The sequence below is a fragment of the Drosophila obscura genome, unplaced genomic scaffold, assembly GCF_018151105.1.
Source record: "Drosophila obscura isolate BZ-5 IFL unplaced genomic scaffold, ASM1815110v1 contig_137, whole genome shotgun sequence".
In the NCBI taxonomy this organism is placed as follows: Eukaryota; Metazoa; Arthropoda; class Insecta; order Diptera; family Drosophilidae; genus Drosophila; species Drosophila obscura.
Genome location: NW_024542721.1, coordinates 1515592 through 1659770, shown reverse-complemented (window position 1 = coordinate 1659770; position 144179 = coordinate 1515592). Strand labels below are relative to the sequence as shown.

At 42.7% G+C, this 144179-nt stretch overlaps 2 protein-coding genes and 1 long non-coding RNA gene across 9 annotated transcripts; 2 read left to right on the top strand and 1 right to left on the bottom strand.

The window, feature by feature from the left end:
* Positions 1-6101: 6101 nt before the first annotated feature.
* LOC121405294 lies at positions 6102-6877 on the top strand. Its single transcript, XR_005968476.1, has 2 exons — positions 6102-6372; positions 6439-6877. It is a non-coding gene; the product is annotated as an uncharacterized LOC121405294 (long non-coding RNA).
* Positions 6878-27555: 20678 nt separating this feature from the next.
* LOC111073237 (sialin) lies at positions 27556-109947 on the bottom strand. 7 transcript variants are annotated; one of them, XM_041595733.1, is made up of 8 exons: positions 109845-109925; positions 71320-71360; positions 71199-71257; positions 66582-66608; positions 37597-37751; positions 37529-37535; positions 36468-36631; positions 27556-27849 (listed from the first exon to the last, which is right to left on the bottom strand). In XM_041595733.1, the coding sequence occupies exons 3-8, from the start codon at positions 71251-71253 to the stop codon at positions 27649-27651; spliced, it is 609 nt and encodes a 202-aa protein (XP_041451667.1). In that variant the 5' UTR covers positions 71254-71257; positions 71320-71360; positions 109845-109925; the 3' UTR covers positions 27556-27648. The 7 variants fall into 7 exon arrangements, with proteins under 7 accessions (XP_041451667.1, XP_041451670.1, XP_041451661.1 ...); XM_041595736.1 differs by having other exon boundaries at positions 36468-36628; XM_041595727.1 differs by having other exon boundaries at positions 36468-37535; positions 109845-109931.
* A 3046-nt stretch (positions 109948-112993) lies between these two features.
* On the top strand, positions 112994-134620 carry LOC111079654 (probable small intestine urate exporter). The gene is given in 5 exon segments (XM_022374910.2): positions 112994-113268; positions 113270-113298; positions 113301-113462; positions 113820-113873; positions 134382-134620. Coding segments are annotated over 5 exon segments (759 nt in total).
* Positions 134621-144179: the final 9559 nt, after the last annotated feature.

The window sequence follows — 144179 nt, the reverse complement described above, 5'->3', positions numbered from 1 at the left end:
AGTTACATTCCTTTCCCACGGTACCGGTGCACACCGATCACCTTACCTGGGACATTGGACCCTTGTTGGGAGGCGATTGCTTAGGTAACCCTCGATTACCGGGCAAAACCCCCACATGCGCGAGCCAGTCAGCAGTCTCCGACTCTCCTTACCGGGGATATTGGACACTGACTGCAGGGCTAATGATTTGGTAACCGTCTGTTACCGATCAGCCCGTCTGCACGCGCAGACTATAATTCGGCCAGAGAGATTTATGTAAGAACCCTTCCCACGGTCTGGAGTAGAAATAAGATATCTATAAGACATTCATGGAAGGCCGGCCGATCTATAAAAAGGCAGTCCACCAGCCATCGTCGGAGGCAGTCAATCAGCCATCGCGGGCGTCAGTCAAATCACCATCCGCGTCGTAGTACAAGTAAACATAACATAACCGGGTAGAATAATCATACGGAAGAATACGGAAGAATAAAGAAAACCATTTAAATTAAAAGAACCAAAAAGTGTTGTGATTTCTATTTCAGTTTCTGGCAAAGTTCCTGGTTTCCCGATAAAGTCCTCGTGAATTAGAAATATCTTGTAATTCAGGACCCTGGACAGGCTGATGCATACCTCAGCCTGAAATAGGACATTACAAGTGGTGTTGATCGCTTCACCTGGGAGTAGCGTTGGCTGCGTCATCTGCTTGTGACGAACCATGGGAACCAATGTTCGTTACACCCCCCCCTTTCTTCCGGGTGGGTGATGGAGAGATTTGTGGCGTCGCTTGGCGGGTGCTAAGGTTCGCCTTTTTCCGGGTTATCCTGTCCTTTGGCTTGTGCCGAGCAGTAGAAAATATAACGTAACCGACGCCACGCTAAAGTGACGAGACTCACAGCGACGAATCCGGAGACTCGGCACTCCCCTTTCTTCCGGTAGGAGGTGGTGTTGTAGGGCGCGTTGAATTTAGTGGTGGGTGTCTCGAATAATAACTTTCACTCAAATCACTCGAACTGATTTATTAACTGGAGAACTCAGCTATATATAGCGTTTTCCCTTTCTTGATAGGGCCGTTGCGGCCGTACGTAGCCGCTTTTCTTCGAACAGGGCTCAGGTTTCGTCTTAGCGGGTTGAGCGACACTTTTCCAGGTTATTGGTGATGTTTCGCTGCGGGGGGTGATCGCCGTTCGATGTCACGTGTGCTGAGTCCTCGGGTTTTTCTGTCTGTCGGCCGCGCGTGTGCTGAGGTTGATATTTATTTTTCTTTGTCTTGTCTCTTGCTGGGGATTTTGGTGGCGCATGTGCTGAGTTTTCATTTCTTTGGGTGTTGAACTCGTCATTTGAGAGCGTTCGTTACTTCCGTTGTAGTGGCGGTTGGTTACGTCTTCTGAGCCCGCGGGTTTTTGGTCATTGGCTGCGCGTGTGCTGCGTTCTCGTCTTTAGGTTCGTTGGCTTTGGCTGGTCAGCTGCCAATATATGGAAACCAAAGTCGGGGCTAGGGGGATTGCGGGGGGCTAGTGGTAGTATTTGCCTCGTCGGTGGCATCCCTGTCCTCGTGGAATTCCTTCAGGTCGTTGATGTTAGCAACCTTCGCTTTTCGGCTGCCCGGATGCTGTAGTTTTACAATGTTCGGTGATGCAAAACCTTTGACTCGGTAGGGTCCATCGTATTTCGGTGCCAGCTTAGCGGCGAATCCGTCGGCCGCGTTGGAGAGGTGGTGTTGTCGTAGAAGTACTAGGGATCCAATAGTGGGGCGCCATTGCCGGCGGCGGAGGTTGTAATGCCTTCCTTGTTCTTGGCTTGCCCTCTGGATGTTATTTCTGACAATGGTGAATACTTCGCTGAGTTTGGTTGCCTTGCCGAGAGCGGTCTCGGGGGGGCTTCCGGTGCCTGCCGTGACTTCGTCATAGAGGGCTCCAGGCAAACGGGGCTCTCTTCCATGCAGTAGGAAAGCTGGGATAAATCCCGTTGTCTCCGAGACGCTGGAATTTATTGCGAGGGATATTTCCGGTAGTAGCTCATCCCAGGTATTTTGACGATCCCCTACGAATTGGGCAATCATGGTCTTGACCGTCCAATTTGCCCGTTCCGTTGGATTTTCCTGGGGGCAGTATGGTGCGGTATGTTGCAGTTCTACTCCTGCTGTCTGTAGAAATGACCGAAACGATCGACTTGTGAATTGCGTGCCGTTGTCGCACACAAAGCGTTTGGGTATGCCGAAATGGCTCAGGATTCGTTCTCGGAAAGCCAGTTCCAGGGTAGCGGTGGTGGCCTTTTTGAGTGGTACCAATTCGACCCATTTCGTGAAAGTGTCAAAGAAGACGAGCAGCATCGTGTTTCCTTTCTTTGATCGAGGTAGTGGTCCAACGAAGTCAGCGCATAGTGTAGCGAATGGCTCTTCGGCTTTGCGAGTGAGCATCTGGCCCACCGGCTTGCGTTGTTGAGCTTTGAACTTCTGGCAGCTTACGCAGCCACGGACATATTTCCTCACGTCTCGGTAGAAACCTGGCCGTTGGGATATTCGGGTGATGGTTTTCCTGACCCCTAGGTGGCCGGCTGTGGGTTGGTCGTGGCATTCGTGAAGTATTCTGGCTCGTTGATCTTTTGCTACGCAGAGTTTCCATGCTATATGGTCGTCGTCGTCGGTGCCATGGCCCAGATGTCGATATAGTTCCCCTTGGCGTAGGTGTAGTCGGGGTATTTTTGAGGCTCGTCCTGGACTTGTTTTATACTGCGCTGGAGCCAGGGGCAGACTGTCTTCTCCTCTTCGATCCGTGTGAGTGTTCCTAATGGCTGCCTGGATAGTGCATCTGCAACTACTTTCTGTTTGCCCGCACGATAATGCACGTCATATTGGTATTGCTGAAGTTCGAGGGCCCATCTCGCCACTCTACCGTATGGGCTGTCAAGCGTATTTAGCCATTTTACCGCGAGATGATCGGTGATTACATCGAAGCGGTAACCTTCCAGGTATCAGCGTAGTTTTCGAATGGCCCAAATGACCGCCAGGCACTCCTTGTCGGTAGCGGAGTAGTTTTCTTCCGCCTGGTTCAGTCTTCGGCTGACATATGCTATGACTCGTTCTTTGCCTTCGATTTCTTGGGTGAGAACTGCGCCAACTCCTAGATTGCTCGCATCTGTTTGCAGCGAGAACTTGACGTTGAAATCGGGGCACGCAAGGACGGGGGCGGTCGTGAGAAGTGCCTTCAGTAGGTCAAAAGCAGCCTGTTGTGCTTCGGACCATACCCATGGTTGGTCCTTCTTGAGTAGGCGAGACATCGGTTGGACGACCGTCGCGAAGTTTGGTACAAATCTTCGGTACCAGGACGCCATCCCGATGCATTGACGAAGCTCTTTTAGGTTGGTGGGCGGCCGGAGTTCTTTGACGGCGGCAATTTTGTCGGGGTCGGTGTGGATTCCCTCATTGCTGATCATATGGCCGAGATACTTGATTTGGGTTTGAAAGAACGCGCATTTTTCCGCATTTATCCTTAGGTTCGCTTTCCGGAGTTGGGACAAAACCACTTTCAAGTTGCGTAGATGTTCGTTCAAATCTCGCCCCACGATGACAATGTCATCTAGGTATGCGAATGCATATGGCTCCATGTCTGTACCAATCACGGTGTCGAGAGCCCGCTGAAATGTTGCCGGTGCCGAGTGCAGTCCAAAGGGCATAACCTTCCATTGGTAGAGGCCCCGGCCCGGTACGGTGAAAGCTGTTGCTTCTCTACTTCCGTCGGCCATGGGGATCTGCCAGTATCCGTTTTTCAGGTCGAGGGTGGTGATGAACCGCGCGTTTTGTAACCGTTCCAGAATATAGTTGATCCTCGGCAGCGGGTATGCCTCGGGGATGGAATGCGTGTTGAGTTGCCGGTAGTCGACGCACATGCGCCATTTCCCATTCTTTTTACGGACGAGTACAATTGGGGCGCTGTGGGGGCTCCGGGAGGGCTCGATGAGGCCTTCCGAAATCAATTGGTCCACTTGTTCATCAATTATTCGCATCATTGCTGGGTTCTTAGGATAGTACCGCTGTTTTATGGGCCGGTTATCCCTCATGACAATAGTGTGCTTGGCGATGTCCGACGTCCCGTGGAGGCCATCAAATTTTGGTAGCTCCTCGTCTAGAAATGCTTGGATCTGCGGGGCTAAGTCTGGCGGCCACGGCTCCGGGACTGGTTCAGGCTCATGTTCTGTTGGGTCGGCGGCTTCGGAGTCAAGTGGTTGGCGGGGGTCTTCGGGTAAGAGGGTTGTATCGAAGGCGCTGGGCGGTTCGATCCTCCGTTGGTAGTCGTTTATGTGGGCAACGATGGGTGTGGTGTCGACCATGGGAATGATGTTTTGGTACGCCGGGTGTAGTACTCGTGTTATACTACAGCCAGACTGGTACGTGAACAGGTGAGTCGCGATGACGCCTCTGGTATCACAACAACGACTTGTATGGGCGACGAAGATCTCGGACATGGCTCTAGGCATGGCTCGGTGCATGACGCTAAAAATCATGTCAGTACGCGGAAGGTACTCCATTGTGTGGGCGAGGATCGGTGTGGCGTCGGCCGTGGGTACGACAGGGCTGCGGTCGGTGTATCGTGGGGTCATCGTACTGGTTTCCGGGCCCGCGTTGAGGGGCTCTGTGGATATCAGTTCAATTATGGGCCCCGACCAGGGTGGGGTCAGCGTGGCTGTTTCCCGTGTGGCTGGGCTGTTGATCTGTTGCTGCCGTTGTCGGTGTCGATGTTGTTGTCTTGGTTCAGGGCTGATTGTCGTCTCTGAGGGTGTTTCTATGTTCACTTTCTCCGGGGAGGAGAGGGTACTTACATGCTCTGTTGCTGGACTTGGACCTGGCCTTCCTGTGTCGAGCGCCGGGTTCCAGTGCGTTAGTGCTTGTCTCGTGGGTGAGATTCTCGTATTTTCTTTGGGGTATGTGTCCCCTGTGGTTGGCCTAGGACGCGGTTGCTCCGTAGTGACCGTGGGACTCGTTTTCCCGTTTGCTTGATTGTTGTTTCGTGTTGTTGGTTTCGGCTTCATGTTCGTGGGCCGGCGCTTTGCCTCTGCTGGGGCTGGGTTGGGTGTCGTGTTCTTCGTGGCGATCTGGGTCGTTTTGTTCATTGGGGTAGGTCGTGGTCGTGTGTTCGCTGAGGTTTGTATGGGTGTCATGTTGGCGTGGCTGGGTGCCGAAATTGTTGGGATAGGTTGCGGACGTATGACGGCCGCCGTTGGCTTCAGTTTCTGGTGTCGGGGTTCGTTGCCTTGTACTCTGTTGGTCGGAACGGTGTGGATATGTGGTGTGTGGCACAGATCTCGTAATTGCAGAAGTGTGGTACCGCACTGGATCGTTGTTTCAATGGCGCATAGGAAGTCCATGCCGACGATAACTTGATCCAACATGTTTGGTAGGACCAGGAGGGGTATTTGAACTTCTCTTTGATCCATTCTGATGTGCGCCAATAGAATCTGGGTGATCACTCTGACCGAGCCGTCGGCCAGGCGTATGCGGACGCATGCATCTTGTAGGTTGGTGTTTTTGTCTAGTTGTCGGGCGAGGTTTGCACTGATAAAGCTTCGGGATGCCCCAGTGTCGACGGTGGCTTCCGTTGGCTGTCCTCCTATGGTTACCATTGCCACTATCCGGTTCTCGTTCATGTGTAGCGGGGTTTTTATTCGTGGGTCTGGGCAGACGTCGTTCCCGGCTGACGTGTTCTGGCGACAGCAATCGATGGTCCGGGTGCCGCGCTTGCCACATTCCCAACAGAACAAGATCGAGGGATTTTGGCATTCATATGCCGCATGCCCTGCTTCACCACACCGGCGACAGGCTGCGCGTGGGTTGGCGATGGGGGTCGTGATCATGCGATGTGCTACCTCGGGCTTTGCCGTACTCACTGGGTTGGATGGCTGTCTTCTTGGTGAGTCTGCCGAGTCCCAATGAGGCTTCCGGAATGGTGTCCGATTGGAATCGTCGCTCCTCTGATCTGTAGAAGGCCGTGCGTATCTGGGCGTGTGTCGTGGTGGTGCGAGAGTGCGCGGGATGGTCCGCTCTTGAATACTCTCAAACTCTGTGGCCAGCAGTGTTAGCTGTGACAAGTCCTGCAGTTCGTGGCGGCGCACGTACCTCAGGGAAAGAAGTATATGTGCACTTTTTAATTTGCTTATATTTTCTATAAACGTAACGGTATATTTTTTGTAGGTATGCAAGTTTGTACTCTTATCTATTATAAAGATCTCCCACTCCAATGTTCCTCTTTGCGCTTCATTCTTTGTACCGTTTTAAATAATATGTGTAACAACTCGTGGTTTTCAAAGGCAATAAGTATATGTGCAAGCTTAGATTATTGTGCTATCGCGTGCGGGTAAGCTAAGAAGTGTGATCCAAAAAAGTTATTTAATCAGCAGAATGTAAGTAAATTTTTTTTTATACGTTTGGAGACATAAATGTTTGTTATAATTTTGATTTTACGGCAGAATGCCACGTGGAACACATTTGTCGGAGGGAGATCGCGGTCTGATCAAAGGGCTGGCCGAATCTGGCAAGAATACTTCTTATATTGCCGCTAGACTAAATCGGCATAGAAACACAATAGCAAACTTTCTCAAAAATCCGGAAATGTATGGAAAAATAAAGCGAAGCGGCAGACCCACTGAAATCGATACGCGGTGCAAGAGGCAAATTCGTCGTCTAGCCGTTCAAAACAACAAGTCTTGCATGGAGATCAAAGGTCAACTGAAGCTTGACATATCCAAAAGACGTATAAATCAAATTTTAAACGAAACCGAAATGGTTACATATGCTTCCCGCGACGCTGTACCGAGGTTATTGAAGCGCCACATAACCGCTCGACTAGAATTTGCTGAGAAGTACAAATTTTGGTCAGAGGAGTTCACTAAAGTTATATTTTCGGATAATTTAACTTGGACGGTCCTGACTCCTGCCAAAAGTATTGGCGCGACAAAAGGCAACCACGGCAGCACTGCCATAAACGAAACCACGGTGGAGGATCATTAATGGTTTGGGGTGGATTTGGGTATGCTGGGAAGTCCCCACTTTGTTTTATACCCACCAGAACAAATGCAGAAATGTATGTAGAGTTGTTGGAAACAATACTCATTGAATTTGCTGGAAACCTTTACGGGGATGAGTGGATCTTCCAGCAGGACAACGCGCCCATCCACTCGGCACGGAAAACAAAAAACTTTTTGCAAGCTAGGAAGATTCCCTTATTGCAATGGCCAGCGATCAGTCCGGACCTTAACCCAATAGAGGATCTTTGGAGAATATTATCCAACAAAATTTATAAGAATGGACGCCAGTTTGATACGGTAAATGACCTCAAAAAAGCATTGCTACAGGAATGGGATCAAATTAACCCTACAATTCTAAAAACTTGGCAACCTCAATGCCCACCCGGATAAATCAAATTTTCACTAAAAAGGGAAAGCATATAAACTATTAATAAGCAAAAATAAAAATTTAAAAAAAATAATTTCATTAGTATTTTTAATTTTCATTTAGAATGCACATATACTTATTTCATATGAATGGAAAGTTATTCATTTAATATTTAGTTATTCTTAAAGTTTATGAAAATAATATTGTTATTTTTTTGTTAATATGTACCTTTACTATATATATAAAAAAAAGTTTAAATCATTCTCTTTGTTTTTAATAGTTTTTTTGTAAGTAATATCAATGCACATATCTTCTTTCCCTGAGGTACATCTGGTAGGCTGGGAGGGCGTTGTCGTAGATCCTGGTTAGCTCCTTGGTTGTGTCGTACCCAGCGTGGTGCATAAGTAGACGTATCTCGATGAGGAAATCTTTGAACAGTTCCCCAGCCACTTGCTTGCGGGCTCGGATCCGGTCTTCCAATTGTTCAAAATACCGTGGTGGCAAGAAGAACGTTAAGAATTTGGCGGAAATTTTCCCATGAGGAACTTTGTAGGCGGCTGGTGCGGAACCAACGACTGGCACGGTCTGTGAGAAGTTCGGCCTTGGCCCGCGGCAGATGGTTTGTGTCCACCCCATACGAGAGCGCGCGTTCTTCGAGCAGTTCGATGAATGATAGAGGGTCATCTTGGCCGTCAAACTGGATTCCCCACTTTCGGATGCGTTCCGCCATTGGTGCAGCGTGGTTGTAGTGGTGCCCTTCCATGGGTCGGTCGATCGCTGGCAAGACCCTCGGTACGGGTGCTGGGTGGGTCTCGGTAGCTAGGGGCCTTGGAAACGGGGCTGCAGGAGTGCGGTATTCGGTGGCTGCGGGGACTCGTAATCCGGTCTTAGGATCCATTTGGCGAGTGTCGGATGGTCCAGGAGTAGTGGGCAGTGGTGACTTGGAGCGAGAGCGTGAGGCTGGTTTGGCATAGTGCCTCTCGAACTCTCCTAGGCGAACCCAGGCTTCTTGCGCGAGTGGCCCGGCGACTAGTGCGGCAAATTTCTTTCGGCGTTCATCGACCGTTCCTTCGCTGCCGAATCCGAATTCTTCGGCGAGGACTTCTAGTTCGTCCCGACGGAGTTTGTGGATCCAGCCGGTGCTGACCCCTGGATTGGAAAAGTGTCCCGCAGGGTATGCCTCCTCTGGTTGTTCATCGTCGTGATGTTCCATGTTGATTTCTGTTGATATTTGGCAATGAGTCACAGTTAAACGGCACTTTTAGGATCGGCACTGCGTATACTTTCGCGTTTGTTTTCGCGCCCGGATTATGTAAGTGCGCGGACTTGTTATCGATTCAATTTTCTTTTTGATGGCAGTGGGTCTTTAATCCACGAAGTCCCTGATTTCGGTTTTCTTGAAGTTTCCACGAAAAATCCTTTAAAGTCCCTGCTCGGGCGCCACTTGTAATGTCCTATTTCAGGCTGAGGTATGCATCCTGTCCAGGGTCCTGAATTACAAGATATTTCTAATTCACGAGGACTTTATCGGGAAACCAGGAACTTTGCCAGAAACTGAAATAGAAATCACAACACTTTTTGGTTCTTTTAATTTAAATGGTTTTCTTTATTCTTCCGTATTCTTCCGTATGAATATTCTACTTCTGTACTACGACGCGGATGGTGATTTGACTGACGCCCGCGATGGCTGATTGACTGCCTCCGACGATGGCTGGTGGACTGCCTTTTTATAGATCGGCCGGCCTTCCATGAATGTCTTATAGATATCTTATTTCTACTCCAGACCGTGGGAAGGGTTCTTACATAAATCTCTCTGGCCGAATTATAGTCTGCGCGTGCAGACGGGCTGATCGGTAACAGAAGGTTACCAAATCATTAGCCCTGCAGTCAGTGTCCAATATCCCCGGTAAGGAGAGTCGGAGACTGCTGCGGTAATCGAGGGTTACCTAAGCAATCGCCTCCCAACAAGGGTCCAATGTCCCAGGTAAGGTGATCGGTGTGCACCGGTACCGTGGGAAAGGAATGTAACTTTAGGGAGATTTGAGATTCTTACTTGGCTTTTATTTATATGATTATACATTTAAAGATATTTAAAGAGGCTTAGAGGTTTTACTTAGTTGTGACGAACCATGGGGAACCATGGTTCGTTACAGCATCAATAGCCGAGTCGATAAAGCCATGTCTGACTGTCCGTCCGTCCGTCTAGTTGAGCGCCTGGATCTCAGAGACTATAAGAGCTAGAGAAACCAAATTTGCTTTCCAGATTCATGTGAAATCACACTGCTACAAGTGTATTTCAAAAACTAAAAACGCAGTATCGTAGAGAATGACCATATCTACCAGACTGCCGAATCTGAATCAGATCGGATCATAATTATAGCCAAAATGAAGAAAATAATTTTCAGTTTCTTCCTCCGCCTCCCCCCGCGAACAACACCTAGCGGAGGAGATGTAGAATATGAATGGTACATCTATAATCTACATGTTAGATGTAAAATATACCTTGTAGATGTAGATGTAGATAACAGATGTAGTAAAAGATGTAGCGGAGGAGATGTAGAATATGAATGGTACATCTATAATCTACATGTTGTATGTAAAATATACATTGTAGATGTAGATAACAGATGTAGCAAAAAAATGTAAGCATTTTTTTTTTAATTTTAAAAAATCATAAGCTCAAAAATGTATATACTGACTGCGTACGGTTATAAGTAGAGTCACGTCCCCAGAAGCGACTCACACGTTCCTTCTCGTTTTTAATGTATATTTACCCAAAAATTTGTATTTTCTTTTCGTGGTAGCAGCCCCCAAACATTAAACTAAAAATTTGAATTTAAAAAAGTGTCCAAGTGTACCCTTGGAAAAAAAAAAATGTTGGTCAAATTTTGGCCCAGCCTAATGTCACTAACCATACAGTATACTCACTTGACGGTTTTATTTCGTTTTCTGAACCGAGTACTATAAACTTTGGATTTGGTAATTGTATCGCTGGCAGTCCAGGAAAACCCACAATTGACTTATGAAAAGTTTTTAGTTTATTATGATTTGGGGGATCAGCTAGCAGAGCGAACCGATTCTCCGCCAGTTTATTTTGCCCAATGGGCATGATCAGTCGCGTGGGCCTCACAGATCACAAAAAAGTGAACAATGAAAGAAAAGACATAAGGAAAAAGATAAGAAGTTTAAGAGAAAACTGAAACACGGGCTTGCTTGAAAAGAGGTCTGCACTGGTTGAGTGATAGACGATGACTGCGCTTAAAGTATATTTTATAAAAATCCATGGAGAAATGGTTGAGCTAAATTTGGTTGGAAGTCCGAAAATCACATTTTACGATTTGGAACGTTGCTGGCCAACCAAGCAATACTTTTTTTGACATTTTTGAATTTAGCATGCACCAAAATTGAATATTAGATACCAAGTAATCAAGAATTGCATTTCTTTAAACGATGCCTTATTAATGCACCTACATATGGGCAGTTCCGCCAAAAGGTCCACCAGGCCAAAAATCATAAAAAGTCAATAAAAACCGATTTCTATATAATTTTTTCCGGATATTTTTTTTTTAATTTATTGAACGGTAACTAATTTACTTTATTCACATATAATTTCATTAGCTTTCATCCTAAAACCTATGAAAATAAGCAAAAGTTCACGTTTTTGGTATTTTCTGGTATTTTTATAGACATGTTTTCTTTTACTATTATCTCCTAGGAAGAAGATGATTCTTGACAAAAGTTTCTCCTTAAAGTCTTTCTAATATATTAAACTACCTAAAACCATTATCAGAACGTTGGTCGAACCTTGGCTAACAGTATATTTGTAGGCTTTTATAATCGCGGAATTTGGTAACGTAACGCCAGTAACGTTCGCCAGATGCCTCCGCGGATTTTTAACAAAAAAACAGGAAAAGTTTTTACATTTAATAAGTTTGAAAATTAACTCTCAATACTTCATTTATTAGCACTAAAAATTTTATACAGATAGCCCTATCCAATTCGCAGAGTTTTGCCATTTTTTACCCCAACCTCGAAAACCACTTCTGTTTTATGTAACGCACTTTTAGGTCCTACTTTGGCTTATATCTTGAAAACCGTACGCTCGATTATTGCCATTTTTCTGGAGAACATAGGTCTAACCAAATTATATTCAACGAGGATAATCTTTTTTCCAAATTTCAGCTTTTTGACTATTTTTTGCAACATTTTGTCGTACGAATGTAACGTAACGCCAGATAGGAACTGCCCATATATACAAAAAATATAATGACCCAGGATAAAATTTTTTTTTCGAGTTTTTGAGTTCTTCCTGAGTTTTTAAAGTCTAAATTTTGAAAAAAAGACGCACAAAAATCATAAATTTTGCATTTAAAAGCATAATATTTCCCAGAAGGTAGGCTGAAATCACAAAAAGTTTATGTCCAATTTATAGCTGCATTTATAATCTTTTAAGAATGGCAAAGTTTATTACAACCAACTGTAAGATACTTAAGTTATGTGAAAACATAACCTCTACCTCTAAGAAAAGCTTAACAAAAAAGTATCAGCTTTTTAAGTTCTTTAAACAAACGTTCTGCCATAGAAAGAAACTGTTATTCTTTAAAAAATTAAAAGCCGTGTCTATCAGAAAAATTCGGTTTGATTCGAAGCATAAATAAAAAATTCATTTTTTCGAGTAGTGTAATCATAAAAACTCCACACGTATCGTCTGATTGTGAATACGGGTCCAATGCGCATTTGAACAGACTCCACTTCAAGGTATCAACAGCAACACTCTCGCTAAAGGAATTTTTCTTAAGTTTAACCAAAAACGAGAAGGAACGTGTGAGTCGCTTCTGGGGACGCGACTCTACTTATACCCGTACTCAGTCAGTATATACATTTTTGAGCTTATGATTTTTAAGAATTTTAGAAAAAAAAAAAAAATTTTACATTTTACATTTTTTTGCTACATATGATATCTACATCTACATATACAATGTATATTCTACATCTAACATGTAGATTTTACATGTTCCAATTAGATTCTACATCTCCTCCGCTAGGGGTTGCTCGCGCACTGAACGCGGCAGAATGTGCGAGCGAGAAGGAAAATGAGATGCGTTGTCGTTTGTGGAGGATGGGGAGGGGAAGCAACTGAAAACTAATTTCTTCATTCTGGCTATAATTATGATCCGATCTGATTCAGATTCGGCAATCTGGTAGATATGGGCATTTTCTACGATACTGCGTTTTTAGTTTTATCGTATCTTTAAAACTGTGCCTGCCACAGATTTTCGTCCTTTGTGTGGGCCGAAGGGGGCGGGGCGAAATTTTGAAATACACTTGTAGCAGTGTGATATCACATGAGTCTGGAAACCAAATTTGGTTTCTCTAGCTCTTATAGTCTCTGAGATCCAGGCGCTCATCAAGACGGACGGACGGACAGACGGACAGACGGACGGACAGACGGACATGGCTATATAGACTCGGCTATTGATGCTGATCAAGAATATATATACTTTATGGGGTCGGAAACGTTTCCTTCTCTGCGTTGCACACATCCACTTTTACCACAAATCTAATATACCCCTTAACTCTTTTTTGAGTACGGGTATAACAATTCAGACATTTTTTGAGCAGCAACATGCTGCCAGACAGCTACTAGAGTTGCCAAGTACATTTTTATTTGAAGCGCACGAAACGGGATGTTTTTTTAAATGAAACTATAAACTATAAAATTACATTTTTGTAAATATAAATTAATTTATATCATACAAGAAAAATTATAAAGCAACTGCTTTTATATGATTAAATTAATAAAACTGTGAAATGCCCCCTATTCGAACTTAATCTTAAACTTAATCACCTAGCCTTAGTTCGAATTTGGTTTGTGAAAATGTTAAAAAAATGAAATCGCTCGGAGTTCTGTGGCACCGCTTATATTTTTACGGGGAATTTATCTCCGCGGATTCCCATTCCGCGCGCTATTTCTGTGGCACCCCTGGTAATAGCCTTTTCACAATGTCAACGAGAGGGAACGTGAGTCGCTTCTGGGGACGCAACTCTACTTATACCCGTACTCAGTCAGTTGCTACATCTGTTATTTACATCTACATCTACAATGTACATTTTACATATATATTTTACATTATAGATGTACCATTCATATTCTACATCTCCTCCGCTAGGGGTTGCTCGCGCACTGAACGCGGCAGAGTGTGCGAGCGAGAAGGAAAATGAATTGTGTTGCCGTTTGTTGTAGTGGGAAGGGGAAGCAGCTGAAAATGAATTTCTTCATTCTGGCTATAATTATGATCCGATCTGATTCAGATTCGGCAATCTGGTAGATATGGTCATTCCCTACGATACTGCGTATCTTTAAAATTGTGCCTGCCACAGATTTTTGTCCTTTGTGGGGGCGGGGCGAAATTTTGAAATACACTTGTAGCAGTGTGATATCACATGAGACCAAATTTGGTTGCTCTAGCTTTTATAGTCTCTGAGATCCAGGCGCTCATCAAGAAGGACGGACGGACGAACAGACGGACGGACAGACGGACATGGCTATATCGACTCGGCTATTGATGCTGATCAAGAATATATATACTTTATGGGGTCGGAAACGTTTCCTTCTCTGCGTTGCACACATCCACTTTTACCACAAATCTAATATACCCCTTCACTCTTTTTGAGTACTGTGAGGGTCCTATTTCAGGCTGAGGTAAGCATCAGTCTGTCCAGGGTCCGCTACAAGACAATTTGTAGTTTGTAGGTGACTTCAGGTGTCGGGCTGGCTCGTAAAAGAATGTAGTAGGCAGCGAGAAATGATGAGGCGACGGGTTTTGTTGGATTGTTCTTGGTTTTTATTTAGTATTCTGGTTTTTTTTTTCATTCACTTTCTGATGGACTGCCTAGTGCAGTGTCTTGTGTTCGGGCTGATGGACTGCCTAGTACAATGTCTTGGGTGTGTGACTGAGCGACTGCCTTGTGCAGTGTCTTGGGTGTGTGACTGAGGGACTGCGTAGTACAGTGTCTTGGGTGTGTGACTGAGGGACTGCCTTGTGCAGTGTCTTGTGTTTGTGCTGATGGACTGCCTACTCTTTCAGCCGATCTTGGCCCTTTTATGCAGCTGGCGATCGCACCTGAGACCCGGAAATAATTAATTCTTGCTGACTTAAGGTTATTGGGTAATAATAATTGTAGGGTGTGGTAACTAGGTCGAAGCTTGGTGCTTCGTTGACAATTTTTAGTGGGGCAGTGTGTTTTTGCTGAGGCTGCATCCCGGAAGGTGCAGTTGGGAATTGGGTTTTTGCTACCTCCGCATCGCGAAGGTGATATCTGTGATTCGAGGCCGAGTGGTTGCGAAATATCGCCAAGAAGTGGGTGACTGAGAATTTCGTGCTGTGTTTTTTCGCTGATCGAGAGTTCTTAATTTTAGTAATTGCGTGCGTTGCTTAAGACTATTTTATTTTCCGGAGTGCTGACACACCGCTATTTGGGGAGGACCGTGGCTAGAGCCATGGTTCGTTAGCTCTGTGTATATCAGTTAGATTATTGTCTCTGGCCAGCGTGGATACGCTGACCTTCCGCCGTTTGTGACGAGCCATGGCTAGAGCCATGGTTCGTTACACCCCCCCTTTCTACCGGGTGGGTGAAGGAGAGATTAGTGGCGTCGCTTGGCGGGTGCTGAGGTTTGCCTTTTTTTCGGGTTCTCCTGTCCTTTGGCTTGTGTCGAGTCTTTGGATTCGTCGGTGTCAATCTAGTCACTTTAGCGTGGCGTCGGTAACGTTATATTTTCTACTGCTGCTCTGATCGTGATATTTTTGCTGTACTGGGTGCTGTGTAGTTGGTCTCTGCTTGGTGGGTCGCTTATCCCATATGACGATGGTTTTCTCGGCCGTTTTCTCTGATAGTTCTTTGTCCAGGCATTCTTGGATCGGCGGTGCTATGTCGGGTGGCCAAGGATCCGTCGGTAGTTCTGGGTCGTCTTCGGTGGGTTCGGTGGCTCCGTAATCAAAGGTTTGATTCGGGTCTTTCGGTAGGATGGGTCTGTCAAATGTAAATGCTTGGATCTGCGGGGCCAAGTCCGGCGGCCACGGCTCCGGGACTGGTTCGGGCTCATGTTCGGTTGGATCGGCGGCTTCGGAGTCAAATGGCTGGCTGGGGTCTTCGGGTAAGAGGGTTGTGTCGAAGGAGCTGTGCGTTTGGATCCTCCGTTGGTAGTCGCTTATGTGGGCGACGATCGGGTGGCGTTGGCCATGGGTACGATGTTTTGGTACGACGGGTGTAGTACTCGTGTTATACTACAGCCAGACTGGTACGTGAACAGGTGAGTCGCGATGACACCTCTGGTATCGCAGCAACGACTTGTGTGGGCGACGAAGATCTCGGACACGGCTCTAGGCATGGCTCTAGGCATGGCTCGCTGCATGGCGCTAAGAATCGTGTCAGTACGCGGAAGGTACTCCATTGTGTTGGCGAGGATAGGTGTGGCGTCGGCCGTGGGTCGGACAGGACGGCTGTCTGGGCATCGTGCTGGTTTCCGGGCCCTCGTTGAGGGGCTCTGTGGAGATCAGTTCGATTATGGGCCCCGTCCAGCGTGGGGTTAGCGTGGCTGTTTCCCGTGTGGCTGGGCTGTCGGATGGTGGTGGCCGTTATCCTTTTTCGCTGCTGGCGGTCGGTTTTGAGGGTGTCCGTGCGTTCCCTGCTTCCGATGCGGTTTCTCTGCGTGCTTGCTCTGTTGCTTGTCTTGGACCTGGGCTTCCTGTGTCGAGCGCCGGGTTTAAGTGTGTTTGTATCGTGTGTGAGATCCTCGTGGTTTGTTTGGGGTGTGTGTCCCCTGTGGTTGGCCTAGGACGCGGTTGCTCCGTAGTGACCGTGGGACTCGTTTTCCCGATTGCTTGGTTGTGGTTGGCTTGTGTTGGCCTTGGATTCGTGTTCTCCGTTGTGGGCCGGCGTTTCGTATTCCTTGCGATTGGTTTGGGTGTCAAGTGTTGCGTTGCGTTATTGGGTGCCGTGTGCGTTGTGATAGGTCGTGGACGTAGGTTCGTTGCGATTTGTTGGGGTTTCTGGTATCGGGGTTCGGCGTCTTGTACGTGGATGGTAGTAAGCACGGGTTCAGTGGGCATGGTGTGACGGTCTCGTAGCTGTAGCAGCGTGGAGCCGCATTGGATCGTCGTTTCGGTGGCACCTAGGAAGTCCATGCCGACAATAATTTGTCCCAACATGTTTGGCAGGACCAGGAGCGGGATTTGAACCTCTCGTTGATCCAGCTTGATGTGCGCCAGTAGAACTTGTGAGATCTCTCTGACCGAGCCATCGGCCAGGCGTATGCGGACGCATGCATCTTGCAGGTTGGTGTTGTTGTCTAGTTGTCGGGCGAGGTTTGCGCTGATGAAGCTTCTGGATGCCCCGGTGTCGATTGTGGCTTCCGTTGCGTGTCCTCCTATGGTCACCATCGCCACTATCCGGCCGTTGCTTACGTGTAGAGAGTTATTTAGTCGCGGGTTGGAGGAGTCGTCGTTCCCGGCTGATCCCGTGTCAGTTGGGGACGCATGTCGTTTCCAGACGTGTTTCGGCGGCAGCAATTTACGGTCCGTGTGCCGCGTTTGCCACATTCCCAGCAGAATTGGATGGAGGGATTATGGCAGTCGTATGCCGCATGCCCCGCTTCACCACACCGGCGACAGGCTGCGCGTGGGTTGGTGATGGGGGTCGTGATCATGTGATGGGCTACATCGGGATTCGCCGTACTGTTTGGATGAGCTGGTGGTCTCCCTGGTGTGTCTGTCGATTCCCAATGGGGACTCAGAAATGGCGTCTGGTGCGAGTCGCAATTCCTCGGCTCTGAAGCCGGCCTTGCGTATCTTGGAGTGTTACGCGGGGGTGCGAAAGTGGTCGGGATGGTCCGCTCTTGGATGCTCTCGAACTCGGTGGCCAACATTGTGAGCTGTGCTAAGCTTTGTAGTTCGTGTCGCCGCACGTACATCTGGTATGCTGGCAGGGCGTTATCGTAGATCCTGTTCAGTTCCTTGGCTGCGTCGTACCTGGCGTGGTGCATGAGTAGACGTATCTCGATGAGGTAATCCTTGAACAATTCTCCTACCGCTTGCTTGCGGGCTCGGATCTGGTCTTCCAATTGTTCAAAATACCGTGGCGGCAAGAAGAAAGTCAAGAATTCTTGGCGGAAATATGCCCATGAGCTGCCTTGTAGTTGGCTGGTGCGGTACCAGCGACTGGCCCGATCGGTGAGAAGCTCTGTCATGGCCCGAGGTAGCTGATTTGTGTCCACCCCATATGAGAGAGCACGTTCCTCGAGTAGTTCCAGAAACGCGAGTGTATCGTCCTGTCCGTCGAACCTGATCCCCCATTTCCGAATCTGTTCCGCGATGTGGGCGGTGGAAGAGTCCATGGCTGGCACGATCCTCTGGGTGGGCGAGCGGCTGGTCTCCGTAACTGGAGGTCTGGGGTGATCGGCTGGCGTTACGATGGTGGGCAGGGTGTGCTGTATTCGGCCGCTGTGGGGACTTGTAACGCGGCTTTTGGGTCGGTTTTCCGCTGGTCAGACGGCCCAGGAGTGGTGGGCACTTGGGCACTGACTTACGTGTTGTTGGTGGTATTTCTGCTTGCGACCGGATTTTGCGTTTTGTGCTTGACGGTTATTGATCCTTGCTAGCCTAGTCTCTTTCAGTGGCCGTGGGTCTTTACTCCACAAAGCTCCGTATTAAGGTGTTAGTCTCTTTAAAGTCACCAAAAAGTCCCTGCTATGGGGCCCCTTGTGAGGGTCCTATTTCAGGCTGAGGTAAGCATCAGTCTGTCCAGGGTCCGCTACAAGACAATTTGTAGTTTGTAGGTGACTTCAGGTGTCGGGCTGGCTCGTAAAAGAATGTAGTAGGCAGCGAGAAATGATGAGGCGACGGTTTTGTTGGATTGGAGAAACCGTAGTTGGTTGTTTTTGTTGGTGTTCTTTGCTTTGTTCTTTTATTATTTAATTCTTGTTTGTTTACAATGACTTAACTCGCGGATCTAGTTACTTGGTCTTGGAGCCGGTGGACTGGGTTGTGCAGTGTCTTGTGTTTGGGCTGAGGGACTGCCTAGTGCAGTGTCTTGGGTGTGTGACTGAGGGACTGCGTAGTACAGTGTCTTGGGTGTGTGACTGAGGGACTGCCTTGTGCAGTGTCTTGGGTGTGTGACTGAGGGACTGCGTAGTACAGTGTCTTGGGTGTGTGACTGAGGGACTGCCTTGTGCAGTGTCTTGTGTTTGGGCTGATGGACTGCCTGTATCTTGTATTCGGGCTGATGGACTGCCTAGTGCAGTGTCTTGTGTTAGGGCTGATGGACTGCCTACTCTTTCGGCCGATCTTGGCCCTTTTATGCAGCTGGCGATCGCACCTGAGACCCGGAAATAATTAATTCTTGCTGACTTAAGGTTATTGGAGAACAATAATTGTGGAGCGCGGTAAGTGGGTCGAAGCTTTGTGCTTCGTTGACAATTGTTAGTGGGTCAGGGTGGTTTTGCTGAGGCTGCATCCCGGAAGGTGCGGGCTGCAGTTGGGAAAGGTGATATCTGAATTTGGGTCGGTAGGTCGATAATTTTATGCTAGCTTGACTTATTGTGAAATAACGCCAATGATATCTCTTATTGCGAAATTGTGTCGGCTTGGCTTATTGCGACATTGTAGGCTGCTGATTTCACAATTGTCTCAAGAGGTGGGGTGTTGTTGATCGAGAGTTCTTAATTAATTGTGTGCTTAAGACTATTTTATTTCCGGGGTGCTGACACACCGCTATTTGTGGAGAACCGTGGCTAGAGCCATGGTTCGTTAGCTCGGTGTATATCAGTTTGGTTATTGTCTCCCGCCAGCGTGGATGCGCTGACCCTTCGCCGTTTGTGACGAGACATGGCTAGAACCATGGTTCGTTACACCCCCCCCCCCCTTTCTTCCGGGTGGGTGATGGAGAGATTAGTGGCGTCGCTTGGCGGGTGCTGAGGTTCGCCTTTTTCCTGTCCTTTGGCTTGTGCCGAGTCTCCGGATTCGTCGCTTTTAATCTCGTCACTTTAGCGTGGCGTCGGTAGCGTTATATTTTCTACTGCTGCTGTGATCGTGGCCTTTCTGCTGTTCTGGGTGCTTTGTAGTTGGTGTCTGCTTGGTGGGTCGATTATCCCATATGACGATGGTTTTCTCGGCGGTTTTCTTCGGTCGTTCTTTGTCCAGGCATTCTTGAATCGGCGGTGCTATGTCGGGTGGCCAAGGATCCGTCGGCGTTGGCCGTGGGTAGATATGTTTCATATCTCTGATGCAGTACTTGGGTGGTATTGGCGGTCGTTTGGCTCATGAACAGGTGAGTCTCGGTGATTCCTCTTGTTTTGGACCAACAGCTGGTACGGGCGACGAAGATCTCGGACCTGGCTCTAGGCATGGCTCGGTGCATGGCGCTAGCAGTCAAGTCGGTACGCGGAAGGTACTCCATTGTGTTGGCGAGGATCGGTGTGGCGTCGGCCGTGGGTACGACAGGGCGGCGGTCGGTGCATCGTGGGGGTATCGTCCTGGTTTCCGGGCCCGCGTGGAGGGGCTCTGTGGATATCAGTTCAATTATGGGCCCCGACCAGCGTGGGGTTAGCGTGGCAGTTTCCCGTGTTGCTGGACTGTCGGATGGTGGTTGCCGTTGTCCTTTTTCGATGCTGATGGTCGGTTTTGAGGGTGTCCGTGCGTTCAATTCTTCCGTTGTGGATTCTGTGCGTGCTTGCTCTGTTGCTTGTCTTGGACCTGGGCTTCCTGTGTCGAGCGCCGGGTTCAAGTGTGTTTGTCTCGTGTGTGAGATCCTCGTGGTTTGTTTGGGGTGTGTGTCCCCTGTGGTTGGCCTAGGACGCGGTTGCTCCGTAGTGACCGTGGGACTCGTTTTCCCGATTGCTTGATTGTGGTTGGCTTGTGTTGGCCTCGGATTCGTGTTCTCCGTTGGGGGCCGGCGTTTCGTATTCGTTGCGATTGGTTTGGGTGTCAAGTGCTGCGTTGCGTTATTGGGTGCCGTGTGCGTTGTGGTAGGTCGTGGACGTAGGTTCGTTGCGATTTGTTGGGGTTTCTGGTATCGGGGTTCGGCGTCTTGTACGTGGATGGTAGTAAGCACGGGTTCAGTGGGCATGGTGTGACGGTCTCGTAGCTGTAGCAGCGTGGAGCCGCATTGGATCGTCGTTTCGGTGGCACCTAGGAAGTCCATGCCGACAATAATTTGTCCCAACATGTTTGGCAGGACCAGGAGCGGGATTTTAACCTCTCGTTGATCCAGCTTGATGTGCGCCAGTATAACTTGTGAGGTCTCTCTGACCGAGCCATCGGCCAGGCGTATGCGGACGCATGCATCTTGCAGGTTGGTGTTGTTGTTCAGTTGTCGGGCGAGGTTTGCGCTGATGAAGCTTCTGGATGCCCCGGTGTCGATTGTGGCTTCCGTTGCGTGTCCTCCTATGGTCACCATCGCCACTATCCGGCCGTTGCTTACGTGTAGAGAGTTATTTAGTCGCGGGTTGGAGGAGTCGTCGTTCCCGGCTGATCCCGTGTCAGTTGGGGACGCATGTCGTTTCCCGACGTGTTTTGGCGGCAGCAATTTACGGTCCGTGTGCCGCGTTTGCCACATTCCCAGCAGAATTGGATGGAGGGATTATGGCAGTCGTATGCCGCATGCCCCGCTTCACCACACCGGCGACAGGCTGCGCGTGGGTTGGTGATGGGGGTCGTGATCATGTGATGGGCTACATCGGGATTCGCCGTACTGTTTGGATGAGCTGGTGGTCTCCCTGGTGTGTCTGTCGATTCCCAATGGGGACTCAGAAATGGCGTCTGGTGCGAGTCGCAATTCCTCGGCTCTGAAGCCGGCCTTGCGTATCTTGGAGTGTTACGCGGGGGTGCGAAAGTGGTCGGGATGGTCCGCTCTTGGATGCTCTCGAACTCGGTGGCCAACATTGTGAGCTGTGCTAAGCTTTGTAGTTCGTGTCGCCGCACGTTCATCTGGTATGCTGGCAGGGCGTTATCGTAGATCCTGTTTAGTTCCTTGGCTGCATCGTACCTGGCGTGGTGCATGAGTAGACGTATCTCGATGAGGTAATCCTTGAACAATTCTCCTCTCGCTTGCTTGCGGGCTCGGATCTGGTCTTCCAATTGTTCAAAATACCGTGGCGGCAAGAAGAAAGTCAAGAATTCTTGGCGGAAATATGCCCATGAGCTGCCTTGTAGTTGGCTGGTGCGGTACCAGCGACTGGCCCGATCGGTGAGAAGCTCTGTCATGGCCCGAGGTAGCTGATTTGTGTCCACCCCATATGAGAGAGCACGTTCCTCGAGTAGTTCCAGAAACGCGAGTGTATCGTCCTGTCCGTCGAACCTGATCCCCCATTTCCGAATCTGTTCCGCGATGTGGGCGGTGGAAGAGTCCATGGCTGGCACGATCCTCTGGGTGGGCGAGCGGCTGGTCTCCGTAACTGGAGGTCTGGGGTGATCGGCTGGCGTTACGATGGTGGGCAGGGTGTGCTGTATTCGGCCGCTGTGGGGACTTGTAACGCGGCTTTTGGGTCGGTTTTCCGCTGGTCAGACGGCCCAGGAGTGGTGGGCACTTGGGCACTGACTTACGTGTTGTTGGTGGTATTTCTGCTTGCGACCGGATTTTGCGTTTTGTGCTTGACGGTTATTGATCCTTGCTAGCCTAGTCTCTTTCAGTGGCCGTGGGTCTTTACTCCACAAAGCTCCGTATTAAGGTGTTAGTCTCTTTAAAGTCACCAAAAAGTCCCTGCTATGGGGCCCCTTGTGAGGGTCCTATTTCAGGCTGAGGTAAGCATCAGTCTGTCCAGGGTCCGCTACAAGACAATTTGTAGTTTGTAGGTGACTTCAGGTGTCGGGCTGGCTCGTAAAAGAATGTAGTAGGCAGCGAGAAATGATGAGGCGACGGTTTTGTTGGATTGGAGAAACCGTAGTTGGTTGTTTTTGTTGGTGTTCTTTGCTTTGTTCTTTTATTATTTAATTCTTGTTTGTTTACAATGACTTAACTCGCGGATCTAGTTACTTGGTCTTGGAGCCGGTGGACTGGGTTGTGCAGTGTCTTGTGTTTGGGCTGAGGGACTGCCTAGTGCAGTGTCTTGGGTGTGTGACTGAGGGACTGCGTAGTACAGTGTCTTGGGTGTGTGACTGAGGGACTGCCTTGTGCAGTGTCTTGTGTTTGGGCTGATGGACTGCCTGTATCTTGTATTCGGGCTGATGGACTGCCTAGTGCAGTGTCTTGTGTTAGGGCTGATGGACTGCCTACTCTTTCGGCCGATCTTGGCCCTTTTATGCAGCTGGCGATCGCACCTGAGACCCGGAAATAATTAATTCTTGCTGACTTAAGGTTATTGGAGAACAATAATTGTGGAGCGCGGTAAGTGGGTCGAAGCTTTGTGCTTCGTTGACAATTGTTAGTGGGTCAGGGTGGTTTTGCTGAGGCTGCATCCCGGAAGGTGCGGGCTGCAGTTGGGAAAGGTGATATCTGAATTTGGGTCGGTAGGTCGATAATTTTATGCTAGCTTGACTTATTGTGAAATTACGCCAATGATATCTCTTATTGCGAAATTGTGTCGGCTTGGCTTATTGCGACATTGTAGGCTGCTGATTTCACAATTGTCTCAAGAGGTGGGGTGTTGTTGATCGAGAGTTCTTAATTAATTGTGTGCTTAAGACTATTTTATTTCCGGGGTGCTGACACACCGCTATTTGTGGAGAACCGTGGCTAGAGCCATGGTTCGTTAGCTCGGTGTATATCAGTTTGGTTATTGTCTCCCGCCAGCGTGGATGCGCTGACCCTTCGCCGTTTGTGACGAGACATGGCTAGAACCATGGTTCGTTACACCCCCCCCTTTCTTCCGGGTGGGTGATGGAGAGATTAGTGGCGTCGCTTGGCGGGTGCTGAGGTTCGCCTTTTTCCTGTCCTTTGGCTTGTGCCGAGTCTCCGGATTCGTCGCTTTTAATCTCGTCACTTTAGCGTGGCGTCGGTAGCGTTATATTTTCTACTGCTGCTGTGATCGTGGCCTTTCTGCTGTTCTGGGTGCTTTGTAGTTGGTGTCTGCTTGGTGGGTCGATTATCCCATATGACGATGGTTTTCTCGGCGGTTTTCTTCGGTCGTTCTTTGTCCAGGCATTCTTGAATCGACGGTGCTATGTCGGGTGGCCAAGGATCCGTCGGTAGTTCTGGGTCGTCTTCGGTGGGTTCGGTGGCTCCGGGGTCAAAGGTTTGATTCGGGTCTTTCGGTAGGATGGGTCTGTCAAATGTAAATGCTTGGATCTGCGGGGCCAAGTCCGGCGGCCACGGCTCCGGGACTGGTTCGGGCTCATGTCCGGTTGGATCGGCGGCTTTGGAGTCAAATGGCTGGCTGGGGTCTTCGGGTAAGAGGGTTGTGTCGAAGGCGCTGGGCGTTTCGATCCTCCGTTGGTAGTCGCTTATGTGGGCGACGATGGGTGTGGTGTCGACCATGGGTATGATGTTTTGGTACGCCGGGTGTAGTACTCGTGTTATACTACAGCCAGACTGGTACGTGAACAGGTGAGTCGCGATGACCCCTCTGGTATCGCAGCAACGACTTGTGTGGGCGACGACGATCTCGGACAAGGCTCTAGGCATGGCTCGCTGCATGGCGCTAAGAATCATGTCAGTACGCGGAAGGTACTCCATTGTGTTGGCGAGGATCGGTGTGGCGTCGGCCGTGGGTCGGACAGGACGGCTGTCTGGGCATCGTGGGGGCATCGTGCTGGTTTCCGGGCCCTCGTTGAGGGGCTCTGTGGAGATCAGTTAGATTATGGGCCCCGTCCAGCGTGGGGTTAGCGTGGCTGTTTCCCGTGTGGCTGGGCTGTCGGATGGTGGTGTCCGTTGTCCTTTTTCGCTGCTGGCGGTCGGTTTTGAGGGTGTCCGTGCGTTCCCTGCTTCCGATGCGGTTTCTCTGCGTGCTTGCTCTGTTGCTTGTCTTGGACCTGGGCTTCCTGTGTCGAGCGCCGGGTTCAAGTGTGTTTGTATCGTGTGTGAGATCCTCGTGGTTTGTTTGGGGTGTGTGTCCCCTGTGGTTGGCCTAGGACGCGGTTGCTCCGTAGTGACCGTGGGACTCGTTTTCCCGATTGCTTGGTTGTGGTTGGCTTGTGTTGGCCTTGGATTCGTGTTCTCCGTTGTGGGCCGGCGTTTCGTATTCCTTGCGATTGGTTTGGGTGTCAAGTGTTGCGTTGCGTTATTGGGTGCCGTGTGCGTTGTGATAGGTCGTGGACGTAGGTTCGTTGCGATTTGTTGGGGTTTCTGGTATCGGGGTTCGGCGTCTTGTACGTGGATGGTAGTAAGCACGGGTTCAGTGGGCATGGTGTGACGGTCTCGTAGCTGTAGCAGCGTGGAGCCGCATTGGATCGTCGTTTCGGTGGCACCTAGGAAGTCCATGCCGACAATAATTTGTCCCAACATGTTTGGCAGGACCAGGAGCGGGATTTTAACCTCTCGTTGATCCAGCTTGATGTGCGCCAGTATAACTTGTGAGATCTCTCTGACCGAGCCATCGGCCAGGCGTATGCGGACGCATGCATCTTGCAGGTTGGTGTTGTTGTCTAGTTGTCGGGCGAGGTTTGCGCTGATGAAGCTTCTGGATGCCCCGGTGTCGATTGTGGCTTCCGTTGCGTGTCCTCCTATGGTCACCATCGCCACTATCCGGCCGTTGCTTACGTGTAGAGAGTTATTTAGTCGCGGGTTGGAGGAGTCGTCGTTCCCGGCTGATCCCGTGTCAGTTGGGGACGCATGTCGTTTCCAGACGTGTTTTGGCGGCAGCAATTTACGGTCCGTGTGCCGCGTTTGCCACATTCCCAGCAGAATTGGATGGAGGGATTATGGCAGTCGTATGCCGCATGCCCCGCTTCACCACACCGGCGACAGGCTGCGCGTGGGTTGGTGATGGGGGTCGTGATCATGTGATGGGCTACATCGGGATTCGCCGTACTGTTTGGATGAGCTGGTGGTCTCCCTGGTGTGTCTGTCGATTCCCAATGGGGACTCAGAAATGGCGTCTGGTGCGAGTCGCAATTCCTCGGCTCTGAAGCCGGCCTTGCGTATCTTGGAGTGTTACGCGGGGGTGCGAAAGTGGTCGGGATGGTCCGCTCTTGGATGCTCTCGAACTCGGTGGCCAACATTGTGAGCTGTGCTAAGCTTTGTAGTTCGTGTCGCCGCACGTACATCTGGTATGCTGGCAGGGCGTTATCGTAGATCCTGTTTAGTTCCTTGGCTGCATCGTACCTGGCGTGGTGCATGAGTAGACGTATCTCGATGAGGTAATCCTTGAACAATTCTCCTCTCGCTTGCTTGCGGGCTCGGATCTGGTCTTCCAATTGTTCAAAATACCGTGGCGGCAAGAAGAAAGTCAAGAATTCTTGGCGAAAATATGCCCATGAGCTGCCTTGTAGTTGGCTGGTGCGGTACCAGCGACTGGCCCGATCGGTGAGAAGCTCTGTCATGGCCCGAGGTAGCTGATTTGTGTCCACCCCATATGAGAGAGCACGTTCCTCGAGTAGTTCCAGAAACGCGAGTGTATCGTCCTGTCCGTCGAACCTGATCCCCCATTTCCGAATCTGTTCCGCGATGTGGGCGGTGGAAGAGTCCATGGCTGGCACGATCCTCTGGGTGGGCGAGCGGCTGGTCTCCGTAACTGGAGGTCTGGGGTGATCGGCTGGCGTTACGATGGTGGGCAGGGTGTGCTGTATTCGGCCGCTGTGGGGACTTGTAACGCGGCTTTTGGGTCGGTTTTCCGCTGGTCAGACGGCCCAGGAGTGGTGGGCATGGGCGACTTGGGCACTGACTTACGTGTTGTTGGTGGTATTTCTGCTTGCGACCGGATTTTGCGTTTTGTGCTTGACGGTTATTGATCTTTGCTAGCCTAGTCTCTTTCAGTGGCCGTGGGTCTTTACTCCACAAAGCTCCGTATTAAGGTGTTAGTCTCTTTAAAGTCACCAAAAAGTCCCTGCTATGGGGCCCCTTGTGAGGGTCCTATTTCAGGCTGAGGTAAGCATCAGTCTGTCCAGGGTCCGCTACAAGACAATTTGTAGTTTGTAGGTGACTTCAGGTGTCGGGCTGGCTCGTAAAAGAATGTAGTAGGCAGCGAGAAATGATGAGGCGACGGTTTTGTTGGATTGGAGAAACCGTAGTTGGTTGTTTTTGTTGGTGTTCTTTGCTTTGTTCTTTTATTATTTAATTCTTGTTTGTTTACAATGACTTAACTCGCGGATCTAGTTACTTGGTCTTGGAGCCGGTGGACTGGGTTGTGCAGTGTCTTGTGTTTGGGCTGAGGGACTGCCTAGTGCAGTGTCTTGGGTGTGTGACTGAGGGACTGCGTAGTACAGTGTCTTGGGTGTGTGACTGAGGGACTGCCTTGTGCAGTGTCTTGGGTGTGTGACTGAGGGACTGCCTTGTGCAGTGTCTTGTGTTTGGGCTGATGGACTGCCTGTATCTTGTATTCGGGCTGATGGACTGCCTAGTGCAGTGTCTTGTGTTCGGGCTGATGGACTGCCTACTCTTTCGGCCGATCTTGGCCCTTTTATGCAGCTGGCGATCGCACCTGAGACCCGGAAATAACTAATTCTTGCTGACTTAAAGTTATTGGATAACAATAATTGTGGGGTGTGGTAAGTGGGTCGAAGCTTTGTCCTTCGTTGACAATTGTTAGTGGGTCAGGGTGGTTTTGCTGAGGCTGCATCCCGGAAGGTGCGGGCTGCAGTTGGGAAAGGTGATATCTGAATTTGGGTCGGTAGGTCGATAATTTTATGCTAGCTTGACTTATTGTGAAATAACGCCAATGATATCTCTTACTGCGAAATTGTGTCGGCTTGGCTTATTGCGACATTGTAGGCTGCTGATTTCACAATTGTCTCAAGAGGTGGGGTGTTGTTGATCGAGAGTTCTTAATTAATTGTGTGCTTAAGACTATTTTATTTCCGGGGTGCTGACACACCGCTATTTGTGGAGAACCGTGGCTAGAGCCATGGTTCGTTAGCTCGGTGTATATCAGTTTGGTCTCCCGCCAGCGTGGATGCGCTGACCCTTCGCCGTTTGTGACGAGCCATGGCTAGAACCATGGTTCGTTACAGTACGGGTATAAAAACGTAGGACGATTACTTTTGCTCCCCATATACATATAATAATCTTAAATCGTGAAAAATTAATACGATCAAGTAATTATTTAAGTAGGTATATTGTATTTATATAACAGGTTCTTTTTTCCAAAATAAGTAAAACAATATTACAAAGATATAAACAGGATTTTAAGTAAATTTTTTTCACATTGGCTCAGAAATTGTATTGAATTCTCGGTTTGATTTCGGAAAAATTTCAGTTTCTTCATCGGAATGGTCAATTTTGGGTAGTTTTATATTCCAGGGCTGAATTTCTGCTGTTCCAAATATTTGATACACAATGTAAGTCAATAAGGAAATTACTGCAGCAACTCCAAAAACACTTCGCCACTGATCGATGGAGTCCTAAAAAAAACAAAGACACTTAGTTGTTTTAATGCTGTATTTTAAAGTGTATTTATTTTTATAGATGTATGTAGAATGTAAGTAAATAACGAATGTTGAGTCGATGCAGGAAAATTTTGAAATACACTTGTGGAAGTATGATATCACATTAGTCTGGAAACAAAATTTGGTTGAGTTCTTATAGTCTCTGAGCACTAGGCGCTCATCGGGACGGACGGACGGACAGACAGAAATGGCTATATCGACTCGGGTATTGATGCTGATCCAGAATATATATACTTAATGGGGTCGGAAACGTTTCCGTTTGACAGCCCTTGAAAGGCCAACTTCTTACAACTTCGGGATGGGAACAAATTCTACAAATCAAAAACCATGACAATGGTTTCAAAATGATTTGACTAAACGGCTGAGCTAAAATTGTTTTACTCAAAGAGTTTAGGGGTATATTAGATTTGTGGTAAAAGATCTATTTGTGTAACGCAGAGAAGGAAACGTTTCCGACCCCATAAAGTATATATATTCTGGATCAGCATCAATAGCCGAGTCGATATAGCCATTTCTGTCTATCCGTCCGTCCGTCCCGATGAGCGCCTAGTGTTCAGAGACTATAAGAGCTAGATCAAACAAATTTTGTTTCCAGACTAATGTAATATCACACTTCCACAAGTGTATTTCAAAATTTTGAAATAATAGAAATAAAATAGTTGAATAAAAACTATATCAGACTTGTATGTTCTAGTTACCGTTTTCGAGTGCAATATTTATTCCTTACAAGAAAACGTATGGCGCATACCAAAGGAGCAATTAGGCTACTAACTAATGAAAAACGACAAATTTCACGAGAAGCGCGCCGCAATGGTGTGGCACGTAGTAAAAATGTCCGCTATAATCGCTATAACTCAAGAGAAACGTGCGGAAGAATATGAAAGGAGACGTGCACATATTGCACAGGTTCACGCTGTCCACCAAGGTCCACCTAAATTTCGACAATACCCGCCTACCAACATATTCGCTGCGTTGATATTGGTTCATTGTCTGTCGTATGCCAGCATTTCAATGCATTGAAGTTTAAAGCGGAAACCCCGGGCATATGCTGCGCTGGAAAGGTAAAATGGCCCGTTTTGACTCATCCGCTAGAGCCATTGTATTCGTTTTTCTATGGAAATACAATCAAACCATTTCCTGGCGAGTACACAAAAGTATAACGGATGCTTTCAAATGACGTCATTTGGAGCCGAATTTGTTGATCAACCCGGCAACAATGCGAGTTAGAAGGTAATGGCGTCGACATGAACAATTCCTTCAGATCTATTTCGTTGGAGATTCAACAGTAGAACTAGATGCAATTTGCAATTGTGCAATTTTTACTGCAGCTAAACGTGAAATTATACAGTAGTATGCACAGATATAGACAAATAAAAACATATAAACAACACCCACTGTACCAAGTGTACTAAAGGAACACACACTGTAACACTTTGTTGCAGTGTTTATGTAACCATAATTCCCAAGCATATTTAAAGTGCGACGGTAATACGATCGCACAAATATGCCTCGCGGATATGCCTCGTCTGCATGTCTGCACCCAAACATGAGCCGTTCAAGTGTTTATGCATACCCCTCGCGCGCCACGCTATCAACAGCGCTGGGCAGGGCATATATAAAACGACTATATAAATGCGGCCGCTCCGCTGCCGGCGTTCCCAGCAGCGCAGTTGCGCGGCCTTAGGCTAAACAGATCTTAAGAATTCTTTCAAGAAGGATTCAATAAAGTTAAACCAAGAAGAACGGATGTTCTTCTCCATCAAATATTCCAACTTCTAATTTAAATCTATTTAAAGCAAAATCTTCTGCATGAGCATAAGGATTGTTCAAAACCGCATTGGATACAACGCATTCTGACGACCACAAAATCATTATCAGAGAAAACAAAAGAGCAGCTGGAGGCTATGAAAGATGAGATGACGTACGTGCGGAATGCTTCTATCTTCGCTTGCTTTTGGTGAACATTAGAGGCTCTACATCCTTCGCTTCCTTGGACCAAAAATTTTTTTTTTCGAAATTCAAACGGGACACCCCTTTATTTTGTTACCTTGGAATTAATAGTAACTTACATGTTTTTATTTTTTTACAGGTTGCTACAGACTTTTACGAATTTTACAAGAAAATTAAAAAAAAAATTGTTTTGAATGAGTTGGATAACACTACCCGACAAAATCGAAATATTTTTTTCCTCAAGGATCCAAACCGACTTTTTCTGATAGATATGGGGCTTTAAAATTTTTTAAACAATTATGGTTTTTTTTCTATGGCAGAACTTTATTTTTAAGAATTTTTGAAGTCTGGTATTTTTTTTAAAGCTTTTTTCAGAGGTAGCTCTTGTTTTTTTCACATAACTCTAGTATCTTACGTCTGGTTGTAAAGAACTTTGCTATTTTGAAAAGATAATTTAAAGCTAGAAGTTAAGCCCAAACACTTTGTGATTTCAGCTCACCGTCTGGGAAATATAAAGTATTGAAATGCAAAAATTATGATTTTTGTGAGGTATTTTTTACGAAATTTTGACTTTAAAAACTCAGGAAAAGTTTAAAGTTTCTGCAACTTTTGACATTTAAACAAAATTTTTTCGTAGGGTATGGTTTTATTTTTAGATATGAACTTTTTAGCGGCATCTATTCTTAACAAAGAATGCCAATAGTGCTATGTTTTTAGTAAATGTTTCCCATTTTTTATATCAAAAAGCAATGTTTGTTTTACTTGGTATGTAATTCCAATTTTGCTACATGTAAAATTAAAAAATGTCAATACAAGCATTGCTTGTTGGGCCAGCAACGGTAAAATGTGATTTTCAGAGGGCTTTTGCCTGGACGTTGATATGCAATGACTGCGCCATCAAGTGGCCCAGACGACACCAAGCCGAAGCCTTTTATGCGCGGAACCAAGGCAGAAAGGTACGGAAGATCAGGTTGTGCATAAAAATCACCCCAAGCATTTTTCTACGACTAACTAAGGTTGAAAGGTTTATTAAAAGCAATCTACGAGGGTAAGATGGAAGTCTCACAACTGCATCACAGTTAAGGCCACGCAGAGCAAAAAGTAACGAGAAGGAACGTGTGAGTCGCTTCTGGAACGCGACTCTACTTATACCCGTACTCAGTCAGTATATATATTTTTGAGCATATGATTTTTTAGAATTTTAGTATTACAAACATTTTATATTTTAATTTTTTTTTTACGTCTGTTATCTACATCTACAATTTATATTGTACATCTATCATGTAGATTATACATGTACATGGTAAATATGTTCGGTTTACATACAGTTTCGGATGGTTACAATTGTGTACTTAGGTCAAAAGATTATATTTTGTTTATTGCCCCTATCGTGGGTTTATTTACGTATCCTTCCTGCTGCCTGTTGCATATTTATTTAGGTCAGCAGTGCATTTCTCCTACAACTATATTTGTGTAATAAAATCCTAATAAAACCAAAACAAATTGTCAATTGCTTAAGCTGGTCGTTCTTTCACCTCGCTCCTGCCTTTTCTGCCTTTTTGCGATAATAACTCAATATTAATTGCTAATAATTGTGTTTATCATTGAACCTATCATAGCTGGTCACTGTTTGTGCCTGTTATATCTGTTTCACTTGCTAACAATTGATTCAATATAATTAAACACTCCGACCGTTAAACAAACTTGCTCAAACGATTTGTTATTACTTTTATCCATTCCGCTTTGGATCAAAGCTCTCTGTGATCATCGCTCGTGCGCCTGCTGCATCGCCTACTTACACACGCTCTGAAGCGCACAAGTGTAAGCTCTCTTGCTCTCACTCTATGGATTTTGCCTGCATTCTTCTTCAATTACTCTTTCAGTGTCTATGCTGTCGTGAGCTTCACTGTTTGTTTTTCGTCACTTCGCTGGATCGTCTGCAGCGTCGACGGCTACACGATCTCATCTCAAAACGTATGGGTCTGGCTTGGTCATGTTTGGCGTGCCGGGAGATTGAGGCCGAAATGCGCACTTTTATGAGACAGACTCGTACTGGCTTTCTGGATGTCCGGAAGCAATTTGTCGGTCTCAACGAGAAGTTCCTGACCTTGGAATCTCAATTTCTTAGCCTCAAGCTTCTGAGTGAATCTCCTAGACGGAAAATCCCTAACACCGATAACAACAACTTCTTGCAACATATTGGAATCGGAACGCCTTCTTCTCACCTACATACATCTGAATCCTTGGCTTCGCCTAGTGGTCATGCCTTACCGGAACTCAAATTTCACCATCCAATATCAGAATGTACGCAGTCTTTTGGGTAAATTGACCAAAATATATACGGATAGCGCCTCTTTTGAATTCGACGCTATAGCTATAACTGAAACCTGGCTTAACTCTTCCGTCTCCGATCATGAAATTTTTGTCCACAAGTTCACCACCTACAGAATGGATCGACCATCATTTGCTGTTGGAGTTCTTATTGTAAAAAATGATTTTGCGTCCGACCTGTTTCCATTTAACAACACCCATTAAATTTAATTTTTAGCAGTCAAAATCCGTATTGGAGCGTCGTTTATCTTTTCAACCTGTTCATACATTCCTCCTAGATCTGATGCTTTTGTTTATTTGAACCACCTTTCTGCCATTCATTCCGTAGTTTCTGTGCTGATCATATTATAATAATGGGCGACTTCAACATACCACTTCTATCTTGGCAGCAGGATGAATTAAACATGCTGTTACCTGGTAGTCAACATGATTTTTTGATGATATAATTGATGTCTCCCTTGCCCAAATGAATTCCGTCGAAAACAGTAGAGGCAGACTGTTAGATCTCACTTTCGTCAGCTATGCTTCTCGAGCAACGGTTGTCAGAGGTAGTCCTATGTCTTTTCTTGAAGATCTGCACCGTCCAACTTTGTCTATAGTTGTCAAGCTTTCGAATATTAATTTCATTAAACCTTCAACTAATCGAATAAAGTGCTTTCGTAAAACGAATTTCACCGATTTAAGATTACATCTCTTGCAAATTGATTGGTCCTTTCTTCAGTCGTTATCAGATATAAATGGAATAGTCAACTCGTTCTATGACACGTTAAACTCTGCTCTCAACACCTATGTTCCTGAAGTTACCGTTCAGATATCCTCCAAACCGCCCTGGTTCGCCAAGTATCTGTCCTAACTAAAAAACGAGAAGGAACGTGTGAGGCGCTTCTAAAGACGCGACTCTACCTATACCCGTACTCAGTCAGTATTTACATTTTTGAACATATGATTTTTTAGAATTTTAGCATTAAAAAAAAATTTTTTACATTTTACATTTTTTTGCTACATATGATATCTACATCTACATATACAATGTATATTCTACATCTAACATATAGATTGTACATGTTCCAATTAGATTCTACATCTCCTCCGCTAGGGGTTGCTCGCTTACTGAACGCGGCAGAGTGTGCGAGCGAGAAGGAAAATGAGTTGCGTTGTCGTCGGTAGGAAGGGGCAGGGAAAGCAACAAAAAATTAATTTCTTCATTCTGGCTAAATTTATGATCCGATCTGATTCAGATTTGGCAATCTGGTAATCGACTCGGCTATTGATGCTGATCAAGAATATATATACTTTATGGGGTCGGAAACGTTTCCTTCTCTGCGTTACACACATCCACTTTTACCACAAATCTAATATACCCCTTAACTCTTTTTGAGTACGGGTATAATAAAAAATCCCGGCTACATAAAAAGTACCAGAGAACTGGTTCTTTATCTGACTTTGGTCAATACTCGTCTGTTCGCTCCAAATTTCTTACTGTCAATAGTCAATGTTATAAACTTTATCTTTCCCAATGTAGTAAATCTTTCCGTACTGATCCAAAAAAAATTATTTTCGTTCGTCAACTCAAAACGTAAGTTTAACGCGTTACCCGCTTCTCTTCTTTTTGTAGTATAACACTACTCGACAAAATCGAACTTTTTTTTTCCTCAAGGATCCAAACCGACTTTTTCTGATAGATATGGGGATTTAAAATTTTTTAAAGAATTATGGTTTTTTTTCTATGGCAGAACTTTTTTTTGAAGAATTTTTGAAGTCTGGTATTTTTTTTTTATGCTTTTTTCAGAGGTAGCGCTTGTTTTTTTCACATAGCTCTAGTATCTTACGTCTGGTTGTAAAGAACTTTGCTATTTTGAAAAGATAATAAAAACAGCTAGAAGTTAAGCCCAAACACTTTGTGATTACAGCTTACCGTCTAGGAAATATAAAGCATAGAAATGCAAAAATTATGATTTTTGTGCGGTATTTTTTACGAAATTTTGACTTTAAAAACTCAGGCAAAGTCGAAAAAAAATTATATCTTGTGTCCTCTATTTTTTTGTATATAGGTGCGTTAATTTGGCGTCGTTTAAGGTATCGCTCATTAAAATCTATGGAGAGACTGTGGAGCTAAAATTCGTTAACCGCGGGGCAGCGTCCCTTCTCGTTTTTTTTCTATGGAATAACTTTTTTAATGAATTTTTAAAAATTGGTATTTTTTGTTATTCCTCTTTCAGAATTAGCGTTTTTTTTTTCACATAACTTAAGTATCTTACATCTGGTTGTAAAAAAAATTGCCATTCTGAAAAGCTTATTGATGCAGCTAGAATTTTGACCCAAGCCCTTTGTAGTTTTAGCTTACCGTCTGGGAAATATTAAGCTTTCAAATAAAAAATTATTATATTTGTGCGGGATTTTTTTTACGAAACTTTGACTTTAAAAACTCAGGAAAAGTCGAAATAAAATATATCTTAAAACCTTAAACTTTGGTACATTTACTAAAGTACGATGTGTACTTTAAATTTGATTCGTTATATCTTCATGTATATATATTCTATCGCCATGAATTCAAAATCCTGTGAAAGGTGGTACAATTTTCTTGACAAAGTTATGTTTTTTGCTTATATATGAACTTCAGATTGTGATTACAAATTATGAAAGGGCCCAAAAAATTGGGCCACCAATGTTTTAAGCGGTACAATTTTCGGAGGGTTGGTCAACCAATTTTAGATCCGACAAGCGACGCCGAATTGAAACACCTATATACGTATAAAAAGTCCCGCATAAAAATCATCAATTTAGCATTTGAAAGCTTTATATTTCATAGACGGTAAGCTGAAGCTATAAAGTGTTCAGGTCAACATTTATCAGCTTTTTAGAATGGCAAAGTTCATTACAATGTAAAATACTAAAGATATGTAAAAAAAAAAGAAGCGGTTTTGCGGATAAATATTCTATCTTTACTTGTCCAATTTTAGGTGCGAGTCACGAAGCTTCGAAGCCAATATCGATTGGATCTGAGCCGATTGTGTTTATGACGTAGAGAGATTAAGGCATTTTAGGCATTCAGCAGCACTCAAAACATTATGGATGAAATCCATCACTGAGCGGTGATCAAGTTGTGCTGGTGAACACGCTCCATAGCTCCATCGTCAAAACCAAAATTTATTATCTAGTAATTTCGTAAAAAAATCCTTTTGTAAGGCCCTATAAAGTTAGTAAAAAGTTCGAAATCCGATACAGAGCACAGACTGCCAAGAATTGAAGAATAAACGAGGCGAACGTTGTAAGGTAGACATGGTTATAAATAAACGATACTGCGCTCTTTGTTTACTCGTATCTTTAAAATTTTGGATGCCACAGATGTTCTGCCTTTATGTGGGGGGAAGGGGTCGAAAATTTGAAAACACTTGTAACAGTGTGATATTACATGAATCTGGAAACAGATCTAGGCGCTCATAGAGACGGACAGACATATGGACGGACAGACTTAAATACATAACGAACCAGCAAAAAGCACCCACTGTGAGAAGCTCACCATCATAATCTGGCGTGGGGCTCGCCTCAATAAGAAAATAGCCAAGGTCTGCAAATACCACATGAAAAATGTTTTCCAGACAATTTCAACATCGATGCAATTCGAATCGATCCGATTCTGTTCACATCATTCCAAATAACTCTTAGCCAGGACCAACTATTTTCAGTCAAGACGTCATGATAACCCAATCCTCGGCTTACTTGATCGATACATTCGATACATTCTCCTGCGCCAAAGCTTGTTCGTTCCGAATAATTTCGGGTGTTGGTGGATCCGGAGAATACTTTCGAAAAACACTTCCCAGATTCTTACGCATACACCACTCGGTCAAAAAAATTAGGTTTTTTTCTAGAACTTACATTTGTAAAGGTATCAAAAGTGTATCATTGATTTATACAATGATTTATACATTCAGTTTACTGTCATAAGTGTATGTGACAAATGAATAATCTTGTATAAGATTAGCAATATTTTATAGGTCGTATTTAAGTGTCGCGGAGTATCCTTCACAGCTCATTAAAAACAAAGTAAGCTTTTTTAGAAATATGCTCGTTTAAAAACAGGCACAAAATAATTTTATAAAATATCGCTTATGAAAAATTTGCCTTCTAAAAGTTAGTTTCATTTACCACATACAATAATGGCAGTAAACTGACATTTTATTGCTGTTGATTATAACAGTTCGTCACTGAAGTAGACTTAGAAATCAATCTTAAGAAGACAAAGTTCTTTATAAATAACGATTTATATATATTATAATATTATAATTTACCTCTTGAGTTACAATAAATCCAGCCGTTAAAGGTGAAATAAAAGACGCTGACATATGAATAGTTTGGCAGAATGCTAATACAGCAGCAGAATGTCCATAATTCGGTGCTAAGTCAATTATATTTGCCATTGCTCCTGCATAGGATGCCGTTATAAATATCACTGCTATAAACCAAATTGATAATAAAAGATGTATATTATCTACATATCCTATACAGTATATTAATAACCCTGGAATGATCTGTGATAATGCTGTAAATAATTTTCTCACATTAGTAAGATTTAAGACTTTGTACAATATAAATTTATCAGCAATATAACAAAACAATACCGATGAGAAGTATGAGCAAATAAAAGGCATTCCCGATAGAAAACCATTTGTTTCAAAATTAAACTTTAAAACGTTGCCCATAAATGTGGGTCCATTTACAATAAAAATATAATGCAGGAATATCCTTCCAAATGTTGTAATTGCAATTGCCCAAGCTGGCAACGACTTAAATATTTGCGGCCATGGTACTTTTAATTTGGTATTTTTTACCTCTTTACTAACACTTAGCTCAATGTAATTTAGTTCTTCTTTAGTAATACGAGGATGTTCACGAGGTGTGTTATACGCGAGCAAATACCATAATAAACACCATCCAAGTCCTAAAGTGCCCGTAGTATAAAATACATATTGCCATCCAAACTGTGATAATATAAATCCACATAATGGATATGTTAAACCGATTCCAATACTAAATCCTTGAAAACTTGACATAAAACGAGACCGTTCTGTAAGTGGTATCCAGTACCCCACTATGGCATACATAGCAGGCCAAGTTAAGCCAGAGGCAAACCCCTGAATAGAACGTAACACAATAACAGCAATGTAATGTAATTCTACTGCCAACGGAATAAGTAGACTACAAAGAGCAGTTGCCAGTTGTGACCATCCAAATACGCACTTGGTTCCAAAAACATGAGTGGCAACTCCACCTGCAACCTGGGATAGTACGTAACACCAATAGAATGAACTTATTATGACGGATTTTACTATGGATGTTTGGTCAACAGTACCACTTTCCTAAAAAAAAAAGTAAATCATATTTAGAAGTTCTCTATGAAAATGTTAAGAGTCACATTACCGGGATTGAATACGAGGTATTAGTTGTGTTCTGGTTCGTATTATCTTTTGGATATATGGCAATCAAAGCAAAATTCATATCATTACGCATCATAAATGATACAAGAAAACCAGACCATGAAAGAAAATACAGCACCAAGCGAGCAGGAATTTTGTCTGAAATTTTAAAATCATTTTTTTTTTGTTAATAATTTAAATTGTTAATTCTCTAGTTCTATGGCTATAGATTTGGTTGGATACACCACTAAAACACATTACACTTAAAGACATTTTTGGAAAGGTTATTTATTTTTTTATTTATCTGGATCAGCATAATTTTACATTTTTAGGGCCGGTTTCTCGACTTCCGGTTACGGTACCGGTTAGTTGTCGTAGGGATAAAGTTAACCACCTGATAAAGTTGTAGAAGGTTTTCTCGAAGACCGGTTAACAATCGAAACAAAAAAAGAATAACAGGGTTGAGTGTTAAATGTTGTGTAGAGCGCAAAGCACAGGGTTTGCAACGTGATTTTTGAAAAATGTCGAAAGATAATATATCTCACTCCCATACGCATTCCCATAGAATATTATTACTCATATTGATTTATATTTTGCAAAAAACAAACCCACTTTTACTGCTTTATCAGGGTTCGTATAATCTTCTGGTTTTAAATGAGTTTTTTTTTCAGGGTTTATTATGTAGGTTTATTGTATCAATTATCACAGATAATAAAGTACAATTACTTAACGTAATGTAACTATTGATTAGCAACTTTTGTTAAGGATCAATGACAATTTCTATTTACAATTTACTATTTTAAGTTAAATGCGGGACCAACGGACGACAACGGAGATTATGCAACAATAATTTATATGTTCCTGGTGGCCACGTCGGACGGATGGGTGCAGTTTAGCCTTCGCCTGGTTTTGTTCCTTACCAATCTTCTAGCGAAGACGTTCGGGTGGCTCTTTAGTTTGGTCAGCACCACAGATATTTCGGAGGGTCTTGTTCTGAAACACCCTGATCTTGTCCAGGTTCGTTTTCGCTGCGATACCATAGACCTGGATGCCATACCTCCATGCAGGCGCCAGGATTACCTTATATATGCGGATCTTGTTGGCCAGGCTGAGCTTGTTGTTAGGCTTAAGAAACCAGTAGAGTTTCCTAGCCTTGCTTTCCAAGGCGTTCTGACCATCCGTGAGTGGCTGGCAAAGATCAGGCGGGTGTCCAGCGAGATTCCCAGGTACTTATGTTTCTTCCGCTGCTCCAACAGTTCGCCACAACACACTTCTCAGGGTTCACACTGATATTCCACCTACATGCCCAGTTCTCAAACCTTTCAAGGTACCGCTGGAGGTTGTCCGTGGCGTCGTAAGCGCAGTTGGCCCTTGACAGGACTGTTGTGTCGTCGGCAAATGTGGCAATCACATCACATCACATCACATACGTACCAGCCGTATTGTCAACGCTATTCTTAGGCATATCGTGCGTGAAAAGGCTGTACAGCGTTGGCCCTAGCACGCTGCCTTGCGGGACTCCGGCTTCAATTACCTTCACCGTGGAAATAGCTCCGCTCTGTGCGACTTGGAACGTTCTTTCCATTAGGAAGCTTCCAACAATCAGGAACAGCTGGGGGTTTATCAGGGGTTTTATCTTCGCAAATAATCCGTCGTGCAAAACTCTGTCGAATGCTTGCTGGATGTCCAGGTACGCTGCTACAACGAACTGCTTCTTGTGGAAGCAGATATGCTCCACCACCCTATGCAGTTGCTCCGGAGTACCATGCCTCAGCCTGAATTGGTGATTAGGGATAGCTCGATTTACGGATGGGCTGTCCAATAATCTGCAAAGAATGCAGCGCTCCAGGAGCTTCCCAAAAGTCGGGAGCAGGCTGATTGGCCAGTAATTGGCCAGGTCTTCCGGGAATTTTCCGGGCTTATGCAGCATGACAACCTGCGCGGCTTTCCATGCTTTGGGGAAGTGTCCCAACCTCAACGTTGCATTCAGTATTTGTAACAGGTACAAAAGCGCTCTGAGTGGCAGTAATTTTGCCACTCTGTTATCTATATTGTCCTTTCCTGGGCCCTTTTTATTTTTGAGCATGCGTATTTCCGTCTTTAGTTCCTGGAGTGTGATTGGGGCCACCGGGAGGTCTCCTCGCTAAGGAAGTCTTGAATGGTCTGAATCTGCACTTCAGCTCATCTGCAAAGGCTGCCACCCGGTCCGCTGCTGACCTCGACCATGAGCCATCTGCCTTTCTTACTGGGAAGTTGGTGGTGGATTGTCGTTTGTATCGGCTCGTGATAGCTTTTTCCTCAGTCTGTTGGCTGCGCTCCACCCTGCGGTCATTGGTGCGAAGGAATTCTTTCCTTAGCCTTTTTTTTAGAAGCAGTAGTCCTTCTACTTCCCTCGACGTCCCGCTATTGTGACTTCGAGTACGCGACGGTTAAGTGGATAGGTGACCTTGTGGGGCAGCAGCTGCAGCAGCCTCGCAGACCTTGGCCACAAATGAGTCAATGGCCCTTCCACTTCCTTGGTTGTCCGAATCTCCGTGTTTAGGTTCCTGAATTTCTTTTAACATGGCTGTGTTTGTTCCAGTCTTGAGTATCCTCATCTTGGCAGGGATCATCTGGAGTGTAGCCGTTAGTTTCGCGATTAATGGTAAGTGGTCAGAGCTTAGCTCGTGCTCCTCACAGACTGAGAGCAGGTTGCTGGGGATCGACTTGTAGACGAAAAAGTCCAGGCTTAAGGGTGTGGAACGACGACTACTTGGGTAAAAGGTGGGGCTACCCGTCGCTAGTACTTGGGCCGCGCAGTTAGTGAGGGCGTCCTCTGCGTTGTCCTCTGTAGCTGCCCCAGATTCTGTGAGTAATACTATTCTATGGAAATGCGTGCCATAGTGCGATATTTTTTTGTCGAAATTTTTACAAAAATCCCGTAAATAATTGCGCTCCCGCCTTGCCCTAACCTACTTACACTAGGCTTTAAGAATTCAAAATAATCTTAACATAAAACATTGACTAAGACGATGACATGACGAAACAACAGCATTGCAGTGTAACGAACCATGCCTCAAGCCAGTGTGGTTTCAGCGCATCCGCGCTGGTCGGGAACAATAATCAAACTGATATTCACAGATCTCCACAAATAGCGGTTTGTCAGCACCTCCGGAAAATAAAATAGTCTTAAGCAACGCACACTCTCGATCAAAAATTCTACCCCTGCTTGTCCACACAACAATTTAAAACACCCCACCTCTTGCGTTATTTCGCAATCAGCGAAGACAGCACAAAATTCTCGGTCTCCCCACATCTTGCGTTATTTCGCAATCAGAGGAGACAGCACAAAATTCTCGATCCCCCTAACTATTCTGATCTACATTCAGCCGTCACCTTCCGCTATGCAGATTCAGCAAATACCAATTTATAAAGAACCTATTTTAGGCTGGGGTAAACTCAGTCTGTCCAGGGTCTGCTACAATAAATTTGTAGTTGTTGTGGGGACTTTCGGCGAGGGACGCGAGCATTTGGTGGTTAAAGAGTTTAAGGCTAAGTAAAAGAATAGGCCTCCCATTACTCTTCCTAGCATTCAGACCAGTGATCCATCTCCATCCTCATCTTCCACCTCTACTTCCACCCATCCAAAAAACTAACTTCCTCTCTTGTAGTTACCTACCAGAATGCTAGAGGCTTGTGTAGTAAGCTCAGCACTCTTTTCCTTGAGAGTCTCGCATTCTCATCCCACGTTATTGTGTTCACCGAGACCTGGTTAAAGCCGGACATCCTTAGTTCCGAAGTTTTGGCAGGTCGGTACAAAATTTTTAGAAATGACCGTTTGTCTCGACGTGGAGGTGGGGTCCTTATTGCAGTGGACTCAAACTTCACGTCGGAACATTTCATGGTCCAGATTCAACAAGAACTGGAATTCCTGTGCGTAAAACTGATTCTCCCAGGCTTTTCCATTTTCATTACTTGCTCGTATATTCCACCTTCCTCGGATATCTTAATATACGAGCATCACCTGTCCGCTTTAAAAACTGTTTCTTGCTCGCTATCAGATAAAGACCATATGATAGTTCTTGGTGATTTTAATTTGCCAGGTACTGTTTGGTCTTCGGTAAACGAGTCTAATAACCTTGTGCCCATGTCACGACATGACTTTATCGACGGCTTGCTAGACCTTTCCCTGTCTCAAGTCAAACATGTGAAAAATTCCTTGGGTCGAATGCTTGATCTGTGCTTTGTCTCGGATCCGACCATAGCGTTGTTAACCCGAGCCCTTCCGCTCACTATAACTGAAGACTCCTACCATCCTAAATTCGAAGTGTTGGTCAATATTGGGCCTACTGTATTGGATCGAACGGGTAGGCTATCTGAGCGTGTCCGCTGCTTTCGTAAAGCCGAGTTTACGAAGCTTAATAACCTTATTAGGGATTTTGATTGGTCCGCTCTGTACTTGTGCACTGACGTTATGAAAGGCACAAACATTTTTTACAATGTACTTGACACATTTTTGATTCTTGTGTCCCACTTTCTTGTCCGGTTAGATCTGGAAAGCCTCCTTGGTTTACCAAAGAGTTATCCAGTCTAAAAAATTTAGATATTTAGAAAATCAAGACTTTATAAAAAATTTCGAGATGTTGGTTCTTCCTCTTCTCTTTCTCACTATGTAATAGCTCGGTCAAATTTCTCCGTTCTTAACGCTCAATGCTATAAAAACTACCTATCTCGATGCAGGATACGATTTTCACAGGACCCTACAGTTTTACAGCTTCGTAAATAGTAAGCGTAGAACGTCCGCACATCCATCCTCGCTATCATTTCTCAATATGTCAGCAAACAATGTTCAGGCAATTGCCGATCTTTTTGCCAAATTTTTCCAAACAACCTATTCTTATGAAAGCTACTCTGGTCAGCTGTATCCATACAGTTTACCAAGGTCGAATGGCATCTTCAGCCCCTTGTTAAATGAAAGCTCACTGCTTCATGATCTTCGACTAGTTAAGCCGGTGTTTTCACCAGGTCCCGACGGAGTTCCCGGCTGTGTACTTAGGTACTGTGCCGACGCTCTGTGTGGACCCTTGCTTAAACTATTCACCCTATTCATTAACTCTTCATGCTTCCCCCCCATCTGGAAGGAATCTTTTATTATTCCGCTCCATAAGAAAGGTAGCAAGTCTGATGCAAATAATTATAGAGGTATATCTAAGTTATCCGCTATTCCTAAAATGTTTGAAAAAATTTTAACTCGGCACTTGCAACATCTCTGCAAATCACTTATATCTCCGTCCCAGCACGGATTTATAAGGCGACGATCAACAACCACAAATTTATTAGAGTTTACCTCTTTTATCTTTAAAGGCTTTCAAGGTAACTTGCAGACGGATGTCATTTACACAGATTTTAGTAAAGCATTCGATTCTGTAAACCATTCCCTTTTAGCACAAAAACTTAACCTTTTAGGGTTTCCGCCTAATCTTTTGAGATGGATTTCTAGCTACCTTCGTTTTAGGTCTCAAAGAGTCCTCTTCAAAAATTCCTTCTCTTCACCAGTTAAGGTTACTTCTGGAGTACCACAGGGCAGCCATCTAGGCCCCCTGCTATTCACACTCTTTATTAATGATCTGCCTTCAGTATTAACAAACTCTCGAGTACTCATGTATCCGGATGATGTTAAACTTTGTGTCCAGTATAAGGACATTTCATTTCACTCTCGCTTGCAATCCAATCTCAATAACTTTCAGTCCTGGTGTTGTGCAAATATGTTACACCTAAATGCCTCGAAATGCAAAGTAATGACATTTCATCGCTCCAGACCCCTTTTGGCTCCTTATAGCCTCTGCGGTGGTTCTCTTGAGAGAATTACCTTGGTTGATGATCTTGGTGTTAAATTAGACTCAAAGTTAAAGTTTTCTGAACACATTTCTACCAAGCCATGCGTGTGGTTGGGTTTCTAAAGAGGTGGTCAAAGGAATTTGACGACCCCTATATAACGAAGACTCTCTACATCTCGCTTGTTCGTCCGATTTTAGAGTACGGCTCTTGTGTATGGTGCCCCCAGTACAAAGTACACCAGGACCGTATAAAATTAGTCCAGAAAAACTTGCCATCTTATCCTCGTAGATTGCTTTTAATAGACCTTCCAACCTTAGTTAGTCGTAGAAAAAGGCTTGGTGTGATTTTTATGCACAACCTGTTCAGTCGCATATTTATGCAGTAATTAATATTACATAATATACACTTATCGAATAAGTCAGGTCGACCCATGTAACGGGAGACATAATAACAAACGACAAAGCATTGTAGCTGAGTCAACAATAACCGCTTCTGCAGCAATTTCTGCCAACCATGCGATCGCTCGTCAGAGGGCAAAAACACTGGTGCAATTGCTGACTATCACAATTGCCCAATAACACAATATCATATTAAATCCAAATTAATTCAATATTAATTCCAATTCCCTTTTACCATATTCTTACTAGACTCAGCACTTTCTGTACCTTTTGTTACCTATAAATAGAAATTAAGTTTGTTGAATAAAATCAGTATCAGAAACAGTACCATCACTGCCTGTTCACTCATTCTCTACAACTGCAATCAACAGAGGCTGTCGCCGTGTCTTCAGACCCTCATTTGCTCGACGTAGCAAACCCTCTCCGCAGTCCAACTGCAAATTTGTGGACGGTTTATGTACCGTATGCATACCAAAACACACACATTAACATTTGGTGACCCCGACGCAGGAAAAACCTGCAGATCACACTGAAGAAGTCACCAGGACTTTTCAACACAAACTGGCAACAAGCCACATACTTACGGTAGAATCTCCTACCAATAAGTAGAACAAATTGGCAGATCTGTCACTTTCAGATCATAAGCCAACAAGATCAACGATTAATAATATCAAGATCACAAGTGCGTTTCACCAGCACAAAACCTCCATTCAGTACGTCGTCTGTACTTATACTTTGAACCACATCGGTTGCGAATAGGAGCGTATCCAGCTGCAAAGCGAATAAAATACTCCCAACGGGTCAAAGTATAAGTAAGAGGCAAAATGGATTCCCACAAGGAGGAACACGCTGCCGCCACAGAGGCATTAAAAGAGCAGCAAGAAATTGGAGATGAAATTTCGAAGATAATTAGGAACTTCAAAAAAGACTCTCCAGAAAGGAAACAGAATATAACGTACTTCCAAACAAAAAAGGCGGCTCTCGAGGATGCATGGAATAGATTTAACGAAATCGACACCAAGATATCAAAGGCATATAAGACCGACCACTACGTTAAATTTCGTGAGGACTTGCGTAAAACACTAAAAACGTACGTTGCGATGTTTACTGAAAGCATGGACAAGCTAAATCAGGCATCAAGTGCTCATGTGGGTAAAAATGTCGAACCACAATCGAATGATCAGAGCCAGCATCCAACGGAGGCTTACAGAAAACTGCCTTCACTAGCGTCCATAAAACGCATTCTGAGACAATTCTCAGAGGCGGGAGGACGTACATCAAGTGATTTGATAAAATCACTATGGACTCAAGCACAAGAAGTCCATTTTACTATCCACGAAGAATACGATAACCCAGAGGAAGGAGGATACAACATGGAAGCCTACCTGACCCTGGAAAAAGAGGTTCAAAGTGCATTGGCAAAACCAGCCACATCAAACAATAATGACGTGCAGCTTCCACGCATTTACATTCCCAAGTTTGATGGGGACATACTAAAATGGTCCCAGTTCTATGACCTGTTTTCATGTATGATACATGAAACAAACATGCCCACAGTTCGGAAGATGTGGTATCTGAAAACAACCGTAACTGGAGAGGCAGAAAGATTGATCCGACATATCGATCTAAAGGAAGAAAACGATTTGAGCGCCTGGGAAATTCTGATTGATACATACAACAATCCCAGAGACGTCGCTAGCACGGTATTAAACCGCTTCCTAAATTATAACACAGTTAATGACGACTCCAAGTCATTAAAAGAGTTGTACGTTACAACTATCGAATCCCTGGCATCACTAAAGGGATTGGGCATCAATATATCCACATGGGATCCAATATTGATTGCCGTCATCAAAAATAAGCTGGATGTCACTAACAGAGCCTTGTACGAGCAATCATTGGGAAGCTCAAAGGAAGCTCAATACAGGCCTTGGACACAATGCTTCAGTTCCTAGAACAAAGAGTTCGAGTTCTAGGAACAGGCAAAAAGACACAAATGTCAAGGAAAGAGCCAAAAGGCACAACATGTGCAACAGTAAACACTGGAAAATCGAAGACGCCTCTCTGCTCATTCTGCAAGAAGGCAAGCCATTGGCTCTACGGATGCGATGAGTTTCGCTCCAAATCACCATCAGAACGACTAAATTGGGTACAAAAGCAGAAATTGTCTGTCAACTGTTTTAAAACAAGCCACAAAACAAATGCATGCCCAGGTCGGACATATTTCAAATGCGACAAAAAACACAATACACTTGGACATACCATCGGGCGTAAGTACAGAACCAAGAGCACCGACGGTTGGCGCAGCAAGTAACAATAATTACAACCTGTTAGCTACAGCAAAAGTAGCAGTAGAAGCAAACAATGGACAGAGAGCCAAATTCAGAGCCTTGCTGGATTCAGGATCACAGATCAACCTGATCTCTGAGCGAATGGCATCAATGTTGTCAGTAAAACTTAATGATACAACATTACGCATCGAAGGAATTGGAGGTCAGTCAAAGACCAGCAGAGCACGAGTAAATGTGCAAATAAAATCCCTTCACGGCGGATTTACGCAAAGAATTGAAGCATTCGTACTACCTCAGATAATTGCTGATCAACCAGCGCAGGCACTCAATGAAATGAACTTGAACATACCAAACAATTGCCCACTGGCAGATCCGGATTTCTATAAGCCGGGAAAAGTCGACATGCTCATCGGAGCAGAGCACTTTTATTCGCTTCTACTCCCAGATGAAAACAGCCAAATTCAGGAGGCCCGTTGCTGCAAAATACAAAATTGGGATGGATTGTGGCAGGAAAAATCAGGTCTGCACACAACTCCGCATCCATTTGTGCAATTGGACTCAACGAGCTAATGGAAAAATTCTGGACTCTGGACAACTTAGAGACGGAAAAAAAACCACGCACGCCAATCGAAGCACATTGCGAAGCTCACTTTATAGAGAACTTACAAACAGCATCGGATGGCAGGTTGATAGTAAAACTCCCTTTTTCCGAACACTCTTCAGCCCTGGGGGGGTCTTTGGAAACTGCAACAAAACGATTACTGGCATTAGAGCGACGGATTTCACCAGACACCTGGAAAGGCTATGTGGAATTTATGAATGAATATGAAGGACTTGGACACATGAAGATGGTCCCAGCAACTCAAGTGCCGGAGGGACACTACTTCATACCACACCACTGTGTACTCAAACCTGAGAGCACCAGCACAAAGTTACGGGTCGTGTTTGATGCATCATGTAAATCAACAAGTGGAAAGTCTCTAAACGACATTCTGCATGCCGGACCCACAGTTCAGAGTGAACTTATGTCCATTCTACTACGTTTTCGTATACATAAGTATTCACGTATTCACAGCGGACATCGAGAAAATGTACCGACAAGTGTGGATAAATCCAGAGGATCAATTTCATCAGATGATAGTCTGGAGAAACAATCCATCTGAAGATATCAGGTACTATCGCTTAAAAACAGTCACATATGGGACCACATCTGCTCCATTCCTGGCAACGAAATGTCTGGATCATTTGGCAACTCGGAGCCAAAAAAGATTACCTATTGGATCTGCTGCATTGAAGAACGATTTCTATGTGGACGACTGTCTTACTGGCGCGGATACCATTCAGGAAGCTATACAAGTTCAACAAGAACTTAATAAAATTTTGCTACCGTTCGGCCTTAAACTTCGCAAATGGTGCTCCAACAACGACCAGCTCTTGCAAGGAATCCCTAAAGAGGACGTTGTCAAGACCAACTGCGAGGACGAACCACAAAAAGCCAAGCAACACGCATCACCAAAAGGGTCGTGTGCTCAGAATTGGCCCAAATCTTTGACCCACTGGGTCTCTTTGCCCCGGTGATAGTCAAGGCAAAAATATTTGCGCTGCGCTGCAGTTTTAGGTGCCGAACTCACAAATCGAGTTATGAATCTTGACACAGTATCAGGAAGCTTCTGGACTGATTCCACCGTTGTACTGTCCTGGATTAACGCATCGGCGTCCACATACCACACATTCGTGGCAAATCGAATCGCCAAAATCCAGGCATTGACTAACCAATTACAATGGCGTCATGTTTCATCAGCCAACAACGCAGCAGATGTCCTTTCAAGAGGAATCCTAGCAAGCAAGCTAAGGGATCATAGTCTATGGCTATACGGACTAATATTCTTGCACGGATCAGGAGATAAATGGACAAAACCACCCATCATTGAGCCCAGCAATCTCGAGAGAAAGGCTAAGCATGTCAGCTTGCCAATCGCATCTAGCTCTCTCGGAGAAGAGTTATACACATGCAGACATAGAAACTCGTTCAACAAACTACAACGTATTGTAGCGTACATGTTTCGCTTCTGCTACAAAACTAATAGAGCACCTACAACGACACTTTGCGCAGGAGAACTAAGGCGTGCTCGCACTATGATCCTACAAACGATTCAACAAGTTGAGTTCACAGCGGATTTAAAACAATTAAAACGCTATAAAACAGTGGATAAAAAGAGTTCGATCATTTCGTTATCTCCCTTACTAGGAGATGATGAGCTCATCCGAGTTGGCGGAAGACTCGAAGAAGCTCAAATTCCGTTCAACGCAAAACATCCAATCCTGCTACCGTACAACGACCCAATAGTCAACATGATTATGCGAGAGCTTCATGAGGAAAATCTGCATTGCGGTGCCCAAGCATTAAGGGCAATCGCAAGACAACAATATTGGATTATCAACGACAAGACGATGGCTAGAAGCATCATACATAGCTGTATTAGATGCACCAGAGCCAGACCAAAGCTGATGCACCAGATCATGGGCAATCTTCCAGCACAAAGAGTCACGCAAGCACGCCCATTCCTTAATGCAGGCGTTGACTACTGTGGACCAATTATGATCCACCATAAAATCCGAGGAAAACGGCCAGATAAGGCATACATTGCCGTATTCTGCTGCTTCTCCACAAAGGCTGTACATCTGGAGTTAGTAAGTGACTTAACCACAGATGCATTCTTGGCAGCACTCCGGCGATTCCTTAGCAGACGCGGGAAGTGTCAGACTATTCATTGCGACAACGCAACAAATTTCGTCGGCGCAAATAACAAGCTAAAGGAATTGAAAGAAGCAATATTTAGCGAAAAGGCACATGCTCTGATCACAAATCATTGCAACAAAAAACAAGTGGATTTTAAATTCATTCCTCCTCGGGCCCCATCGTTTGGCGGCCTCTGGGAAGCTGCGCTAAACTCAGCGAAAAGGCTGCTAGTTACAACCACAGAAACAGCATCCTTGACGTTTGAGGAGCTGAACACAGTCATAATCGAAATTGAAGCAATTCTCAACTCCCGACCCATAACTCCAATGTCAAATGATCCAACGGATACAAGTGCGCTTACTCCAGGGCATTTCCTGATCGGTGAACCTTTGACCGCAGCACCTGACGTCAACACCGATCGTCAAGAGAAAACTCTGGTTAAGCGCTGGGAATTGGTTTCACGCTTAAAACATGCAGTTTGGAAACAATGGTCTACGGAATACCTCCACGAACTACAAACTCGCCATAAATGGAAAACCACCGCTCCAAACGTGACCGAAGGATTATTAGTTTTGGTGAAGGAAGACAACCTTCCAGTAATGAAGTGGCCAATGGGTCGCATCATCAAAACTTATCCTGGGCAAGACAACCATGTACGAGTGGTTGATGTCAAAACATCGTCCGGTGTATACAAACGCCCCATCAGTCGTCTCGCCCCATTATTCTCAGAGGAGGTAGCAACAAAACGCTCCAAAAATGCTATTCAAGACATTGCGGAAATAGAGGAGCCACCAACACAGCGAAAAAGGTTATCATTACCTACATTAACATCCACATTGGTAGTGTTACTTCTCATGCTGCCATTAGCATTTTCACAATCAATAAATGTGACGCAATTTGCAAACAAGCCTGGAATATTCTATGAGAATGAGAGAATGACCACTTCCGAATGGACCATGATTGTATACTACGGCTTGGATCCATATTGGAAGGATATGCAAGTCATGTCAGCCGGAATGTCCGAACTAAGACACATGTGCCCTGAACTAAAAAATGTTCCAGCGTGCAACTCCATATTTCAACACTTTCAACATTTGTACAAAGAACTACAAACAGGAAATATGCTAATGAAGGCCTCTCGACAACGCAGATCACCGCTGGATATAGTAGGAAACGTGGCACACCAGCTATTCGGTGTACTTGACTCTACATATGCTGAGAAAATGGCCAAAGTAATCGAAAAGGTACAAACCAACGAAGACTTTCTGCTACATCTACTACGAAATCAAACGTCAATTGTCGACTCCACAATGAACGTGATCGGGAAGGATAAGTCAGCCATGGACAACCGCCTAAAGGTATTGGAACAACAAGTGGCAACCATCAGCCGAGAAAGAGGAACATATCATGGCGATCATCTAATTCAGTCATACCTAGGGCTCACAGCACAAAGATATGCACAACTAACTCTGCTGACAACGAGTCTTCAAAGTATGCAGTCTGACATATCTGATGTATTAATCGGCATTCACCATCGGACAATAAGCCCAACGCTAGTATCTCCTGAGCAATTAAGAGAGCAACTAGACCAAATCCGGGATCACTTGCCAGCTGATCAAATGTTGCCTGTCACAACACAAAATGTGATACAATTATACAGGCTAATGCGAGCCGAAGGAACACTGACTACCACACACGTCATTTTCAAGGTGACACTACCGTTAGTTTCAACATTTCAGCTCGAAGTTTTCAGTATCATGCCGATTCCGGTCCTGGACTCAACAAGTTGGAGCTTGTTCAATCTCAAAACGACCATAATCACTGTAAACACTTACCGAGATCAATTCATGGGATGTACTCCAGGAGAATTTCGACGCTGCTTTTAATTCTCAACGCAGAATACATCTGCTTTGATCATCAAACAGTCTTCAATGTCGACAATCGCTGTGAGTTTCAGTTGTTTAACAATAAAACATTATGTGAAGTGACCCACACGAAGGCGGATATGGTGTGGTCCAAAACTCAGCAAGCAAATAAATGGATTTTTGCAACACACTCTACAATGAGACTTCAGGCAGTTTGCAACGGGTCTCCGTCAACCATACAACTAGAAGGAACTGGCTTGCTCTCACTGTCACCTGGATGCACTGCTCGCAATACAGAAATAAGCATCAGTACCTTCAGCACAACAATCAGTGAAGTCAAATCAACCTACACTCGATTTGGGGACATACGCTTACCAACGACACCCCCTTCGCCAGCAACTGTACAATTGGAGAACCAGACATCAGACTATCTTCAAGAATTGGAAGATTTACTCCTGCAATTAGTGGCAATCAACCAACAAAGGCTGCCACACCATCTCAACACAGTGCAGCATCATCAAATCGATTTGGGCGATGGTTGAACACCAGTTCAACGGCCGGGAGAATGTTCAGTCGCATATTTATGCAGTAATTAATATTACATAATATACACTTATCGAATAAGTCAGGTCGACCCATGTAACGGGAGACATAATAACAAACGACAAAGCATTGTAGGTGAGTCAACAATAACCGCTTCTGCAGCAATTTCTGCCAACCATGCGATCGCTCTTCAGAGGGCAAAAACACTGGTGCAATTGCTGACTATCACAATTGCCCAATAACACAATATCATATTAAATCCAAATTAATTCAATATTAATTCCAATTCCCTTTTACCATATTCTTACTAGACTCAGCACTTTCTGTACCTTTTGTTACCTATAAATAGAAATTAAGTTTGTTGAATAAAATCAGTATCAGAAACAGTACCATCACTGCCTGTTCACTCATTCTCTACAACTGCAATCAACAGAGGCTGTCGCCGTGTCTTCAGACCCTCATTTGCTCGACGTAGGAAACCCTCTCCGCAGTCCAACTGGTTCAAGTTCTAGTTGCGACGACAAATTTGTAGACGGTTTATGTACCGTATGCATACCAAAACACACACACAAACACACATTAACAGACCGCATACATCAGAAACGCCTGCCCCGGAATTGGTTCAGCTTCTGAACCAACGATTTGAGGTGCAAGCCAGTTTCATTTCAACGAAGATGAATGAGTCAGAAGTGCGGCTGTTAAGTTTGCTAACAAGCAAGCTTAATAGTATGGCTGTGAGATCCAGAATCTCACACAGAGTCCAGTTTCTAGAAATTATGCTAGGTGTGACTCAAAACCTTAAGAAAAAGGTAGAGGATCTAAAAGCTCAGCTTACGTTAAGACTCGATGCACAGGCTAAGGCCAATGTCGCATGCGACCTGAGGATCCATGGAGTTCCGAACGTCGAAGGTGAAAAGCTGAAGCATATCTTCAATAGCCTAAATCACACGCCTGCGCCTGCTATTAGGGATATTTATCGTATGAGGCCAAACAAAAATTTTCCCCACTCCATCGTTAACCACATCATCAAGCTGGAAGGGGAGCGCGACAAGGCGGCATTACTGCGTAACATCGGCATGTACAGGCGGGAAACCAAGCAGCCCCTAATTCTGCAGGTACTCGTCCTAATCTCACCAGCGCCAGTATATGTCAACGAGAAGCTTACCAGGGAAAACTATCAGATTTTTAAAGCTCTAAGAATGAAGAAGCATTGGAAGCTTCAGTCCGCGTTTACGCATAGGGGAACGGTTCATGTCAAAGTGAGCCAAGAAAGTGAGATCTGCTACTAAGAGCTGTAGCTGGAGGCAAGAATAGCTCGTTTCGTCAATAATATAACTATAAGCAAATTTTTCATGTTAGCTATAAGTATTACCATTCTTACCACCTTCCTGTATTCTATTTTTAAGTGGGCTTAACTGTACTTACCGTAATGAAATTATTCGTTATGTTAAAACACATTTGATATGGATGGTTCATGAGAAATAACCAATGTGAATACATCTCAGGTCCTCAGAATTCTGGTGAAGCAAAAATAGGGTCTTCAAATCTGCCATATTTTTATCGACTCTGGTGTGGATGTTATACATATGTGTGGCAGAGACTTGGTTTGTCACCGACTTAAGTGACTCGTTTATTGAATGTAGAGGTAACAATGTATTTCGTTCTGATCGTGTAGAGCATGCCGGGGGCGTTGCAATATACATAAATAACAAGATATCCGCACAACTACTCTGTAAGCAAAGACCAGATAGCGCTATGGAATACATATGTATTTCTAAGGATCACGATGTGATCTAACGATCACCATCAAGAGAAAAGAAGTTGCTTTTTGGTGGCATATATCGACCAAATCGAAACATTGACTACTCAGACATGACATCACTTATTACTGACATTTCCTTAACTTATAAAGACGTAATCCTAGCAGGTGACTTTAATTGTGATATTCTTCGAGAATCCTCATTAACAGATAGCATGTTGAGCCTTGAATTAAATATAGTGAACCACCAGCTCCCCACACACTTTACAAAAACCAGAAACACAATACTAGACCTATTCTTTTTCGATTTTGACTATCATTGACTATCTTTACAGTTAACATGTAAGTACCTCTTAAGCGAAAGACAGTAAAACAAACAGATAACTCATGGTTCAACCCGGAGATAAAGCTGGCATCATCAAACGAAATGACGTCTTTACAAAATTTAAAAGATACAAGACTGTAAGCCACTTTAATATACTAATAAACTAATAAACTAATAAACTCTGCCAAGACCACCTTCTACACGTCAAAGTTTAACAACGCTGTGTGTATCAAGAAGAAATGGCAAATGATTAAAAGTATAGGAATTGGCTAAATAAACGAGAAATTCGCTAGTTGACATGGACGTAAATGGAGTTAACAAAAAATGTTTGCAATTAGTTGTGCCGGACCCACCACCAACCATGAACTGACAACCTCAGAGTGATAATAAAACATAGATAGTTCAAATTTCTATAAAATTATTTAATGGAATCGAAATCAGCTCTTCATTGAAGCACCTTGCTATATACTAGATTTTTGTTTTTTTTTTTGCACCAGGCGCAAGAACAAATAAAGCGGATGATTTGCCGACACTCGAACATGCCATTTACAACTGGCTCTGAGAAAAACATGGATTTTCAAAGTTTACGGATTGGCCTTGTGATTTATTAATCTTCATGGCGAAGGCAAGACGAATCGGGAACTGAATTCGTTTAAACTCAATGGGCATATCCGTTTGGATCATTGAAATCCTCGGAATAAGGACTAACTCATCTTTAAATTTTCCTTTGAGTATCGTCGCTTAAATCACATTACTCATCAGTTCCATTGCATAGTTTTGGTGTGTTTAGATTTCGAAGCATGATGACTACCGAGCCTGCCTTCAGTTGTAAATTATGCTGTGGTAAACCAGGCACATCCAAGGGGTTTAAAAATTCAGTTGGATAATTAGTGGCTGATTGCAGTGTACCAACGATTTGATTCTGTATTTTTAGCCGCCTAAATTGCATGCTCGCTAAAACATTTGTTATTTTTGTGGTTAGCAATGATGTTCGGGAATACTTTGCTGATAAGCTAGTCTATCGATGAGAAAAATTGCTCGTTTCGGTGGCAAGAACACGGCCATTACCGATAGTAGACATTTGCTTGAATAAATCTTCATCAGATGGGTCGCTCAACAATGCAACTGTCATGTTTGCTGCCAGTTGAAGTTTATTCACATAGAACCGCAGATTTGATATTTGAGGTTGCGTCTGAATTAAATTTTTGATTTATGTAACACTTTCCATACAAAAAATCAAGTAAATGTTTGATAGCCCTGGAAAGGCGTACTTCATAAAACAAAACTAATGTTTCCCGCCGTGATTTCCCGAGTCGCGGTCACTTTTTCCAATGGTTTTAATAGTTACTTTGACATTCTAGACGGAGAAAAACTCAAAAAATTAAAAAACCATGAAAATCATTTCTAGCCATACCCGGCCACTCTTCACTGTGGCACATTGTGGTTGCATGGATCAGAAGTGAGTCGAATAACACGTTCAATACAAATTAATTTTTGCCATAATTGAAGGGTACAAAATACCTAATATTGTATTGTATTGTATTGTATTGTTTGTTTATTATATTTCCTAGTGCTACAAGCAAGGTGCTTATAATTAGAGCACTAGTCACTAGGTGTCACATTAGTTTGGGATTAAACTTAGATCTAAATGAATCTTTTAATATGACATACTAATAAGTGGTTACATATATTGATTTTTTTTCTTCTGCTAATGTTCGTGTTATTTTATTTTAAATTGAATTTGATTTTTAAATCTTAGTCTAGTGTAAGGTGCAAGGGCACCTAACTGTGTTTTGAATTGTGAATTGTATTCCATACTCTTTCCGTCATCTTCAGTTAATCGAAATTGAAAATTGAAAACTATCTTCTAATCTAAGTATTACGATTGATTTACAATTTCACTTTGCCATCAAGGCAAAGAGACATCAACGCGGCGCACTTTTTATTGGTTCGCACTGTTCCGTAGCCTAATTGCTTTAAGGCTCCGTGGGGAAAGATTAGATATTCTTAGTTGCGGCATCTCTATTAATCTGGACACATATATGTATTACTCATGATAATACTCACACAAAACAATTTTCAAAACAAATCAAAAATTTATTTAGCACTTCCCACACAATTCTCCGACTTTTTAAACAAAAAGGCACTTACTAAATGAACTACTCGACAAAATTTAACTTTTTCTTCCCGCTGTGGACCAAAATGAATTTTTCTGATAGATTACGGGATTTAAAAATGTGTATACCCGTACTCAAAAAAGAGTTAAGGGGTATATTAGATTTGTGGTAAAAGTGGATGTGTGCAACGCAGAGAAGGAAACGTTTCCGACCCCATAAAGTATATATATTCTTGATCAGCATCAATAGCCGAGTCGATATAGCCATGTCCGGCTGTCCGTCCGTCCGTCTTGATGAGCGCCTGGATCTCAGAGACTATAAAAGCTAGAGCAACCAATTTTTGTTTCCTCCTCACTCATGTGATATCACACTGCTACAAGGGTATTTCAAAATTATACCCGTACTCAACAAGAGTTAAGGGGTATATTGTATTTGTGGTAAAAGTGGATGTATATGTTTCCGACCCGATAGTGTGTATATGTACATATATTTTTGATAAAAATCAATAGCCGATGCGATAGAGCCATGTCTGTCTGTCTGTCTGTCCATCTTGTTGAGCGCCTAGATCTCAGAGACTATAAGCGCTAGGGCAACCAAATTTTGTTTCCAGACAAATTTGATATCACACTGCTACAAATGTATTTCAAAATTTCACCCCGCCACCTTCCGGCAAGCATATTTTAAAGATACGATAAAACTGAAAGCGCAGTATCGTAGAGAATGACTATATCTACCAGATTGTCGAATCTTAATCAGATCGGATCATAGTTATGGCCAGAATGAAGAAATTAATTTTCAGTTGCTTCCCGCGCCTCCTTCCGCAAAAGACACGCTACTCATTCTCTTTCTCGCTCGCACACTCTGCCGCGTTCAGTGCGCGAGCAACCCCTAGCAGAGATGTAGAATCTAAATGGTACATGTAGAATCTACATGTTAGATGTAGAATATACATTGTAGATGTAGATATCAGAGATGTAGAATCTAAATGGTACATGTAGAATCTACATGTTAGATGTAGAATATACATTGTAGATGTAGATATCAGATGTAGCATAAAAATGTAAAATGTAAAATTTTTTGTATTTTAAAATTCTAAAAAATCATAAGCTCAAATATGTATATACTGACTGAGTACGGGTATAGGTAGAATCGCGTCCCCAGCAACGACTCACACGTTCCTTCTCGTTTTTTTGTTGATCTGAGTACTGACTTCCGTACAGAACCTCGAAAACAGTATTGTCCCGAAAAAATGTCTTATCGGTTTCATACGAATATCAACCCTGATTCTGTTCGCGAGGTGTTTTTTCGGATCTGAGTACTAGGCTTTACACATTAACCTGGGACTAATGAAAAATTTTGTTAAAGCACTGGATACGGAAGGTGAATCAATGAGCTACCTAAAAACTGTTTTTCCACGCCTGTCGCTGGCAGAAGTTAAAAAAGGCGTATTTTATGGCCCCCAAATTCGAAAACTACTAAAAGATGATGGATTTGAAAATATTTTATCTACGAATGAAAAAAACTCATTCCGACTGGTTACAAAAAATTTTCTTGGTAACAGCAAGAGTGACGATTACGTTAATATCGTTCAAGACCTAATTGAGAATTATGAAAAAATTGGAGCCAACATGGAAATTTGGCTTGCTATAAAACATCGGAACGACACTCGACACTGCATATGTACGTAATTGCTGCGTACATACAATTTCACAACTTTGCAAATATCGAGTGATTTCTTTTGGTTCGCCCGAATTCAGATGTACAACAGCAAAATATCAGAAGCGGAATACATATAAAAGAATAGGCGCCATAGCAATTGCGTAAAAACACCTACGTAAAGAGTAAATCTTAAAAAAAAAATTATGGATGTGTGCGGTGCAGCAGCGCATAATAACGAAACCACATTAAAGTCTCAACTGGCTGCACGACAAGCGATACCCAAGGACTTGCCAAAATTCAATGGGGATCCCGAAGAATGGCCGATGTTTATCAGACCGTATGACCACAGCTCTTCTGTAGCAGGATTTTCAAACGGAGAATATATGCTACGCTTGCAGAAGTGCCTTGGAGGCAAGGCCCAAGAGCTGGTTAAGGACAAGCTTATTCTTCCTCAAATGGTTCCTGAAGTCGATAAAACACTAAAAATGTTCTTTGGTAGACCGGAGCACATTCTGGAGAGGATGATTGATAAGGTGAGAAAAATGTCGCCCCCCAAAGACAGACTTTAATCCTTCATAGAGTTCGCTTTGGTTGTGCGAAATATGTGCGCAACAATGGAAACTTGCGAGTTGGAGGCTCACCTCAATAATCCCATGCTGGTGGAGGCATGTGGCGTTAATGGGTGCATCAAAAAGCACCACCCTTTGCTTCATAAAGAGATTTATGCTCGCTCGAGATTTTTAATATAGATGAAGATAATGCGGATCAGGCCATTGTGAGCACGCATAACAGTACGAACAAAAATAAGTATTTTCGTATAATTCTGACAAAACTGTTCAGGTGTACGGATTCCTAGACGAGGTCTCTTCCGTAACTTCAATAGACGAGGCGATCTTTAACAATCTTGGCGTAGAGGGCGTGCCAGTTCCTATCTGCTGGCAATGGACCAGTGAAGCCACACACAGCGAAAGCTCATCCTTACGAGCATCATTGTAAATTTCTGGCTTTAATAGCGAAAAGCTTAATTGCATGAACAACGTCCACACCATTCACAACCTGGCTCTACCTAAAATATCAGTGAATGCGCTAGATCTGCAAAGAAAATATTCATACCTTAAAGATGTCACTACTACATGCCACTACAATCGTACGACAGCATTCAGCCTATGTTGCTTATTGGCGCAGAAAATTGGAAAATTACAGTCCCTCCTAAATTACGCGAAGGAAGACATAACGAACCAATTGGTTCAAAATGTTTGTTAAGCTGGGGTGTTCAGGGCATATCAAGTTCGACCAGGCGCTGGACTATGCATCACTGTGAATGCGATTGGCAAGAGTTACATGATATTGTTAAAGAAAGCATCAGCAAAGAGGTAGTCAAGCCTCGCACTCTGCAGTCAAAAGACAACGAAAGTGCCTTGAACATTCTGGATAAAACATGCGTGAAAGTGAATGGTCGATTCGAGGTGGGACATTTGTGGCGCACTCAATCGTCTGAATTGCTTAAAAAATAAAATTAAGCGAGAACCCAATCTAAACGATAAGATCGCTTATCAAGTAGAAAACCTAGAGCAAAAAGGGTACGCAACCCGACTGACTAAGTAGGAGATGGGCGCGTTTAACCAACGTATCTGGTATTTGCCAATATTCATCGCACTCAATCCGAACAAACCTAACAATATCAGGCTCGTCTGGAATGCAGCCGCCAAAGCTCATGGAGCAGCGACTTCATTCTCACAGGTGCAGATCTACTGACACAGCTTTTGGAAGTCCTTCTGGTATTTAAAGTGGGCCAAGTGGCGGTTAGCAGGGACATCGCTGAGATGTTTCATCAAATCCACATTCGGGCAGAGGATAGACAGGCACAGAGATTTTTGTGGTACAATAGAGATAGCGGAGAAACCATCACATATGTCATGAGGCAATGACTTTCGGTATAAGCTGCAAACCATGCGTCGCTCACTATGTGCGAAACAAGAACGTTAAACCATATCGCCAGAAGTACCCACGAGTATACGAAGCTATTCACAAGGCACATTATATTGATGACTATATCGACACCATTGAAAGCGAGCAAGAGGTTCTGGAAATAGCAAATCTCGTTCCCAGAGTACATAAGGCCGGCGGCTTCGGGATTCGAAACTGGGCATCAAACTCTGACAAGGTTCTTAGCCAACTCGTTGATGTTGAATCTGCATTATTCGAAAGTCCAATTCGGTGACACAGAGAAGATCCTCGGTATGTATTGGGAACCCCGTTCTCACCGTTTAAAGTATATTCTCAGTTTTGCTAAGAGTATCACTCCCACCAAAAAAGAAGTGCTACCTGCAGCTACCTCATGTCCGTCTTCGACCCATTGGGTCTGGTATCCTGTCACACCATTGGACCACGAATGGAGCTGCAGGCTGCATTTATTGGAATACGGATGGCCCAAAAAATCAGCAAAACACTTCGCCTGAAAATTGACTACATCACCTATCGGTCGTATTCAAAGACCGTTCTGTAATGGTTGAAAATGGATCCTCGAAATTTTCAGCAGTTTGTAATGCATCGCGTTGCATACTAGAAAATTCCGATATCAATGGTGCTGGATTCCGACCAAATTAAAAGTTGCGGACAAGACTAACAATGTAAATAGCTCTGTGGAAATTCAGCAGTGGCTCCAGGGACCTGATTTTTTGATTTAATTTTTTCTTTCCGCTGTGGACCAAAATTATAGATTTCTGATAGATTTTGGGATTTACAAATATATATATATATTTTTTTTTCCGTCAACCGTCAACGACTTCAGACGTATTTTTGTATTTCTCCGCCGTAAAATCAATTAATTTACGATTAATGTGATCGTGCTGCCCATGAATACCATCCAATCGTGTAACACCGATTAATAGAAATAATAGAAAAGAACAAATGTCAACGTATAAGAGCACCAGCTCGGTAAAGAGCACAAGCACTGTAACCAAAGCCAAAATGAGCCAAGCCCGGCAACAGCAACCAGACGAGCGTCGGCTCTCGCATGCAAAAAACAACGCGTACTTCTCGCCAGGCAGCAGTACCAACAAAAACTGCATCACTGCAAGTAAACGAGGAGAGAACACCCTCTCTCTCCCTTGCATTGCTAAGTGGGTCATTGAGTGCTCAGTGCCCATCCCCCGACTCGTACTGCCTAACCAGCGATTTGCTAATATCGACAACAACTAGTACAATGCACTCGCTCAAAACTGTGTCTTCGACCAAAACAACGACAACAACCACTGCAATTGCTCATCGCCCGATACTGTCGACCCACTGCGACAAGCCCCACCTCTCCCAACCAATAAGTTCGAAAAACGCTAACGGAGCGTTAATTCAGACTGGGCTCGATCGCTATGTGCAAATCAAAAGAAAATTGAGCCCACAAAATGTGCAAATAAAATAACTAAAATAACCAAGAACACTGTGCCACATAGGGCACTAGCAAACAATAGATTTGCGATACTACGTGTCCCAAATGAAGATGACATCGCCCAAACACCCAAGGCCAACAAATTAAGACCGCCACCTATTTATGTTCGACAGGCAAATTGTGCTGAACTGGTCAAAAAAATAACTGATACAATTGGCGCAAACACATTCTATGTCACGTCCATAAAAAGGGGTAACATAAATGAAACAAAAATACAAGTCAATGACGAACAAAACTATCAATCAGTTGCGAAATACCTCGAAAATGAAAAAATTAATTACTACACCTACCAACTTAAAAGTAGCAAAGGATTACAATCACAATTATCACAAAGGAATCGAACCAACAGTCCCAATCAATGAGACAATAGGTGGACTTAACGATAAGGGCTTCGAAGTCGAAATGGCTATGAACATAATAAATAGAAATAAAATTCCCCAGCCAATGTTCAAAGTAGAATTGACACCTGAAAGTATGCATATAAGTAAAAATGAAGTAAAAAAAAATGAAATGAATATAAAAGCTTCAATATCTACTGCACCATAGGATCACCGTTGAGGAACCACACAAACGAAATGGACCTGTCCAATGCACAAATTGCCAGTAATATGGACACACGAAAACCTATTGCACTCTACGGGTAGTCTGCGTTGCCTGTGGTGATGTTCATCTCACTGAGGCCTGCCCCGTAAATAAGGAGGACCCATCTGCCAAAAAATGTAGCAACTGTGGGGGAAACCATACTGCCAACTATTGCGGTTATCCTGTCTATAAAGAATTGAAAAATCGCCTAAACCAACAAATAACTGAAGCTCGAAACCCGGTCGTCCGACAAAACTTACCATATATACCATCAACTACGACTCCAGGAGTTTCTTTTGCTCAGGCGTTAAGTTACAACAACGGGTCGTACGCCTCAGTCTCTAAGCCGACACTTCAACCAACCACAGCTGGAATAATGCAGCATCAGGCATCAAATCAGATCACAGAAATCTCTTCCCAACATACCCCTGCTAATCCATCCCAATTGCCTAGTGGAATTGAGTCAATGCTGGTAACTATAACAAACACAATGGTAGCAATACAACAAACGATGCAGGAGCTTATGCGCAACCAAAATCTCCTCCTAATCAAACCGAAATCTGTTAAAATGGCCTGTCTAAATATATGTTTCTGGAATGCAAATGGCATTTCGCAGCACAAATGCGAGCTCTTACAGTTCCTCGCTCAACACGACATTGACGCCATGCTCATATCAGAGACTCACCTAACAAATAAAAACTATTTTCACCTAGATGGCTATAGCTTGTATACGACAAATCATCCCGATGGTAAGGCACATGGAGGTACTGGCGTTCTGATCAAGAATCGCATTAGGCATTATCCATTGCCTTCATTTGCTACACCTTATCTACAGACAACAGCAATTCATATTGAAATTCAGAGCGGCTACCTAAACCTAGCCCACCACGCTTCTGCATTTCCGAAACAGAATTTGTAACATTCTTCGACCTACTAGGTGACCGATTTATAGCAGCTGATGACTAAAATGCCAAGCACACCCATTGGGGATCTAGACTTACCAACCCGAAAGGAAGAAAACTATATAACGCTATAATAACCCCACGAAACAAGCTAGACTTTATCTCTCCGGGCAAGCCCACATATTGGCCCACAGATCCAAACAAGCAGCCCGACTTGATTGATTTTGCAGTTACACGAAGGGTGCTGCAAGCTCAGATTAATGTAGATCACTTAACAGATCTATCATCGGATCACTCGCCCATTCTACTTCACCTTTACGACCATCCACAGCTTTCGGAACGCCCATACTTTCTAACATCTAGCAAAACAGATTGGCTCAAATACAGGAAGTACATAAGCTCTCATATTGAAAGCTGCCCAAACATTAATTGTAAAGATGACATTGATAGATCAGTCGAAGCATTAGTATTCTCAATGTCACTGGCGGCAAAACACTCAACACCAATATTAGCACCTAATAAACTTTCCAACAGCAGTCGTATTTCTAGGCACATTGAAGTGCTGCTACGCAATAAAAGAAGGCTTCGCCGAGAGTGGCAAGCACACAGATCACCTGCCTCGAAAGAGCGGCTAAAAACAGCCAACCACCTACTACGCAGAGCCCTAAAAGATGAAAAAAGCCGAGCTCAAATATCCTATATGGAGCAACTCTCCCCAACTAGCAAACGATTCCCACTGTGTAAAGCAAAATCAGGCGTATGCCCACCAATCGAGAGTGAATCACCTTTGCGTACACAAACAGGAGAGTGGGCTCGCAGCAACAAAGAGAAGGCAAATAAATTTGCCGTCCATCTAGAAAACGTCTTCAAACCACACTCAGCAACAAATAGCTTTGTGCTCCCACCAACCAACAATCTCGAAGCTACTCCGCCTATCATATTCCAGTCAGGAGAAGTCACAAGGGTAATTAAAGACCAAATCTCAAAGCAAAAGAACGCTCCGGGCCACGATTTCATCTCCCCAAAAATGATTATAGAATTGCCGAGCTTTGCGGTGTATTTCAACAGCATGATGAAATGGGGGTATTATCCTCAAGAATGGGGGAAATCAGTCATCACAATGATCCATAAAGCCGGAAAAGACAAGTCCAAGCCATCATCCTATAGACCTATCAGCCTACTGCCTTGCCTATCAAAAATATTTGAAAAGCTGCTCCTGAATCAAGCAACACCTACACATCAACGGTGCCATCCCGACTCACCAATTTGGATTTCGCGAAAAACACGGAACCATTGAACACGTAAACCGTATAACCTCTGAGATACGAAATGCATTTGAAAGACGGGAGTATTGCTCCGCTGTTTTTCTGGATGTCGCCCAGGCTTTCGACCGCGTTTGGTTAGATGGCTTAATCCACAAAATCAAAATATTACTTCCACAGAACATCCATGGAATATTGGAGTCATACCTACAGCAAAGAAGTTTCGCAGTACGATGCAAAGATTTCCTCTCTGAATATCATCCAATTGAAGCTGGTGTACCGCAAGGCAGCGTGCTTGGACCGACACTGTATATCATATTCACAGCAGATCTACCGACAAACAGCCTAACAACAACTTCGACATTTGCTGACAAGTACCCAAGAAGGGCCACGGAACACTTATCATCTCATCTTGTGGCCTTAGAAAAATGGCTAGCAGGCTGGCGGATACATGCAAATGAGCAAAAGTGCAAGCATGTCACCTTTACGTTAAACAGACAAACTTGCCCTCCATTGTGTCTGAACAATATCAACATTCCACAAGCCACCGAAGTAACATATCTTTGTGTTCATCAGGATAGAAGGCTTACTTGGCGTAAACACATCGACGCGAAGAGAAATCTACTTAAGTTTAAAGCTAGTAATCTACATTGGCTAATAAACACCCGTTCACCACTAAAACTGGAGTACAAAGTGCTTTTGTACAATACCTTAAACGACGCCTTATTAATGCGTCTATTTAAAAGTAAAAATGCATGCCAAGAATCATTTTTTTTACGACTTTTCCTGAGTTTTTAAAGTCAAAATTTCGGGAAAAAATACCGCAAAAAAATGATGAAATTTGAAAGCTTAATATCTTCCAGGCGTTAAGCTGCAGCTACAAAAAGTCTGGGTCGGATTTATAGCTGCATTTGTCAGCTTTTCAGAACTGCAAAGTTCTATGCAACCAGATATAAGATATTTAAGTTATGTGAAAAAAAAGCACTACCTCTGAAAAAAAAACATTAAAAAAATACCAGATTTAAAAAAATTATTTAAAAAAACCTAATTCGTTAAAAACTTTTAAGTCCCGAAATCTATAAGAAAAAGTCATTTTGGGCCACAGCCTAAACGTTGTGTTGACTAGTGTAATCAGTGGCCAGAATATAGTTTTAAGGTCAAGGATATCGATACAACGGAACTAAAGAAGCACGTATTTGTCACGAAAGGGAAGAACTTATAAACGTCGAGTTTTTTTCTCAATGGCGAAGTTTGTACAGAGCTTTGGCGGCATTTCTTCTGTACATCGACTGGTTAAAGGCTCTAAGGAAAAAACAGATCGCACCAAACAAGATCAATCCAGATTTAATCACTCGAGCAGAGAATCTACTCTTTAAGCAGGCGATTCTTCCAATGAGGTCAGCACGTTATCAGCAGGACTGCCGCTTATCAAGCAAAGTGTTCTAAGAGGACTGAACCCGTACATCGGCCATAAAGGAATCTTGCGGGCGCAAGGCAGGTCCAACGAAATGAACTGCAGAGACGACGCTATCATAATACCAAGACAAAAGTATATTTAATTTCTAATCGTAAAGAACTACCACGAGGAGCATCATCATATGGCTCATGAGACGATCATCCACAGCGTAAAATCATCGTATTACATTCCGAACTTCGCGTCTTATACAAAACGCAGTGCATGCCAAAAATGCAGAAACCTCGCAGTAGTCCCAAAGGCGACACAAATATCAGCAGCGCCACCAGAAAGATTGGCCAGGTTTGAGAAACCATTCACATATACCGGCGTAGACTACTTCGGGCCAATTCTTGTTAACGTCGGCAGGCATAAAGAAAAGAGATGCACCGTGCTGATGGATATAAGCCAATATGCGGTGTCGACATGAACTTTCGTCAGCGCTGAAATCAAACTAAAACTTCGGCGACAATTTCTGGAAGCGTTGGGTCAAGGAATATACACCGGTCCTCACCAATCGCACAAAATGGTTTGAGAAGTCCGATCCAATAGTCGTCGGAAGCATTGTAATTGTTGTGGATGACAACCTTCCCAGGAATCTATGGCCAAACGGACGCATTATCGACTTAGTCACAGCAAGAGATGGACAAGTCAGGCATGCAACCATACAAACTCATCGAGGCGTTAGGAGAGACCTACTACGAAAATAGCTGTACTAGATGTCGGCGTAGAAGGGGGTAAATAATGCCCAGATGGTCTCATTTACGATGGGGGAATGTTGCCGCCAATATGTACTAATCACATATAAATTGTTTTAAGCAACTTTGGTCAGTATAAATTATTTTCTATAGATCACCAATAGACATAGATCAATCGGGAAAAAAGAAGAGAGAGGGAACAACACGAAATTTTTTAAGCTCCGCTTTACATTTATATGCAATAAAGGTTAATTAAAAGAAGTATAAAATAACCAAAAGTGCGTTGGATTCGTTGGGATTGGAAATTTGGCTTGCTATTGGAACATCGGAACGACACTCTTGACTTCGCCGGTACAATGGCACCAAAAATCCATTTCCTGCACTCCCACTTAGACTTTTTTCCGACAAACCTAGGGGACTTTAGTGATGAACACGGAGAGAGATTTCACCAATAATTAAAAACTATGGAACGACGGTATCAAGGTGTTTGGAATGAGAATATGTTGGGCGAATATGTGTGGGGACTCTCATAAGGGAATCTGCTTGGAATGAGAAAGGAAGACAGCCACAAAACTTAAATTGGTTTAAGAACAGTAACAAGCAGTAGAAAACCAAATTTATCACATACGTTTAAAAACTTGTAGCAACGTAACACCAAATAAAAAACAAACAAAAATAACTGTCAACAACAGTTAATGCCAAAGGAACACGTTCAGTTACCAAAACTTCAACCCCTTTTCGTTTGCTTTGTTCCCAATCAGCAGGTGGGCCCGCAACCTTCCAAAAATTATTGTTTGTCTATTTTTTCACTTTTTAGGTTTGGTTAACGAATTATAGCTCCACCGTCTCTTCATAGATTTTAAGGAACAATCTTCAAACGACGCCTTATTAATGCGTCTATATAAAACTAAAAATGCATGCCAAGAATTATTTATTTTTCCACTTTTCCTGAGTTTTTAACATTCAAATTTCGGGGGAAAATACCGAAAAAAAATGATGAAATTTGAATTTAAAAGCTTAATATCTTCCAGGCGTTAAGCTGCATATACAAAGTGTCTGGGTCGGATCTATAGCTGCATTTGTCAGCTTTTCAGAACTGCAAAGTTCTATGCAACCAGATATAAGATACTTACGTTTTTTAAAACATAGAAGCACTACCTCTGAAAAAAAAAACATGCAAAAATACCAGACTTTAAAAAATTCTTTAAAAAATCTAAAACATAAAAAAGTTCCTTAAAAAATGGTAAATTTCGAATTCTATCAGAAAAAGTCAATTTGGGCCACAGCGGAAATGTCGTGTCGACTAGTGGTTTTTATTTTGTCTCCTCGACAATTAGCCATATCGGTCTAAACAAAGCACTCTAAACCGACTGAATTTATTTTTTGATTTGTGTAAAACTTGCTATTAAAAATATAAAGCAAACGTTTGACAGCCCAGGAAAGGCCTACTCCATACAACAATATTATCGATTCCAGTCGCGATTTGCCGAGTCGCTGTCCCTTTTTCCAATTTTTTTAATAGTTATTTTGCTATTCTGGACGGAGACAAATTTAAAAAATCAAAAACTATGAATATCAGTCCAGAAGTTCTAAAATCGCGATTTTCTGAGGAGCGGTCGCCTTGGCGAAAAATTCAACAAATCAAAAACCATGAAAATCGGTCCAGCCGTTCTTGAGTTATAAGCGGTCTAACGGACATGACTTTTTTATACCCGTACTCAAAAAAGAGTTAAGTATATTAGATTTGTGGAAAAGTGGATGTGTGCAACGCAGAGAAGAAACGTTTCCGACCCCATAAAGTATATATATTCTTGATCAGCATCAATAGCCGAGTCGATATAGCCATGTCCGTCTGTCCGTCCGTCCGTCTTGATGAGCGCCTGGATCTCAGAGACTATAAAAACTAGAGCAACCAAATTTTGTTTCCTCCTCACTCATGTGATATCACACCGCTACAAGGGGGGAGATGAGAGTGAACCGAAAGTGAACGGTCGTGTTTTTAAATCCTCCAGTGAAAGTGCCAAGTTGCAGGTGAAGAACCACCCTAAAAAACAGGGGAAGAGTAAGAAAGAGGAGTCCAAAGGGAAGGGGTACGTACCGAGCCAGGCCAACACGCCAGGGGAACATATCCGAGCGCTTCTACCAGGCGGAGAGCGGTGCTCCATCCCAGGAGGAGGGGCGGAGGGGACACTCAACACTGTTCCACGCTCTCTCCTTTTGTTCTCCTAGCAACAACAAAATAAATTTCCACGCGCAATTTTGCTTTCCTTTTCCTCGCCGACTCGCCAAACAGCTGACTGCGATCGATAGTGCTGGGTAGTGCACAAATCTACCAGCTGGCACCCATCGGCCACGACTCCACCGTAGCAGGCAGCAGCTGCCAGGGTGCAAGAAATTTGCAGATCATGCAAAAGCCTTGCATACCCCCAGGCTGAGCGCAAGGCAATTAAGGAAGTGCATACTTCGAGGCTTAACCAGGCAGCACAGGTCACGGACCCGACCAACCTCCGATCCCCCGCTCAGGCGGTGTCCCGGTCAACGGGACGTCGGGGACCGGAGAGGGGCGGTATTTCACCCATCATGAATCCAAGGGGAAACCTGTGGCCAGCGCGGGAGCCACCTAGTGCAGACCAAGAAGCAGTAGAGATGGAAGCAGCAAACCCTTTCGCGGGCAGCTCGCTCATCCGTTCGTCAGCATCCACGTCAACTCCAGCAGCGGGACTGAGCACGGACCCGGACCCTAGGGAGACCTCTAGGGAGACACCTGCCCCGGCGAGGGGGTGGGACTACACCCCGGCAGAGGAAGGAGTACCGGCAGGACACCCTGAGGACGCAGTCCTTTGTAGGCGCTCTGGAGAGCTTCACGGCAACCGAGACGGATGGAGCCAACGAGAGGGCGAACAGACTGCCTGCGACCAGAGCACCACGTCCCGGTGTTCTGGTGGCGTGAGGAGATTGCAGAACTCCGCAGAACGTGCCTCTGCGCCAGAAGGCTACTGCAACGTGCCAGGGGCACTTCGCGCCTAGACCCCTGCATCGAGCGCTACAAAGCGGCGCGGAAAGAGCTGAAGAACACCATCAGGGACAGCAAACGGGAGTGCTTCCTCAGGCTGTGCGACGCAGCGGAAGCAGATCCCTGGGGATGCGCCTACAAAATGGTGGTGAAGAGGCTCAACGTGGGCGGCAAAGCCCCAACTGATCCCGTTGTACTGGAGGGGATAGTCAGCGCCCTGTTCCCGCGAGGACAACAGGTTGAGAGCTTTCCACGGCCCGAGATTGGCCCAGACGAGATCTCCGAGGTCACGGTAGAGGAGGTACGACAGGCGGGTAGACACCTTAACCCCAAAAAGGCACCGGGCCCCGATGCAATTCCCAACAGAGCGCTGAAGCTGGCACTATCGCTGCTTCCGATGGAAGTTGGAGATGGAGAGGGTGATCGCAACGAGGATGAGTGCAGCTATCGAAGCTGCTGGCGGTCTCTCCCCGAACCAATACGGCTTCAGGAAGGGAAGGTCAACGCTGGACGCCATCTCGAAGGTCGTCGGAACGGAAAAGGAGGCTGCCGCTGGAACCAGGTGGAAAGGTGGGACCAAGTCCTACTGTCTAGTGGTGACACTAGACAACAGGAACGCCTTCAACTCGGCCGACTGGAGCCGAACGCTGGAGGCCCTGAGAGGCTTCAACATCCCGGGTTACCTGCTGAACATAGCCTACAGCTTTTTCAGCGCCAGGGTGCTTACAATGGACACGAGTCTGGGTTCCAGGGCATACGAAGTCTCAGCCGGAGTCCCGCAGGGCTCCGTCTTGGGACCCCTGCTCTGGAACGCCATGTACGATGGAGTGTTGAGGCTTCCGATGCCAGCCGGTACAAGCATGGTAGGCTTCGCGGACGTTGCGATAGTGGTGGTCGCAAAGGAACCAAAAGTCGCAAAGGCTATCCACTCCGTTGAGTCGTGGCTAGAGGTCGCAGGACTAGAGCTGGCGGCTCAAAAGACGGAGGCGGCGCTCATATCGAGCCAAAAAGCGGTCGAGACAGCCAGAGTGCAGGTCGGAGGGACCACGATCCAATCGCAGAGGTCTATTAAGTACCTGGGTGTCCACATCGACACGAGACTGTCCTTCAAGGAGCACCTGGAATACGCCCACCGGAAGGCCAGCGGGACCGCAGGATCGCTCTCTCGAATGCTGCTAAACACCAGAGGCCCAAAGCAGGCAACGCGAAAGCTGCTGACGAGCGTCGTGACGTCGCAAATGCTTTACGCCGCGCCAGTGTGGGCGGAGGCAGCGAAGGTAAAAAGTTATATGCGAGGGCTGGAGGTCACGTATAGGATATCCGCCATCAGAATCGCGTGCTCGTTCCGAACCATCTCGGACGAAGCAGCGCTGGTCATTGCCGGGCAAATCCCTCTCGGTGAGCTGATACGGGAGAGGAAGGATATACACGACGCCACTCACGACAGAGAAGCGGCCCACACCGTGGCCGAGCTGAAGGTTGCCGCCAGGAGGAGCAGCTTGGAGAACTGGCAAGCAAGGTGGGACAGCTCACAAAAAGGGCGCTGGACGCACACCCTCATCCCGCGCATAGCGTGCTGGGTGGAGCGGAAGCACGGGCAGGTAGACTTCTACCTCACCCAGGCTCAGAGCGGGCACGGCTCTTTCCGCAGCTATCTCAAGCGCTTCGGCCACGAGACGGAGGATTGGTGTCCAGAGTGTGGCACTGGTATAGTGGAAGACGCTCAGCACGTTCTTTTTGAGTGCCACAGGTTCGGCTACGTGCGGCAGGAGTTGGAAGCCGCAGCAGGGGCAAAAATAAGCGCGGAAACTCTGGTGCCGCTGATGCTGGCTGAGCCAAGCGTTTGGGAAGCGGCCGCGGTGTTCGCCTGTAGCGTGACGAGAACGCTTAGGTCCCTGGAGAGAAGGCGGAAGGAACGGACGGAGTAGGTGTCCTCGCGGCGGCGAAGCAATGCCTTGCGGCAGTACCGCTCGACGCACGACCCATCTGTTATTGTTATTGTTACTAGGTGTAAGCCACGCTAAAGTTTAAAGTTAAAATATATGAATACAAAAAAAAAAAAAACACCGCTACAAGGGTATTTCAAAAGTTCGCCCAACTCCCTTCCGCCACCACAAAGGACGAAAATCTGTGGCAGGCACATTTTTAAAGATACGATAAAACTAAAAACGCAGTATCGTAGAGAATGACCATATCTACGTGATTGCCGAATCTGAATCAGATCGGATCATTATTATAGACAGAATGAAGAAATTAATTTTCAGTTGTTTTCCCCGCCCCCTCCTGACAGACACCAAGCTATTCATTCGCTTTTTCGCTCGCACACTCTGCCGCGTTCAGTGCGCGAGCAACCCTTCACGGAGGAGATGTAGAACCTAAATGGTACATGCGTAATCTACATGTTAGATGTAAAATATACATTGTAGATGTAGATAACAGATGTAGCAAAAAAATGTGAAATGTAAAATTTTTTTTAAATTAATAAATTCTAAAAAATTATAAGCTCAAAAATGTATATACTGACTGAGTACGGGTATAAGTATAGAGTAGAGTCGCGTCCCCAGAAGCGACTCACAATTTCCTTATCGTTATATATATATAGATTACAGTCTATGGTCATAGTCACTATTGATAGTATTTATCAAGAAATAAAGAATTTACAACATTATAAAGTACAATTAATAACACGGTTTTCAACTAGGTCGATTTTTATCAAAATTTATCAAATAAATATTACCTCTGAAATGCCGAGGTTCTTCCTGGGGTATAGAAGTGTCCCTCGAATCGTACATGTTACTAATAAAAAATTGTATCATGACAAATCAATATTGGAATCCAACTTAAACAGGTATACTTACAGGAATGTTATGAAAACTGTTTATTTCATTGCCAAATAAACCTATAATTTATGGATACAAGTAATATTAGTTCGATAAAAATAAATAAATATATTAGATTTTTAAATATATACTTCATTTTTATAAGTAGTAATGTACACATATTTGTATGATTACCCGACACGATTTTTCCACAAGGAACCAAAAAAAACTTTTCTAAAAGATTTGGGGCTTAGAAATTGTTTGATAATATTTTTATACCCGTACTAAAAAAAGAGTTAAGGGGTATATTAGATTTGTGGTAAAAGTGGATGTGTGTAACGCAGAGAAGGAAACGTTTCCGACCCCATAAAGTATATATATTCTTGATCAGCATCAATAGCCGAGTCGATATAGCCATGTCTGTCTGTCCGTCTATCTGTCTATCCGTCGGTCTGTCCGTCTAGTTGAGCGCCTAGATCTCAGAGACTATAAGAGCTAGGGCAACCAAAGTTTTCAGGCTCATGTGATATCACACTGCTACAAGTGTATTTCAAAATTTCGCCCCGCCCCCTTCCGACCCTACAAAAGACGAAAATCTGTGGCAAGCACATTTTTAAAGATACGATAAAACTAAAACCGCAGTATCGTAGAGAATGCCCATATCTACCAGATTGCCGAATTAGATCGGATCATAATTATAGCCAGAATGAAGAAATTAATTTTCTGTTGGTTCTTCCGTCCCCTCCTGACAGAGACCCGCTACCTATCTCTTTCTCGCTCGCACACTCTGCCGCGTTTAGTGCGCGAGCGACCTCTAGCGAAAAAGATGTAGAATCTAAATGGTACATGTAGAACACATGTAGAATGATGTAGAATATACCTTGTAGATGTAGATAAGAGATGTAGCAAAAAATTAAAAATGAAAATTTTTTTTTTTTTTTAATTCTAAAAAATGATGTGCTCAAAAATGTATATACTGACTGAGTACGGGTATAAGTAGAGTCGCGTCCCCAGAAGCGCACGTTCCTTCTCGTTTTTTTCTATGGCAGAACTTTTTTTGAATAATTTTTGAAATCTGGTATTTTTTAAATCTTTTTTTTTTTTAGATGTAGGGCCTTTTTTCACATAACTTAAGTATCTTACATTTTTTTGTAATGAACTTGCCATTCTGAAAAGCTAATTGATGCAGGTATAAATTTGAAACAGCCCTAGTTTATTAAAATCTATGGAGAGATAGTGGAGCTAAATTTCGTTAACCAAACCTAAAAAAATACCTTTTGGAAGGTTGCAGGCCCCAAGTGCCCAATTGGGGTCAAAGCAAACGAGATCGACTTGTATTTTTTTGGTACCTGATCATGCTCCTTTGGCGTTAAATTTTGTTGACAGTTACAACTCCCCACAAATTAGATCTTGTCGCGGCTACCTACTCATAGTTTTGGATATATAGGTCTGTGCCTATAGTGTCTGTGCTTTAGTGTAGTTATGACTTGCCTCAAAATAAGATCGTGGGTTTACCAAAAAATCTTGTCTATAATTAAAATCAATTGTCATGGATACCTCTGGCCGATTATTTTCATGTGCTTTCCAAGCAGACTCATTTTGCTACATATGTGGTAAGTACATGATGATCAACGAAATAAAAGTAGCTTTTACCGAAACTCTCCAAAAACAGAATGAAGAAAACTTTAAAATCAAGCCCGAAAGTTTTGTTGAAGAGTGGGCACTAATCTGTACATGTCAAATGTGCAGATTGAATTTAACATCATATGATTACGACGAAAAGTAAGTTGACAAACTATTAAGTCTACAAAAAATAATAAACATTATTTTTTCCTTTCCATTTTAGAAAACAATTTTAATTTTAATTGAATGCTGTAGAAAAATACAGATATTCACGGCTTCGAATGTTTCTATTGTTCAGTACGGAAAATTGGAATTGGGAAACACTTGAAAATTGTTTTTTAACAATCTGGTCTTGGCTTCACCCTTCTTGCTCGACGTTCAGAGGAAATACCTCCCCTAAAACGCAAAAAAAGCTAGATATCGTCGCATGGAACAACGGGTTCAAGTAATAACTTTTCAAGAGAATGGAAATATTGCAAGCGCATTTCATAGGAACAATTAATCGATTTGTTGGAACCTACGCACAATGTTATACAACGAAGGATATGTACATTTGCCACGACATCTTCGGACTATTCAAGCAACTGGGTGCAGCATAGCATATCAAATAATGAAACAATTGTTTGAACACCAGTGGTAGGTGGCGTGTGACTTAAAAGTCGTAGCCATGCTAACGGGATTCCAAATTGGCTATACAAAATACTGCTGCTTTCTGTACCAATGGGATAGTAGAGCTAGAACTGAGCATAACTCAAGAAAACTTTGGCCGAAACGGGAGGAACATACTTTGGAAAATTACAACAAACAGAACGCTGCTGTCGTGAAGTTTTCAGATCTAATTTTACCACCATTGCACATTAAGCTAGGACCAATGAAAAATTTGGTAAAAGCACTGGTGAATCAATGAGACCCCTAAAAACTGTTTTTCTACGTCTGTCACTGGCAAAAGTGAAAGAAGAAGTATTAAATGGTCCCTAAATAAAACGAGAAGGAACGTGTGAGTCGCTTCTGGGGACGCGACTCTGCTTATACCCGTACTCAGTCAGTATATAAATTTTTGAGCTTACGATTTTTTAGAATTTTAGAATTAAAAAATAAAATTTTAATCTGTGGCAGCCACAACTTTGAAGATACGATAAAACTAAAAACGCAGGATCGTTAAGAATGACCATATCTACCAGATTGCCGAATCTGAATCAGATCGGATCATTATTATAGCCAGAATAGTCCTCAAATTACAATCTCTTCTACCCACCATCGGTAAGCAGGACTAGAACCGCCGTACTTGTACGAAAGGGCATCCATGCTTATCTTATGTCTCATTACAGCACTGAAGACCTGGCTGCGGTGATGCTTGAAAGCGAGGACAAGCGCCTTATGGTAGCATCCTGCTACATGGCACACGACAGGCCAGCTTCACCGGAAGAGCTAAGGAGTCTGGTGGCGGAAGCCAGTCCGAAAGACCAGCAACTCATAGTTGGTACGGACGCCAATGCCCACCATAGCGTGTGGGGAAGCCCCGATATCAACGAAAGAGGTGAGTCACTTCTAGACTTTATACTATCCACTAACCTAGATGTAGCAAACGTGGGGGAGGAGCACACCTTCGTATGCCCCACCTCGTCCAACGTACTAGATCTAACACTCGTAATGGGGAACTGTACTTTGGTATCTGGCTGGAGAGTCCTTGAAAGACCATCCTTCTCAGACCACAAGTACATTCAGTTTAAGTGCGAATTTAAACACTCTCCGAAGATAACTGTCTATAGAAACCCCCGGAACACAAACTGGGAAAAGTTTAAAAAGACAGTTACCTCGAAGCTCGCGAATCGTGCGGGCACAGTGACATCCCCGGAAGAGATAGAATCGTCCCTAGAGACCCTCTCCAAGGAGCTACTGGATGCATACCACGCAGCATGCTCACCCTCGAGAACGAAAAAGAGAACCAGACCACTATGGTGGAACCGGGACCTATCGCTTCAAAGAAATAACCTCAAAGAATTCTTCAAAATCGCCAAACAGGCGAACGAGGAGATAATCGATGAGGAATACAAAACCCTACTCAGGGAGTACAAGAAGGAAATACGCAGGGCACAAAGAAACTCGTGGAGGAACTTCTGCTCCAATATCGAGAAAGTCCCAGAAACGGCTAGACTCCGGAAGTTGCTATCAAAGCAACCTGCCATACAAAGTCAGCTGAAACGAAATGATGGACAATGGACTGAGGGCACCGAAGATGCCCTAACAGCACTAATGGAAGCCCACTTCCCAGGATGCACCGAGGTTTCTGACGCTACAGAGCATCAGGACCTAGCAACTGTGGAACAGCACCCCCCAACAGATCTCATATCGTCTAGGAGAATCCACTGGGCTATAGACTCCTTTGTGGGTACGAAAGCACCTGGACTAGACGGTATATTCCCAGCCATGCTACAGGTGACCAAAGACGTGATCACCCCATGGCTCTCTGCAATATACTCAGCTTGCCTGAGCACGGGCTATATCCCTATTCAATGGAGGACCTCGAGGATTGTCTTCCTTCCAAAGGCAGGAAAGTGCAGCCATATGAGCCCCAATGACTACAGACCGATAAGCCTTACCTCTTTTCTACTCAAAACACTAGAAAAGCTGCTGGATCTACACATCAGAAATGATGTAGGTGGGCGGATGTCACCCAACCAGCATGCCTATACCAAAGGGAAATCGGTAGAGACGGCACTGCATTCGCTAGTAGCCACAATCGAAAATGCCCTCCAAAATAAGAAGTATGCACTAGGAGTGTTTGTAGACATATCCGGAGCATTCAACAACGTGAATATGAGCGCGATAATGGACCGCCTAGAAGCGATCAACACACATCCCGCAATCAACCTCTGGATAAAGAACCTTCTAAGTTGTAGACGGGTGTACTCAGAGTGGGGCACCGCCTCCATGGTGAAAGGGGCGCACAGAGGCACACCTCAGGGTGGGGTCCTCTCGCCCCTCCTATGGAATCTGGTGGTCGACGACCTGATAAAGAGATTCGAGAGGAGAGCCCCAAAAATAACAGCTTATGCGGACGACATAAGCATAATTATTACGGGAGTATGCCCATCGAGCCTCAGCTCTATAATGGAATCAACACTCAGGGAGATATGTGAGTGGGCGGGAAAAGTAGGACTCAGTATCAACGCGGACAAGACGGACCTCATCCTCTTCACCAAGAGGTACAAGGTACCGGCATGGATCCCCCCGAAAATTGACAGAACCAGGCTCACCCCAAAAACACAAGTCAAATACCTCGGCATAGTTTTGGACAGCAAGCTGACATGGAGACCCAATGTATTGGAAAGGGTGAAGAAGGCCACCATTGCGCTATATGCATCCAAGAAGATGCTTAGCAGCACATGGGGCCTATCACCTGCACTAATGCACTGGATCTACATCTCGGTAGTGCGACCGACTCTGCTGTATGGAGTCTTAGTGTGGTGGCAGGCTACAGAAAAGAAAACCTACAACAAGCTGATGGACAGAACTCAGCGGCAGGCACTGCTCTGCATTACTGGGGCGCTGAGGTCAACCCCAACAAAAGCACTCGAAACAATACTCGGAATTGACCCCCTAGACCCGCTAGACTGACTGCAGGTAAGGCAGCACAACGCCTAGTCGCATCAGGCAATATGTCGCTGCAAGGATTCGGGCACAGTTCAATAGGCCGAGACATGATCAGTATATCTGACTACATGATCCCCCGAACGTGCCTGGACGTCAAAACAGCGATACACATGGAACCCGACGACTGGAAAGAAAGTTGGGACCAGAACGAACACCTAAACATATACACGGATGGCTCCAAGATGGAGGGAGGAGTAGGTGCGGGCATATATTGTACAGACCCTGAAATAAGGCTGTCCTATAAGCTACCGGACCAATGCAGCATATTCCAGGTAGAAGTCTTTGCCATACGGAAAGCGGCGGAGGTTGCTCGATGTACGGAACGCCCACATAGTGTGGTGAACCTGTTCGTGGACAGCCAGGCGGCGATAAGATCCATGCAGTCGTCAGCGGTCAGTTCCAAAAATGTCCTGGCAAGCAGGGAGGCACTAGATTTCCTAAGCACGACAAAGTCAGTGCGGATCTATTGGGTTCCCAGCCACCAGGGCATCGAAGGCAACGAGACAGCAGACGTACTGGCTAAGGAAGGCGTCGGGCTGGCAAACGACAGGACTGAGAATGTGCCTGTCTCCCTCAGAGCGCTCCAAAGCGATCTAGAAAGGAGGGCACACATACAGGCCAGCAGCAGGTGGAGGAGAACCACCAACTGCAAGATCGCGAAAACCATGTGCAAGGAGAGCAATGGTAAACTCAGCCAATACCTACTACACCTACCACGGAAGGACTGTAGGATGCTAATAGGTATACTCACAGGTCATTGCCTGGCTGCAGCACATGCAGTCAAACTAGGCATCACCAACAGTGACAAGTGCAGGAAATGTGATGAATCTGGGGCTATCGAAACCCTGGAACATCTAATCTGCCAATGCCCGGCCCTCTCAAGGGCAAGAAACATGCATCTTGGCAGCCCGGTACTGGCATCGCTGGAAGATGCATCCAAGAGGACGCCAGCGAAACTCCTTGCCTTTGCAAAACTCTCCTCGATCCTCACGGATTTCAAAACCGCGTAAAAACACTCAGAAGGTCCATACGCACCAATCCGGAAAACTAAGGGCCATATTGGCCTATGCGTGGCCCCGTGAGGGCCGTCCGGGACAACCTAACCTAACCTATAGCCAGAATAAAGAAATTAATTAATCTACATTGTGTAAGTAAAAATTTCGTAAAAAAAATACCGCACAAAAATCATCATTTTTGCATTTGAAAGCTTAATTTTTCCCAAGCGGTAAGCTGAAATCACAAAGTGTCTGGGTCTGCATTAAATTAGCTTTTCAGAATGGCAAAGTTCATTACAACCAAATACTTGAGCTATGTAGAAAATAAAGGGGCTTCATCTAAAAGCAAAGCTTACAAAAAAATAATAGACTTAATTCTTTAAAAAAAAGTTCTGGCATAGAAAAAAAAAACATAATTCTTTGAAAGTAAAGGTAAATTGATATGCTATTTAAGAATTTAAACATGGCTATAATTGTATATGGGCATCTCTCTGACGAGGTCCACCGAGACTAAAAAATGTAGTGTCTATAAAAACACATTTCCATTTAATTATGTTGCGATATTATAGTCTAAATTCGATGAACGACAACTAATTTACCCAATTGACATATACTTTCAATAACTTTGATGTGGAAAACTATTCAAAACAGCAAAAATTCACTTTTTTGGTATTTTTTTGGTACTTTTTTTACTACTACTATTACTACTACTATTATTTCATATAAATAAGTTCATTTTTGAGAAAAGTTTTTCCCCATAATCTTTCTAACGTATTGGACCATCTTAAAAAAATACGAGAAAAAATGCTTTAATCCCGGCTAATGGTAATTTTTGTCCCGTGCGACCTGTCCCGTGCGAATATGTTCTTAATTAAATTTAAAAAAAAACCACGAATCATGTATGCGTATAATTATAGCCATTTTTAAGACATGTACAGAAATTTGATAGTGCGTCAACTTTCGCTCAAATCTGAGCTTAAATTTATTGCCACGAAAACCACTTCCATATTTGTCCCGTGCGAATGGCTCGGTTTTTTGACTAAATCTGCTGGCTTGACTTATTGTGAAATAACGCAAATGATATTTCTTATGTAGGCCGTCGATTGCGAAATGTCCCAAGAGGTGGGGTGTTTTAAATTGTGTGCGTTGCTTAAGACTATTTTATTTCCCGGAGCGCTGACAACCCGCTATTTGTGGAGAACCGTGGCTAAAGTCATGGTTCGTTAGCTCTGTGTATATCAGTTTGGTTATTGTCTCCCGCCAGCGTGGATACGCTCCGCCGTTTGTGACGAACCATGGCTAGAACCATAGTTCGTTACACACTGTTCCGCGATGTGGGCGGTGGAAGAGTCCATGGCTGGCACGATCCTCTGTGTGGTCGAGCGGCTGGTCTCCGTAACTGGAGGTCTGGGAAAATCGGATGGCGTTACAATGCGTGGTGGGCAGGGTGTGCTGTATTCGGCCGCGGTGGGGACTTGTAACCCGGCTTTTGAGTTCTTTTTCCGCTGGTCGAACCCAGGCGTCCTGCGAGAGTGTCCCGGCGACTAATGCGGCGAATCTCTTTCGTCGTTCCTCGATTGTTCCTTCGTTGCCAAATCCGAATTCCTCGGCCAGGGCTTGCAGCTCGTCCTGCCGGAGTTTGTAGATTCAGCCGGTGGTGACTCCTGGATTGGTATGGTGTCCCTCCGGGTAAAATTCGTCGGGTTGACCGGCTCCGTGGGCTTCCATGGTGTGTTTCTGAGGTTAATGGCACTGACTTACGTTTTGTTTGTGGTACTTCTGTACTGTAGCACTTTAGCTTGCGACCGGATTTTGCGAGGGTGCCGGTATTGTGCTGGACGGGTATTATCCTTGCTAGCCTAGTTTCTTTCAATGGCCAAGTGACTCCACAAAGCTCCGTATTAAGGTGTTGGTCTCCTTAAAGTCACCACAAAGTCCCTGCTCGGGCGCCACTTGTGAGGTCCTATCTCAGGCTGAGGTATGCATCAGTCTGTCCAGGGTCCGCTACAAGAAAATTTGTAAATTGCAGGGGACTTCAGGTGTCGGGCTGGCTTGAAATGCAGTAGGCAAGGTAGAAATGATGACGCGAGAGTTTGGGTTTTGGTTGTTCTTGGTTTTATTCAGTATTTTTTCCATTCACTTAGTTTTTTACGTTGTTACTCTGGCTTGTAGTTGTATGGTGCGCTGGTGGACTGCGTAGTGCAGTGTCTTGGGTGTGTGACTGAGGGACTGCGTAGTGCAGTGTCTTGGGTGTGTGATAGAGGGACTGCCTAGTGCAGTGTCATGTGTTTGGGCTGATGGACTGCCTGTGTCTTGTGTTCGGGCTGATGGACTGCCTACTCTTTCGGCCGATCTTGGCCCTTTTATGCAGCTGGCGATCTGAGACCCGGAAATAATTGCTTATTAATAACTTTTGACTATTGGATAACAATAATTGTGGGGTGTGGTAACTAGGTCGAAGCTTGGTGCTTCGTTGACAATTGCTTAGTGGGTCAGTGTGTTTTGATGAGAGTGTTTCGAGGATGGTGTGGGCTGCAGTTGGGAATTGGGTTTTTGCTACCTCTGCATCGCAGAAGGTGATATCTGAATTTGGGCCGGTAGGTCGATAATTTTATGCCGGCTTGACTTATTGTGAAATAACGCCAATGATATTTTGTTATGTGGGCCGTCGATTGCGAAATGTGCCAAGAGGTGGGGTGTTTTAAATTGTTGTGTGGACAAGAATGTGTAGAGTTGTTGATCGAGGGTTCTTAATTAATTGTGTGCGTTGCTTAAGACTATTTTTTTTCCCGGAGTGCCGACACACCGCCGTTTGTGACGAGCCATGGCTAGAACCATGGTTTGTTAGAAATCTTAAAAACGAATAGTTGCCCAAAATCGACCTTAGCACCACTAATAGGGCTAATCAAGAGCAGCTAGGTAAAGGGGGCCCGGTGCAAAAAAAATTGGGGCCCCAACTAAAATCAGATACTTAAACATTAAGAGGGTTTTGTGTGAGTTTTATCAATTAATAATATTGGTATTAAGTATTAAGAGGTAAATCAAATTCTTTATTTGAACACATACACTGTTCAAAACACTTTATTATACATTTAACAATATTACAATCTTTTTCTTGCTTACTTTTCGCAAAATTACAATAGTCGATTAAATTTAACTTCTTATTTACGCTTAGAATAAAACCGACTTTTTCTTCTGATAGCTTACATTTTTATACCCGTACTCAAAAAGAATTAGGGGGTAACTAACTAACTAACTAAATATTTTAAAATACTACATAAATCATAACTTCACAAATATATTTACTGACTGAGTACTGGTATAAAAGTAGAGTCGAATCCAAAGAAGCGACTCGCACGTTCCTTCTCGTTTTTATACCCGTACTCAAAAAAGAGTTAAGGGGTATAATAATATGATATCTCATAGACTATAAGAGCTAGGGCAACCAAATTTGGTTCACACTGCTACAAGGGTATTTCAAAATTTCGCCCCACCCCCTTCCGCCACCACAAAGGACGAAAATCTGTGGCAGGCACATTTTTAAAGATACGATAAAAATGTATCGTAGAGAATGACCATATCTACCAGATTGCCGAATCGGATCATAATTATAGCCAGAATAAAGAAATTCATTTTCAGTTGCTTCCCCCGTCTCCCCCTGCATGAAACACGCTACTGATTCTCTTTCTCGCTCGCACACTCTGCCGCGTTCAGTGCGCGAGCAACCCCTAGCGGAGGAGATGTTTAATCTAAATGGTACATGTAGAATCTACATGTTAGATGTAGAATATACATTGTATATGTATATGTAGATAACAGATGTAGCAAAAAAATGTAAAATGTAAAAATTTTTTTTTTAATTACAAAATTCTAAAAAATTATAAGCTCAAAAATGTATATACTGACTGAGTACGGGTATAAGTAGAGTCACGTCCCCAGAAGCGACTCACACGTTCCTTCTCATTTTTTTTGTGTATAGGTTCATAAATTCAATGAAGAAACGGCTGATCTGAAATTGGTTGACAAACCCTCCGAAAATCATATTTTACCGTTTGGAACGTTATTCCAGCCGTTTCTCCATAGAATTTTATGAAGAATACTTTAAACGACGCCTAATTATACAAGTCGAATTCATGCTTGCATTACAAACAGAAGTGTGGAGTGAGGGTTTTTTTGGTGATTTTCTGGTCAGAGTCTGGGCCCCTGAGCTTGGGGGCCACTGGTCAAGAGGTGTGTTATAAAGGTAAACAAATTTTGAAAATCCGTCTTATTTTGACCTTTCTATCACATGCAATGCGTACGACTGTTCCGTTCCACTTCAAAGAATTGCCCATATAGAGAAAACAAAAAATGCGTGGTGAAAAATGTGGATACTTTTGTATCTGTCTGGATGCCATGGGTTGCCTAGTGGCAAAAACTTGTACTTCCCATTGACATTGACTTAGCGCACTTGATAGCTGCAAAATTGTTGAAACAAGTGAAGCTCAGATCCTTGGGTAGATTAATATGAGCGAAACGAAAAAGCAGTAACATATTACTGTAAGTTATAGCCTACTTATCCTGACATGTGTTACCCATCGATTGTTGAGTTAACTCAATAACTCATAATTGGCGTCTACACTGGCACAAACTCGAGTTATTGAGTTACGAGTTTTGACAGCAGCATTATTAATATGGACAGAACAGATTTGGGGTTACATTTCATGAATAGTTCTCAATGAATAACAAATTCATTTATTTGCAATGATTTTCATACATGTATGTGAGAGTTCTTCCGTACACCACGAAAACCATTAGTTTTTTCTTTCAGAAGTCTAGAAGTTCCTGTAAAGGCAAATAGGTCTACCAAAATCTCGCTCCTTATGATAAAATTGGGTAAAAGTAAAATTTTTAAGTAATTTTTTTAATGTAAACAACGTGTTTTTTGTTGTTGTTTCTAGTGGTGATAGGCGAACAGGGTTGAAATTATGCCTATTTCGGGCAACGTCGATCTCTGCCCGGATGGACCTTACCCCTTCTCTGCTAGTCGTGGGAACAGAATGGAAGATATAAACAATACAAAAACAAACGAGTCTGACACACCAAAATCTACCAGCAGGGAGCAATCCCAAAGAGGGGAAAGCAGCTGCTCAGAGGCCTGGCCTAATCCGCTACTCAGAATCATGCGCAGCGAAACGCACAGGGTCTAACCCAATGGGGCCTCACCCCGGACAAGGGGTGGGTGACAATCCGCCTTCCAAAACGTATGCGTTGGTAGAGTGATAGAAGCCTAAGACTAAAGCCCCAAAGTGATCTGGCGCTACATCTAGTTCGCGCAGATTGACGGTGTCGCTACACAACAAAAGCCGAAAATAATGAAATGTAGTATAGTGAATAGTTGAAGTTAGGAAGTACCACTATTATATCCTAAGAAATACCGCCACTGTATCTTAATCTTAGCAACATGTTTACACGCCCGCGGCATATCCGACAAAGCTTTGCTTGGGAATAAAGCAGTCGTAAATTGGACTTCGTTACACACGGTTTATTCTTTGATCGACATTTGTCGCTGCCCACATACCCGCGCCTCAAGACTAAGTAAAGGCAACCCTAATAAACGACATCTCGTGTTTGGAAAATCTACATGGCGCCCGAGCAGGGTTTCGCCAAAACCAATCGTTTTTTCGACCAGAACGCTCGACCAGCCGCAAAAAAAACAAATAATTCGACAAAAAATCATCACCACTGTCAGAAGGAAGATCACGGAAATCCACAAATAGAAGACCACCATTGCCTACACCCGAAGCAGAACATGGACATTGAGTTGCCAACGCCCAGGGAAGTAGATTCATCGGACGACCAGGTAACAATGCCAAAGCAATAGCGGCTAAAATAATAGCGGATAATACCCATTGGCTTGGCATTGAACAGTATATACAGTGGTCATCTAAGTCTCTAACTGGTGTCGCCCAGCTTGTCATTTGTGACGAGAGCTGATCATCAGCTCTTATATTGCGCCAATCAATTGAAACATCGTACGCCACTTCGTTTTCGGGTCGTACGCTGCTAACTGGTGTCGCCCAGCTTGTCGACAAAGCTTCGTGACGAGAGCTGATCATTTGCTCTTACATTTTGGAACAAACGCTGTTCCAATTTGGGAATCGAGTGCGCTACGAGCATTTGAATTACGTTTGCTCATATTGGTTCGAACTTTGTTCGAGCTTAGTGTGTCGAGCCAAACTTGTGTTGGTTGCGTACGCTTAGCTTAGCGTTGCGCGCATTGGAACTCCAGAGGTCCGTTCCGTAGCGGATCGAACGTGGTTCGAGCTTGGCTCGCCGTGACAGGGCTCGGTTGCGTTTTTGTCTGCTCGTTGTTTCGTTGTCGCATCGAACCTAATACGTTTATACTTGGGGATTTAACCAAATTTAGGCGTACTGTCGAACATTGTTCTCATTGAACGCAGTGCATTTCATCTCTTCAATTGGAATTTAGAATTTAGACACAGCCAACTTTGTATTAAGTATTAAGTATTTTATTAAGCAACCGTAAAAAACCACATATCGTTTCGGAAAATCTACAAACGGACTGACGGGAAAGGACGTGACCAGTGCCCAGTAAACCTAGGCATAGAGTTTAGGTACACGTTTTCATGTTGCAGAGATGCAACCTATTGCTTCCAACCTCGAATTGGAAGGTGGTAAAGGTTAAGACGACGGAAGGCCCAACGAATAAGGCGGTAGTTGTCCTCAACAAGGAGTCGATGGCCCCAGCTTGGTCACCAGCAAGGTGTACAAATCGTTGCAGCGGCCGAGACGCGTCCTGTCAACAAACAAGTCGAATAATACGTTGCACCGGAGATCGAAGCACAGAACGACAAGCTGGAGCCGGAGCAGGACGGCTACTCCTCGGATAACATGCTGATGCAGGATTTTGAGGCGATGTGTCGATGCAGACACTACAGCGGTGGAGAACTCTGATCACTTCTACAAACCAATCTCTACCTCTGTAAAGCAGCATTAGCTGGTCTAAAAAACGTAAACGAGCCTTGCATAGTAGGAGACAAGGTCAGTGGATTAACGACTGATTACAGTTCAAAAAGAAGGCGAAATTCGCGCCTGCATTCTTGAAAGAAAGCACTTAAATATCTTTTTGCTCCATAGCTCTAGTAACGACGACAACACAGCGGCAAGACTAGAGCTGCAGCCGTCCTGCAAAGCTCACTCCTCGAAGTGAAAGCTAGCTAGACACAGCCTAGGCCTAATCAGAGGCTGTCATGCCAACGCTCACCACAAACAATGGGGCTCGGACATAAATATAAGGGGCGAGTCACTTTTCAACTTCAGAGCTAAAAGCGATAACGAGGATTATCACTGGGCAGATAAAAAAAACCAGTCTGTCTATATACAAAAAGAGAAACTCGGAAAGCAAAAAGTTGACAAAAAGTTTGCCCTGAAATCGAAGAAATGTCGGAAGCCGCAAGGCTACGTAAGTCCTTTCACAAACCATCCCGTTGCACACTGGGAAAAGCAGCCAATCTAGTGGAATAAAAGTCATATATAGCCGAGTCTATGTTTGTCTTCCGTTTTGAAGAGCACCTAGTTCTCAAAGACTATAAGTGCTACAAAAAACAATTTTTTTTACAAACTCATGTGATATTACAAATTTTCCACGCCCCCACAATGAACGAAAATCTGTGGCATCAAACATTTTGAAGATACGAGAGAACTAAAAACGGAGTATCGTAGAATTAACATATCTACCAGACTGCCGAATCTATATTTCTGTACGTTGATATACAATGACTGCTCCTTTAAGTGGGCCAAGAGACACCAAGCCGAAGCCTGTTTCGCGGGAAACCCAGGCAGAAACGCAGACCTTCTGCCGTCCAACCGACCGAGGGGCGCTGCCGCATGACGCGAGCCGCGTGTTACGGAACCGATCGCGAACAGGAAAGATTGGGGTTAGAATAATATTCGAGGAAAATTATAGCTAAACAGAATTCAAAGAGCTAAACGTGCAAAGATAGCTAAGAAATAGTACTAACTACGGGAAATGTATGTTAATATTAGTGATTTAAGAAAAGGAAGGAAATTAGTGATGGATATTATATGGTAGAGGTAATTGAAGTCCGAGCATAGGAGCCTAAATGGTTCGTGCAAAGAATAATTTTATCTACAAAGCGGAAGGAACAAAGGAATAAAATTTTCTAGTAGGTCTAACAGGTATCTTAGTTTATGTACGGGCACCATTCACAAGAGCCGTACTCTAAAATTGGACGGGCAAGCGAGAGTTTTCGTTAAATAGGGGTCGTCAAAGTCCCTTGACCACCTCTTTATAAACCCAAGCACGCCCATTGCCTTATTTACCATGGTAGAAATGTGTACAGAAAACTTTAATTTGGTGTCTAGTTTAACACCAAGATCATCAACCAAGGTGATTCTCTCAAGAGAACCACCGCAGAGGCTATAAGCAGCCAAAAAGGGCCTGGAGCGATGAAATATCATTACTTTGCATTTCGAGGCATTTAGGTGTAACATATTTGCACAGCACCATGACTGAAAGTTGTTGAGATCGGATTACAAGCGAGAGTGAAATGAAATGTCCTTATACTGGACACAGAGTTTAACATCATCCGCATACATGAGTACTCGAGAGTTTGTTAATACTGAAGGAAGATCATTAATAAAAAGTGTGAATAGTAGGGGGCCTAGATGCTTGCCCTGTGGTAGTCCAAAAACAAGGAGAAGTCGCTTCTCGGGACGTGACTCTACTTATACCCGCAGTCAGTCAGCTTATAGATTTTTCAGTTTATGATTTTTTCGAATTTTCGAATTAAAAAAAATATTACATTTAAAATTTTTTATACCCGTACTCAAAAAAGAGTTAAGTTAAGGTTTTAAGGGGGCAGGGGAAGCAACTGAAAATTCATTTCTTCATTCTGGCTATAATTATGATCCGATCAGATTCAGATTCAGCAGTCTGGTAGATATGGGCATTCTCTACGATACTGCGTTTTTAGTTCTAGCGTATCTTGAAAACTGTGCCTGCCACAGATTTTCGTCCTTTGCGGCGGCGGAAGGGGGCGGGGCGAAATTTTGAAATACACTTGTAGCAGTGGGATATCACATAAGTCTGGAAACCAAATTTGGTTGCCCTAGCTCTTATAGTCTCTGATATCTAGGCGCTCAACAAGACAGACAGACGGACAGACAGACATGGCTATATCGACTCGGCTATTGATGCTGATCAAGAATATATATACTTTATGGGGTCGGAAACGTTTCCTTCTCTGCGTTACACACATCCACTTTTACCACAAATCTAATATACCCCTTAACTCTTTTTTGAGTACGGGTATAATTAACGATTGGTGAAAATCAAGAAGTTCAGCTGAGGTTGATATATTTGGTTAACTAGTTCGCAAATACTTGTGCAGGTTTTTTACTGCCAATAACTGATTAATGACGATATGAATGGTATCAATATATACATATGTAATAGATTTCACCAATTACACTACTCGACAAAATTGAACTTTTCATTTAGGCTGTGAACCAAAATGACTTTTTCTGATAGATTTCGGGATTTAAAAATTGTTGTAGTACTTTATTATTTTTTTTATGGTGTCATTTTTTTTTAAGTATTTTTAAAATCTGGTATTTTTTTCTTGGTTTTTTTCAGAGGTAGTGCTTATATTTTTCGCATAACTTTAGTATCTAATATCTTGTTGCATAGAACTTTGCAGTTCTGAAAAGCTAACAAGGCTATAAATCCGACCCAGACCTTTTGTATCTGCAGCTTAATGCCTGAAAGATATTAAGTTTTCAAATTCAAATTTCCCGAGTTTTTAAAGTCAAAATTTTGAAAAAAATAATGATGAAATTTGAAATTGAAAGCTTAATATCTTCCAGGCGTTAAGCTGCAGATACAAAGTGTCTGGGTACGATTTATATATGCATTATTGAAAAAGTTGAAAAGTCGACGGCATTTGCACAATATTTATGTTGTAACGAACCATGGTTCTAGCCATGTCTCGTCACAAACGGCGGAGGGTCCACGCTGGTCGGAGACAATAATCAAACTGATATACACAGAGCTAACGAACCATGGCTCTAGCCACGGTTCTCCACAAATAGTGGTGTGTCAGCACCTCCGGGAAATAATATAGTCTTAAGCAACGCACACAATTAATTAAGAACTCTCGATCAACAACTCTACACATTCTTGTCCACACAACAATTTAAAACACCCCACCTCTTGGGTCATTTCGCAATCGACGGCCTACATAAGAAATATCATTTGCGTTATTTCACAAAAAGTCAAGCCAGCATAAAATTATCGACCTACCGGCCCAAATTCAGATATCACCTTCTGCGATGCAGAGGTATCAAAAACCCAATTCCCAACTGCAGCCCACACCATCCGCGAAACACTCTCATCAAAACACACTGACCCACTAAGCAATTGTCAACGAAGCACCAAGCTTCGACCTAGTTACCACACCCCACAATTATTGTTATCCAATAATCAAAAGTTATTAATAAGCAATTATTTCCGGGTCTCAGATCGCCAGCTGCATAAAAGGGCCAAGATCGGCCGAAAGAGTAGGCAGTCCATCAGCCCGAACACAAGACACAGGCAGTCCATCAGCCCAAACACAAGACACTGCACTAGGCAGTCCCTCTATCACACACCCAAGACACTGCACTACGCAGTCCACCAGCGCACCATACAACTACAAGCCAGAGTAACAACGTAAAAAACTAAGTGAATGGAAAAAATACTGAATAAAACCAAGAACAACCAAAACCCAAACTCTCGCGTCATCATTTCTACCTTGCCTACTGCATTTCAAGCCAGCCCGACACCTGAAGTCCCCTGCAATTTACAAATTTTCTTGTAGCGGACCCTGGACAGACTGATGCATACCTCAGCCTGAGATAGGACCTCACAATGTACATACTTTAATTTAGTATATATGTACATGTCTAAAACAGGGATATGCATATGTAAATTCGAAATATCAAATAAATCAAAAAATTAACATCTTTTATTTTTATACCCGTACTCAAAAAGAGTTAAGGGGTATATTAGATTTGTGGTAAAAGTGGATGTGTGTAACGCAGAGAAGGAAACGTTTCCGACCCCATAAAGTATATATATTCTTGATCAGCATCAATAGCCGAGTCGATATAGCCATGTCTGTCTGTCCGTCTGTCCGTCTGTCTGTCTTGTTGAGCGCCTAGATCTCAGAGACTATAAGAGCTAGGGCAACCAAATTTGGTTTCCAGACTTATGTGATATCCCACTGCTACAAGTGTATTTCAAAATTTCGCCCCGCCCCCTTCCGCCCCCACAAAAGACGAAAATCTGTAGCAGGCACATTTTTAAAGATACGATAAAACTAAAAACGCAGTATCGTAGAGAATGATCATATCTACCAGACTGCCGAATCTGAATCAGATCGGATCATAATTATAGCCAGAATGAAGAAATTAATTTTCAGTTGCTTCACCTCCCCCTCCCGCGAACGACAACACAACTCATTTTCCTTCTCGCTCGCACACTCTGCCGCGTTCAGTGCGCGAGCAACCCCTAGCGGAGGAGATGTAGAATATGAATGGAACATGTACAATCTACATGTTAGATGTAGAATAGACATTGTATATGTAGATGTAGATAGCATATGTAGCAAAAAAATGTAAAATGTAAAATTTTTTTTTTTTTCTAAAATTCTAAAAAATTATAAGCTCAATAATGTATATACTGACTGAGTACGGGTATAAGTAGAGTCGTGTCCCCAGAAACGACTCACACGTTCCTTCTCGTTATATATTGTATATAGATTTATTTCCCACCTCCACCCACTCTGCCCATTCCTCATTTATGTTGCGGCAGATCAGCTCAGGTCGCTACATCAGCCCTCAAAACAAAAACTGCAAAAAATTGCAGAGCCCACACACAAGCACAGTATGTGTAAATACATGGCACACACACATTTACGTAACCTGGAAACGAAACTCGAAACAGACTCAAAACGGTTTCGGAAAATAAGAATTGATAAATATTTTGTCGTGTCTGTGTACACAAACATTTGCAATTCTCGGCTTGCTTTCCCATCGAACATGGCGAAAAAATGCCGAACGTCTCAGGTCCACACCCGAACGTCTCACGTCCAGCAGCCGAACTTCTCAGGTCCAGGAGCCGAAGACCTGGGGACCTGGGACAGAAAACTCAACAGTCACATGTTCGGTATATGAACTGGCACATCTATATACTGTATGTATACTCATCCCCCATTTTAAGACTTGTTGGAAAAGTAATTGTTGAGCTAGCGGTTAAACTTATTATGTTATGTTTATTATAATTAGTATGCGAACTTTGAAGGTGTGTATTTCACGATATAGTTACAGCGGTTGAACAATACCGTAAAGTCTGCGTATTGATAAAGAAAGCAATAGCAAAAGCGAGACGGGTCAGTTTATCGATTCAAGACGGTTTATCAATCGGTTTACCGATTGCCTGTGCCCTAATGCAAGCGAGAGCGCGATGGAGAAGGCGAAAGATATAAAGAAAGACGCGAGATACATACATAGAGCGCAATTCGTATGTCCGTAATTGAAAGATCATTTATTGGCTATCATTTGGCTACGTAACCAAACAGTGTCTGCCAATGTTCTTGCCCTCGCAGTCTGTGATGAGAGCGCGGAGGGGCGTGTTTGAAAGGGGGTCTGGTTGCCCATGACCGATGCTCACCGATGTTTGGTCTTCATTTCTGAAATTATGAAACAAAAATAAGCGCAACTCCTTTTTTGGAAGAGTGCAGGTACGTGTTTTAGCTATGTATTGCTTTTAGTCTTGCCCAGTTGCCTCCAGAGGGTGGACCGACTCAGTCTCTTGCCAATAACCTCTTATTTGTATTAAATTTGTCTCGGCCCTTTTTGTTAAAATTAAACCTCAATAGCTATTAAAAACGCTTAATAGCTCAAAATTTGGTGACCCCGACGTGATTGTATAATAATTAAACGATCAGTGCAATCACAAACTGCATTTCAACATAATAATTTACACTTAATTGCCGTTCATTCGTCTGGTTTCACTCGCCCCTTTGATCCAGTGCCATTGACCACATAACAAGTGCCATCGACCACATAGCTGCCATACAAGCATATACACCGACCGCCCGGGTATGCACAAATTGCGCTTGAGGTTCCCGTTTATTACGCACGTTGCGCTTTGTGTTCCTCTTCCCGCCACGAACATTTTTAGAGCCGCTGCTGCTATGGATGCTGCCAACGACGCTCCAGTGACCAGGGAGCAAAACAGAGTATCTACTCTGAGGATTAAGTCAACGGAACTATGTGAAAAAGTGAAGAGATTGGCAACGCTTGGGAAGATGGTTGCGATCTGTGATTATTACATGCTACTGGCGATTATTGTGTTGGGCTGCCCCCAAAATACAATCTGGATCTCTTGGGAGAATGAACGGAAGTTAGATCGCCTTCCTGATGTAAAATCTCTTTATGCTGCTTTCATAAACGAGTACCTTGATCTAGGTCATATGTCTTTGGTTTCTGCCGATTCACTCAATCATACTTTTTGGAAGTTCTTTGGATGTAATATAGCATTGGATTTATTGAAAAGAGGTTTAATAATCGTCGATTAGTTTTCGAGCGCACATTACTGAGGCTACAGGCTGTGGACAATAGGTCAGTGTCGATACTGCGGCAGATTTCTGACAACCGCTCATATTCGGGCGCTGCAGGCTTTGGGCACTCCTGAGCAGATCGCAGGAAACATCATCGTGCAGGTGCTGCTTCGTAAACTTGATCTAGTGACTCAAGCCAAGTGGGAGGAATCTTTAGAAGACTCAGCCTTCGTCAACCTGATTCCGTAATGGGAGTTTATGGCCTCGTTTTTGGAGCAGTGATGTAGGACGTTGGAAACAGTGGATTTCGCTATGGCAACCTATGCGCCGAGCAGTCAGGTGGGCAGGAGTAAAAAACCTAACCATTCTAAATCCACATTTGTTACCATTAACCAAAACATATCAAGCTGGGTGCTGTGCAATGACAGCGCTCACGAAATCAATCATTGTCCCTAGTTTATAGCACTGTCTCCCACAAATCGCCATAAAGAAGCCAAACATTTTTCCCTGTGTGTAAATTTCCTCAAAACAGGACATCGATTGAGTCAATGCAGCTCCAGCAAATGCCGTACCTGTGGACGTAGGCACCACATTCTCTTACATTTCGGAGGCCCTGATGCTACTGCAGCCCAAGGTGGATCTGTTCCACTTGGCACTTCGTCTCCGTCTGCGTCGTCTCATCCCATCACTGAGTGCTCTGCTTCAGCGTCTACGGCGGCTACTCATAGGACGGAACCATCTATCCCAGCATCTACCTCTTCTGCTCTTATTGCCCAGGGTCTCAGTCGTTCTGCTAAAAAAATCGTTCCGGAGTTTTTGTTCCCTGTCGAGCTTTGCTTGACTCCGGCTCTCAACTACAGTTAATTACTTCTCGCTTCGCAAATCAGCTTCAGCTTCGGAAATCATCGACTTCAGTATCAGGAATAGGCGATTCTACCTTTTTTATGGATGGAGTTTCGGTCAACGTTAGCCTGCACTCTTTTTCATCGGAATACTCAACTATCATCGCCGCTGTCGTAGCCTCTAGCATAACCGACCGGATGCCAAGCTTCAGAATAGACTCTTGCAACTGGAATTTTCCAGCAAACCTGCCATGGATCCATGGTTTTATAGACCGCAGCGTGCCGATCTTCTAATTGTCGCCAGCTTGTTTTACGAACTCTTCTGTGTTGGTCAGGTCAAGCTGAGGATAACCTAGACGAGAGATATGAGGTAGTACTGCGACGGTTTTGGGATGTAGAGAATCGCACCGAACCTATAGTAAATTCTACCAAAGAAGAGCTAGATTGTGAAGCTCACTTGTACTCAACGAGTACCTTGATCATATGTCTTTGGTTCCTGCCGAGTCACTGAGCTGCTGCCTTTACTTACTCGATTTCGGTCATATACAGTTGCGATTACGGGAGATATTTGCAAGATGTACCGATGTGTAGGGTCTCACCCGAGGATAGTAACTTGCAGTGTATTTTGTGGAGGAATTCCATGCAAAAGGAGTTGCGTGTGCTGGATACCGTTACTTATGGGACGAAGCCTGCCTCGTATTTATCTGTGCGGGCGATGCATCAGCTGGCAATGGATGAACAGATAGCGTTTCCTATTGGGGCTGACATTCTTCGCCGTGACTTCTACGTTGATGACCTTATATCTGGAGCCAGCTCTCAGGATGTGGCTATCCGCTACGTCTGCGTCTTTATTTGCTTCCCGACTAAGGCGGTTCATTTGGAGCTGATCAAGGATTTGTCTGCACGGCCTAAAGCGGTTCATATGCACCAGACAAAGGCCGCGACAAATTTGGTCAGATAACGCAACCAATTTTGTAGGCGCCAGGAATGAGCTTTTGGATCTAAACCGCCTATTTCTAAGCGACGACCATCAGAAGGCATGATATGATAATGATAATTTTTTATTTTTTTCCCGAAAACTCGTCTGCTTAAATTAGCCGCTTAAAAAGCTTTTTATACCCGTACTTAAAAAAAAGTTATGGGCTATATTAGATTTGTGGTAAAAGTGGATGGGTGTAACACAGAGAAGGAAACGTTTCCGAACCCATAAAGTATATATATTCTTGATCAGCATCAATAGCCATATCCGTCTGTCCGTCTGTCCGAGCGTCTAGATCTCAGAGATTATAAGAGCTAGAGAAACAAAATTTGGTTTCCAGACTCATGTGATATCACACTGCTACAAATGTATTTCGAAATTTCGCCCCGCGCCCTTCCGCAGCCGCAAAGGACGAAAATCTGTGGCAGGTATGATGCGTTCTGTTGGACTCCTTGGTGCCTTGCTTGCTGGTGCTGATTAAACCTGGATGCATCCGCGAACGAGATCCTTCGCTGGACAGCCATCGAGGGGACATTAATCGCCCTTCTAGCCCTTAATGTGTGTTTCCTTGGCTCTGCGGTGCAATATTCACGGTCGATTGACGATTTCTCAGCATCATTACGTAGATTTTACATGATCTGTAGTATGCTGCATGCTTCCCTCCACACTTCAGGCAGCAGAGGTCGTCAACCGTGTTGTCATTGCAATTGGGGGTACCTGTCCAGTGATCCCCTGCGCATCTACCAAATACCGGTCGCTTCAGGAAGTAGTTTTTGTGTGTGATCGAACTCATAACAGCGAAAGCATTACCTCACGCCGTTGTTCTTCCTGTCCAGCTCAGTTTGTACACGTTGCCTACCCACCCTTGCAATTTTAGGGCCTCCTTGTTGTTTCAGGCCTGAGCAAGGTCAATGAACCAAACGTTTTGATTTGGAGTATCCCGCCTGACTCCGTCGGCATTGATGATGGAGCTTCTTATGAACTTCGGGTTATATAGGTTTACCACCACATGCCCCAATTCCTCAAAGGTCTTGTTTATAGTTTCCTTTTGGGGTGGAAGCTGCTAGACTTTTAGCCACTACACGGTAGGCCCTGTCTTCGGAGAGACAGAAGTGGGTCTATTGCACCTATAGGGAATTGAGGACCCTTATCACCTTTTTTTTTTTTTGTATTCAGTTCTTTATTTATGCTACACTTAAATGAAATTATTGATTTTAGGGTCTCATACAGTGTTTGGGGAATAATAGGGCAAGGCTGCGCAGTACTGCCGCAAAGCATTGCTTCGCACACCCGTTCCGTCTCATCCCGCTCGCAGTCTCCTTTCCATCTCCGCAGCCCGATGTTTCTGCAATATTGTTGCGGCAAACTTGGCCGTTGCATCCCATGCATTGCGATCCGCTACCATGTGTGGCACGAGGTGTTCGACGCTTATGCTTGCACCTTGCTCCTTCTCTAGCGGGCTCTAGCAAGCTCTGTTGCTCGAAGCGGTGGCACTCGAAGAAGACGTGGTGGGCGTCCTCCTCGATGCCGCGGCCACAAGCTGGACACCAGTCCTCCGATTCGTGGCCAAACCGCGTCAGGTACGACCTGAAGCAGCCGTGTCAGTTCAGCAGCTGTGTGAGGTTGAAGTCCACCTGGCCGTGCTTCCGCTCTATCCAGACCTTGATGGTCGAGCAGTCCCATTGTCTCTGCCATCTCGCGATACTCCCCAGCCTAGACGTTACCTTCGCTGCTTTCGTAGGAAGATTGTGGGTGCCCATTTGGGCCAGTTCGTACAGCTCCCTCCACCTTTTCCCTCACTTGTTCCGCTATAGGGACAAGTCCCGCGATGACAAGTGCGGCGTCGTCGGATATCGTCCTGAACGCACAGGCGATCCCAGTCGCGCACAGGCGGTGTGTTGCCTCGACTCCTCGCATGTAGCTTGGCACCTTCGTCGCTTTGGACCACACTGGGGCAGCATACAAGATCTGGTAAGAAACAACGCTAGCGATTAGTTTCCTCCTTGCCTGTTTTGGTCCCCTGGTGTTTAGCAGAATTCTCGAGAGTGTTCGACATGTCTGTGAGGCCTTTGCGTTGATGTGCTCCAAGTGTTCCTTGAACGACAGTCTGGTGTCCAGCATTACCCCTAGGTATTTTAGCGCCCTTTGGGATGTGACGTCGTGTCCACCGACCGACACTTTGGCTGTCTCCACTTTCTTCCTACTGCTAATCAGCACGGCCACGGTTTTGTGGGCAGCTATCTGGAGCCCTGCTACGGCCAGACACGACTCCACGGCTCGTATTGCCTCGGTTGCTGCTGCTTCCGCCGCTTCCAGGTGCTTTGCCACTACTACGACCACATCATCGGCGAAACCTATTATCGTCGTGTTCTCTGGCAGCTGTAGTCGGAGGACACCGTCGTACATCGTGTTCCACAGGAGCGGCCCAAATACCAACCCCTGAGGAACGTTCTCGTACGTTCTCAATCCCTCGCTCGTCTCGTACGTCAGCACCCTGTAGCTGAGGTAGCTGTTCACCGTTCTCAGAAGGTATTCTGGGATCCGGAGTGTGCGTAGAGCCTCCATAGTTCTTGCCCAGTCTGCTATGTTGAAGGCGTTTTTTATGTCAAGGGTAACCAGTAGGCAGTACTGTTTGTTGTCCCCTCTCCAACGTGTTCCGCTGATGGCATTCTCCGCTATGGTTGTAACCTTTCCTATGGCACCCGTCGTCGATCTTCCTTTACGGAATCCATACTGGTTGGTCGATAGGCAGACGGCTTCCTCTATGGCATCGCTTAGCCTGCGCGCAATAAGCTTCTCAAACACCTTCCCGAGTTGGCCAGAAAACAAATTGGTCGGTACGAAGATGGATCACCTAGTGGTTTTCCTGGCTTATTTAGCAGAAGCAGCTTTTGCATTTTCCATCGATTGGGGAACGTTCCTTACTCAAGGCAGTTGTTGAACACAGCTGCGAAGGCTGCTGGCTGTAATGCCAGTGCCAGTTTTAGCGCTCTGTTCGGAACTGCGTCAGGTCCTGGGGCTTTTTTGCTGGGCCTGCTCCTCCCAACCTCTAAGACCTCGGCTTCCGTGATTACTTCGATGTTGGTTAGCGGCGTGTCGCCTTCTGGGGGCCTTGTGGATCTTTGCGGTGCGCTTAGAAAAAGATTGCGGACTATCGCTTCAAGCTTTTCGGGTTGCATTGGCGCCTTACTTCCGACGCTGAGCCGCTTCATTACGAGCTTGTAGGCCTTGCCCCAGGGATCTTGCTCCGCTGTGTCGCAGAGTTTGAGAAAAAATTCCCGCTTGCTACCTCGGATCGCGATTTTTAGCGCTTTCCTGGCAGACCTGTACTCCTCGTGGGATGTTTCCAATCGATCTGTGCGGCTCGCCAATGGTACATACGATCGCTTCGTGATCGCTTCCGGGGCTCGTAAACGTAAGGTCGATAATCGACCCTGCTCCTACCCTGAAAAAGGTCTGCAGGGAACCCAGCAAGGCTAGGTCCAGTGATGCGAACGTTTCGAGCAGCAGTCGGCCTCTTGCGTTGGTGACCTGGCTACCCCATACGTGTGCCCACGCGTTGAAGTCCCCTGCGATTAGGACGGTACCGCGGCTCTTTGCATCGTTTGTAATGTTGTCGATGCTCCGGCTGAATGACTCAAGGGATAGACTGGGCGCTAGGTAACAGCTGTATACCCACAAGTTTCCAGCTCTCGCGCGCACGAACCCGTCTCCGGCCTTTACATTGTGAAGTTTGAAGGAATCACTTCCGCATGCCCAAAATGCTGCTTTCCCTGTTTCGTCTGTCGCCCACTGCTTGTTGTCGCCAGTTTGGTACGGCTCGCTGAGGATAGCCAGGACTAGGTTAAGCTCTCTCACCGTTTGCAGAAGCAGGTCCTGTGCGGCCCTGCAGTGATTCAGATTGAGCTGAATCACTTCCATCGTCGTTTACTTGATACGACATCTTGCTTGGCGAGGGGACACTGTCGGCTTCCCGTTTGGTGACCTCTGTCCTCGCAGCCTTGGTCGGCGCAGACGAAGCATTTTGCCTTATTTAGGCAGGTCTCGCGGCCCCTGTCACCACAGCGTATGCAGCATCCCGTACGGTCCAATGCACTCTGGCATTTGGGCGCGATGTGCCCGATCTCCAGAAACTTGTAGCACCTTGGCCTCGAATCACTTTCCTTGATTCTGCACATCGTCCACACCACCTTCATCTTGCCTTTTCCCAGGACCACTTCGGCGTCCTTACGCAGCAGTCAAATTACGGCCGACTGGGTATCCCTGTAGGATGGGCGCAAGCTCTCACGGTCACCGAGTTGGCATCTACGGAAAACTGGTCCGCAAACTGGTATTCGTGTCTGCGTTTAGGACTGGAGATCGTGCGATCCTTGAGCTGCTCCTCAACGCCGCAGCAGGCTCCGTCTCTTCTTTCCTGTTTGTCAGGACTGTGCTCGAACTTTAAGCATTCACTGCCGAGGCGGCCAAGTTCTCTCTCGTCTCGTCTGGATCCTGTGGAATGGGATTTAGGGCCTCCAGAATACGTGCCCTTGCCATGGGTTTCCCCGCGTGTGGATTTCCACTTGAGTGGTTAGTCGACATTCCTTCCATGGGGGCCTTTTATAACTTCTGCCAGGTTTTTTTTACAATTTTGACCTAATTGTCAGGTTGTATTTTAAATCTTCTGCCAGATTAGATTGCCGTCGGCCACTGTGGCACAATGTGGAACAGACGCTACGTGGACTTTCTTGGAGTTGATCCTGTGTGTAATGTGGAAATCGTCCCGCCTTGCGTGAGTGATCTGCTCCTCCTTATAGCACCATGCATCGATAATTTTTCCTACCCTGCAGGTAGCGCCGCATCGCAGCAGCGGAGCCCCAATCGGAGAGCCGGCGCCCCACGCCTGTCAACTTTCAACTAACACCCTGATCATCTGCCGGTGAGTGTACGCGTACTTGGCATAGAGAGGCCTGTAGAGGGGTAGCAGGAGGATCTTGGCGGCGCTTTCCCTTCTTGGGCATATCAGCCGATAATTCGGCTCCTCGGCGCTTTTTTTTCACCCACCTTTTGCCAATCCACAAAAGCAGGCTGGACAGCTGGGGGTTGTACAGTGGCTCCGTTCCATGGGGGCAAGGATTGGGCTTGGCTGTGGAAGGCTCCTACTGCTGCATTTTCGGCAGTTGCCGGAGTTCGGTTGACAGCCGTGGGCAAGTGCAATGGTGCTTTGCTCGCAAAGTGTATATTTTGCCAACCCTGTTGCGAATCGGGAAGCTGTCGTTGTCAGAGCTCCACACGCCGTAGTTGAGGTCGTCGTGTTTGTTGTGGCAAACAGATAGCAGATCGTTAACATATATAACGATTAACAACGGTCCGAGAACTGATCCTTGGGGTACACCACGTTTAACAAATAAAGACGCTGACTTATCAGTTTTTGTGACAACCGTTTGACATCTATTGCTCAAGTATGAGGTAGTTAGTTTTACAGCCGTTGGAGAGAAGTTCCACTCATTGTGTAGTTTTTCGCCTTGAATTGCATGATCAACGGTGTCAAAGGCGTTGCTAATGTCAAGTAGTGTCAGGAATGTTACTTTGCCCTTTAATGGCTGTTGTGCAGCTTCTATTTCTCCAAAATATAGACTGATTATCATTTGGTATTTTGTTCGCTGTTAGAAAGTCTCTGATCTATTTTGCCATAGAGCTCTCAAAGGCTTTCGATAGCATTGGAAGAATTGAAATAGGTATCTTTTGACTTTGGTTTTGGGATGGGTTCTTAGCTTCTTTCCATTTTTCGCGGAACGTGGACGTCATTAGAGCAGTATTGAATATATGGGAGTAAAAGTTTAAGAAATTTGGGGTTCATGTCATCTAAACCAGTAGCGTTGGACCTTATTTTTAAAATACAGTCAGGGGCATCTCTCGGATTTAAGCATATAAAGGTAAAGTCTCGAAAACGATGACTAGCAGGTACGGAGCTCTGTCTTGTATGTAATGTATGTTTGTGTATAGGTGCGTTAATTTGGCGTCGTCCCAACTGCCCATTGGGAACAAAGCAAACGAAAAAGGGTTGTACATTTGGTACCTTTGTTCCCAATTGGCAGTTTGGCCCGCAACCTTCCAAAAGGTATTTTTTGTTAATTTTTTCCATATTTTAGGTTTGGTTAACGAATTTTAGCTCCAAAGTCTCTCCACAGATTTTAATCAGCGATACCTTAAACGATTAATGCACCTATACACAAAAAATAGAGGACACAGGATATACTTTTTTTCGACTTTTCCTGAGTTTTTAAAGTCAAAATTTCGTAAAAAATACCCCACAAAAATCACCATTTTTCCATTTCAATGCTTTATATTTCCCAGACGGTAAGCTGTAATCACAAAGTGTTTGGGCTTAACTTTTAGCTGTTTTAATTATCTTTTCAAAATAGCAAAGTTCTTTACAACCAGACATAAGATACTACAGTTATATGAAAAAAACAAGCGCTACCTCTGAAAAAAGCTTAAAAAAAATACCAGATTTCAAAAATCATTAAAAAAAATTTCTGCCATAGAAATAAAACCATAATTCTTTAAAATATTTTAAAGCCCCATATCTATCAGAAAAAGTCGGTTTGGATCCTTGAGGAAAAAAAAAAGTTCGATTTTGTCGAGTAGTGTAATATATAGAGTGCCAGTCAAGTAGATTAATGTCAATGTCAAGCTGTGCATAGTCAATATTTTTGAAGTCTCTGTAAAATAGAGGAGGGTCGTTTTCGTCAAAATTGAAGTCATAGGTCATAAAATAACACTAGTCGACACGACATATCCGCTGACACAAAATGACATTTGCTGAAAGATTTCAAAATTTAAAAATTTTTAACAAATTATTTTTTTTTTAAGATTTTAAAAAAAAAATTGTGTTTTTTCATGTTTTTTTATACTTGTACTAAAAAAAAGAGTTATTTGTGGTAAAAGTGGATGTGTGCAACGCAGAGAAGGAAACGTTTCCGACCCCATAAAGTATATATATTCTTGATCAGCATCAATAGCCGAGTCGATATAGCCATGTCCATCTGCCCGTTTTGATGAGCGCCTAGATCTCAGAGACTATAAGAGCTAGAGAAACCAAATTTTGTTTCCAGACTCATGTGATATCACACTGCTACATTTCAAAATTTCACCCCGCCCCCTTCCAACACCACAAAGAACGAAAATCTGTGGCAGGCACAATTTTAAAGATACGATAAAATTAACAACGGAGTATCGTAGAGAATGCCCATTTCTACCAGATTGTCGAATCTGAATCAGATCGGATCATAAATATAGCCAGAATGAAGAGATTTTTAGTGGTTTCCCCCGCCTCCACCGGCAAGAGACCCGCTTCTCATTAGCATGGTACAAGCAGAATCTATATATCAGATGAAGTATACATTGTACATGTAGATAACAGATGTAGCAACAAAATGTAATATGTAATTTTTTTTTTTAATTCTAATATTTAAAAAACTTATAAGCTAAAAAATTTATATACTGACTGAAGACGGGTATAAGTAGAGTCGCGTCCCCAGAAGCGACTCACACGATCCTACTCGTTATATTTCTATTTTTCACATAGCTTAAGTATCTTATATCATGTTGCATAGAACTTTACAGCTGACAAATGCAGTTATAAATCCAACCCAGACACGTTGTAGCTGCAGCGAGCTTAACGTCTGCAAGATATTAAGCTTTCAAAATAAATTTGATACCATTTTTGTGGTATTTTTCGCGAAATTTTGACTTTAACAACTCAGATATGGTCGAAAAAAAATTTCTTGGCATGTATTTAGATAGATAGACCTATTAATTAGGCGTCTTTTAAGGTATCGGCCGTTTGATCAAAACGTGTGTCGTGTTGAATAGTGTAATCAATACGATAATTGCTGCGCCGAAACACGAACGAGCATGAATAAACTCAGCCAGAATAAAAGAAGGCACAGCTTGAGTGATCTAAAATCACCTGCGAATATGTGCGCTTGCAAGTGTGTATCCGTAAACGGGAGGTGGGGGTAGCAACTGAAAATGAATTTCTTCATTCTGGCTATAATTATGAAATACACTTATAGCGGTGTGATATCACACCAGATTCATGGAGACCAAATTTGGTTGCTCTAGCTCTTATAGTTTCTGAGACCTAGGCGCTCATCAAGACGGACAGAAAGACAGAGAGACGGACGTGGCTGTATCGACTCGGCTATTGATGCTGATCAGGAACATATATACTTTATAAGCTCGGAAACGTTTCCTTCTTTGCATTTTACACATTAACTTTTACCACAAATACAATGTACCCCTTAACTATTTTTCAGTACGCGTATAAAAATGTTTTCGGCAACTCTAGCAGCTGTCAGGCAACTCTCCGTGCCATTCAAAGGATCCTTAATATTATCAAGGAGGATATCGCATCTTCCTCGATTCCGCCCATTCTGTACTTGGAGACTGCTCTGCGGTTTTAAGACGTTGGGTCGTTCCAAAGAGCTATGGGAATGGACACGCATCTGTCTATAAAATAAAGTATGAACAACTGTTGTAATACAAATAAAAAATGTATTCCAAGACTGATCAAGTTCAATTTTTCATTTGTTTTTTTTTTTAACTATAAGCTATTTTTACAAAAAAAATATTCATGACCATAGCGATGCGATCAGCATTCCTTATATTTTTGGGAACCTTTAGCTTCCGGAATTCCCGTTGTATCCATTTTGGCAAGCTCTCTGTTGATTTGTAATATTAAACAGTAGATGATTTTTGGCTTATATCCCTTGCTGAGAGCCTCCAATGTTGTTCTGGCACATTGAGCAGACGCTAAGTCGGGCCAAAATACAGTATTATCATTTCCATGATACTTATCAATACATTTTTTAAACGCCGGAAGACAATTGTCCTTGTAATTTGACAGAAAAGAAATGAAAAATTTCATTTTTCGGCTGAGATGGGTTATTGGCGCATTTCGTGCGAATATTTCGATGCTCTGCAGAGCTCAGAGACATTATCTCCACTACGCACTATCTAGAAAGCTAATTTTTGTTTATATGCATGCTACCCTTCGTTATTGTGAGTTTTGTTTTGCGATGTCGATTATAATTGACACTGCTCTGCAAAATTGAACTTTTTTCCAAACCAAACCGAATTTTTCTGATAGATTACACTACCCGACAAAATCTAACTTTTTTTCCTCAAGGATCCAAACCGACTTTTTCTGATAGATATGGATGGGGCTTTAAAATTATTAAAAGAATTATGGTTTTTTTTCTATAACAGAACTTTTTTTGAAGAATTTTTTAAGTCTGGTATTTTTTAAAGCTTTTTTCAGAGGTAGCGCTTGTTTTTTTCACATAACTCAAGTATCTTACGTCTGGTTGTAAAGATTTAGAAAAGATAATTAAAACAGCTAGAAGTTAAGCCCAAACACTTTGTAATTTCAGCTTACCGCCTGGGAAATACTTATAAAGCATTGAAATGCAAAAATGATGAGTTTTGTGCGGTATTTTTTACGAAATTTTGACTTTAAAAACTCAGGAAAAGTGGAAAAAAATTATATCCTGTGTCCTCTATTTTTTGTGTATAGGTGCATTAATCGTTTAAGGTATCGCTCATTAAAATCTGTGGAGAGACTTTGGAGCTAAATATCGTTAACCAAACCTAAAAAATGAAAAAATGTAACAAAAAATACCTTTTGGAAGGTTGCGGGCCCAACTCCCAATTGGGAACAAAGCAAACGAAAAGGGTTGTACATTTGGTACCTGTTCGCGTTCCTTTGGTATGAAATGTTGTTGACAGTTACTTTTTTCGTTATCTGAGGTAGGATATCTATTCAGGTCAAATGTTTCCTTTATATTCTCACAAGTGCAGGTCCACACAAATTGGATCTCGTCGCGTCTACCTAATCATATTTCAATAAAACCAAAGTAGAAATACCTGAGATATGGGATTTCATTCCTTAACCCATACAACAATCAGTAATTTTTAGTCTTTTCAGTCAATTCTAAGGATATACAAACTTTTTTATTTGGTGTTAGGTTGCTACAAGTTTTTGAACATAAGTGATACATTTGGTTTGCTAATGCTTATTAACATTTTTTAAAATAATTTAAGTTTTCTGGCTCTCTTCCTTTTGTATTCGAACCAGATTCTCTTATGAGATTCCACACATAGTCGCCCATCATGTTCTCATCCCAAACACCTTGATAACGTTGTTCCATAGATTTAAATTGTTGATGAAATCTCTCTCCGTGTTCATCACTAACGTCGCCTAGGTTGGTCGGAAAAAAGTCCAAGTGGGAGTGCAGGAAATGGACTTTTAGTGACATATTTGCCCCGATTTTTTTATAATTCTTAATTAGCTCTTGGACGATATTAACATAATCATCAGACTTGCTGTTTCCAAGAAAGTTTGTTACTACCATTCGGAATGTCCCAGCTTAATGTGTAATGGTGGTAAAATAACGTCTTTAAACTTCACGAGAGCTGAATTCTGTATGTTGTAATTTTCAAAAGTATGTTCCTCCCGTTTTGGCCAGAGTTTTCTTGAGTAATGCTCTTCTCTAGATCTACTATCCCATAGACACAGGAAGCAGCAGTATTTTGTTTAACCACCTTGCACATGCGACCTTCCACTAGTGTTCTTTATATTTAATATTTTCAAACAATTTAGCCATTGTTTGATATGTTTCCTTCATATTAACAGCATGTGCGATGGGAACAGACGGCTTTTGGTTTCCATTATGTAACAAAACAGCCTTTAAACTTTCCTTGCTGCTGTCAACAAATAACCTCAAATTTTTTGGGTCGTAAGCTTCACCCAGTTCCTTGAATAAACCGAAAATGTCGTGGCAAATCCACATATCATCTTTCGTCGTATAAAATTGTGCGTGAGCCAAATGACACGTCCGGAAATGGGTTATGTTGACGTTTTCCTTTAATAAGCCGGAATCCTTTAAAAAATATCCAAGAAACTCGGATTTATATTTAGGAAGATCCAGGTTTCTCACCAAATCGTTCAATTGTTCTTATGAAATAGGATTGCAAAATTTCCATTCTCCTGAATAGTTATTGCTTGAATCCGTTGTTCCATTCGACGAGGAAGATACCTCTCCTTTTTTGCGTTTTAGGGGCGGTATTTCCTCTGAAGGACGAGCAGGAAGGGTAAAGCCGAAACCAGATTGTTTCGGGTAAACTATTTTCATGTGTTTCCCAATTCCAGTTTTCTTTACTGAACAAAAGAAACATTCGGCGCCGCGAATATCTGTTTTTTTCCACATCATTGTTCTACCAAATTTAAATTGTTTTCTAAAAAAAATTGTAAGAAAATAAATAATATTTAGTATTTTGGGTAAAGTTAATAGTTTTTGGATTAGAGTTACTTACTTTTCGTCGTAATCATATGCTGTTAAATTTAATCTACACATTTGACATATACAGCTTGGTGCCCACTCTTCAACAAAACTTTCGGGTTTGATTTTAAAGTTTTCTTCATACTGTTTTTGGAGAGTTTCGGTAAAAGCGATTTTTATTTCGTTGATCATCATGTACTTACCACATATGTAGCAAAATGAGTCTGCTTGGAAAGCACATGAAAATAATCGGCCAGAGGTATCCATGACAATTGATTTTAATTAATTGTAAGATGTTTTGGTAAACACACGATCGTATTCTGAGGGAAGTCAGAACTACACTAGGGCACAGACACTACAGGCACAGAGTTATATATCCATGACTATGATTAGGTAGACGCGACGAGATCCAATTTGTGTGGACCTGCACTTGTGGGAATATAAAGGAAACATTTGACCTGAATAGGTATCCTACCTCAGATAACGAAAAAAGTAACTGTCAACAACATTTCATACCAAAGGAACGCGATCAGGTACCAAATGTACAACCCTTTTTCGTTTGCTTTGTTCCCAATTGGCAGTTGGGCCCGCAACCTTCCAAAAGGTATTTTTTGTTAAATTTTTTCATTTTGTAGGTCTGGTTAACGAATTTTAGCTCCAAAGTCTCTCCATACAGTTTAATAAGCGATACCTTAAACGACGCCAAATTAATGCACCTATACACAAACAAATACGGGACACAGGATATAATTTTTTTTTCGACTTTTCCTGAGTTTTTAAAGTCAAAATGTCGTAAAAAATACCGCTCCAAAATCATCATTTTTGCATTTCAATGCTTTATAAGTATTTCCCAGGCGGTAAGCTGAAATTACAAAGTGTTTGGGCTTAACTTCTAGCTGTTTTAATTATCTTTTCTAAATAGAAAAGTTCTTTACAACTAGACGTAAGATACTAGAGTTATGTGAAAAAAACAAGCGCCACCTCTGAAAAAAGCTTAAAAAAAATACCAGTTTTCAAAAATTCTTTAAAAAAAGTTCTGCCATAGGAAAAAAAAAATATCATCAAACCATTTCTAAGCCCCAAATCTATAAGAAAAAGTTGGTTTTGTTCCTTGGGGAAAAATCGTGTCGGGTAGTGTTATAGCCTTTAATTTTTTTTAAAGAAGAAGTATTTTTTTATGGCCTAATTTTTTTTTTTAATTTTTTTAAATTGATATTTTTTAATGTATTTTTCTGAGGTAGAGCTTCTTGTTTCTTACATAACTTAAGTATCTTACATCTAATTAATGAACTGTGCCATTCTAAAAAGCTGATAAATGCATCTATAAAGTAGACCCGAACACTTTATAGCTTCATCTTACCGTCTAAGCTTTCAAGTACAAAAACAATGATTGTTGAGCGTTATTTTTTTTCAAAATTTTTACTTAAAAATTTGGGAAAAGTTGAAAAAAATTATATCCTGTGTCCTTTAATTTTGTATGTATAGTAGGCTGGGCGAAATTCAAACGGGACACCCCCTAGTTTTGTTACCATCGATTTAATAGTAATTTACATGTTTTTAATTTTTTAGAGGTTGCTACCGAACTTTACAAAAAATTTTAATCAAAAATATTAGAAAAAAAAATGTTTGCTGAATGAGTTGGATAAATGGTGAAATCTATTGCATATATATTAATACCATTAATATCGTCATTAAAGCCTAGTACTCAGATCGAAAAACTGTTTGCCATCAAACGAATGTCATATATTCTTCGAGCAGCCAGTGTGTGACCAGAGGTGTGCACTGCATTCCGAACGGTTACTCTGCTCAGACAGCTGCTTGGTTTTGTTTAAAGTTAACAAAATGCACTTCTTCGGCTGGGCCGCTCTTCCCCAGGCATATCCTGGGCTCCCCAATATTTTATTGGAAAGGTAATGTGTCTGACTATCAGCAGCAGCAGATGGCGACGCCACCCGTGCCGACCACCGTGAAGACAAACTATTTTGAAAGCAATATTTGTTTTATATATATGAAAATAAATAAAAATATTATATTATAATATCCATATAATTGTCTTTTATATAATGCTGCATTAATTAGATTCTATTTGTCTTCACTATTAAAATATTTCATTTGGTTTTTTATTCTCTTATTGGAATGCTTGCTTCGTGTTTTCTGGCAAAAGATATCAAATTGATATCTATTTCGAGGTGGGTCGAAACATACCAAAAAACAAGCAAATACTTCTGATACTTTTACAGTATATACCGACCTTTTTGTTTTTTGATCTGAGTACTGCCTTCCGTACAGAACCTTCTAGACTGTTTTCTAAACAGTTTTTGCCGTAAAACATTTCTTATCGGTTTCATACGAATATCAACCCTGATTCTGTTCGCTAGGTGTTTTTTTCGATCTGAGTACTAGCTTAATCAGTTATTGGCAGTAAAAAACCTGCACAAGTTTTTGCGAACTAGTTATATAAATAAACCTCAGCTAAACTTCTTGATTTTACTAATCGTTAATTTTTTAACAGTCACTAAAAAAAATCAAAATACCTTATTATCAATATGAACTAGTTTCAAAATTTTAATATTATTTAAAAAAAATTTCAATTTTTTTTTAAATGTATGTACTTATGTATGTATATGTATTTAACTAAAAAAGTGTATTTTCTTTTGTTTTCTTTTCAACCCCTAAACATTAAACTACAAATTTTAAAATTTTATTAAATAACAAAGAACAGAACTGAGGGGTGACCCCTTGAAAAAACAAAAAAAAAATTTTGGTGTCCCATAATTATTGGAACTTATTGAAAACATGTTCAATTTCGTTCGTATTTCATTCCGCATACCTTAAAACACACAACTTGTTAGATCCTTTGTGATGATTCGGCCCGTTTTTAAAGATAGCAACAAGATTGATTATCTTTAGAACACGTGAAGTGAATTCGAATATGAAGTAAATTATGATATACATTATTTGAATACGTATGGAAATGTTTATATCCGTTTATCCATTTGTTTATTCTATTTTCAAAATATGTTAGAATATAAAGGATTTACAAAATAACAGTTCTTCTGTTATTGTGGGGCATATGACAAAATTTAGATAAAAATGCTTTGGAATGCTACCAGCAATCCATGTGAGAATACGTGGCACATATACATACGTTCGTTTTTTCTACTTCGTAGTGACTAGACGTGTATTTGTTTTGCGCTCCGCATTTTCTACGCCCAAGTCTACTCCGCGGGACTTACAAGTGCCGACTGCCTTACTTACTCCTTCAGTGCAGCAGTTGATTACGTTTGTTACTATACTTTTTTTTATTCTTGTGTCCCACTTTCTTGTCCGGCATCTGGGAAGCCTCTTTGGTTTACCAAAGAGTTATCCAGTCAAAAAAACTTAAAACCAAGACTTTATAAAAAATTTCGAGAAGTTGGTTCTTCTTCTTCTCTCTCGCTATGTAATAGTTCGATCAAATTTCTCCGTTCTTAACGCTCAATGTTATACAAATTACATATCTCGAAGCAGGATACGCATTTTACAGCTTCGTAAAGAGTAAGCGTAGAACGCCCACACATCCATTCTCGCTATCTTACTCGTACTCAAAAAAGAGTTAAGAGGTATATTGTTTTTGTGGTAAAAGTTGATGTGTGCAACGCAGAGAAGGTAACATTTCCGACCCCATAAAGTATATATATCAGGGGTCGGCACACAGACTCACACATTTTTTTGGTGCGTTTGTGTGCGAAAACAACAGACACGAAGTCAAATACGTTACTTATTTCTCTGCCGCTGCGAAAGCCGAAGAATTGTGCAAAGGGCACACGAATGCTTCTCTGCCGCTGAGGCAAGCGGGCAGAATATGAAGCCGTTTGTGCATAGGCCGAAGCATGTTTCTCTGCCGCGACGTCAGCAGAGCAGAATTTTCTCTGCTGGTACGTCATCAGGCAGAATAACGAAACCACACGAAGTCTTTACGCTGTACGTGTGCCGACTGCGCTGCCCGAAATCTGCTGACCTCTGATATATATTCTTGATCAGCATCAATAGTCGAGCATCAGACTATTGATCAGCATCAATAGTCGAGTCGATATAGCTATGTCTGTCTGTCTCGATGAGCGCCTATATCTCAGAGAATATAAGAGCTAGGGCAACCAAATTTGGTTTCCAGACTCATGTGATATCACACTGCTACAAGTGTATGTCAAAATTTAGTCACGCCCCCTTTCGCCGCTACAAAGGACGAAAATCTGTGTCAGGCACAATTTTAAAGATACGATAAAACTAAAAACGCAGAATCGTAGAGAATAACCATTGTCGAATCTGAATCAGATTGGATCATAATTATAGCCAGAACGAAGAAATTAATTTTCAGTTGCTTTCCCCGCCTACTTCAGCCAGAAATCCACTATTCATCCGCTATTCAGAGCTCCGCTGTCTGTCTGTCTGTCTCGATGAGCGCCTATATCTCAGGGAATATAATAGCTAGGGCAACCACGCCCCCTTCCGACCCCACGAAAATCTGTGGCAGGCACAAGTTTAAAGATACGATAAAACTAAAAACGCAGAATCGTAGAGAATAACCATATCTACCAGATTGTCGAATCTGAATCAGATCGGATCATAATTATAGCCAGAACGAAGAAATTAATTTTCAGTTGCTTTCCCCGCCTACTTCAGCCAGAGATCCGCTATTCATTCTGTTTCTCGCTCGCACACTCTGCCTCGTTCAGTGCGCGAGCAACCCCTAGCGGAGGAGATGTGGGATCTCAATGGTACATGTAGAATCTACATGTTAGATGTAGAATATACATAGTAGATGTAGATAACATATTTAGCAAAAAAATTCAATTCTAATATTCAAAAAAATCATATGCTCAAAAATGTAAATACTGACTGAGCACGGGTATAGGTAGTCGCTTCTGAGGACGCGACTCTCACGTTCCTTCTCGTTTTTTTATTTCCTAGAGTGTTTTAAAAGAATTGTGCCTATCTATATATGTATAACTTAATGCAAGTAAGTCTAACTTGGCAGGCAAACCGAGCAAAAAAGTTTTCCATTGAAAAATGGAAACTGCCCATACGACAGCTCTGGCGTCATTCGAATAACAAATCTTCCTCCAAAGAATCAATAACACTAGCGATAAATTGGAAGTTTTGATTCTTTTATTTAATAATGAGTGTGTCTTCATCAATGTATTAATGTACAATGACAAACTTAATTTACGATCTTTTCTACATATATCGATTTAAAATATTAACTTAAATAATGCTGAAAAAAGTACAGTGAAGTCACTGTATTTACATTCCTACAATGTGCAGGGAATGCTTATGTATGTATGTATGTACATACCAAGTAATAGTACAGTTCATCTAGACACATACATTTATAATAATAATTATTGATATATACATATGTAAGTATGCTAAAAGTTACATTTTTCTTTTTCTATTCCAGCCTATAAACTACATATGTATGTATGTAAACAAACCTATATTTTGTAATTTCATGTAAACAGTGAGATTTATGTTACCTGTATTTAAAATGTTTTAACTATTTAAAGTTTTTCGTCAACTAGACATGTTTTCATACATAAGTATTTTTAACTTCCCTAATCAGCTGACACAAACACAATGGAGTTTCATATGGAAACTATCGAGACCCTATCGATTATAAAAATGATGATATAATTTTGGTCGTATTACACTATTATCGTATTATATTACACTAAAGCCTATTTACATTGACATGAGCTACCTATCAATTGTTGAATTAACTCAATAACAAAAAATTGGCGTTTACACCGGCACAAACTCGAGTTATTATGTTATGAGTTTTGACAATAGCACGTTCTACGCGTCTTATGGACAGAAAATTCAGTACACATATTTAATTGAACAATATTAAAAGCAAACCATAACAAGAATTTAAAATCCGGAAAAAATATTTAAATGAAATAAACTATTTACTGGGTGGCAAGTTTTTACCTCGAAACTATCAGGCAGGGTTCCGGTTTTCACATTCACTTTGCCCTTTACTTTTCAGCAAAAAGTCATACTTTTAATTTCAAGGCGCTCTGGAATCCAGTTTTGTGAATTTTTTTAACTCTTTGTACTGTTATACCTACGCGTAGGTGCCAGCTCATACAAAAAGGACTCTATTATGTTGAACAGAGATTTATCGATAGCCAAATCGGGCTGCAACATCTGTTAAGATGAATTCACTTTTTGTTTTTGACCTGACCAATTTTTTATGATCTAATTTCGAGGTTGGCTTAATTAAAAATTATTTATAAACGCATACTTAATTGCACTAGTAATGGTGTCAATTTCATGTCAATGCATCATTAAGTCATCTATTTTTTTCCTTTTGCAATTAAGATTTGTTTAGTTGTAAAAAGAGCCGTTTTTTTCATTTCGGCGAGGAATCTGTTGCCGTTTTGAAAACGGAAAAGTCTTGCGTTTTACGAGTGCGGGAGCGCCTGACTTTTTGTCTTGAAAAGTAAAACACATTTTTTTTTGTGTAAGTGAAAACCGGAGCCTGCCTACCAGAGATTTGACAAAAGATTTCGTAAAATTAAAATAAAGGGATTAATAGTATTAATACATTTAATGCATTCAGTAGGCTGGTCCAAAATTTGATCAACAACTGTTTTTTATACCCATACTCAAAAAAGAATTAAGTATATTGTATTTTTGGTACAAGTGGATGTGTGCAACGCAGAGAAGGAAGCGTTTCCGACCAAATAAAGTATATATATTCTTGATCAGCATCAATAGACAAGTCGATATAGCCATGTCCGTCTGTCCGTCTTGATGAGCGCCAAGATCTCAAAGACTATAAGAGCTAGAGTAACCAAATTTGCTTTCTAGACTCATGTGATATCACACTGCTACAAGTGTATTTCAAAATTTTGCCCCGCCCCCTTCCGACTCCACTAAAGACGAAAATCTATGGCAAGCACAATTTTAAAGATACGATAAAACTAAAGACCTACCAGATTGCCGAATCTGAATTAGATCGGATCAAAATTATAGCCAAAATGAAGAAATTAAATTTCTGTTGCTTACTCTGCCTTCCCCCTGCCAGAGACACGCTACTCATTCTCCTTCTCGCTCGCACACTCTGCCACGTTCAGTGCGCGAGCAACCCTAGCGGAGGAGATGTAGAATCTTAATGGAACATCTATAATCTACATGTTAGATTATAATATACATAGTAGATGTAGATGTAGATAACAGATGTAGCAAAAAAATGTAAAATTTAATTTTTTTTAATTCTAAAATTCTAAAGAATTATAAGCTCAAAAATGTGTGTACTGACTGAGTACGGGTATAAATAGAACCGCGTCCCCAGAAGCGACTCACACGTTCCTTCTCGTTTTTTTTTTAAAGCGGACAATACCTTATTCTGTTCTTTGTTAGTAAATAAAATTATAAAATTTTGTCATATTTTTACTGTAATGCTTGGAGGTTGCTACCACGAAAAAAATACACTTTTTTGGTTAAATATACATTTTAAAAATAATTGAATTCGTCGGTTTTTTTTCAAATAAAATTAAAATTTAGAAACTAGTTCTTTTGATAAAATTGTATTTTTTTTAGTTACTGTTAAAAAAGTAACGATTGGAGGAAATCAGGAAGTTCAGCTGAGCTTGATATATTTAGTTAACTAGTTCGCAAACACACTACTCGACAAAATCGAACTTTTTTTTTCCTCAAGGATCCAAACCGACTTTTTCTGATAAATACGGGGCTTTAAAATTGTTTAAAGAATTATGGTTTTTTTTTCTATGGCAGAACTTTTTTTGAAGAATTTTTGAAGTCTGTTATTTTTTTTAAATCTTTTTTCAGAGGTAGCGATTGTTTTTTTTCACATAACTCTAGTATCTTACGTCTGGTTGTAAAGAACTTTGCTATTTTGAAAAGATAATTGAAACAGCTAGAAGTTGAGCCCAGACACTTTGTGAATTCAGCTTACCGTACCATATAAAGCATTGAAATGCAAAAATGATGATTTTTGTGCGGTATTTTTTACGACATTTTGACTTTAAAAACTCAGAAAAAGTCGAAAAAAAAATGATATTCTGTGTCCTCTATTTTTTGTGTATAGGTTCATTAATTTGGCGTCGTTTAAGGTACCGCTCATTAAAATCTATGGAGAGACTTTCGAGCTAAAATTCGTTAACCAAACCTAAAATATGGAAAAAATGAACAAAAAATACCTTTTGGAAGGTTGCGGGCCAAACTGCCAAATGGGAACAAAGCAAACGAAAAAGGGTTGTACATTTGGTACCTGATCGCGTTCTTTTGTTTCCAGTGGGCAGTTGGGCTCGCAAACTTCCGAAAGGTATTTTTGCATTTCAATGCTTTATATTTCCCAGACGGTAAGCTGAAATCACAAAGTTTTCGGGCTTAACTTCTGTTTTAATTATCTTTTAAAAATAGCAAAGTTCTTAACAACCAGACGTAAGACGTGCCCGTTATGTAAAAAAACAAGCGCTACCTCTGAAAAAAGCTTAAAATAAAAATACCAGACTTCAAAATTCAAAAATTCTTAAAAAAAAATGTCTACCATAGAAAAAAAACCATAATTCTTTAAAAAATTTTAAGGCCCCATATCTATCAGAAAAAGTCCGTTTGGATCCTTGAGGAAAAAAAGTTCGAATTGTCGAGTAGTGTTATGTGGATTTTTATATTATCACAGTTCGGATGGCCATATGTATTTTATACTACGGGCACTTTAGGACTTGGATGGTGTTGATAATGGTATTTGCTCGCTTATAACACACCTCGTGAATATCCTCGTATTACTAAAGAATAACTAAATTACATTCAGCTAAATGTTAGTAAAGAGGTAAAAAATACCAAATTAAAAGTACCATGGCTGCAAAAATTTAAGTCTTTGACAGCTTGGGAAATTGCAATTACAACATTTTGAAGGATATTCCTGAATTATTTTTATTGTAAATGGACCCACATTTATGGGCATATGAAATTTTAAACAATTGGTTTTCTATCGGGAATGCCTTTTATTTGTTTATACTTCTCATCGGACCTGTTTTGTTATATTGCTTATATTGTTATATTTTGCAAAGTCTTAAATCTTACCAAAGATGTTGCATGAGGAGCAAATGCTCGCTCAATTTTCAGTACGGTCGCGCGGGGTATTTCTTCCATTCTCCTTTAGGCTAGCCTTTGACTATGCTTTCAGCTTCGTCAATGCCTCGGCCCGCGTCGAGTCGAGCGACAGAATACACCAACAAAATATGAAGTCTGACGACGGGAATAGGTCCAGGGCCTGAGCTATCTCGAGGTGGCTCGGCTCGTTTCTTACGAACAGACAAAGCCGTCGGGCAGCAGAGCTGTCGGCATAGCCAAAAAGAGAATTGAAACCCCGCGCGCTCCCTCTGTCCAAGGGGCACACCGATAAGCTCTCCATAGAACAGCTTTTTGGTCGCTCATGCAGCATCTTGGTATTGTATAGTCCTTGATCTTACTAAAGCGAGCGTTATCACAGATCATTCCAGGGTTATTAATTTACTGTATAGCATATGTAGATAGTACTACCTGACACGATTTTTCCCCAAGAAACCAAACTAACTTTTTCTGAAAGATTTGGGGCTTAGAAATTGTTTGATGATATTTTTTTTTCTATTGCAGAACTTCTTTTTTTTAAAGCCTTTTCTCAGAGGTAATAATTGTAATAAACTTTGCCATTCTGAAAAGCTAATTGATGCAGCTATAAATTTAACCCAAATTTGGTCGCTTCTTTAACGCCATGGATAGTGCAACATATTCGGCCTCCGTACTGCTACGGGCGACCACACTCTGCTTCTTGGATTCGAATGAGAATGCAGCCCCTGCAGCAAAGAAGGCCCAACCGCTGTATGATTCTGATTCGCTTGCCCAATCTTCGTCCACAATGGTAATGAAACTGTCGATCAGCCGTGCTGCTCAGGTATCGAAGCACACGTTTGGCAGCGACTTTATATTCAGTGTGGGGATGGTGATAGCCAGATACATCAGAGACCCAATCAATGATTGATAGCCCACCTGATTCACATGTAAGCAGGATTGTCGCATTTTACTTGATTTCCTGCCTCTAGTGGTGTAGCATTTGGCTTACAGCACTGCATAGAGTAATCTCTGAGTAGATCGTCTATATACTGCTTGTGGCCAACTCCCACGCTTCTGGTATCGCCATCTTTCTCCACTTCCATGCCTAGGAAATGCTTTAGTTGTCCGCCATCGACCACAACAATAATTCAAAAACGAGAAGGAACGTGCGAGTCGCTTCTATAGACGCGACTCTACTTATACCCGTACTCAGTCAGTATATACATTTTTGAGCTTACGATTTTTTAGAATTTAAAATTTAAAAAAAAAAAATTTTACATTTTACATTTTTTTGCTACATCTGTTATCTACATCTACATCTACAATGTATATTCCACATCTAACATGTAGATTGTACATGTACCATTTATATTCTACATCTCCTCCGCTAAGGGTTGCTCGCGCACTGAACGCGGCAGAGTGTGCGAGCGAGAAACAGAATGAATAGCGTGTCTCTGGCAGGGGGAAGGCAGAGTAAGCAACAGAAATTTAATTTCTTCATTTTGGCTATAATTATGATCCGATCTAGTTCAGATTCGGCAATCTGGTAGATATGGTCGTTCTCTACGTTACTGCGTTTTTAGTTTTATCGTAACTTTAAAAGTGTGCCTGCCACAGATTTTCGTCTTTTGTGGGGGCGGAAGGGGGCGGGGCGAAATTTTGAAATACACTTGTAGCAGTGTGATATCACATGAGTCTGGGAACCAAATTTGGTTTCTCTAGCTCTTATAGTCTCTCAGATCTAGGCGCTCATCAAGACGGACAGACGGACATGGCTATATCGACTCGGCTATTGATGCTGATCAAGAATATATATACTTTATGGGGTCGGAAACGTTTCCTTCTCTGCGTTGCACACATCCACTTTTACCACAAATCTAATATACCCCTTAACTCTTTTTTGAGTACGGGTATAATTAGTAGAAATTTTTCTAGTATACAAATCCGGCTCGCTTGGACCTGATAGAAAACCAAGCTTGATGAGTGTAGAATGGAGTTTCTCGTTAAATTCCCTGCCGCTCTGTTTCAGCCCATACAACGATTTGTGCAACTTCAGCACACGCTCAGGTCAATAAATTCCTCCGGCTGACGCATCTAGATGACATCATGTAACTCGCTATTAAGATACGCTGAAGAAACGTCCATTTGGTGCATATACCACCCGTGTTCTGCAGTCAACGCCATAACCAGCCTGATCGTTGAGAATCTGGCAACAGGTGAAAAAGTCTCGGTGAAGTTGACTCCGTATCGCTGAGCACAACCCTTGGCAACAAGTCGTGCTTTGAAGCGCTCGACATTGCCATCCTTGTTACGCTCTATTGTGTATACCCACATACATCCGATTGGTTTTTCACCATTTGGTGAAAACAACTAGAGACCAAGTCTTATTTTTTAGAAGACTGTTCATTTCCGTTTTCATTGATGCACGCCAGTCCGATGCATGAATACTCGTCAATGCCTCATTTTCATTAGCAGGGACAATAATATCTTCAGTCTATATGGTGTTCAGCATGTGATATTCCTTCGCTGTATACACCTAGGTCTCTCGCGACCCCTTCGTGCTCCTTCTGAGATCGTCTCGCCGACGACCGACTGTCTGTCATCGTCATCTCGATCTGAACCTTCTGGCTCCTCTGTGTTTCGCATATCATCAACATCAACTAAGAATTTATCCTCACTAGCCACGTCAAGGGCCTCTTCGTCCGGAATAGAATGTTGTAGATGCTAAAAGTTGCGTCAGGACATATTCAGCAGCACTCGCCGAAGAATTGCGATTCTTGTACAGGGTGTTCTCGATGAAAATTACATCTCGTGCCTCAATCACTTTCTGTTTTTCGGGACTATATGCCTTTGCTGTTTCAGAATAACCGACCAAATAATGTTCTTCGCCTTTTGGCGAAAATTTTTTATGGTGAGTTTTATTGAAAAGAAAGGCCTTCGCACCAAAGATCCGCAGATGGCCGACACAGGGCTTCCTTCCCGTCCACACTTCAAACGGTGTCATTTGAGGTAAAGTTGAAGATTCTGCACAGTTAAGCAAATATGCAGCAGTTTTTATTGCCTCTGCCCAGAATCGCTCGTCCAATCCTGCATGAAATAGCATGCTGCGTGCCATTTCTACCAATGTACGATTGGCTCGTTCCGCGACACCATACTGTTGTGGGGTATGAGGCACCGTTGGCACAGAAATGACTCAAACGCGTCGCTCAAGTATTCGCGACCTTAATCTCTTCTCAAGAGTACCACTTCTTACCCGATTGCTTGACTGTGACTGTGAGTGTGACTGATGAGTGCAGGATGTTAATTCGGTTTTTTTTTTTCTTTTGTGTTATGGGGTATACTTGCGGGTTCGGTGGAGTGTGATGGTGTGAGTGATGTGTCTATGACATGTGTGATGTTGTATATCAGGGGGGTTGTTGCGGCTTACGGATATTATCAGCCCAAATGTAGGCCATCGTGAGCTTCTCGTCTCACGCTCTACCGACTGAGAGGCCCGGGCTGATGTCCTTCGCATGGAACACTCCTATCCGTGCCTTCTGCAGCGTCTCCAGTTCATATAAGCTGTTTCCTAAGCTCCGGACCAATCTGCACTTTGAAATTGCTTAATATGAAGTTCCGCTTATACACTTCCTGTCCAGGTAAGTACCGGATCTCTCTGGCCTTTCAATCATACTGCTCCTTCGATCTCTTGTAGGCCTCATGCGAATTCTTCCGGACCTCATCGTGGATGATCTCCTGCTGGTCTTGTCTTACCACGAGTGATACTTGCGCGTCGTTCAGGGCTCCCAGTCTCCGTGCTAGTTTGTAGTCCCGCCCGCTGGTAAACATGTGCTGTCCGAGCAGCACAAAGTATGGTGATGTGCCGATGTCTGTGTGTATCACACTCCGGGCCGAACACTGTATCTCCGGCAGCTTCTCATCCCAGCGTGTTTGATCTTCGCTGACATAAGTGCGGATTGCTGCGAAAACGGTCTGATTTACGCGTTCTGCCGTGTTCGCCTGTGGTGCATAATTCCCCGATCACAAGAACTGTGCAAACTCGGCTTATACAAATTGCTTCCCGTTGTCCGTGCGTATCACTTCAGGAACGCCAAACTGTGCGAAAACCTCTTCATCAAGGAATTGGATTACGGCCGCCGAAGTGGCTTTGGGCAAGGCCGTCAGCCAAACAAACCGAGACATAAATAAACTCCCTCTCTCCAAAAAAAAACTACTATTCTGATGACCTTCCTATTACCTACTTCTAAAATTGTCTCTTAACAATCCTAGCGAGGATCTTCAGTCCCCAAAAATATGAGCTTCCAGAACAATAAGCAAACAAAGACAAAATTCTTTACTCCAAACAATTCACACTCGATTTATTGGGTGAGACGAGAGACCACTGCAACGTATCGTTGCTGCAGTTGAGCGAACCATCCCTTTTCCCTCGCTATTAATCTCCGCTTCTTTTTCTCTTCGGAGTGCCAACTCCTCTTGCTGTTTTTTTCCAGACCACAGCGGTTCCCCCGAGTCGGAAAACGATGCTGATGCCCTCTCGGCATCGCACGGACCACAACCCGACAGACCCACGATGTCTCTTCCTGTTTTTTCTGACCAGATCCGTGGATTCCTCGAGTCGGACAACGGCGCAAATGCCCCTAAGTCACCGCATGGACCACAACTCGCGAAGTCCACTCGTCACTTCTCTGTGGCCTCCACGAGTCGGGCAGCAAGGCTGACTACCTCTTCTGACTACCACCTCGAGTTCCTCCTTTTTTATTCATTGGTCCGCAAATGTCAGTATGCCAATCCAAGAACGTTGTTTGCACGGCTTGCACTAGCTTTTGGGAATTGCTTTGCACAAATTTTGAATTTTTCGCAGGTTTCACACACCTGGCCATTCATATCATGTAATGTACTGGTTTTAATGCCGTTGACCATTTTTTCACAAATCATATTTTTTGGGCTTCCATAGTTTAAATGTCCGAAACGATCGTGCCGCAAGTTTACCGGATTTGTTTGTACATTTAAACATTTGTTTTCTTGATTTTGAAACGAGAACAAATCGTTTTGCTTTTTTACCACCAATATGGCGACGCCCCTATTGTTTTTCATACGCGCTTCTGTCTTTGTAAATTCAACAGAGAAACCATTTGCGATGGCCTTGGTCACTGACATAAAATTGCATTGCAATTCCTTCACATACAAAACGTCGACAAGTTTTATGTGGTGTGAGGTCCTATTTCAGGCTGTGGTAAGCATCAGTCTGTCCAGGGTCCGCTACAAGAAAATTTGTAGATTGCTGGTTTTTGGTTTTGCTGGTGTTTATTATTTTTATTACTTAATTCTTTGTGGGTTTGTTTACGATGGATTATTCGCGGATCTTGTTACTTGGCCTGTGAGCCGGTGGACTGCTTAGTCAGTGACTCGTGTTCGGGCTGATGGACTGCCTAGTGCAGTGTCTTGGGTGTGTGATTGAGGGACTGCGTAGTGCAGTGTCTTGGGTGTGTGACTGAGGGACTGCCTTGTGCAGTGTCTTGTGGTTGGGCTGATGGACTGCCTGTGTCTTGTATTCGGGCTGATGGACTGCCTAGTGCAGTGTCTTGTGTTCGGGCTGATGGACTGCCTAGTCTTTCGGCCGATCTTGGCCCTTTTATGCAGCTGGCGATCGCACCTGAGACCCGGAAATAATTAATTCTTGCTGACTTAAGGTTATTGGGTAATAATAATTGTAGGGTGTGGTAACTAGGTCGAAGCTTGGTGCTTCTTTGACAATTTTTAGTGAGGCAGTGTGTTTTTGCTGAGGCTGCATCCCGGAAGGTGCGGGCTGCAGTTGGAAATTGGGTTTTTACTACCTCCGCATCGCGAAGGTGATATCTGTGATTCGGGTCGGTAGGTCGATAATTTTATGCTAGCTTGACTTATTGTGAAATAACGCCAATGATACTTCCTATGTAGGCCGTCGATTGCGAAATGTCCCAAGAGGTGGGGTGTTTTAAATTATTGTGTGGACAAGAATGTGTAGAGTTGTTGGTCGAGAGTTCTTAATTAATTGTGAGCGTTGCTTAAGACTATTTTATTTCCGGGGTGCTGACACACCGCTATTTGTGGAGAACCGTGGCTAGAGCCATGGTTCGCTAGCTCTGGGTATATCAGTTAGATTATTGTCTCCCGCCAGCGTGGATGCGCTGACCCTCCGCCGTTTGTGACGAGCCATGGCTAGAACCATGGTTCGTTACAGTGGCTATTTTCCCAAATAAAATCTACTGTACCGTGACCTTCAGCTTCTATGAAGCTATATCCCGCTAAAGCAATTCGCTATTTGTGCTTAGTTCCGAAAAACGAGAACTGCTCTACACTTTGACGCCTTGTGTCCACGACGACCAAACGACCAGGAAATTATGCCACTCGGCATATGTTTTGTTTTCTTCTGTCCGTTTTCGTTATTCGTCTATTGTTTTGACGACTACCAAATTTCTAACACCCGAACCGAACGCTCTTTGTTCACTTTTCTCTGCGCATTCTTGATTTACCTTGCGCCTTTCTCCTTCTTCATGAAGCTTTATTTTGAGATAGTTCAAATTTGTCAGACAGTCACGTGTCTCCATTGCTACCACAAAATTTTCGTAGGCAGGCTCAATAGCAACAGAAAAGACAAAATTTTGTCAATTTTTTTTCTTTCAGTTTTTCCACGATAGCACAAAAATTATTTACGTGATCTATTACCGATTCGTTTTCGCTAATTCTGACGAACAACAACTGCTTTAAAATGCTTATGCGACGCGCGGGGCCTGGTGGCATATGGATACCCACCAGAACTTGATACACAGCATAATACTCACAAGAGCCTTCTCGTCTTTTAAATCAAACTGTACCTTCTGCGCATCATTATCTTAATTTTTACTTCTCGACCGCACAATACTGACCACAGCTTAAAGTGTATTAGCACACTTTTCATTTGGATTACCCACGCTCTATTATTCTCATTGTCGAGCTTATCGATTGAATGGAAAGACGAACCCATCGCAATCGATCGAGTCACAATTTCAGAGTCAGAAAAATCACTTTCAAACGCCGCTCAGTGGCTCTTTTTCCGAAAACTCGTTGCAAAAAGACGGATTTCGTGTTGTGTAATTTGTCAAAACTTTTGTCACACTTTAATTAGGAATTGATCAAGCTATTTAAAAACAAAATTTTATAATTTACAACATTTTTTTAGGATTTTTAATCGTTGTTCAAATTTTGATCATTTTCCTGTTTTTGAAAAATGAAGAAAAAGGCAAAGGCTTAAAAGGCAAAGTCAAATGCATTCTTCTCAAAAACTACTCAAGCTGGGAGAAAATTGTTTTTTTCTTAGTTTAAGGAACAAATTTAAAATATGAATATTTTATTAGATTTTTTAAGAAACGTCATTGTTTTCACTATTTTCAATTTTTAGCGGCATATTAAGAAAAGTCCATATTTAGGCAAGTATTGGACTGCAAGAAATAATAGTGGCGATATTCAGGAACAAACAAACCATTGCCACATTTGCAGCTTTAAGCAGATATTAGTTATTTTCCATTCCAACCCATGCTAACTAAATGGCCCTGAAGTAGTCGGCCATTCGAGAGCGCTGCACAGAGGTTGCTCAATATATTCTTTGTTTCAAATTCTAACTAGCCAACAATTAACAAACACATTCATAACGTATAAATGCGTAAATTGCTATATACATATATTTATATGCAGTTAATTAAATATTTTCATATTTAACGAAACAATTTTCCCTATTTTCAAATGGGGCAACCATTTCGGAGGAATATAATAATTTGAAGTACGGAACGGTTCTCATCCGGGAAGCTAACAGAAAGTTGAACAAATCTTCGTTTTGTCGCTTTTCTTATGAACTATAGGTGTTAGTCATTTGGTGGGAAAGCTTTTCTTGCATAGTTTTCAAAAACGCTTCGATTGCATCTCTATTTCATGATGCAAAAGCTTTAAAAAATCGATAGCAGGAAAATTCCATTATTTTACGTTTAATTGTTCTAGGTTTTTACTTGCCGCTGCCCGGGCGTTCTGGCTATAATTACGATCCGATCTAATTCATATTCAGATATGGGCATTTTCTACGATACTGCGTTTTTAGTTCTCCTGCTGGTCTTGTCTTACCACGAGTCTTGTTGCGCGTCGTTCAGGGCTCCCAGTCTCCGTGCTAGTTTGTAGTCCCGCCCGCTGGTAAACATGTGCTGTCCGAGCAGCACAAAGTATGGTGACGTGCCGATGTATGTGTGTATCGCACTCCGGACCGAACACTGTATCTCCGGCAGCTTCTCATCCCAGCGTGTTTGATCTTCGCTGACATAAGTGCGGATTGCTGCGAAAACGGTCTGATTTACGCGTTCTGCCGTGTTCGCCTGTGGTGCATAATTCCCCGATCACAAGAACTGTGCAAACTCGGCTGATACAAATTGCTTCCCGTTGTCCGTGCGTACCACTTCAGGAACGCCAAACTGTGCGAAAACCTCTTCATCAAGGAATTGGATTACGGCCGCCGAAGTGGCTTTGGGCAAGGCCGTCAGCCAAACAAACCGAGACATAAATAAACTCCCTCTCTCCAAAAAAAAACTACTATTCTGATGACCTTCCTATTACCTACTTCTAAAATTGTCTCTTAACAATCCTAGCGAGGATCTTCAGTCCCCAAAAATATGAGCTTCCAGAACAATAAGCAAACAAAGACAAAATTCTTTACTCCAAACAATTCACACTCGATTTATTGGGTGAGACGAGAGACCACTGCAACGTATCGTTGCCTGCAGTTGAGCGAACCATCCCTTTTCCCTCGCTATTAATCTCCGCTTCTTTTTCTCTTCGGAGTGCCAACTCCTCTTGCTGTTTTTTTCCAGACCACAGCGGTTCCCCCGAGTCGGAAAACGATGCTGATGCCCTCTCGGCATCGCACGGACCACAACCCGACAGACCCACGATGTCTCTTCCTGTTTTTTCTGACCAGATCCGTGGATTCCTCGAGTCGGACAACGGCGCAAATGCCCCTAAGTCACCGCATGGACCACAACTCGCGAAGTCCACTCGTCACTTCTCTGTGGCCTCCACGAGTCGGGCAGCAAGGCTGACTACCTCTTCTGACTACCACCTCGAGTTCCTCCTTTTTTATTCATTGGTCCGCAAATGTCAGTATGCCAATCCAAGAACGTTGTTTGCACGGCTTGCACTAGCTTTTGGGAATTGCTTTGCACAAATTTTGAATTTTTCGCAGGTTTCACACACCTGGCCATTCATATCATGTAATGTACTGGTTTTAATGCCGTTGACCATTTTTTCACAAATCATATTTTTTGGGCTTCCATAGTTTAAATGTCCGAAACGATCGTGCCGCAAGTTTACCGGATTTGTTTGTACATTTAAACATTTGTTTTCTTGATTTTGAAACGAGAACAAATCGTTTTGCTTTTTTACCACCAATATGGCGACGCCCCTATTGTTTTTCATACGCGCTTCTGTCTTTGTAAATTCAACAGAGAAACCATTTGCGATGGCCTTGGTCACTGACATAAAATTGCATTGCAATTCCTTCACATACAAAACGTCGACAAGTTTTATGTGGTGTGAGGTCCTATTTCAGGCTGTGGTAAGCATCAGTCTGTCCAGGGTCCGCTACAAGAAAATTTGTAGATTGCTGGTTTTTGGTTTTGCTGGTGTTTATTATTTTTATTACTTAATTCTTTGTGGGTTTGTTTACGATGGATTATTCGCGGATCTTGTTACTTGGCCTGTGAGCCGGTGGACTGCTTAGTCAGTGACTCGTGTTCGGGCTGATGGACTGCCTAGTGCAGTGTCTTGGGTGTGTGATTGAGGGACTGCGTAGTGCAGTGTCTTGGGTGTGTGACTGAGGGACTGCCTTGTGCAGTGTCTTGTGGTTGGGCTGATGGACTGCCTGTGTCTTGTATTCGGGCTGATGGACTGCCTAGTGCAGTGTCTTGTGTTCGGGCTGATGGACTGCCTAGTCTTTCGGCCGATCTTGGCCCTTTTATGCAGCTGGCGATCGCACCTGAGACCCGGAAATAATTAATTCTTGCTGACTTAAGGTTATTGGGTAATAATAATTGTAGGGTGTGGTAACTAGGTCGAAGCTTGGTGCTTCGTTGACAATTTTTAGTGAGGCAGTGTGTTTTTGCTGAGGCTGCATCCCGGAAGGTGCGGGCTGCAGTTGGAAATTGGGTTTTTGCTACCTCCGCATCGCGAAGGTGATATCTGTGATTCGGGTCGGTAGGTCGATAATTTTATGCTAGCTTGACTTATTGTGAAATAACGCCAATGATATTTCCTATGTAGGCCGTCGATTGCGAAATGTCCCAAGAGGTGGGGTGTTATAAATTATTGTGTGGACAAGAATGTGTAGAGTTGTTGGTCGAAAGTTCTTAATTAATTGTGAGCGTTGCTTAAGACTATTTTATTTCCGGGGTGCTGACACACCGCTATTTGTGGAGAACCGTGGCTAGAGCCATGGTTCGCTAGCTCTGGGTATATCAGTTAGATTATTGTCTCCCGCCAGCGTGGATGCGCTGACCCTCCGCCGTTTGTGACGAGCCATGGCTAGAACCATGGTTCGTTACAGTGGCTATTTTCCCAAATAAAATCTACTGTACCGTGACCTTCAGCTTCTATGAAGCTATATCCCGCTAAAGCAATTCGCTATTTGTGCTTAGTTCCGAAAAACGAGAACTGCTCTACACTTTGACGCCTTGTGTCCACGACGACCAAACGACCAGGAAATTATGCCACTCGGCATATGTTTTGTTTTCTTCTGTCCGTTTTCGTTATTCGTCTATTGTTTTGACGACTACCAAATTTCTAACACCCGAACCGAACGCTCTTTGTTCACTTTTCTCTGCGCATTCTTGATTTACCTTGCGCCTTTCTCCTTCTTCATGAAGCTTTATTTTGAGATAGTTCAAATTTGTCAGACAGTCACGTGTCTCCATTGCTACCACAAAATTTTCGTAGGCAGGCTCAATAGCAACAGAAAAGACAAAATTTTGTCAATTTTTTTTCTTTCAGTTTTTCCACGATAGCACAAAAATTATTTACGTGATCTATTACCGATTCGTTTTCGCTAATTTTTACGAACAACAACTGCTTTAAAATGCTTATGCGACGTGCGGGGCCTGGTGGCATATGGATACCCACCAGAACTTGATACACAGCATAATACTCACAAGAGCCTTCTCGTCTTTTAAATCAAACTGTACCTTCTGCGCATCATTATCTTAATTTTTACTTCTCGACCGCACAATACTGACCACAGCTTAAAGTGTATTAGCACACTTTTCATTTGGATTACCCACGCTCTATTATTCTCATTGTCGAGCTTATCGATTGAATGGAAAGACGAACCCATCGCAATCGATCGAGTCACAATTTCAGAGTCAGAAAAATCACTTTCAAACGCCGCTCAGTGGCTCTTTTTCCGAAACTCGTTGCAAAAGACGGATTTCGTGTTGTGTAATTTGTCAAAACTTTTGTTACACTTTAATTAGGAATTGATCAAGCTATTTAAAAACAAAATTTTATAATTTACAACATTTTTTTAGGATTTTTAATCGTTGTTCAAATTTTGATCATTTTCCTGTTTTTGAAAAATGAAGAAAAAGGCAAAGGCTTAAAAGGCAAAGTCAAATGCATTCTTCTCAAAAACTACTCAAGCTGGGAGAAAATTGTTTTTTTCTTAGTTTAAGGAACAAATTTAAAATATGAATATTTTATTAGATTTTTTAAGAAACGTCATTGTTTTCACTATTTTCAATTTTTAGCGGCATATTAAGAAAAGTCCATATTTAGGCAAGTATTGGACTGCAAGAAATAATAGTGGCGATATTCAGGAACAAACAAACCATTGCCACATTTGCAGCTTTAAGCAGATATTAGTTATTTTCCATTCCAACCCATGCTAACTAAACGGCCCTGAAGTAGTCGGCCATTCGAGAGCGCTGCACAGAGGTTGCTCACTATATTCTTTGTTTCAAATTCTAACTAGCCAACAATTAACAAACACATTCATAACGTATAAATGCGTAAATTGCTATATACATATATTTATATGCAGTTAATTAAATATTTTCATATTTAACGAAACAATTTTCCCTATTTTCAAATGGGGCAACCATTTCGGAGGAATATAATAATTTGAAGTACGGAACGGTTCTCATCCGGGAAGCTAACAGAAAGTTGAACAAATCTTCGTTTTGTCGCTTTTCTTATGAACTATAGGTGTTAGTCATTTGGTGGGAAAGCTTTTCTTGCATAGTTTTCAAAAACGCTTCGATTGCATCTCTATTTCATGATGCAAAAGCTTTAAAAAATCGATAGCAGGAAAATTCCATTATTTTACGTTTAATTGTTCTAGGTTTTTACTTGCCGCTGCCCGGGCGTTCTGGCTATAATTACGATCCGATCTAATTCATATTCAGATATGGGCATTTTCTACGATACTGCGTTTTTAGTTCTCCTGCTGGTCTTGTCTTACCACGAGTGATACTTGCGCGTCGTTCAGGGCTCCCAGTCTCCGTGCTAGTTTGTAGTCCCGCCCGCTGGTAAACATGTGCTGTCCGAGCAGCACAAAGTATGGTGACGTGCCGATGTCTGTGTGTATCGCACTCCGGGCCGAACACTGTATCTCCGGCAGCTTCTCATCCCAGCGTGTTTGATCTTCGCTGACATAAGTGCGGATTGCTGCGAAAACGGTCTGATTTACGCGTTCTGCCGTGTTCGCCTGTGGTGCATAATTCCCCGATCACAAGAACTGTGCAAACTCGGCTGATACAAATTGCTTCCCGTTGTCCGTGCGTACCACTTCAGGAACGCCAAACTGTGCGAAAACCTCTTCATCAAGGAATTGGATTACGGCCGCCGAAGTGGCTTTGGGCAAGGCCGTCAGCCAAACAAACCGAGACATAAATAAACTCCCTCTCTCCAAAAAAAAACTACTATTCTGATGACCTTCCTATTACCTACTTCTAAAATTGTCTCTTAACAATCCTAGCGAGGATCTTCAGTCCCCAAAAATATGAGCTTCCAGAACAATAAGCAAACAAAGACAAAATTCTTTACTCCAAACAATTCACACTCGATTTATTGGGTGAGACGAGAGACCACTGCAACGTATCGTTGCTGCAGTTGAGCGAACCATCCCTTTTCCCTCGCTATTAATCTCCGCTTCTTTTTCTCTTCGGAGTGCCAACTCCTCTTGCTGTTTTTTTCCAGACCACAGCGGTTCCCCCGACTCGGAAAACGGTGCTGATGCCCTCTCGGCATCGCACGGACCACAACCCGACAGACCCACGATGTCTCTTCCTGTTTTTTCTGACCAGATCCGTGGATTCCTCGAGTCGGACAACGGCGCAAATGCCCCTAAGTCACCGCATGGACCACAACTCGCGAAGTCCACTCGTCACTTCTCTGTGGCCTCCACGAGTCGGGCAGCAAGGCTGACTACCTCTTCTGACTACCACCTCGAGTTCCTCCTTTTTTATTCATTGGTCCGCAAATGTCAGTATGCCAATCCAAGAACGTTGTTTGCACGGCTTGCACTAGCTTTTGGGAATTGCTTTGCACAAATTTTGAATTTTTCGCAGGTTTCACACACCTGGCCATTCATATCATGTAATGTACTGGTTTTAATGCCGTTGACCATTTTTTCACAAATCATATTTTTTGGGCTTCCATAGCTTAAATGTCCGAAACGATCGTGCCGCAAGTTTACCGGATTTGTTTGTACATTTAAACATTTGTTTTCTTGATTTTGAAACGAGAACAAATCGTTTTGCTTTTTTACCACCAATATGGCGACGCCCCTATTGTTTTTCATACGCGCTTCTGTCTTTGTAAATTCAACAGAGAAACCATTTGCGATGGCCTTGGTCACTGACATAAAATTGCATTGCAATTCCTTCACATACAAAACGTCGACAAGTTTTATGTGGTGTGAGGTCCTATTTCAGGCTGTGGTAAGCATCAGTCTGTCCAGGGTCCGCTACAAGAAAATTTGTAGATTGCTGGTTTTTGGTTTTGCTGGTGTTTATTATTTTTATTACTTAATTCTTTGTGGGTTTGTTTACGATGGATTATTCGCGGATCTTGTTACTTGGCCTGTGAGCCGGTGGACTGCTTAGTCAGTGTCTCGTGTTCGGGCTGATGGACTGCCTAGTGCAGTGTCTTGGGTGTGTGACTGAGGGACTGCCTTGTGCAGTGTCTTGTGTTTGGGCTGATGGACTGCCTGTGTCTTGTATTCGGGCTGATGGACTGCCTAGTGCAGTGTCTTGTGTTCGGGCTGATGGACTGCCTAGTCTTTCGGCCGATCTTGGCCCTTTTATGCAGCTGGCGATCGCACCTGAGACCCGGAAATAATTAATTCTTGCTGACTTAAGGTTATTGGGTAATAATAATTGTAGGGTGTGGTAACTAGGTCGAAGCTTGGTGCTTCGTTGACAATTTTTAGTGAGGCAGTGTGTTTTTGCTGAGGCTGCATCCCGGAAGGTGCGGGCTGCAGTTGGAAATTGGGTTTTTGCTACCTCCGCATCGCGAAGGTGATATCTGTGATTCGGGTCGGTAGGTCGATAATTTTATGCTAGCTTGACTTATTGTGAAATAACGCCAATGATATTTCCTATGTAGGCCGTCGATTGCGAAATGTCCCAAGAGGTGGGGTGTTATAAATTATTGTGTGGACAAGAATGTGTAGAGTTGTTGGTCGAAAGTTCTTAATTAATTGTGATCGTTGCTTAAGACTATTTTATTTCCGGGGTGCTGACACACCGCTATTTGTGGAGAACCGTGGCTAGAGCCATGGTTCGCTAGCTCTGGGTATATCAGTTAGATTATTGTCTCCCGCCAGCGTGGATGCGCTGACCCTCCGCCGTTTGTGACGAGCCATGGCTAGAACCATGGTTCGTTACAGTGGCTATTTTCCCAAATAAAATCTACTGTACCGTGACCTTCAGCTTCTATGAAGCTATATCCCGCTAAAGCAATTCGCTATTTGTGCTTAGTTCCGAAAAACGAGAACTGCTCTACACTTTGACGCCTTGTGTCCACGACGACCAAACGACCAGGAAATTATGCCACTCGGCATATGTTTTGTTTTCTTCTGTCCGTTTTCGTTATTCGTCTATTGTTTTGACGACTACCAAATTTCTAACACCCGAACCGAACGCTCTTTGTTCACTTTTCTCTGCGCATTCTTGATTTACCTTGCGCCTTTCTCCTTCTTCATGAAGCTTTATTTTGAGATAGTTCAAATTTGTCAGACAGTCACGTGTCTCCATTGCTACCACAAAATTTTCGTAGGCAGGCTCAATAGCAACAGAAAAGACAAAATTTTGTCAATTTTTTTTCTTTCAGTTTTTCCACGATAGCACAAAAATTATTTACGTGATCTATTACCGATTCGTTTTCGCTAATTTTTACGAACAACAACTGCTTTAAAATGCTTATGCGACGCGCGGGGCCTGGTGGCATATGGATACCCACCAGAACTTGATACACAGCATAATACTCACAAGAGCCTTCTCGTCTTTTAAATCAAACTGTACCTTCTGCGCATCATTATCTTAATTTTTACTTCTCGACCGCACAATACTGACCACAGCTTAAAGCGTATTAGCACACTTTTCATTTGGATTACCCACGCTCTATTATTCTCATTGTCGAGCTTATCGATTGAATGGAAAGACGAACCCATCGCAATCGATCGAGTCACAATTTCAGAGTCAGAAAAATCACTTCAAACGCCGCTCAGTGGCTCTTTTCGAAACCGTTGAAAGACGGATTTCGTGTTGTGTAATTTGTCACAACTTTTGTTACACTTTAATAGGAATTGATCAAGCTATTTAAAAACAAAATTTTATAATTTACAACATTTTTTAGGATTTTTAATCGTTGTTCAAATTTTGATCATTTTCCTGTTTTTGAAAAATGAAGAAAAAGGCAAAGGCTTAAAAGGCAAAGTCAAATGCATTCTTCTCAAAAACTACTCAAGCTGGGAGAAAATTGTTTTTTTCTTAGTTTAAGGAACAAATTTAAAATATGAATATTTTATTAGATTTTTTAAGAAACGTCATTGTTTTCACTATTTTCAATTTTTAGCGGCATATTAAGAAAAGTCCATATTTAGGCAAGTATTGGACTGCAAGAAATAATAGTGGCGATATTCAGGAACAAACAAACCATTGCCACATTTGCAGCTTTAAGCAGATATTAGTTATTTTCCATTCCAACCCATGCTAACTAAACGGCCCTGAAGTAGTCGGCCATTCGAGAGCGCTGCACAGAGGTTGCTCAATATATTCTTTGTTTCAAATTCTAACTAGCTAACAATTAACAAACACATTCATAACGTATAAATGCGTAAATTGCTATATACATATATTTATATGCAGTTAATTAAATATTTTCATATTTAACGAAACAATTTTCCCTATTTTCAAATGGGGCAACCATTTCGGAGGAATATAATAATTTGAAGTACGGAACGGTTCTCATCCGGGAAGCTAACAGAAAGTTGAACAAATCTTCGTTTTGTCGCTTTTCTTATGAACTATAGGTGTTAGTCATTTGGTGGGAAAGCTTTTCTTGCATAGTTTTCAAAAACGCTTCGATTGCATCTCTATTTCATGATGCAAAAGCTTTAAAAAATCGATAGCAGGAAAATTCCATTATTCTACGTTTAATTGTTCTAGGTTTTTACTTGCCGTTGCCCTGGCGTTTTGGCTATAATTACGATCCGATCTAATTCATATTCAGATATGGGCATTTTCTACGATACTGCGTTTTTAGTTCTCCTGCTGGTCTTGTCTTACCACGAGTGATACTTGCGCGTCGTTCAGGGCTCCCAGTCTTCGTGCTAGTTTGTAGTCCCGCCCGCTGGTAATTATAATTACGATCCGATCTAAATCATATTCAGATATGGGCATTTTCTACGATACTGCGTTTTTAGTTCTATCATATCTTTAAAATTGTGCCTGCCGCAGATAATCGTCCTTCGAAGGGTCGGAAGGGGGTGGGGCGAAATTTTGAAATACACTTGTAGCAGTGCATTAGTCCGGAAACAATATTTGGTTGCTCTAGCTCTTATAGTCTCTGAGATCTAGGCGCTCATCAAGACGGACAGAAAGACATATAACACTAGTCAACACGATTTTTCCTCAAGGAACAAAACGAACTTTTTCTTAAAAATTTGGGGCTTAGAAATGGTTTGATGATAATTTTTTTTTTTTCTATGGCAGAACGTTTTTTTGAAAATTTTTTGAAAACTGGTATTTTTTTTATGCTTTTTTCAGAGGTAGCGCTTGTTTTTTTCACATAGCTCTAGAATCTTACGTCTGGTTGTAAAGAACTTTGCTATTTTGAAAAGATAATTAAAACAGCTAGAAGTTAAGCCCAAATACTTTGTGATTTCAGCTTACCGTCTGGGAAATATAAAGCATTGAAATGCAAAAATTATGATTTTTGTGCAGTATTTTTTACGAAATTTTGACTTTAAAAACTCAGGAAAAGTCGAAAAAATTATATCCTGTGTCCTCTATTTTTTTGTGTATAGGTGCATTAATTTGGCGTCGTTCAAGGTATCGCTCATTAAAATCTATGAAGAGACTTTGGAGCTAAAAGTTAACTAAACCTAAAATATGAAAAAAATGAACAAAAAATACCTTTTGGAAGGTTGCGGGCCCAACTGCCAATTGGGAACAAAGCAAACGAGCAAGGGTTGTACATTTGGTACCTGATCGCGATCCCAATTCCCAATGGGCAGTTTCCTGAGTTTTTAAAGTCAAAATTTCGTAAAAAATACTGCAAAAAAAACATTATTTTTGCATTTCAATGCTTTATATTTCCCTAACGGTAAGCTGAAATCACAAAGTATTTGGGCTTAACTTCTAGCTGTTTTAATTATCTTTTCAAAATAGCAAAGTTCTTTACAACCAGACGTAAGATTCTAGAGCTATGTGAAAAAAACAAGCGCTACCTCTGAAAAAAGCATAAAAAAAAATACCAGTTTTAAAAAATTCTTCAAAAAAAAGTTCTGCCATAGAAAAAAAACCATAATTCTTTAAAAAATTTTAAATCCCCATATCTATCAGAAAAAGTCGGTTTGGATCCTTGAGGAAAAAAAAAGTTCGATTTTGTCGAGTAGTGTAATCGGCTATTGATGCTGATCAATAATACACTCTGCGTTACACACATCCACTTTTACCACAAATCTAATATACCCCTTAACTCTTTTTGAGTACGGCTGTAAAAATTTAATCTATCGGAAAAAGTCTGTTCTGTTCAAAGAGAAAATAAAAAGTTAAATTTTGTTGAGTATTGTAATTTTTTGTAATTTATTGTAAATGTACAATGAAGTTTCTTGAACACATACATTTGCAAATAAAGAATCCGAATTACCTCATGACCTAATACCAATAATATTAATCCATAAAGCTCACACAAAACCCTCTTAATGACTTTAGGTTGGGCAACAATTTTTTTTTGCACCGGTGCCATTTCCTAACTATCTACGCCGCTGCTTCTTATACAACAAGAATTGTTGGAAAAGGAAAGGAAAAGGAAAGGAAAAAAAAGATGACAGCGCATTTGAGCACAACCCTTTTTAACCGCTATGCTCCGGATTTCGTAATTTTTTGCGATTACGCTTTTGGAAAAATTCGCACGAATTAAAATTGTGTGCACTCTGGTTTTCGTAACTTTTTCCGATCGATAGTGTTTCATTCCCAAATTATTGCGAAAGTTGTCTTGAAAAAAATCTCTGTTTGGTTTGAAAATGGAAATATTTTAGTTAAATATACCATCGTTTTGGCAATCGCATTATAAGTTACCCAAAACAAAACAAAAGTTCGGTAAATTAAGAAAAGACGATATTTTTCCCCATGCGATATTGATATCACTATTTTTTCGGTGCGGAAGGTGCGGAAAAATGATGCGAGGCTTTTACACCAAAGCCGCATCTTTTTCGAAGCATCTGTCAGCTGTTCGGCCTACTACTTCAAAAGAGTAGAGAGAGAGTACAAAAAGAAGAGAGCAAAAGCATTTTTATTGAAATTTAAAGAAATTATCAAAATAATGAGCGATTTATTCTTAAGTATGGAAAACGGTGCATTTGGGAGTATCACTACGAGCACCCAATAAGCCCGAATAATTTCAGTATTTTGTAAAAATACTGGACAGAATACGGCAACACTTGCCAATGAAGCGCCGCATGATTAAATATACGGCCACATCATTGTCTTCTTCTATCCACAGGGCCTTATGGGCACCACTGTCGCATGTTCCATTTATCGGAAAAATACAATGTTGCAGGCCGGTGTAATAAGGCTATTAGGTTTATTTTGCTAAGGTTAATGTTAATAGCCTTTTTACACTGGGCGCGTCTGCTGTCGATATCGGAATAGACGCAATGAAGTAGAAAAGACGTTTAAATTGGCAGACGTGCGTCTTGAATTTTGATTTGGGTGCTTGATGACAAGGAAAGAAAGAAAAAAAAGAACATGGACGAAAGAGAATTGATTCTCATATTTATTTATTATTTTCAGACATTTCTTTTTAGAATTTGTGGGAGTTCTTCTTCAAATTATGAAAACCATCGAAGTTCGTCTCCAGCAGTGTCTTAATGGCATCAAGGGGTCCCAAAAATTTCGTATGATAATAATACAATCAGTTTTAAGTATTTTATTTAATGATTTCATGTATATTTTCGCCTCTTTGCACAACCATACATTTTTAGCGCCAAAATTTGATTTTTAATCTACATTTTTTTGTTGTTATTAGTGGTGATAGTTGCGCTGATAGCCAGAAAAGTACAAAAATGTGCTGTTAATCGCAAAAGCAATCGAACATATCGAATAGACACTTATGAATAAGAGACCGACGCAACTTTTAACCACCTCTTATGCTTCACCTATGAAAAAAAAAGTGCGTCTCCGGCAAAACGCAAAAAAGCATGACGCTGCACCAATGTAAACAGCCTATAAATTTGGTCCTTTAGAAATGAATTTATTAAATACATAAGGATATACGAAAATTAATATTTTATTACATAAATATAAACTTAAAAGATCAGCCGAGATGTTTATATTTATCAGGGCAACAACAAATAGTGGATTCATTCGAACAGCTGTGGCAGGCCGAATTGGCTATCGATAAGTCTCTGTCATTTAGGGTCAGGGTCATTTAAGTGATTATTATATTATATTATGACATTAAGAGTTTGACCGAACAATAATAGAGGCCTTTTGTATAAGCTGGAACTAACGCGTTGGTACAACAGAAGTACATTTTGCGCTTAACTGTACAGGGAGTAAATAAATCGACTTTTGTGGATTCCAGAGCGCCTTGAATATAGTTATATTGAGGAAAACGCTCCTCGATCAAACAATTATGTTTAACAGAGACTTATCGATAGCCAATTCGGGCTGCCACAGCTGTTCGAATGCAGGATGTTCAAGGATCGGGGTGTGTCAATCTCCAGTGAGCTAATTATACTCGGTGCGAAGAAATTTGCTGTAATCCAAGAATAATGCGAAAGTCGTGGGGGTTCAGTTGAGTACTAGCCAATAACTATTTATTCGGTTTCTAAGTGCATGAGCACTGAGCATAAGCGGGCTTCTAATGGGGTGAATTCAATTACAAATTTAATGCAAGAGCGTAGCAAAGAGAGTAAGAATGAGCGTAAGGTACTACAACGCGAGGGTCATTTAAGTGATTATTATATTATATTATGACATTAAGAGTTTGACCGAACAATAATAGAGGCCTTTTGTATAAGCTGGAACTAACGCGTTGGTACAACAGAAGTACATTTTGCGCTTAACTGTACAGGGAGTAACTAAATCGACTTTTGTGGATTCCAGAGCGCCTTGAAATCAAAAGTATGAATTTTTGTTGAAAAATAAAACGCAAAATTAATGTGAAAACCGGAGCCTGCCTGAATATACATCTTTTATTATCAATTTGGTTTATAGTGGTGATATTTATAACAGGATTCTATGCAGCATCAATGGCAAATATAATTGACTTAGACCCGAATTATTGTCATTCTGCTGCCATAATAGCATTCTGGCAAACTATTCATATGTCCACGTGTTTTATTTCACCATTAACAGCTTGATTTATTGTAACTCGAGATGTGAATTTTAATATATATATTCTATATATATAAAAATGTTTTGTTTGTACCTCCAACATCTATGCATTCGAAAAGTACAGAACCGTTTGATCCCAAATTTATACAAACTATAGAGTCAGCTTTAAATTTTTTTTTTATTTACTTAAGCATAGTATCCAGCAGTACGGAATCGAAAAATTCCTGTCAAACTCAATATAAAAAAAAACTGTGACAGGAATGTTTCGTTTACGTTTTCCTGGAGTGTGTATCAAGCAACACGAGCGGAATTCACAGGTTTATATCGATAGTTGCCTATCGGGACCGTGTGTAGACTCAGAGAAGACCTGATACCCAGCTCAGGAATATATACTTTACAATTTTTCCTGAAGTGAATGGTGCAAGATGTAGGCAAAAACTGTCCGCAAAACTAAAAAGAGAAATGCAAATTATTCTTTTTTGTTTTGCAACAATATATGCCGTCACCAACACAATCACTTCATCATCAGAGTGCATTTTTTTCCTTTTTTAATATTAGCAGAATTTTACAGTTGCCTCTGTTTACAAAACACATCTGATTCATCAACCCTGTTTTAGCTATGTTCCACATCCTCACGGAATAACTAGCAAATTCCTTGCCGCAATTTTCCGCGGTGCTGGAGACAGGCCTTTATGTGAATACAAGCAACCGAAGCTCGGAAAATTTAATAAGCTCTGCACACTTAGCCCCCTGGGGAACGGTGTGAATTTTGCAAGATGTGAAACAGCGATTCATACTGGCACCACCGACCATCCATGAAAAACAGTTGGATGAGCATAAAATAACTAAGATTTGTTCGGAAAATATTATTGTTTATTAAAAAAAAGAATAGATAATAATTTGGCAATTTTGTTGGATGTCGTTCAACACCAACTTAAAATTAGTTTGCTAAACTTAATAATGTTGTTACAAATTAATGAGTCAAAAATAAATGAATACGACGAGGCTCCATCTCCATTAAAAAAATTCCAATAGAATCCATTCGAATTGAATTGAGTTGAGTTATTGGCACACACACAATGAATTGAGTTTATACGAAAGGGAGTGTGTGTGTGCCTCAGACCCCTGCAGTTCCAAAAGTCACTTTTCACTTGTGATTCATTCGGTGAATCACTCATGGCATGTCCTTATCCTGTGATGACTCACGTTTGAAACTCCAGATGAAATTTGATGAAAATGGGCATGTCCGCTTTTGTCACTCGTGAAACTTCATATGAAATTTTCACTGAATTTTCTAGTTATTTCACCGGTGGCTTATACGTATATGCCATGAGTGAAATCACCCGGGACACTTTCGAAAATGTCCTATATGAAATAACCTGTGAAACTTCTCATGAAATTAAAAGGAATTTCACGGATAATTTCATATGAAAAAGAAACCCAAACATAAGAGTAAATATTTTTACACCGATTTTCTAGATTTTTTGTTGATTTAAATATTTTCAATTATCTGTAGTGCCGACTTGATCGGGTTAATAAACACCAATGCTCCTGAAATGAAATAGGCCGGCGGGGCATTTTAAACATTTTATTGCCTCAAATTCCGTTTAGGTTGTACTCCTGGACTACTGTTTCGTCCAGCACACTTTTGAGGCACCTAGACATTGGGTCCTTCTCCAGCAACTTCCGAACTTTTTTGGATCTGTAAATAAATAGGTCAAATTGCATATATATTTAAAAAAATTAAAAATCCAATATTTACAATTACATGGGTTTCCTCGAACAAAAAAAAAAAAAAAAACGCGCAGCGACACGCTCGGCTAACCACGCGGCTAGAATGTTCTAGAATCTAGACATATTTTTTCTAGCGAAACAATGAAACAATTTAATTTAACTAACAACGCACACTGTAATCACTGAACGTTCCCTGCAACTCCTCGATCTCCTCCAACCTTACCACGAGCATATAGTAATCGCAAGCCGACAATTCATTCCCCCAAGTGGCGCTCAATCTTTTGAGGCCTTCGCACAATTTGTCTGGACGTTGATATGCAATGACTGCACCATTAAGTGGCCCATGCGACACCAAGCCGGAGCCTGTTACGGGCGGAACGCAGGCAGAAACGCAGCCCCTCCTCCCGCCCAACATTACATGCGCTGCCGCGTGACGTGCGACGCATGTTATCGAACCGATCGCGAACATGCAGGAACTAGAGCTAAACACAACTAAAATAGCTAAACATTCAAAGATAGCTAAAAAATGTTAGTATTAACGATTTAAGAAGAGGAAGGGAATTTGTGGTGGATATTAAAATACTCTTGCTCTTGCTAAAGCCGGTCGTCTTTTTACCTCGCTCGTGCATTTTCTGCCTTTTTTGCCAATTTAAATCTAAATTAATTACAACTAATTGTGTACATCTTTAAACTCATCATAATTGATCCTTATTTGGGCCAATTATCTGTGTTTCGCTAGTTAACAATTGAGTTAATAACAACTTTATATTCCGAACGTGAAACAGACTTGCGCAAGCAATTTGTTAGTGCTTTTATCCATTCCGCTTTGGATCATTGTTCTCTGTGCTCACCGTTCGTGCGCTTCATCCGTTGCATCGCCTATGAATACACGCTCTGGAGAGCATAGTGCAAGCTCTCTTGCTCTCACTCTCTCTGCATCTGCTTCTTCTTAAATAGTTCTCACGGTGCCTCTGCTTACGTGAGCTTCACCGTTTGTTTTCATCACTTCGCTGGATCGTCTGCAGCTGCTACTGATCGTCGCTTACTCTGCTGCCTGCTCTTTTATTCGCTTACGCTCCCACTTTGCGTTTTCCTTCGAGCACAGTGATTCAATTGCTGTCAAAAATGGCAGTTGTCTGTAGTGCAAAGAAATGCCAATTCGGTGGCAACATAGTCAGCGATTCATTCCTCAGCTGCTGGCAATGCGACAATGTTGCCCATATAAAATGTGCTGGTGGTGGTAATTTTGTACGGCTACACGATCTCATCTCACAACGTATGGGTCTGACTTGGTCATGTTTGGCCTATCGGGAGATTGAGGCCGAAATGCGCACTTTTATGAGACAGATTCGTACTGGTTTTCAGGATATCCGGAAGCAATTTATCGCTCTCAACGAGAAGTTCCTGACCCTGGAAACCCAATTCCTTGGCCTCAAACTCTTGAGTGAATCTCCATACGGAAAATCCCTCATACCGATAACAACAACCTCTTGCAACCTATTGGAGTTGGAACACCCGCTTCTCATCTACATACATCGGAATTCTTTGCTACTCTTAGCGGTCATGCCTCGCCGTTAGTCAATCCGTCATCAGTCGCTCCGGTGTATCTTACACCGAATATCAATGATGCAGTTACATCCATCACTGTCGCCGCTGTGAGTTCTCCCAGTGGTGACGTGCTTGCTGCTGATGATGTCCCCATTGTTCCATCGTTTCTGCCACGAGATCTCTTTTGGGAGTGGCTCCACCTTCGCTCTCTCGCTCGGGACTTCAACTAAGAGCAGTGGTACCTCGAAAGGCTATCTTTGTCTCCCGTCTTATACCGGAGGCTACAATAGAGGATGTTAAACAACATCTTTGCTCTAGACTTAACGTCTCGCTTAATGACATAATTGTGACCAAATTCGCAATATTTCCTCCTTTAAGATTCTTCTTCCTGATTCTTTACTATCTAGATCACTTGATCCGTCTATTTGGCCTGAGCATATAATTATGCATGACTTCATACATAAAGACTCTATCCAGAGTCCCAATATTACTGTCCCTGGTAGTTCAAAAAACTAAATAACCTTATTATCACTCATTACCAGAACGTACGCAGTCTGTTAGGCAAAATGTGTCAAATACATACGAATAGTGCCACTTTTGACTTTGACGTTGTCGCTTTAACTGAAACTTGGCTTAACTCTTCCGTCTATGATCATGAAATTATAGTTCCTAAGTTAAGCACTAATAAAATGGACCGTCCATCTTTTGCTGGTGGGGTTCTGATTGCTGTTAAAACGGATTTCTCATCCGAGTTGGTCCCATTCAACAATATCTATGGCATTGAATTCACTGCAGTCAAAGTTTGTGTTGGATCGGTATCGATCTATTTGACTTGCATTCCTCCCAAATCAGAGGCTGAGGCTTACTCATATCACCTTTCTGCAATTCAGACTATTGTATCTACTTTAGGTTGCAATGATCATATTATTGTCATAGGTGATTTTAACTTACCACTTCTTTCTTGACTGCCTAGTGATGAGTCTAACCTGTTGCTACCTAATCACCACAACGATTTTATCGACGGGCTTACCGATGTCTCCCTTGTCCAAATCAATTCAATAAGAAAGGGATAGACTCTTAGACCTTATGTTTGTTTGTGATGCTGCACCAGCTACGGTCTCCAGAGTAAGTCCAGTATCACTTCCTGAAGTGATCACCTGATTCCTACCATCCAACTTTAGCTATATCCCTTGAGTTTGTCCGATCCAGTTGTGCTACCAATTCCATGGCACCCAGCCGCTTAGTGTTTTCGGAAAACAAATTTTGCTGAGCTAAGTTTTTACCTCTCGCAAGTTAACTGGTCTTTTCTCCACGCGTTACATAACATTGACGAAACAGTCAATTCGTTCTATGATACTATTAACGACGCCATTAAAATATATATTCCTGTTATCAAATCTGTTCCCTCAAAACCTCCCTGGTTCTCCAAGAATTTGTCCTATTTAAAGAATAGAAAAACTAGGCTCTATAAAAAGTATCAGAATACTGGATCTATGTCTGTCTTCACCCAATATTCCTCTGTTCGTTATCAATTCCTGACTGTTAATAGTCTGTGTTATAGTCAATACCTTTCTCGGTGTAAAAAAAATTTCCGTAGTGATCCAAAAAAAATTAAAGCAAATCAAAATATTCTGCTGCTGGTATTGCAAATTTATTTGCCACCTTCTTTCAATCAACGTACTCGTCACATATCTACCACGCATCCACTCCGTATCCCTACCATTTACCTCATGCCAACAGCATTTTTCTGCCCTTCTTTGCGGAAAGTGAGGTTCTAGATGGTTTGTTAACGATTGACATATCATTCTCTGCGTGTCCCGACTTGGTACCAAGTTGTTTTTTAAAACACTGTGCGGAGTCCTTATGCAAACCCTCGACATATCTTTTCAACCTATCATTGGAACGGTGTAATTTGGAACGAATCCTACATCATTCCGCTTCACAAATAGGGTTGATGATCTCACATTGAGAACTACCGAGGTATTGCAAAGCTTTCCGCCATTCCGAAGCTGCTTGAGTTCCTTGTTACCAGGCAATTGCAAAACTTTAGCAAGGCTTTTGACTCCGTGAACCATTCTCTGCTTATTCACAAGCTTTCTTTAATTGGTTTCCCCACTAATCTTCTTGTCTGGACGTTGATATGCAATGACTGCACCATCAAGTGGCCCATGCGACACCAAGCCGAAGCCTGTTACGCGCGGAACCCAGGCAGAAACGCAGCCCTCCTCCCGCCCAACCGACCGAGGGGCGCTGCCGCATGACGCGCGACGCGTGTTACCGAACCGATCGCGAGCATGCAGGAAAGATAGGTGTTAGACTCAAATTCGAGGAAAATTAGAGCTAAACACAACTCAAAGAGCTAAACATGCAAAGATAGCTAAGAAATATAACTAATTACGGGAAAGGTATGTTAGTATTAGTGATTTAAGAAGAGGAAGGGAATTAGTAGTTGATATTATGTGGTAGAGGGAATTGAAGTCCGAGCAAAGTACCCTAAAGGGTTCGTGCAAGGAATAATTCGATCTACAAAGCGGAAGGAACAAAGGAATGAAGTTTCTAGTAGATCTAATAGGAATCGTAAAGTTTATGCGGCTCAACAAGACTGGGCTATCTACGTCACCCTTGATCAGGTTGTGCATAAAAATCACACCAAGCATTTTTCTACGACTAACTAAGGTTGGAAGGTTTATTAAAAGCAATCTACGAGGATAAGATGGCAGTCTCACACCTGCATCCCAGTTAAGGCCACGCAGAGCAAAAAGTAAAAAGTTTTTCTGGACTGATTCTATACGGTCCTGGTGTACTTTGTACTGGGGGCACCATACACAAGAGCCGTATTCTAAAATCGGACGAACAAGCGATATATAGAGAGTCTTCGTTATATAGGGGTCGTCAAATTCCTTTGACCACCTCTTTATAAACCCAAGCACACCCATGGCCTTATTTACCATGGTAGAAATGTGTTCAGAAAACTTCAACTTTGGGTCTAATTTAACACCAAGATCATCAACCAAGGTAATTCTCTCAAGAGAACCACCGCAGAGGCTATAAGGAGCCAATAGGGGGCTGGAGCGATGAAATGTCATTACTTTGCATTTCGAGGCATTTAGGTGTAACATATTTGCACAACACCATGATTGAAAGTTATTGAGATCGGATTGCAAGCGAGAGTGAAATGAAATGTCCTTATACTGGACACAAAGTTTAACATCATCCGCATACATGAGTACTCGAGAGTTTGTTAATACTGAAGGCAGATCATTAATAAAGAGTGTGAATAGTAGGGGGCCTAGATGGCTGCCCTGTGGTACTCCAGAAGTAACCTTAACAGGTGAAGAGAAGGAGTTTTTGAAGAGGACTCTTTGAGACCTAGAACAAAGGTAGCTAAAAATCCATCTCAAAAGATTAGGCGGAAATCCTAAAAGGTCAAGTTTTTGTGCTAAAAGGGAATGGTTTACAGAATCAAATGCTTTACTAAAATCAGTGTAAATGACATCCGTCTGCAAGTTACCTTAAAGCCTTTAATGATAAAAGAGGTAAACTCTAATAAATTTGTGGTTGTTGATCGTCGCCTTATAAATCCGTGCTGGGACGGAGATATAAGTGATTTGCAGAGATGTTGCAAGTGCGGAGTTAAAATTTTTTCAAACATTTTAGGAATAGCGGATAACTTAGATATACCCCTATAATTATTTGCATCAGACTTGCTACCTTTCTTATGGAGCGGAATAATAAAAGATTCCTTCCAGATGGGGGGGAAGCATGAAGAGTTAATGGATAGGGTGAATAGTTTAAGCAAGGGTCCACACAGAGCGTCGGAACAGTACCTGAGTACACAGCCGGGAACTCCGTCGGGACCTGGTGAAAACACCGGCTTAACTAGTCGAAGATCATGAAGCAGTGAGCTTTCATTTAACAAGGGGCTGAAGATGCCATTCGACCTTGGTAAACTGTATGGATACGGCTGACCAGAGTAGCTTTCATGAGAATAGGTTGTTTGGAAAAATTTGGCAAAAAGATCGGCAATTGCCTGATCATTGTTTGCTGACATATTGAGAAAAGATAACGAGGATGGATGTGCGGACGTTCTACGCTTACTATTTACGAAGCTGTAAAACTGTTTAGGGTCCTGTGAAAATCGTATCCTGCATCGAAATAGGTAGTTCTTAAAGCATTGAGCGTTAAGAACGGAGAAATTTGACCGAGCTATTACATAGTGAGAAAGAGAAGAGGGAGAACCAACTTCTCGAAATTTTTTATAAAGTCTTGATTTTAAATTTTTTAGACTGGATAACTCCTTGGTAAACCAAGGAGGCTTTCCAGATCTAACCGGACAAGAAAGTGGGACACAAGAATCAAAAAATGTGTCAAGTACATTGTAAAAAATGTGTGTGCCTTTCATAACGTCAGTGCACAAGTACAGAGCGGACCAATCAAAATCCCTAATAAGGTTATTAAGCTTCGTAAACTCGGCTTTACGAAAGCAGCGGACACATTCAGATAGCCTACTCATTCGATCCAATACAGTAGGGCCAATATCGACTGACACTTCGAATGTAGGATGGTAGGAGTCTTCAGGTATACTGAGCGGATGGGCTCCGGTTAACAACGCTATGGTCGGATCCGAGACAAAGCACAGATCAAGCAATCGACCCAAGGAATTTTTCACATGGTTGACTTGAGACAGGGATAGGTCTAGCAAGCCGTCGATAAAGTCATGTCGTGACATGGGCACAAGATTATTAGACTCGTTTACCGAAGACCAAACAGCACCTGGCAAATTAAAATCACCAAGAACTATCATATGGTCTTTATCTGATAGCGAGGAAGAAACAGTTTTTAAAGCGGTCAGGTGATGCTCGTATATTAAGATATCCGAGGAAGGTGGAATATACGAGCGAGTAATGAAAATGGAAAAGCCTGGGAGAATCAGTTTTACGCACAGGAATTCCAGGTCTTGTTGAACCTGGACCATGAAATGTTCCGACGTGAAATTTGAGTCCACTGCAATAAGGACCCCACCTCCACGTCGAGACGAACGGTCATTTCTAAAAATTGTGTACCGACCTGCCAAAACTTCGGAACTAAGGATGTCCGGCTTTAACCAGGTCTCGGTGAACACAATAACGTGGGATGAGAATGCGAGACTCTCAAGGAAAAGAGTGCTGAGCTTACTACGCAAGCCTCTACCATTCTGGTAGGTAACTACAACAGAGGAAGTTAGTTTTTTGGATGGGTGGAAGTAGAGGTGGAAGATGAGGATAGAGATGGAGCACTGGTCTGAATGCTAGGAAGAGTAATGGGGGGCCTATTCTTTTTCTTAGCCTTAAACTCTTTAACCACCAAATGCTCTGGCCAAAACTTGGCGGAACAAATGGTTTCAAATTGAGTTGGGGAGACGCTTATCTTGAAGGAAGATATCTCCCTGGCGTAAGAAAAGTTAAATTTTTCCACCTTTAAGCACACGGCTTTTATTTTGCTTTGTATAAAAGCGGTCACATCATTGGATGTGAGGTCAGGGGCTAGCCGCGAGACAAAAACTTGTCGCTTTGGTGGGACTCCCACCAGTGGTTTTGGCACCACAGGCCTAGTACCTGTGATGGCAGTATCCGGTGGTCCTGGACATCTATTAGCTGGTGGGAGCAAAACTGAGGGGATAGTTAAGGGTTGGGTGCGGACTCGATGGACACGGACTCTACAGACATTTCTAACTGCATACTCTCCGAAGTGACGCATTCGGCTCCCGAATCTGCATCACCAGCAGCGATCGTTGCCCTTGGAGTAGCAAACGTAATCAACTGCTGCACTAAGGGAGTGGTCGGAGTAAGTTTTTCGGATGCCGGCGGACATGAGGCCGCCTTGCGCCTCGGAGACTCAGCCAGCAGCTGTAAACTGCTGAACTGAGTGTTCATGGCCAAGAGCCGATCGTACTGCTGTTTAAAGCCTACGATCAGCTCTTTGAAGCCACTCCGCGTCTGCCTCATGAACGAACGCATGTCGTTTTCCACAGCACGGCATTCCTCACAACTATAATGTAGGCCGTTGTTTTGGGAAATGGCGTCTCCTACACGGCCCGAGATCCCTATACATTTTGCGTGCACTACGCTTTCGCAAAGCCAGCAGGGGATATTGGGCTGGTCATGGGTGATCTGCTTCTTGCAGGTTTTTTTGGCACAGACGACAGAAAATTCCATATTTATGTCTTTTATTTTTTTTTTACTTCGGGAAAAAAAAGTTCAAAACAAATAGCAATCAGACCACTGTGCAGAGCAAATGCTTAGAGCAATGCTTAAAGCGAAATCGGAAAAAAAGAGAGAGAGGAGAGTGGTTGCAGCAACAGCTTATAAGTGAGAG

Bases quoted from the DNA above. Each gene is read 5' to 3' on its own strand.
- LOC111073237 (XM_041595727.1), bottom strand. From the start codon at position 71,253: ATGTACGATTCGAGGGACACTTCTATACCCCAGGAAGAACCTCGGCAT. The intron at 37,752-66,581 runs GTAAGTATCTTA...TTAAAATTTCAG, and splicing joins GCTTCTATGTTTTAAAAAAC to ACAAAATTCCTGCTCGCTTG. The intron at 37,536-37,596 runs GTAATGTGACTC...TTTTTTTTTTAG, and splicing joins ATACCTCGTATTCAATCCCG to GAAAGTGGTACTGTTGACCA.